The 144,179-nt window shown below is 34.6% G+C and overlaps 6 protein-coding genes and 1 pseudogene across 7 annotated transcripts; 4 read left to right on the top strand and 3 right to left on the bottom strand.

The window, feature by feature from the left end:
- Positions 1-13,574: 13,574 nt before the first annotated feature.
- On the bottom strand, positions 13,575-63,743 carry LOC132560385 (platelet-activating factor receptor-like). 2 transcript variants are annotated; one of them, XM_060225054.1, is made up of 2 exons: positions 63,636-63,743; positions 13,575-14,830 (listed from the first exon to the last, which is right to left on the bottom strand). In XM_060225054.1, the coding sequence occupies exon 2, from the start codon at positions 14,826-14,828 to the stop codon at positions 13,770-13,772; it is 1,059 nt and encodes a 352-aa protein (XP_060081037.1). In that variant the 5' UTR covers positions 14,829-14,830; positions 63,636-63,743; the 3' UTR covers positions 13,575-13,769. The 2 variants fall into 2 exon arrangements, with proteins under 2 accessions (XP_060081037.1, XP_060081036.1); XM_060225053.1 differs by lacking the exon at positions 63,636-63,743 and adding an exon at positions 47,192-47,305.
- Positions 63,744-73,015: 9,272 nt separating this feature from the next.
- Positions 73,016-73,888, top strand: LOC132560369 (uncharacterized protein DDB_G0290685-like). The gene has a single exon (XM_060225039.1). It carries the CDS (start codon positions 73,016-73,018, stop codon positions 73,886-73,888), a length of 873 nt encoding a protein of 290 aa, XP_060081022.1.
- Positions 73,889-73,942: 54 nt separating this feature from the next.
- LOC132560370 (uncharacterized protein DDB_G0290685-like) lies at positions 73,943-74,605 on the top strand. Its single transcript, XM_060225040.1, has one exon. The coding sequence runs from the start codon at positions 73,943-73,945 to the stop codon at positions 74,603-74,605; it is 663 nt and encodes a 220-aa protein (XP_060081023.1).
- A 54-nt stretch (positions 74,606-74,659) lies between these two features.
- LOC132560371 (uncharacterized) lies at positions 74,660-75,130 on the top strand. The gene has a single exon (XM_060225042.1). It carries the CDS (start codon positions 74,660-74,662, stop codon positions 75,128-75,130), a length of 471 nt encoding a protein of 156 aa, XP_060081025.1.
- A 7,301-nt stretch (positions 75,131-82,431) lies between these two features.
- On the bottom strand, positions 82,432-83,934 carry LOC132560373 (splicing factor 3A subunit 2-like). The gene is made up of 2 exons (XM_060225043.1): positions 83,880-83,934; positions 82,432-83,012 (listed from the first exon to the last, which is right to left on the bottom strand). Exons 1-2 carry the CDS (start codon positions 83,932-83,934, stop codon positions 82,432-82,434), a joined length of 636 nt encoding a protein of 211 aa, XP_060081026.1.
- A 34,868-nt stretch (positions 83,935-118,802) lies between these two features.
- LOC132560374 (protein enabled-like) lies at positions 118,803-126,577 on the top strand. The gene is made up of 6 exons (XM_060225044.1): positions 118,803-118,886; positions 120,906-121,178; positions 122,119-122,436; positions 122,497-123,334; positions 124,721-124,792; positions 126,381-126,577. Exons 1-6 carry the CDS (start codon positions 118,803-118,805, stop codon positions 126,575-126,577), a joined length of 1,782 nt encoding a protein of 593 aa, XP_060081027.1.
- A 17,425-nt stretch (positions 126,578-144,002) lies between these two features.
- Positions 144,003-144,179, bottom strand: part of LOC132560375 (uncharacterized) — a 1,044-nt pseudogene continuing 867 nt past the window's right edge.

Genomic DNA, 144,179 nt, shown 5'->3' on the forward strand with positions numbered 1-144,179 from the left:
AGTTCTGTTTAATTGTTTGTTGACAGTATGGAACATTCAATCATAGAGGGAAGACATATCAGATCCAAGCGTTGAGTTACGGAGCAGAAAATCTCTATGAAGTTGTCAGACTTGACATTGAAAACAGAACGTTCCTTGGTTTACGGACATCAGGTAAATCATCTAGTATGATTTGTAATTCGTATTAAAAATCTAATAATACTTGTTAGCAAAATATGGATGTACTTTCAATGTAAGATATGTGATATGTATCACAAAATGTGTGACATTCTTTTATAAACATAACATGGTTAGAATATCAATGTGGATATAGGATAGGTAGAATATCACAATGGGAATGGTTTAAGGTGATATAATGAGTGAATTATCTCCCTTGAAGCAAGATTACAAAGATTAGACTGTATACTGAGCCAGATCACGCGCCTTAGAGGGAACGTGTACATGTATGGTGGCCACGGGTTCGATCTAATCTCGTTCGTTTGGGGAGAAAAGTTTTCATAGCATCTAAAGCTCTTCATAGCGAAACTTTACTATAATTTTTTTGAGAGTGTTTGTGTGTCATCCACTGGTATCACTGTAGTATGAAACAAGTATGATTTTTCGACCAAACACGATTGAACGGACGAGTTCAAATGAATGCATGAAAGCGCAACCTAACTCAGTAGGATTGCCAGTATAAGCCTACCTTTAAAATGAAACATGACGGTGGGAGAAATTAGAGTATCCGGGAAAACCCACGTGGTCAAGCAGCTGACCATCATTACTCTTTACGTCAGTTCCAGGAGTCGAACCCCGAACGCCAAGGTGAAAAAGCGCGTGCGTTACCAATACGCCACCAGAGCACTCCGTGATACATATGTATGCAAATAAACAATGGCTTAGGGCATTGAGACATGGAAAGTAGCGTCTTGAAGTATGGAAATGATATAGTCCCAGATGATTTTTATAAATGTGGTTATATAGGATATCAATCTAAACATTTTTCGATATTTTCAAAACTTACGTAATGCGTTGTTGTTATTGGAATACGTTTATGAACTTGTCTCCAGGAGACACAGACCATACTGTAACCAAGTATACATTTACTTATATTAGAACAGATCAAAACCACGGTACAAAGGCGGAAACGCTATGCCGGTGATGACGTCATACAAACCAATTACGTCGCAGAAATGCTACTTTGGATTGATTACGTAATTTACAATAGGTAATATTATACATTTAATAATAAAATTTTATAAGACGCAGGCTATAAGCCTCTATATCCATATCAAAAAAGTTATTTGTTCAAGTTTGCATTGCTTATCGAGTCATATCTCGAACTGCTTTACGTTAACTGAGTCTATTACATGTTGTGGGAGACTGTTTCATATATCTATGATGCGATAACTTTTTCCGAAGATCAGTGTTGTAACGTTTTATGAACAGTTTACAAGAATGTCCTCTTGTTTTGCTGTTTCTATCCATCTGGAAAATGTTTGCTGTAACTCTGCTATCGTAGACACTTTTTAAAATTTTGAAAGTGTTGATCATATCTCCTCTTGTACGCCGATGCTTTAGAGTTGGAAGTTCCAGCCTTTATAAGCGTTCCGCATATGACAAGTTTCGAAAACTCGCTAAAAGTAAATATTCGAATCATACCAAAGTAACGATTGTAAAAATTTGGATAATGATTATTCAATTCGTATTGATGGTCACGGTTACCAAATCTTACGATTTCAGCAAATCACGATTTCACTGATATCTTATTTTGCGTTTTATTTAATCCGATCCTGATTCCGAACATTATGTTCCCACGATATTGACAATTAACTTTCGCATGTTACGTGTTCCCGCAAATAACGAGAAAAATATATAAATAACACGTTAGTGTTGCTACATTATTTTCTTGAAATGAATTATTGGGATTACATACATTTCACAATATGTAGGTTATCACACAATAAGCTTTTACGCATTATAAATATGAATTGAATGATGATGTTGAATAGGATGAATAATGCGTTGTTTTGTATGTGTAAAGGTTCCTAGACACAGCAGGAGGAGACGAAGCAGAAGCAGACCTAAATATTGAAACGTTTGCAATCGGCATTATGAATGAGGTGTGTAATTTGTACTATGTGCAGCCCAATTTGTATGTTTTAATCGATAATATCCAGTTTTCTTTGCAAATATGTGCGATACCATTGAGGTTGCTGTGATCGTAATGAGGTAAGTGCATCTCCCCGTCTAGAAGATTTTTTGATAACTTTGAATTTTCCTCGGTCGCCTCCTAGGTTTAAACATTTAGGCCCATAGCATCACTGAAGAGCCCTAGAAGGACGAAACAGCTGTATGATGTAGTATCACTGACGAGACCTGGAAGGACTAAACAGCTGTATGATGTAGCATCATTGACGAGACCTAGAAGGACGAAACAGCTGTATGATGTAGTTTCACTGACGAGACCTAGAAGGACGAAACAGCTGTATGATGTAGCATCATTGAGGAGTCTTAGAAGGACGAAACAGCTGTATGATGGAGCGTCACTGACGAGTCCTAGAAGGACGAAACAGCTGTATGATGGAGCGTCACTGACGAGTCCTAGAAGGACGAAACAGCTGTATGATGGAGCGTCACTGACGAGACATAGAAGGACGAAACAGCTGTATGATGTAGCATCACTGACGAGACCTAGAAGGACGAAACAGCTGTATGATGTAGCATCACTGACGAGACCTAGAAGGACGAAACAGCTGTATGATGTAGTATCCTTCATTAGTTTGCTCTATTGCTTTATGTGTGTACTATTTATCTGTTTTATACAATCTCTGGAATTCTAAGGACCGAAAATGATGAATCTCAATCAACTTCAAAACATAATTGATGCCCATTTTCATACAAGCAGAATAAAAGTTGAAACGCATTTTTCTTATTTAATAGTTCCTTCGTCGTAGACGGCTTTGCGATAATTTATTAGAGCAACATCAAACCAGGTGAAAATAACTGAAAAAATACACTTCACTATTTTTCTTTTTATGTACATATATGATATATCATTGCCCTGGTTAACCAGCACACGGCAAGTTTTTAAATTGAATATTCTCCGTCAATCTTCTTGCAGGTAGATACGAGAGCGCGCAACCTCCAAATACAGGCTGTTGAATTGAACGTTAGTAACGCTGCAGACTTTGACCTGAGTGTGATGTTGACGGAATTGGTGGTCTGCAAGGTTGTATTGTAACTACATATTAAATCATGTTACAGATATAGGTGTTATTTTGTATTTTAGCTAGGTAATTTGTGGTATTAAAACTATGAATACAAAATAAGATATTGCATATACAATAAACTAAGACTAGCGTAATTCCTCCAAAACTTATAAACAAAAGTTTGTGAACATTTTTTTTATTATAATGTTATTTTAAGGTTCATGATATTACCTGTATGTTACATCAGATTATAATTTAGTATTACCTGTGTATATATATCCGAAGGTAAATTGAATTCCTAATGTCAGTGACATGTTGTTCTAGCATTCCATAAATATCTATATTAGTTTCAATTTCGAAATCATGTTTCAGACCACTGACTTCTGCATCTGGTCAGAGTCTCCTGACTACAACAACAATGGCGTTTTACAGACCAATGCTCTATTGGCATTTATAGCTACGCTGATATTGTACCAAAAGACAAACTACGACTTTGCTGTTGGATTGACAGGGTAGGTTCTTATAGGAGACTTATTTACTGTTATCTTCATCGTATGAATATAATCATTATCACTTCAATGTCTCACTCACAAAACTATAATTCGAACTTAAAACCAAACTAGACAAATTAGACCAGGCGTTCCTGAACGGTAGGTGTTTTCTACTTCATCAACTTAGGGTAGTCCCCAGGTGAATTTTCACCGAGAACTCCTGCCTTCCTGCACCAACCAAACCTGGCATGACCATGTCTTTAATAGGACGTTAAACTACAATGAAAAACAAATTCATCAACGATACTCTCCTTTTTTTATTTAGATAAATGAAAAGTAAGCAGTTTCATATTCTTAAGTAATAATAGAGTTTGTATCAATGAGACCGTCAGGTATACAAACTCATTCTCAACGTTGTTTTTCTGGATTCTCTGTGTAAATCTTTCTTTTGTTCATATTTCATTTAATTTGAGTCTGGATTATGATTATGTTGACATATTGGTATTTTCTTGTTATTCTTTATCCTATCAATTTACTTTACATGTTATAATGAAAATTACTTCTTCGCCTATCTTTTGAGAAATGTGATATAGAAAATGTGTTTATACGTGTTATGTTTTGTTGTCATCATTTGTTGTAAAAATTCTTTCTTCGAAAACAATAATTTGAAAATGAATAATGTTACACAACACAGAAATTATATATTATATTTAATAACTGCTGTAAGCGATGTGACACTTTAATGGACAGCTATTCAGATTATCCTCGTTGTAAATATGAACTTTTTGTGTGATATATGCATGGAGAGATTTCCTATTATTATCTTGTTATTTATTAAAAAACAGAATTAATAGGAAAACAAATTAAAATACAAACATTGATATAACAGTAGAATTTATAGCATTTCTTTTTTACTGATACAAACGTTGAAATAGTTTCGTAGTTTTTTGGAAATCATTATATGGTTTTAACATATAAAATTATCTAAGTAAATCAACTTTAATGTTGTGTTATACCCTATTTACAACTACTAGTATTTGAGAAATATGAAAGCAGTGTTTCATGTTACTTTACATACACACATATAGAAACAACTAACAGAGGGATGTACACTATTTTGTAGATATGAAGTCCTAGATGACCGCCATCCCGACACAAATTGTGGTAAGTATGTTGAAGGTGATGCACTGCTTGAAGTCAATGGAAATAATACTTTTTATAATAGACATATTCGGCTGTTCTTTATTTCATGGAGAGGGCATTTATTGAGACACATTCGGATTTGGTTCCCACAGAGTACTCACGATCTCACTGAGGTATATATGTGAGTTTAATTCAAGAATCATTTCGCACTAAAGTATACTTGTGGGTTAAATTCGTTTTTCGTACATCTTGATCCTCTATTTGGAAAACTTTGTTTTTGATCCACAATTCATCAAAAGGTATTAGATACTAGAATGAACGGAAATATTAGATGAAGTTTCAAAGGTTTTGATAATTGTGTGGTGCAACCCGAAAGTTGAATGCACAAACACATTGCATATTATAAGAAGAATATTCGTTTCACCGGAATGTTGCAGATCATGTGCTATGTGTATTTGAGGCTTTAGATCAGTAACATAGATTCAAATTTCCTGTCTATCATCTTTTTGCTATATGGACTACAGAATGACAACTCATATGAATGCATTAAGAGTAAAAAACAACAAAATGAGGTTTAACCAAACAAAAAACATGTGGAACATTTCCACTGTCAGTGATCCCCTTTTACAGCATGTCGTTTTCTTTTGATGTGTAATAGAAAAGATAAAAACACATTCCTGACGGATGTCATGGAAGGAATCAAATTCGTGCCTCCCACGTGATAATCCACTCCTCCTTTTACTCAAGTTATCTTTTATTGATTATATATGTGTACGTTAGTTTTCTGTATATAGGAGTGTATTTCCTGGATAACCAGATGTGTGTTGCCGAAAACTTGACATTTGTGTCTAGTGTTACCAAGGCAACCGAAGGAGGAGTTGGATTCAATGTGGCCCACTTTCTGGGAAGACAGTACGTATCTCTGCGTTCATTTTGATAAAATATTTGTATATTGCTCTCAATTCTTAAAGTCTGTTTTCAAAGTTGATTGCTGTTTGGTTGGAATATCCTATCTGAAGTGTATGGGATGACTGACTGACTGACTGACTTTCTTTATTTCCTCTTTGCAGAGATTTCATCAGTACATATGTTTGTCGATATAATTACATATTAGAGTTAATTCTACAGAAAAAAAATGTTCATTTTGCAGAGTTAAATTTCAATTAAAGTGTTCATTTCGCAGAGCATAATATATACAAATTTCGCAGTGTTCAGCATCAAAACCGACCATCTTTCGTAATCAAGTGCTAAATCCTGCTTACTTCCGAGAATGAAGCTAGTCTTTTGTTGGTCTTCCAAGTTATCGAAAGCCACGTATTCGTGGACGTCTAGGAAACTGACATAATACTCAAGTAATCTGTCTCGGCTCGGGGAAGATATTTATTTCTATTGGTATAGAGGGTCGGTTTTATTCTCTTATGTGTTTAGCTGGAGGAAAATACAGAATACCAACCAAACCACGTAATACCTGAACAAACATCCAGTTGCTCCTTAGAGCTATATAGATTTGTTACAGTATAAACTATCTCGCATCTAATTAACGGGGTCAGAGTTCGATAGAGGAAACATATTGTTCAAGAATTCAAAACTAGTCTGATAACCTATTGACAAGTACAAAGTAATTCTGCTTTTATAAGACACATATTGACACGTTTAAATCTTCAGTGGAATTTCACAATTTTTTGTTGACACAATTTTCACATGAAAATATTTAGTTTATGAATGTGATATATGTCATTATAGTATTGGAATGATTGCGGACTCTTCAGATCCTAACTGTGCTGAGGATAACTACCTGAGCTCTTCTGATTGGTCATCTGGGTCACCTGACAAGGCTTCACATCCTTTCCGCTGGTCCACCTGTACAATCAACCGTGTATACGCCAGCACACAAACGTAGGCTTTTGTTTACTAATGTATAATCATTTAACTTCTGTTTGTGTTTAAACAAACATTTCTATTTGTAAACAAAAGATGAATTCAGTCTGACGAGGTGTCATCTTACAGGATGATCAAATGAGAGTTAATATATACACCTTCTTCGCGAAATGAGTAACTCCGTTTTGTGTTATGTCTGCAATGTCTTTAATGAACAACCTGACAGATGTCCGTACCGAAATGGTATCTTTAAAGCATGATAGTGTTTAAATAAACCCCATTAGTTATTTTAGTTGTTTTGATGACTAGATAAATACAGGTTTTGAGACAAATAATCATCTGATGTCTCCTGTGTAAATCTTTCTTTCGTTCATATTCAGCCCTAGTTTTAGGGATTAAGTTAGGATTTTTGCCATATTGCCATGTTTATGTTCTCTTGATGTTTTTTCAACACTTCTTGAAAATACATTTACAACTGTTATTCGCAGTTGCTGTTCAATTCAGGATCTCAAAAAAAACTGAATATAGATATATATACATTTAAATTCGCATGTATTAGCACATCAAAGTTTGTAACAGAACAAGTTTTTCCCCGTTTTGTCCATTACGTCTCGTAACCTTTATCATGCATGGTATATACCTGATTGTTTCTCTTTATGCCAGATTGGGTAAAAACGACTGTCTATTGGATAATAATTTTGTGAACGCCACCTACCTCGACTACCATTCCGCATTAGAACCAGGCCGGGAGCTAGATGCTGATACACAATGTAAATACGCATTTGGCAGTTCGTCGGTATTTTGCGGGGTAAGCATTCATTTATTATTTTTAATTTAGCTTTTTTTTTTCTTTTTCTTTTTTCTTTTTCTTTTTCCCGTTTTTTTGTTGTTTTAAATTTGAAGTTTCATATAAGAGAAAAAATAGAATTATTTTTAAGGATTTTTTAATGGAAATTTATCAGCACTGCTGTTAGATGGTAAGAGGTCAATATTTATTTCCTACATTTATAAAGCATAAAATCATAACCACAGCAATCGATTTAAAAATGTATTTAAGCCGTGATGATGGTTCGACTTGTAATAAAAGTTGCTGGTTAATATGTTGATTACATTGTATTTTACAGACACAAAACGCAAGCTTATGTTACGTCGGCCTTAGTTGTACAAATCCTGGGACCAGTGTGTGTGGAAATGTTGCGTTGCCATTAGACGGGACGGCTTGCAACGAACTGACGCAACCCTTACCCAAAAAGGTGAGTTTAAAAATATTTTGAATAATGAACTAAGTACTTAAATTTTTTGTTGTTTTCTAAAAGCTACAAACGTATTGCATTGTGTCCAGATAAAATGACTTAATCGGGGGAAAGGGTAAATTTAAAATATCAGATCATTGAAGCAATCTGTACGTTAAATAGCCTAACTGGTTTCTGATTCTAAATATCAAACCGTAAATGTGAAACACAGCTTGGAGTAGAACATATTAACATTGTAACACAGAGTAAACATTTTATGTTTTACAAAAACGAATTCTCTTTCCTTTAAATACGAAAAGAACTAAATTAATCTATTCTCTAAATGGAGTAATACACAAACAAATAATTTAATTTCTGACTTTTCAAAATACGAAATAATCCAATATTAGGATATTACAGAAACGATATGAAATGTTGTTGTCTCCTCAATTCAATACACACTTTCTTTCAGTGAGATATCCTAACTATGTGAAACACATCATATATACAAAGACACTATCTATTCCTTAGGATGTACGAAAATTTAAAAGTGATAAAAAAAAGTCTGTTGGGATGACATATACCTCTAAACAAATAAATAAGTCAACTTCACTGCATAGCGGCTGTTTAAAGATTCAAATGTAAATAACACCTTTTGATATAATTTAGAACTAGATAAAGCAGAGCCAAATATTATAAAAATCGAATCATACAGGTGTTTGGCATTTCTAATACACTTCAGTGATGCTTAAGGTTTAACTCTTGGCGACTGTAACCTGATCGGGAGATTCACTAGCCCCATAATTCAACAAAATGATATTTATTTTAAATTTTCATTATCTATCACACGAAAAGACTGATATTTGACAGATTCTGAAGAATTAAGACATTACAAATTACATTTTTATATGTAATCAATAAACTTATCACGAATATTCATGCAACGCGGTTAAATATTCTGCTGCGTAAGCGCCGCAATAGTCTTGAACTCATATATTATAATAATGATAATAATATATAATGCTACATTAATGGTAGAAAATGGACGGTTCAGTTACTCAGTTTATATCACAAAACCTCCCTTCGTAACTGAACCGTCCATTTTCTATCATTAAGTTAGTATTAACCTCATTTAATTTTTTTTTCTGAATTACATATGATATTTTCTCCTTCGAACTTTTTATTTATTTACTATATTGGGACTGATCGAAACGCTGAATGGCTTAACTTCAATTTTACACCAAGGTTTTAAAAAACTTTTTCCGAAACGAAATATGTGGGTGGGTAAATATTGATTTTTGTTTGTTCAGTAATATTATTAGCTTATTCATTCACCTGTGAATACAAAATATGACATCACCTAAACAGAGAGAAGTGAACAGAAATTAAACTTTCATAGAACAGTACAGATCATGTGTCAAGATCCTAGAGGGAGTGTCAGTGTGATATCCCCTCCTTGAATCTTCGCATATTGATCTCATAATGACCTTATTGAGAAATATTCTGTTTCTTTGTGCGATAAGAAGCTGGACATGTTCGATAATCGTTAGCTTGCCTATCGGTTCTGTTGTTGTATACCTTGTTCCCATTTGAGAATGTGACATTATTAAATTGGATTAACAAAGGTTAACGTGGCGAGTGTCGCCAATAAAAGCATAGAATACTTACTCTTCCGGAACACCTGGTCTTATTCTCCTTGTACTTTTTTCATGAATCTCCGTGTAAACCTGTCCTTTTTTGTTAATATTTTAGCCTAGTTTTATCGAATTTGAGTTTGGATAACAATTATGTTGACAGGTTGGTATTTTGTTTTTCTTGACTCTCTTCACTTCATTGTTTTAAGATGTGTGATCAAGGCTCGTGTGTGGAGATTATCACTACAACAACTACAACGCCAACAACAACTACTACCACGACACCGACAACCACCACTACAACACCGACAACCACCACTACTACAACACCGACAACCACCACTACCACACCGACAACCACTACTACAACACCGACAACCACTACTACTACCACACCGACAACCACTACTACAACACCGACAACTACCACTACAACACCGACAACCACCACTACAACACCGACAACTACCACTACCACACCGACAACTACCACTACAACACCGACAACCACCACTACTACAACACCGACAACCACCACTACTACAACACCGACAACCACAACTACAACACCGACAACCACCACTACAACACCACCACTACAACACCGACAACTACCACTACAACACCGACAACTACCACTACAACACCGACAACCACCACTACAACACCGACAACCGCTACTACTACACCAACAACTACCCCTACAACTACTTCAACTACCCCTCCAACACCGACAATTTCCATATCATCAGCAAGCACACCTAGGCCATCTGCAACTACATCACCAATATCTTCAACCACAAAAAGGCCTAAGACCAGATTCTCAACATTGAGCCCAAAAACCACAAGTTTTAAACCAGTGACAACATCCACTGCAACAAAATCGCAATCTTCGACTAAAAAACCAGCATCGCCAAAAAGCACGTACTCAACACCTGTACCAACCACACAAGTAACAACACCATACAGTTCGACCACAGTTTTACCCCAGAATTTTCCGGTTTTTGTAACCAGCACGTCAAATACATTATTCTCCGCCTCTGTCGGCAGATATACCCAAACAAAGGTAGTATACTGAACAGAGAACCAATACGTTTCTGTTATATTTTATCAAGAATATTGCAGACACCTAGAATACATGTGAAACGTATGGTCCCTCTGGTATAGAATGTCATTGATAATCAGTCGGTGGTTCGTGTACAATGTCCAATATATATATTGATTTACATAATTTAATTTTTTTTATCGTGATGTCACTGTCGGAGTATACTTATCACATAAATTGGTGTTGTATTATCCAATAGACAACGACTATACTTTAGCACGTGCATGAATTTTCTGAATTGCGATATAAAAAATCTGATCGAAAAGTGATTTTGTTTGTTGTATTGAACAAGCTTATTTAGGCAAAGTCACTAAAGGTAAAACAAAATATATCCATTGAAGTTTGGAACTATATTTCTGCGCGGAGTAATTATTTCAGTTTTGGTCTTCAGACAAGTTGAGTGTAATATTAATCAAAGGTAAATACAGTTTGAACAACAAACACAAATTCTAACTGCCTGAATTTTCGATTTAATACAGGATGAAAAAAAAATCAGGTTCAGTATAATGTTATTTAAGCTACCCTTGGCTTGAAACCGAAAGACAAAACACAGAGCATATAGTATATGACATTGTTATTCTCTCTATATTTCAATCTCTTTCATTTATTGGCCACGTGCATATGTTTCATTTTACTAATCCTCATCCTCAGTTATTAAGTGATAACCTTACCCCTCTGTCTTCAAGCTTAGGTGTGCTTTTCTTCAATATTTTTTTACCTAGAATATTATCTAGAACACCACAAGGTTTCATTGCATTTACACAAAAATGTTATCTAGAACTTTATTATCGAAAATGCATAAATGTATGTTTATAGAATCACAAATCGTTTGAACAACTATTCTGAAACGGCAAGAAGGGAGACAACTCTTACAACCTTGTGCAATTTGTATTCCTTCACCTAGCTGTGGATCTGTTATTCTCATATTTTGAATCAACCAAAGATATATCATTGATGGTTTGAAATTGGGGAAATGTTTTCATTCAATGCTAAAATAATTTATTCATACAGAAGAAACATTTGAATATAAACCCAAAGTAACCTATGAACCACGGTTGGTAATTTTAAATTATTTAAAATATGAATATTTTGCAATAGTTTGTTTTTTAAAATCATAGTATGCTGTGTATATAAAAACACGGAGAAATTCGGTTTTATTCATTAAGACAACTGACTCCCGGTGTATTGGTGATTGTTCTGTGAAATCTCTTTGTTAATCACGAAAACAATGTATGCAAAGAAATGCTGAAACCGCCGTCATTTGAAGGGATACAATCAAGCTACATTAAATAATTTTATTTATTTATTTATTTTTCAAATTCGTATGGTATCAAATAGCATACGTATCAAATGAACACATTTCAGAGACTCTTTTAGAGCAGAAAATATTAATTTGGTATAAATATTCCTATCTAGGTCTTAGACATTCTCTATATAGTACATGGGACTTTGTTTAAAGGTAACCATGGACCCCAACCCAACTCCCCCTCCCCCACAAAAAAAAAAAAAAAAAACTAAAAAAATCAAAACCCGTCTTAAATCATAGTCAGTGTTGATGGTTTTACTATTCATATTAAATATTGATTACAAAACAACCAACTCAAAATTAGTTTTGATAAAGTTTATTTCACCAATGATACATTGTAAATAGAATTTGAAAATGAGTTTAAAAAATGTATATATATCTTAATTTACTTAATATCTAGATGTATTGCCATTTTCTGCATAAACATTCCTACACATGGATGCATTTGTCTTTCTTAAACCCAAATCGTGCTGACAGACCAATCAAAAGCCGTAAATCAGTCACGCGTGCAAGAAAAGTTTGTCATAGAACCTTACAAGGATTATGTAATATCGACACAAAAAAAACACTCCAATGTTATTCCTGAATCTGCTGATAACTGACATTTCAGTTTGCAAATATTTTATTTTATTCTAAAGCAAGAACTAAAAGAAATTATGATCACCACATTGTTTTGACTTCGGTTTTCCGATGATGCGAGAAAATAGAGATGCTTAAGTGATGATATTGACTTTACTTGGGTTTCCATAACTTTTACTGAAAGACGTAATTAAAAAGTAAGGAAAAATCCATGTCAGCAAAATTGGCATTCATAACTTCATCTTCAATTCTTTGGAATGAAGAGAAATATGAAAATGGAATTAAATTGTTAAATTCATAACTTCATCTCCAATTCGTTGGAATGAAGAAAAATATGAAAAAAGACAGATTTACATGGAATAAAATTGTTATTTGTAAATTGCAACAGTGGTCGCATTCGTCAGAAGGCAATTTGCTACATAAAGATTTTTAAATGAATTTTCATTTCAAATGAGACTTTATGGTACGAGTCTATTATTTTTTTTGTATTTGCAAGTTTAGCAAGCAAAAATTAAAATTTCATGACGACTGTCATAAAATTTCAAATGGAACGAAAACAAATTTAAGATACTTCTATCATAATGTATAACATCACAGCATTCCAAAGTATATTACGTCAGTGACACATACGCAAAATGATTACAAGGGCGAATTTACTGGATGACAAGGGGATTAAGTAATTAAGTTATACATTTGTTTAGTGAAAGGAAACATTCTTCGCTAAACTGTTTTCATTAAGTCTTTTTCTACACTGACTTCAGGGAATGCAAACGTACACAAATATTACATCATGGTAGAATGTTTAAAAAGTCCATCCACGTTGTCACTTTGTGTCATTTTATTTTTCAACAGGATCCCACATTTGAATCGGTATATTAGCATTTGTTGCTGTTAAATTCGAAAGCCAATTGCACTCACAGTTTAATTTTGATTAAACATATATTGTAAACGTACATATTTTTGAGCAATCAAATTTAAACATAATATCAATTTTTAACAAATACAGTAAGCACAATGATGATTTCGCTCAATTAAAATAGCTTCATTATTTACGAAATAACATATTATAGAAATTGCAATGATATAATTAGCACAATGTTTTAGCTCGAAAATCGATTAAATAAGAGTACTCCTAAAATGTGTACATTTGCAGTATGTATCTTTATGCATGTCATTTGATTGTCTTCAGACTTCTAAAACCCGCTGAAAACTATCTTCTATACATGTTACGAAATTCAAATCTAAATTTTCTGTCTCTGATACCGTATATAAAAGGATTAACAACACTATTAGCAAAGTATGACCAGATAAATGTGTAATAAACTTGTGACCCTAAAAGAGATAACTCGCAATCAAAATTTTTGTTAATAAATATCAACAACGCTAGAGTATGATGCGGTAGCGCACACAGAATATAAACTATGGTAACGGCACATAATGTCCACGTTGTTTTACGCGCAGCACTTCCGGTGGCCATTTTGATTTCTTCTTCCGACCTTGCAGACATTCGTCTGATACTTGTTTGGAACTTTCTGTGAGCATGTATATGTCGGCCGATTTTTATGTATGCTATTACGAGTAGGGTTGTGACAGCGATGAAGTAAAGTGTCAGAATGAGATGAAAAAGAACCTGATATAATGACCCTTTGTAGTCGTCATGAGTGTAACACCTGTATCCGGTCTGTACTCCTGGAAATCCGGTTTCTATTGAGCTCAGACCGTATAATATTGTAGCAGGCCAGGAGAGAATGATTGAAAATATAAAACTTCCAACACATAGTAGTTTTGCTTTTCTAATAGTAAACTGTGGACCAAGTGGTCGACAAATCTTCCTGTGTCGGTCAATTGCGATGACTACCATGGAGGACGTTGAAGCAATAGAAAACAAATACAAACAAAATCGAAACGTCTTACACAGTGCAAGAGATGGATATGTCATAGGGAAAAAGAGATATGTTATCACAAGTGGTGCTACCACCGTGCAGTTTATAATATCCATGATAGCGAGATAAAGGACGTATACTTTGTAGTTGGACGTTCGGAACTGTCGTATATATATGTACAGCACGTGGATATTTCCGATTAGACCAATCACGACAAAGATAGACAACAGACCGATTCCTCCAATATTCCTCCTCACAAACTGGCTGTTAAGGTCATCTATCGTCAAATTATCAAACGACGGAAGTTCATCTGCGAGCCAAGTGTGACACCGTTTTTCGGTATCATTGAGCTCCGTCGCGTTGTCATCAGGAAATGATTGATTCATATCTGAAAATATAAAGAAAACAAATGAAATTGAACTGATAAATTTTGATATTTTACTGTTGAATTATACTGAATTAAATATTTCCGACAATTCTGAAACATTTTTTGTTTGTTTCCCGGATGGTATATAATGTTCCAGTGTCCGACACAATGTGGGGACCGTCCTTACGTACATAGTATTCTAGTTTTCTGAATAGCAGCACCGGCTCATAGAATACACACGTGCTTCTACACCAGTGTTCATCTCTCTTTTTGAACCGTTTTTTATTTGTGCTGTATCATTCCCTCTGTATATCATCCTCTTTTGTCATTACCGATATAAACATAGTGTTATTCATTGAGACGGCATTCACTGTTTCAGTTACTGTAAATCACTTAGATTTCGTGAAAGATTTATTTCGCGAACTCACCTCTTCACACATAGCCACGAATACATGATTCCGCGAATTGTGATATAGAAATAACTTTTATTCGCCCACGATGGGATATAAAACATATGGACTCCGATATCAGTAACCGAATAAGCATGGATATCATCAAGAATTATTTTTGTACAAATAAATAAGCATTGACTCTCCTCGCGAATTAACGCGAAAATAAATCCCGCGTGAAATATAAGTGATTCAGAATAAGTATTTTGTTCGTATTGAAGTGTGTTAAAAGCCCTGAGGTTTGTAAGTTTTCACGACAGAAAAGGCTGGTACAATGAGTATTATTATCAGCAGTGCGCTAAGCTGTGCATTAACTCCTATGACCCATTACTTATGTAATCTGTATTTGTGTCGCTGCTGTACATGAGTCATAGACCTTATTTAAATACTTCTTACCTACAATTCAAAGTTTACACCACAAAACAGTTAAAAAAACTGCTGTTTTGGAGGTCTGTATGTCAGAGAAAAAAATAGTCACTGTTACGAACTGATCGAGCTTAAAATTCTGGGTTCCCGGTTGAATTTTTAGAATAGTTAAAAAGTACATTTGGAAAGAATAGCAACAGGTAACAGATAGACAGCGGATCCTTCAAACAGAACAGTCGCTCACAATATAGAATTACATTGATTTTGTAAGATCAACCATATCACTGTACGAATACTACACTAATTATTCAACATTTTATATTATAATCGTTATTTACTTAATCATTATGTAAAATGTTTAATTGCACCTATTATCGACACCATTAGCTGGGCGCGACCTAAAGAGCCCGATCACAACAGCCAGTATTATATATCAAGACACTTAACTCAACACATGTGATTTGTGTTACATATTTACTTCTAAATAGCCTCTTGTGATGCACTGGAGTAAACTCCGAAACTAAATATTATTTTAACTTATGGCTAATCTGTGGTTCTACTCGCCGGTCTGATAGATAAGTCTTAAAACTTCTACATTTAATATATTAAGGAAGACGTTAACATACTTAATTCTTTATTATTATCCTCATTACCCGAGACACTGCTATATTTGTATGATCAGATACAAACATTTAACTTAAATGAGGATGAAACTGACCAAAACACGTTAAGGATAACTAAATGTATGAAAGTGGAAACTGACCTAAGATAAATATTATGCCGAGACTTCAATAAAAACAGATGATAGGAAACTAAAATCGGCACCCAAACGCATAATCAACGAATTTATATAAGACCTGTGTTCCGGAAGAACGAGCGTCTTCCGCTTCATCGAGGATACCCGCTACGTAAATATTGGTCAATACAAATAAGTAAGGTCACGTTCTGAGATGATTAACGAGAATGAAACCAACAAGCTGTACTGTTGGACATTTAATCCATCTGATTTCATCCACGGACTATTCCCCAATGATTTAACAATGAGGAACGTATAATTTTACAGAAATGATATTGTAAAGAAACCCTGAACAACCAAGTTATACAGTAGGAGAGTCCAGCTAACCAAACTAGAGTACAAATGACTTCAAAAGAACATTTATGTTCTTCGAATATCTTTAGATATTAAAATGCATATTCTATATGTAGGCACGTGAATGCATATGAATACAATATGTGACATGTATCAGACCCACGACACAACGCCTTTTCATGGCATTGGATTCGTATTGTGAGACTTTGAAAGGTAGTCATTGCTGCCAGACTTTTAAATACCAGGTCTTTGCCATAACTTACCTGCCAAGTTTTAATTTATTCGAATAATGGCACGGCGCCGAAAATATACATGTAATTGACGATGTTCTTAAATTATCGCATATAACAACATTATGAAATTTATTAGATGATAGGAGCAGTTTACCTCCCAATCTAGACTTTCGCTTTTCTTTCAACCACTTCGATTTTTCAGTCGCCTACTAAATTTAAAATTTTAAAACACTAGTGAGTCCTGGAAGGTATGACGCAGCTTAAGTAATTATTTAACTCGTCTGTATTTAAGATTAGATTTAAAAGGTACTATTCGGTTGTGTGTCTTCAGTACAATCCCTGAAACATTGTGTTACATATGCTAGAGACTTACACCTCTAGATGGCAGACAAAATCAATATGTAGGTATACCTGTTTAATATTCTATCAAGCCGAAACCAGATGCCTCTTACTTACCAAAGAACACCTTTAAATGACATGGACAATCAATTGATAGGCACAACCAGACTTCCTGGTATGGAGACGTTTATAGATTCGTGTGTGTTAATTCCACGAAATGTTTACACAGCTATTGATCAATGAAGACAGTAAACCGACGTTGCCTCTAAAAGATATTAGGTTTCAGGGTAGGCATAGAAAAAAACCGTCTTTTAGAGTAAAATATGTATGTTATTTCAGTGTCAACATTTTTCAAAACAATTAACACTGTTATCTTACAGTACCGGATTAGCCTATAGGTGTTTTAGATAGCATGATACGCTGTTAGTAATCAAAAATATTTCGCGTCTGCCAAAAACAGCACTACATGTTGTTGATTATATATGTCTAATTGCATAAGGATTAAAACACACTTTACCTTACCACAATGTGTCATGACCAGTATAATAACATCCATGACTGTTCTGTTATCAGTGCTATAAAACACGTTACATAACTACCCAGTTATCAGTAATATAACACACCCATGATATAAACACCCTGGTATCAGTGCTATAAAACACGTTACATAATTTCCCAGTTATCAGTAATATTACACCCATAATATAAACACCCTGATACATAATTACCTAGTTATCAGTAATATCAGTGCTATAAAACACTGTTATACATAAAATTTCCCTTAGTTATCAGTAATATAACACCCATGATATAAACACCCTGTTATCAGTGCTATAATACCCGTTACATAACTACCCAGTTATCAGTAATATAACACACCCATGATATAAACACCCTGTTATCAGTGCTATAAAACACGTTACATAACTACCCAGTTATCAGTAATATAACACCCATGATATAAACACCCTGTTATCAGTGCTATAAAACCCGTTACATAACTACCCAGTTATCAGTAATATAACACCCATGATATAAACACCCTGTTATCAGTGCTATAAAACACGTTACATAATTTCCCAGTTATCAGTGATATAACACCCATGATATAAACACCCTGTTATCAGTGCTATAAAACACGTTACATAATTACCTAGTTATCAGTGATATAACACCCATAATATAAACACCCTGTTATCAGTAATATAACTTACATGATATAAACAACCTGGTATCAGTAATACAAAACCCATTACATAATTACCCAGTTATCAGTAATATAACACCCATGATATAAACACCCTGTTATCAGTGCTATAAAACGCGTTATATAACTACCCAGTTATCAGTAATATAACACACACATTATATAAACACCCTGTTATCAGTACTAAAATCCCGTTACATAATTACCCAGTTATCAGTAATATAACACCCATGATATAAACACCCTGGTATCAGTGCTATAAAACCCGTTACATAACTACCCAGTTATCAGTGATATAACACACCCATGATATAAATACCCTGTTATCAGTGCTATAAAACACGTTACATAATTACCTAGTTATCAGTGATATAACACCCATGATATAAACACCCTGGTATCAGTGCTATCAAATATGTTACATAATTACCCAGTTATCAGTAATATAACACCCATGATATAAACACCCTGTTATCAGTGCTATAAAACACGTTACATAATTACCCAGTTATCAGTAATATAACACCCATAATATAAACACCCTGTTATCAGTGCCACAAAACCCGTTACATAATTACCTAGTTATCAGTAATATCACACCCATGATATAAACACCCTGTTATCAGTGCTATAAAACCCGTTACATCCATTTTATGATCTCATCCCTTGTTACTAGTGCTATATCTCCCGTTTCATAACAGCCATATTATCACTTTTGATGTCCGTTGTCCACTCCGAGACAAAGATAAAAAAACGTTCTTAAACTAATTCTATCCTCTTCACTAATCCAAGATAAAGCTGAAAGTATTATCAAATTTATTGCGCACCCTCTTCCACTCAATGATAGATATGTTGAAGATTGTTTGTCACCAACGTGAAAAACTTTGTACAAGTAGAATACTCTGTTATGACCATGATATAGAGCACTACCTAATGATGACAATAAAATACTTTCAGTGATGACAACAAACATTTATCAACTCGATGTTAATGTAATTTTCGATTTTCCTAACGTTTAAAATGCAAACTCTGTTTCAGAATATTTTTTATTAAGAAAATGACATGCGTTCTTCATTAAATTTATGTATGACATACATACAATACAAAGATGTATTTAACATGGAGACTACAGTATTTACGGGAATATTTTTATAGGTCACATGATGTTTCTGACACTGTCGGGTCGTTGTGTTACCCAGTCATTTCATGACTGACCGAGCATGTTTAAAGCAGCGCGTGTTATAATCTATTATCTCAATCATCATCAGTAATGTTAAACAATTATGATGTATTCAATATGTTTCAGAACCCTTCCGTCCATTAGCACATACGTTGATGTAAAATTAATGGGGATTGATGGCGTGAAATTTAATGCTATGTACAGTGGCTTTTGTTAAACAGGACTATGGAAGCATCACTCAATAGGGCTACTGTGAATTTCATTTTTTTAAAAAAGCCTTGTAAACTTGAACGCCGCCTTTCCTTTTCCAGTCATTGAAACTGATAGGAAAACGACACTTTTTTTTAAATATCACATAAACAGACAATATAGTTCTTTTCATATGCCCAGTTAGGTAGACAGTATGTATGAGATTTGGTAATCAGATTATCAATAAAGATGATTGGGACGAGATTAAACTACAAATTATCTGTATATCGTAGTACTGGGACCGCATTAGTTAGCTTATGTTTTGGCTAAAATGATGACTGCGTGTAATAACGTGTAATGTTGGTTTTACACTTGTACTTGACACATACTATCATTCATCTCTTACATTAATGATAGATTACATATATCAGGGGCCTTTTATACTGTATATTACACGCATACCATTTTACTTTACAATGACACGTGTCTTTTACACTTGTACTTTACTATAAAACGTGTCTTTTACACTCGTACTTTACAATGACACGTGTCTTTTACATTCGTACTTTACAATGACGTACTTTACAATGACACGTGTCTTTTCCATTTGTACTTTACAATGACACGTGTCTTTTACAACTTTACAATGACACGTGTCTTTTCCATTTGTACTTTACAATGACACGTGTCTTTTAAACTCGAACTGTACAATGACACGTGTCTTTTACATTTGTACTTTACAATGACACGTGTCTTTTACACTCGTACTTTACAATGACACGTGTCTTCTACACTCGAACTTTACAATGACACTGTCTTTTACATTCGTACTTTACAATGACACGTGTCTTTTACACTCGAACTTTACAATGACACGTGTCTTTTACATTCGTACTTTACAATGACACGTGTCTTTTACACTTGTACTTTACTATAAAACGTGTCTTTTACACTCGTACTTTACAATGACACGTGTCTTTTACATTCGTACTTTACAATGACACGTGTCTTTTAAACTCGAACTTTACAATGACACGTGTCTTTTCCATTTGTACTTTACAATGACACGTGTCTTTTACACTCGTACTTTACAATGACACGTGTCTTTTACATTTGTACTTTACAATGACACGTGTCTTTTACACTCGTACTTTACAATGACACGTGTCTTCTACACTCGAACTTTACAATGACACTGTCTTTTACATTCGTACTTTACAGTGACACGTGTCTTTTACACTCGAACTTTACAATGACACGTGTCTTTTACACTCGAACTTTACAATGACACGTGTCTTTTACATTCGTACTTTACAATGACACGTGTCTTTTACACTTGTACTTTACTATAAAACGTGTCTTTTACACTCGTACTTTACAATGACACGTGTCTTACTCGCTCTTTACAATGACACGTATCTTTCGTGCTCTTTATGGCGGCATGTGACTTTTACACTCGTACTTCACAATGACACGTGTCTTACTCGCTCTTTACAATGACACGCGTCTTTCGTGCTCTTTATGGCGGCATGTGACTTTTACACCCGTACTTCACAATGACACGTGTCTTTCGTGCTCTTTATGGCGGCATGTGACTTTTACACTCGTACTTCACAATGACACGTGTCTTTCCTGCTCTTTAAGGCGGCATGTGACTTTTACACTCGTACTTCACAATGACACGTGTCTTACTCGCTCTTTATGGCGGCATGTGACTGTTACACTCGTACTTCACAATGACACGTGTCTTACTCGCTCTTTATGGCGGCATGTGACTGTTACACTCGTACTTCACAATGACACGTGTCTTACTCGCTCTTTATGGCGGCATGTGACTGTTACACTCGTACTTCACAATGACACGTGTCTTACTCGTTCTTTATGGCGGTATGTGACTTTTACACTCGTACTTCACAATGACACGTGTCTTACTCGCTCTTTATGGCGGTATGTGACTGTTACACTCGTACTTCACAATGACACGTGTCTTACTCGCTCTTTATGGCGGTATGTGACTGTTACACTCGTACTTCACAATGACACGTGTCTTACTCGCTCTTTATGGCGGCATGTGACTGTTACACTCGTACTTCACTATGACACGTGTCTTACTCGCTCTTTATGGCGGTATGTGACTGTTACACTCGTACTTCACAATGACACGTGTCTTACTCGCTCTTTATGGCGGTATGTGACTGTTACACTCGTACTTCACAATGACACGTGTCTTACTCGCTCTTTATGGCGGTATGTGACTGTTACACTCGTACTTCACAATGACACGTGTCTTACTCGCTCTTTATGGCGGCATGTGACTGTTACACTCGTACTTTCCTCATTTTAACATAACATTATGCTGATTACACGTTTAAACTTTATACAAACAAGTATGTTGGTATTATATAGTATGTTATTATAACATATTATAATACCAGGTAATTTATATCATGTTTCTATATTATACCAGAACATAGGTAATTTATATCATGTTTCTATATTATACCAGAACATAGGTAATTTATATTATGTTTCTACATTATACCAGAACATAGGTAATTTATATCATGTTTCTATATTATACCAGAACATAGGTAATTATATATCATGTTTCTATATTATACCAGAACATAGGTAATATATATCATGTTTCTATATTATACCAGAACATAGGTAATATATATCATGTTTCTATATTATACCAGAACATAGGTAATATATATCATGTTTCTATATTATACCAGAACATAGGTAATATATATCATGTTTCTATATTATACCAAAAATAAGGAAAGTGTGTCAACAGATAATACGTGTTTAAAACTACTGACGAGTAGCAGAATTACTTTTTAGATCCGCTAACACTCACTGACTATATAATAAGATGAGACACACGGTATGTGATGTTATGTCCTGGAAGAACAGCTCAGGTAAAGGAGAGAAAAGGTAAACCTCACCTCACCCGCCTCCTTTTATATAACATGTAAAGTGTAAATCATACACCTGTAATAAGTATCATATTAAGTTATTTTAGCTCCTAACTTGACATCACGCACATGTCTAGAATATAACCAGTCATAAGTAACTTACCGGGGTAAATCTAGGTTAAAATGAATCAGAGTTAGTTCACTCAATTAGTACATGTTAGAAATGAAAGTTAAAAGAGATCATTCTTTGAGATTAATTTACAACACAAAATATACGTAACTGAAAGCTAAAAAGAGAATGCTAAAATACTAACACGCTTATAGAGAGAAGAATAAGATTTTTTTTTCTAAAGATATTTAAGACATTTAATAATGAATAAACGGAGCAGGAAGGATTCGATCTGGACTGGTTACCGTTACCACATGCCGTGTCTTAAAAAAGTTTGATGATAATCATCTTTGAGTAATCTTTCACGATTCCCAATTGTTTTTCCTCTTGATTTCATCAGCTCATCTTTATACTGACCTCGACTTCAGAAGACGAGAAGACACGTGACGGTCCGATCTCATTTTATCCAATACACTCGTTTATGTTACGTATCACCGTGATACAGCATTATTAAACTTTGACTGTTTCACACAATATTGTAAAATTCGGGTTTCAAATTTTTTCCAAGGAATTGCTATTTTCTTGGTATTTGATAACGTTTGAAACCAATAACCTCCAAATCACTAGTATTGAAATTGTGTCAATATTTAACTTTTTAATCATCTCAGGATATATATATATATTCGTGGTTTAAATTCCGACTAACTTAATGAATATAACTATAATTCTCCATCACATTTAATAATTATACAATATACTCACATGTTACATCGCTATCTGTTATCATTTTCATATGCAATAAGTCACAGTATCACACAAGTATGTACCAAACCATATCGTATTACAATATCACAATGTATTCCTTGGTTACAATATGCTATGTTTGGATTGTACAAAAAGAAAATACCGTCTTTTAATTCAAATATCGAGCAGAATTAAACTGCATCATACAACTGTTTCGTTCTTCTTGGGGCCTAACATCATACATGCTAAAATATACAATGTAATACTTTGTAGCATACTTTAATGTTATATTACACTAAATGTTTCTAAATACTAATTTACTAAATTACAAATCAAGTTGGAATGTGACGCAAGACACCAAATAGGCAATAACCTACTTATATTGTATGAGACACAATGGATAGCTATGTGACCTAAAAAGTGCTTCCCTTGTACTGCCGTATCCTGCCTTGTGTTAGTTTATATAGAAATTCAGTATGCAAGAGTAGGTACACTGTATCTGTCAGTAGATATTGTATAGTTCTGTGATATTACAACGATTCGTAATCAAACACAAACGCTAAAACAGACTTGTATATTCCGGAAGTGGGACATATACACACACGTAAGAATTAAAAGGTCAATAAAAATATATATGTGCATTGTATGAAAATATACAAAGTGCAAATATGTAAAATGTATAATATATACAATGTGCACTTATGTACAATGTACACACACAAACACACACACACATATAATGTACATTCGTGTAAAATGCACATATGTATGTATACAATGTACAAATATTGCGGGGAGGATTTTGGTGAACATCTTGTTATAAATATGTCCTTAAAATCTTTGCTCACGAGTATGTTTAAGATCATGTGATCAATGCTTAATAACAATTTTACAGACCCAACGTTCTATGACCTACTCAACATTCTACGCGAGAGTCAGTTCATCACTCTACCTGGGCTAGTAACAGCCTCCAGTCAAAATTAAAGTATAAGAAATCAGATAAAGTTACCTACCTCCTTAGTAAAATGTACTTCACAATAAGTAATCATTGATCCATGTAAGCATTCGTGTATATAAGCAAGAAAACTAGAAATTGTCCGGAGGTACTTAAATGTCTCGTACATCTAGTCCTGTGAATGGTTTGTTTTGAACTGCGCCTCAGCCGGATACACAGCAGTCGTTATACCTGTGTACCGGCCACCCATATAATTACGGGTATGTATACTGCCATCGTTACCTGATGTCTGTACAGATTTAGTGCTCGGTTGAAAGATTCTTTACAAATTGCACAAAACTCAACAGTCCCTTAGAACTATATGAACAATGACATGACATGTTTCTTTAAGTTTGGTCAAGGACACCCGGCTTGTGTAAATAGTGTAATCTATTATTGCCGTACAATGCATCAATGAAATTGTGTTTGGTGTACCTATTTTTAAATCAAATCAGCAAACTATTATAGATGTACAATACATTAGTGAAAATCTCTTTGGTGTACCTATTTTTAATCACTAGTGTTCGACTTGTAAGATGAGGATATTTGACGGACACTTGTTTTGTGTTACTCAAGGCTTAAATCATAACAGTGGATTAACCACAATATCTAGACCAAGACAGTAGTTCACTCAGCTAAGATTATCATATTTAAACAATTTATGCTTCAGACACACAGTTGTTGACTTGGTATATTGGTGTCATTTTCTGAATTATGGAATCAAATCGTTTCATGCATTAAACGTTTGTGTTAAGAAACTATCTATTATCTCTGACCACAACAAGACAGAGAAAAGAAAATGAAACCAAAAAACATCTCAGACACACAAATTTATTCCGTTATATACACCTTCATAACCTATACGAATGACCAGATTCTTTGTGGGATAAAATGTATACAAAATAAGGTCATATATACCTACTATTTATTGATTTTATTGACATCGTTCTCTTTGAATCTATCTTAAAACACAAGCCACTAAGATTTGAATGACGCCGTGAGCTATTTATAAAAGTCGTGAGAGAGAAGACTATTTTTAATGAAAACTAGGAATACCCCACTTTTACGTACTTGTATACCCTTTTTGTGTAGGCTGGCTTGAAATGCTTTGCATAGTTTACACATAAACTGTTCGTAAAACGTCAATTAAGTTTTACAAAACGATAACTAAAAAGTAACTTTCCATGCCAATTTTTTTCGCACGAAATTGATAACCAACGAAAATTTGACGTCACAGACTATTTATCAAGCATGTCATAAAATAATGTTGACGACTGTTAAGTACCTCGAAATCAGATACCACTTAAATCGGTAAGTTAGTAGTGTGTTAATTTGTGTCTACAGCTTCAGCTACTGTTTCCGTTTCAGTGAACATCGTATTGCGATCTACTTTCTGACGTTTTAATTTAACTAGGCCAATGTCATTTAAATTAAACGAAACCAACAGGACAAGTTTCCACCAAGCTGGATGCAAAGCTTGATTAGTTAAATATCCCAATTGTGAGCTTGCAATTTCTGAACAGCAACATCCCTGCATCCCCTATCTATGGTTGATGAATATTATGCGCAAATGTTAAGGTCGTTATAATTTCATTGAGAAATATTTAACTTGCCCGATATAAATATGCGTGATTCTCGTTAGTTTGCCTGTCGGTTCCTTATGTTGTATACTTTGTACTCATTTGAAAATGTATTTACTTGGATTAACTAAGAACCGGAAATCAAAGACACAACAGACTCCTCGACGGCAGCTTCTTATCGCGATCTTTTCCTACAACGAAACAAACATGGGCAACTTTCCATCAAGCTGTATGATAAACGTGATGATTTCGATCTCCCTATTGTGAATTTTCCATTTCTGGATAGCAAAATATCTCTGCACCTCCAATATATGATATTTACATGTCACAGTTCATTCGATATACAAGGTCCAGTTCCCATTATCACAATTTTCATGCATGAAGTCGTCAACTGACAAACTCGTGACACAAAGATTAAAAAAATGTAGGGTGATGAAAATTATGGAGACATTTTATGGTCGCCAAAGTGATCTCATTGAGAAATAATAAATTTCTTTGTGTGACATGAAGTTGGACGTATTTGATGCTCGTTAGGTTGCCTGTTGGTTCCGATGTAGTTTTGCACTAATACAATTGGTTTTTCCTTTCATTTCGTACTTGAATTTCAACCATATATTTGGTACTTCTTTGTCATTTCTATTTCATTTTGAAAAAAATTTACAAAAGACAAACAATAGAATAGCACCTTTAAATAAATATCAAAGTTATATACAGTAGATCCAAACTGTGATTTAACATTGTATATGTGGATGATTTGAAGCGTGCCATGCTCATTGCGATAAACAAACCTCATCATCATCATCATCATCATCATCAACATTATCAGATTTTGAACCTGCTAAAAGTATGCTTAGTTCAAGATATAGCACGCAACATAACAAAAAAAGGTTTCATACAAATGAAAATCAAATTGATTATAAATCTGTTCACCAGTTTTTCCAGCTATGTTTCGGTAACCTGATCCTGGTAGCGTGTGTTGACAAAGGCCTACCATTAAGAGTGAAATGTAAACGAATTTTATAACCACATCAGCACTACAATAATGACTTTATTCAGCTTGAAATTTCGAGACAAAAGTATTTTTATGGTCAAAGGATTTTTCTCTATACAGTTTATCTTTTCATTTTTACGGGGCATATTTTCGGAATTTATACTCTAACCGATGAAAATTAATTTTTGGATTTATTTTGGTTTTCGTTGCTTGTATTCCATCGTTTTCTAAATGCAAATTATTCTTTAATATTATGGTACATTGACACAAATGACATGTAAATTATTGATATTGTTCTGTGGGAAACAACAGAATTATTTTTTTCTAAATCCTTTTTTTCTTAAATTATACTAATTTCGATAAAATGGCGTCCAGATAAAATGTTTAATAATACAGTAATACTTAGATATTCTACCCAAGGTTTGGTTTTAAAGTGTTATTCACTAATTATGATTATAATCTGCTTAATTGTGTGCAGTAGGGGTCATACTCATACAAATCCTAATAGGCGATTGTCAGTGAAATCGGTCGTATAGCCCCAACTACCAATATTCAGTTTAGGTATAAACACATTTTGCCAGTGGTTAACAGGCAGTCACATTTTCACACATTGCAAAAAGATTAGCCCTTAATCCAAGTGTCGGGTTAGAAGGGCTGGTCATCCATTAAATTAGAGATGTTCTTTCGCCTTTGTAATTTCAAGATTATCAAATATTTCCAGTTATGCGGTATAACGTCAGAAAGCAACGAGTGACAAGGAGGAAGTATACAAAGCGCGGGAAGTGATGAACAACTTGTTTCGCTTGCATGGAAAATGAGCAGATGCATGATCTACATATATACAAAGAATTCTCAACATACAAATACTACCACCTTGTAAATATAATGTATGTTTATTAATATGTTTGGAAAGAGCTTTATATAAGTTGTAAAACTTGTGTCAAATGCTGTTGCTAATTATTGTCTTAATCAAAATACAGTCAAAATTTGTCTTCAGTATATAAATAGAGCGAAGGCATTGATGTTACGTATGTTTTCATTGGAAAATTTCTATGTAAAACGATGATAGATATCACTATTTCACTACATGAATATAACAAAACCAGTTTCAATCTATAATATGTTGTACAACTAACGATTTCTACAACGATTCTTCTTATTTATTGTATGAAAGGTCCATCCTCGGACAAAGATAAAGTAGACTGTTTCGAAGATATTTATTTGGGAAACAAATTTAGGTCTGTATTTCTTAACAAAAATATACAATTATTTTCTGATCAAATCTAACTAGAAAGCGACACACGTTAGTTTAACTGACCATTCAAAATGACCCACAGCTACGTTGTAGCCAATAGATTCTGGTGTTAAAAGCCATCCTTTTAATTCCCCAACATTTGTGGCTTTTTGGCTATATTGCAAAACTCTCAATGTCGCGGCAATATACATTGCTTTTATATAAATTAGATGGTATAGGTCGCAAAAGTGAGAACTGATTAACGTATCTTTGGACTCGATATGATATATATGTGATAAAAGTGTACTCCGGGTGGAAATAAAGTTCCAAATTCAACGAATATGACAGCGAATCTATGAGTTTTATTTTTGATAAATAAACTTTTTTTTTATTACAACAGATAAAATTGATTTTTATATTTTATTGCAATATGCCAGCACAAAATAGAATAGTTTTGCTATTCTCATCATTGTTAACATCAGACATTCTGATTCCACGATGAAATGCTGAAAGCAGACAATTGATTACAGTCCGAGTTATGCATATCTATGTAAATAAAAGCAAAATCGTGTACCAGAGGGGATATAGAGATTACATATATATGAGTTGTGATAAATATTCTTTTTAACTTGATGAAGATAGGTTTTAACGTGCAGTAGTTTGAAATAAAATATTACGCTATCATTTACATGGTTCAGAATATATTCACAATGGTAATGAAGCTCGGAGCGCTGTGTGCTTTTATAAACATACAGAGTAAACATACTTTATGAGGTTTTCAAACCAAAGCTATAAAGTATTCATAATATCCATATATTAATCATAAACGCTATATATCAGAAAACTCCGATATTATGTAATAAAAAGCTAAAAGAATATCTAACCTTGAATGGCAGCATGTTTATTCATATCACAATAATAAAAAATATTATCATACAAAGTGACTTCCTGGTACCTACTTAATATTCAAGTCACGAGTAAATAAAACAAGAACACAACCAGATACCCATCAATGCCCTGGACATTTAAAGTTGGGTGTAAACTATGTTTGTGTAACCAAATGCACTGTGCATATATGTTCTCATATTTTCAAAGAACGATTATTCAAAAAATGTGTAAATTGTCCCCGGATTTTATTTCAATCTGTCATGCACAAATTGGTTTGTAAATATATAACAACAGACAAAATAACGTGCACAAAGCTTTTGAAAAAATGAAATCCCAAAAGTATTCAACGCGACGTTTCCTTATTTAAATCGGCTATTACCTCAGATTTCAACATCGGGAAATGGAGAATTCAGCTTCTGAATAGTAAAATATATCCATAATAAAGTGATACACGCGCCTATAACGGCAAATATGTTGTTTTTGTAATTTTTTCGGCGTCGGAACAATGTTTATCTTGACTATTGTTTATAAACATGTTTATGCTCGGTTTATTACGAAGAAAGCCGAGTGGGTCACATGGTTTGTCACGTGACGAAGCCATTTACTTCCGCCGCAAAGAAAAGTGGATTACGAGGTAAACAATCAAATAATCAATCTTAGTAATTCGTTTTGTTTTGGTTTTGTCGTGCGAGAATTATCTATGTCAATCGCGGGCGCTAAACTAGTGGGGTTCCAAAGGGGGTATTTACAATAGGAAAAGAAAACAACTCATTGTGCAGAAATGCACAGGAATTGATACTTTGTCTGTACACATTAACATATATTGCACTGTATATTATGAAGGCTATGTTTATCATCACGGTTGTTATTCTTACAGTAACAACAGTACCGTCATATTTTTACACTTAGAACGAATACCCCCAATTGCCCCACCTTGCAGTCAAATTCAAGCGACTAACACATCAATTTTCATTCAATATTTATCATATAACACTTTAGTAGTGTTGTTCATAACATATTCACGCGTCAAACAATGGATATGGGATTATAATAAATGACAGGGTGATACGTTATAATTATAGGGCTGACGTTAAGCTAACCAGTCAAGCAGCAGCTTCGCAAATTCCGAATCCATATTCAGTCCAAGATCCTCCTTCACCTTTCGTCATCTATCGATTTCCTGTCTAATATAAATTCTTGTCTGTCCTCTTTTCTGGTCTGACTCCTTTCTCTTACGCTTTCTGGCACTTTCTGTAAGGTAACTTTTAGGTCCTCGTCGCCTTTTCCTGTTTGCGTCCACCATTTTTATTCTTTGTAGGCTTATACGCATGCGCAGCATCAGGGTTACGAGCGTTAATGTATGAATTAGAACAGGACCGCAATGTTTACATTGTTTATTTTCTAGATATCAATAAAAATGGTTGCAGTGACGTTTAATTTTAGTAATTAACAGAAAGTCTTAGTTTTTTTGTCACATACTATTGGAAAATACTGGTATGCCATCTTTTACAAGCAAACAGTCATTGTATTATGAACCACAGCTTCAACCGTTATCAGAAAGAAAAAAAATTACAGAAACTTTCTCTTTTGTATAAAGTTCATAATAATCAAACTCCTTTCCTTTTAAGTAACCTCCTTCCTCCTAGGGTAGGCGGACGTAATGTATATAATGTAAGAAAAGATTTTAGGATTGAGTTCGTTGCCAAGGTTCTCTAGTAAGGGAGGTTCAAGTCATCAGACTCCTACATAAGACAACTACCGCAAGTTTGATGATTTTCACAGGTCATTTCATTTTCATTTTAAAACGAACGAATTGGATTTTAGCGAATTTACAAATGATCTGTATGTAAAAGAACATGTAATACGCTCGTTTCTCATTATGTCAAGGATTTAATTTTCGCGGTCACGTAAGTGTACCGCGAAAAAAAAAAAACCCGCAGAAATAACCGGTTATACGATATGTCGATTTCCTTTGGTCTACAACCATATGTCAGTGAGGGAGTCGGTCCAATTATAAAACCATATTTACGGAAAGAACACTCTAAAACTATGATTTAAACTGTCAGTCTTAAGTGTGACCAAGGAATCTTGAAAATGCGTTTTGCTCAAGGATAAACGTTTTAACTTTCTGCACTGATTTAATACGTTTTGGCGAGTTGTCTTACACAGTATGTGGATCGATAATAAGTCACACTCGGCTTAAAATTAAGTTATAGCTATTTCTAGTTCGTTTGCCAATCTTCTTTCTGCTTAAGACTATGTATGCTGATGCTCACAAGCGAGTGTTAAATGTCTTACTTTAGATAAAAAAAAACACTTAACATTGTATCTATGTTGCTAAGGAGCTGATAACGAAGAGTTCAAAACCGATTTATATAAAGAAAGAACTGGATTAAGATTAAGAGATTATTTGTAATCTTCCAACCAAACCCCCCCCCCTGCAAACTTCCGCTCTCTAATTCCGTTTAGCAATATCTAAGGAATGTTCGGGACAAGTTGCCAATTTGTGGATGATCTTGACTTTTTAAGAACCTTGCCTAGTTTTCAAAGCATTGTCAGCAGCATAAAATATATACGTGTGTTTAACGTCTGACCAATACAAAGTTAAACTGCTTGACATTGCACATTTATCATAGAAAGATTTTGATACAAAATTAGAAGTTCTATATTCGATCCAAACAGCAGCGACTGTATATAAACTGGACAAAATACCACTTAATCTCGTTGGATTCATTTAGAACATATACACTACATATATTTCTATACAACAAAATGATAATGCAGTGTTCGGAAAATCGCTTGTATCTACATTATATATACTACAGACAGTCATCATATTTGATTGTAATCCATTGCGCAGGTGCAAACCTGTTGTGACGCAATCAGCAATATATGCAAATCAAAATATCGTACTTAGGTTTTTTTATCGGATTAATTTCAACAAGAACATAAACAGATACTTATATACGGTTTGAAATCCTTGTCCGGAATAGATGTGATGAACTATTCACCGGTAAACATTCTTATTAATCTGCATTGACCTTCTGTCTCCTCGAGATAAAAAAATACCATAACGTTACAAGTCTAAAGACATTTTCTTAAACTGATTAGATTTATGAAATTCTACGTTATCTGAAAGATGTTGGTCCATGTTACAGAATGTGATCTTATCATTTTAATCTTTTGTGATAATTTAACCATTTCATATTTTTAGCGTTTGTCTTTTACCTTTTAGTTTGTTTGATGTTATTTCCTTTTGGATAGCTGTGTCTTTCACCAGTTGATGGCCCTTTTGCATTGACGGGCGTTATGGATGTAATAATAATAATAATAATAATCTCTTTAAATTGGTTGTGTTTGGTAAGGTATGGTTGCCAGTTCGGTGGAGTTTGGTAACCTTGACTCAGATTGTAGATAATTAGTGTCCTAACAACATCTAGGATAATCAAGGATGTCCTCCCTATGTATGCGAGGCGATAATAAACGTGTTTTCGGGAGAATACGGTATTTCAGAGTAAACTTTCTTGTGATGAATCAGAACTGGTGCCAACTTTTAACACAACCACACCTAAGTACAATCCCGAAATTTCATAGCAGGACACCTGGTCACATTATACTGACACCATGCATACGGGTGTTTTATATGCAAACGAGAGCGACTTGATATCGCTTCAACGAAATCAACAAGTTCGTCATATATAATGACCACATCAAAATATTCTGATATCTACACATGAATGTTTCGGCCATTTACGTTTGACCTTAGAGCAGTTGGAAGTCTTCCGATTTCTTTTCATATTTGCTGATTGAATTACAATGAATTACAAGAAATGATGAAAATTATAAAAACAAATGTATGAAAATTATCAAAGTCATCCGGATGTATATTACTGATCTAGTATATAAGCAGTTAAATATAGGTAAGTTCGCTGAAGATCACACAACATTTTCCGAAAAAATGTTCCTGTTACTGCCAGGCATTACGTTTTATGAGTCGTCTTCAGTTTTCTTTTCATTTACTTACTGTTCCGCATATATTACGTGTAATTGCAGACGGGGTTTACTACTAGTACGTGTTGGCATTCCATGACTTGCTGTCGGTAAACCCCGCAGTTCACGTGACTTTTGACATAACATTAATGACGTCACTCGTTGGTAAAGCAATCTATAAGTAGATTTGGAAACCTCCAATGTATTCTGCTTAAAAATGACTGCAATGTTTGTACTCGTATACTTTTTTTGTGTGTTTTAGCGTGTGATTTAATAAACACCGATGAGATGTACAGGACACAAAAATGAATAACACCTTTCAGTACAAATTAAGAATTAGATCAAACTGTCAAACAATGTATTAAACTTGTGAATTGTGAGGTAGCGACTAAGGGCATAGACAAACAATGTTTTAAGCTGTTTCCTAAGTATTTCCAGGTCTCGAAAATGATGCTTGAAGAAGTGATTTACAAAAATTGAAAAAATGACCGAAATTAGCGCCAAAATTCATATATAAGGAGATGATTTAAGTCCATAATTCCACGAAGTTCATAATTTTCAATTAATTTATTTCTAAATAATTCAATTTCACGTATATATTATGACTTACTTACCATAAAAATACGCTAAACCTCAATTCAACGAAACATATAATAACAAAAACTACAGATCTTACTAGAATTAAAAACTTTGGCAATATCATCACTAAAAATACTACGACAAGCAATCTACTGCAACACACAGTCGACAAACTCGTTTTTATGTGGTACAAGAGCAATGGAACTGTTCAACAACATTGGGTTGACATAATCTAATGGTAAAAAATATCTTAGAAGTTTAACTTCATCCCAACAACCAGGGTCAAAGGACAATGGGTTCATGGGGTACATCAACAATAGAAAACAAAGCACATAAAAGAAGACAGGAAATATCTCCAGTGACGCAATGAGGATATCAAGTCATTATTGGTCTCTTCAACGTCACCTTAGTAAGAGGCACTATTATGCGAGGAAAGGGTACTTATGTCGCCTCCTACGATACATAACAGTTCGTGTTATTGGCCATTCCGGGGGCACTAATTGCTTAATGGCGGAAATTGCCGAGTAACGACCGGGAAATACCGAACAGTAATCAGCCGTGACGTAAGCAGTCAACATCGAGATGTTGATTGACAACCATTGTTTTGGAGCAAACATCAGGATTTTTATGCTGTATTCATTACGGAAGAGTATAGAGAACAAATAGTAAATGTATAACAAATTGTGTTGTTATTTTGAGGTTGAGACCGAAATCTCTTATCCTGAGGGTTAATATTTTCTGCTTCACCTTAAAGGTGACGAAAGGATATTTCTTCTTTTGTTCTCATATATAGTGCATACTCTTGGTTTGGTCTTTTGCCATACAAGATATCTACATTCTAGGGTACGGACAAAGAATATATGTAAAATCTAACTGTATATATATAGAGATAGTACCTCCTAACGACAGGATCAATTTCTACGTTCAACCATAGCATATATATTGACGTAACACAAACAGATTTATTGAAAATCAAGAAACTGTTCAACTGGGTAAATATAGCCACGTGCTGTCTATGTCTGTTAATGATTCTTACACAGCTTTTCGATCAAGTTTTATCCAAGTACTTATCTAATGGTGATACGTATTGGCTTCACAACCATTACAAAAAACTTTCCAGCATAGACCCCGTCAGAGGGATCAGAGACGAATTACACCTTAACGAATTTACAATCTTAAAAAAAATCTTTGGGTTTATCTTTATTCATCTGTATGGTACCATTTAGCTTATTATAACTGTTAATACCAAAAACACCCATTAACCTGAACATAATGACTGGTATGACTGTTTAAGCTACCTATTTGGTCTGAAACATTCGAGGTGGAGTTTCTGCTGTTGAGGACGATAATTCCTATGTCCATCTCTGTTTATCGGCAATTATATAGAGTTGATAGGAAATGTTTATTCATATAGGATAATAGTAATGTTTCGGATACAATTTCCTGTGAAGTATAGACACTGTTTATCTTCAATACGCATTTCGGCTGTCACATAAATATCTCTAAGCGTCAATACAGAGCTAAAAACGATGAAATAAGAATTAGGCAAAGTGTAATATTTGCATACTCAAATATACAGCTTCTGCTGCTGAGGGTAAGGGATAGAGCGGGTCCGCAGCGGTAACGTACTCGCCGTTCACGCCTGTCACCCTATGTATTTTGAGAACATAAAAACCCATGCTAGAAAAATCCCGTTCCGCTGTTTAATTTTTCATTTATGAAATTGGAAAACGAAAAAAATATCTGATGTCAGTACCTCTGACCAAGTAAATTACAGAGTTATACGGTGATGACTCCCTGCTGGACTCTGTTTCTCTCGCTATCACAACCTATAACTTAATCCAATCATCATTTCTGTAATAGAACACTGACCATTTAACCGTAGAATGTCCTCACGCGGGCCGGTGACTAAAGGAATTATACGGGGGAACTTATCGATGGTTATCATCTAAAAATACCAGACACGAAGTAAAATCAAATTAGCGCAGAAAAATATCATTGACACAGCTGATGACATCTGATAATAGGTAACACAGGGAAGGGTTTCTATCTGATTTCACTGAAAGGTACACGAAAAAACTGACATCTGAAGTCGTCGATAAATGGAATGATACAGAACTTCTATTGTCGGATTGGTCTCCTGAGTCAAGCATCTCATTACAACAGTGACAGTTAGATACATACTATCTCTGCATATCAATTGAATATCTACCTAAATACAGGATAATATTACATGTCACATATGGAACAGAATTACGTTTTCAATACAATTAGTTTATTGGCATTTAAACCTGAAACATTGTCTATCCGAGCAGAAAATCATATTGTCATATCTGTGCAGAGCTACACAACTTAGCCAGTGACATTAGAATAACAGCGAAAAAAAAAAATCAAATTCACGAAATTATTTTTACAAAGGTTATAAATCAACTTTATGTACAACATGCAGTCAACTAAGGAAATCTCCGTAACGTGTTAAGGATATAACCATTGCTACGCTGTGTTGACATCCTCGGTACTCCAGAGGTTATGATCGCCTTCGCTCTCTGATCCCTCGAACAATTCATGGCACAACTGAAGGCACAAGACAAGTCATTTGATTGGTCTAGAGTGGGATTCATAAGAAAACAAATTACCAATCACAGGCTGATATGATCCGTCGAAGAATACAAGTTCAAAGTCATTACAACTTACCGTTTTATAACCTCGAGATTCGTTTGATGTACATCAAAGAATCAAAATAGTTTAATCTTATCAACAAGATGTCACACAAATGGAACCTACAATTTTGCCATGAAATATACAAGGGGTACATAGGACGATAGTGGGCGAGACTGCTTGAGTATTGAGGATGATGTAATGGCCGAAACCGGTAGACAAAAACACAATAAAATATATGGTACAGCAAATATGTTTCGTCCTTCTAGGACTCGTCAGTGATGCTACATCATATAGTTGTTTCGTCCTCCTAGGACTCGTCAGTGATGCTACATCATATATCTGTTTCGTCCTTCTAGGACTCATCGGTGATGCTACATCATACAGCTGTTTCGTCCTCCTAGGACTCGTCAGTGATGCTACATTATATAGCTGTTTCGTCCTTCTAGGACTCGTCAGTGTTTTTTTTATCATACAGCTGTATTTTAATAAATAAATTAAAAAAAAAAAAATAAATAAAAATTAAAGCCCCCCCCAAAAAAAAGGCCGACAGAATCTTAATTCAAACTTGTTGAAACTAAGACGATATATGAACAAACAAATACAATTCAAACAGAGACCTCTGAAAATGTACAGATCATGTGTTCCGATAGGGTTAGCGTCTTCTGCTACATCTACGACGACCAAAATGTAAATCCTTGATAATCAAAGTAAATCTATTACTACGATTGATTTTCGGATGGAAACTTGGAACACAAGTGCAGTATATTTTATTAAAACAGGGGTATACCTCTGTATGACGTATACAGATTGTATCTTAAAATAGTAACACGATTCCAATGCTTGTTCGTTGTATGCAGTACTAAGGAAACTTTAAGCGTTTGTCAAGGCGTTATTTATATATGAATCATTATATATTGTACCATTACTATATAAAGTAGAAATTGTAATGGGGACAGTTACCTTTGTCCCCAAACATCCATGCAATCAAAATTAATGTACATAACGCTAAATTAACATTAATGAAAACATTTGATAAAAAAAAAATGAACAATATTTTAATTTCATATTGTATCAGTCGTCTGTGTAGAGCATGACAGAAAAGGAACTACATCATTGTAATACTGATGTCAAACAATACCTACGCAACAATTTTCTTCAAAATCGGACATGTAAATTTCAACCAATCAGAAATAGCTATGTTGCTGCCATTTTTTATCGATCGGAAAACAAATTTCGCCATTGTGTTCCTGTTGTAAAACCACGCTTACGAACCATTTTGCCCAATCAGAGGCCGCTGTTGACCAGTCAGGTGATATTTCAAACAAGAAGAGCCGCTATTTTGCGATCATCTTGTTCAAATTAGAAAAAGAATGTCACCATTGTGTGTCTAGTGTAAAACCACAACTAGATACCAATTTTCATGGAAATTTGACGTAATCTAAATTTCAACCAATCAAAAACCGATATGTGGCGGCCATCTTGTCCAATCAAAAAACGAATGTCACCATAGATTCTGGTATAACACTTCACCTACATATCAATTTTCATAGAAATCGTACGAATTCTAAATTTCGCCAGTTAGAAGCCGCTATGCGACGGTCATCTTGTTAAAAAAAACCCCGAATATCACCATTGTGTTATTGGCATTCTATTAGAAGTAGTTTTGTTGCGTCCAATTCAAACCGAACATCGCAGATGTGTTTCTATTGTAACTTCAAACTCAGATACCAACTTTTATGGAAATTGGACGATTTCTAAATTTTTGCCAAACTTTGACCAATCAGCCCATGCTGAACCAGTCTGTTTGCCGATCGAAAAAGGAAATCCTACTGCACACCACCTCTCATACATAGACATCATGTAAAGTTTCGTTAAATTCCATCAAATAATTCTCGAGAAACCTCGCCGGCGGAAGGAAGTGGACAAAAAAATAACGAAAACTGCAACAGGGGGATTTGGTTTAAAAAAAGTGAAAAAATCTATATCTCCAGACAATAATGATTGATGGTTGTGCTCCTTTGTAACAGTATACAATATCAAAACTACCAATAATGAATCATTCTGCCATTTCTACGATAGCATGCAAATTGATGTCGATGCCAGATTAAAAGCTTTCGTCTCGATTTATTTTAGCTAGGTTTACACAGTCAATAGTAGTTAACTTTACATGACAAGAGAATTATATGAGGTGACGTCAGCTGGTACATCCTGCCCTGAATAGGTGTAATTAAGAGACCGTAACGAGAAATAAAATCCGTGTCAATTGTAAATTAATAATGAATGTTTAAATCAATAGAACTTGATTCCACATACTGTATTCAAAGGATTATAATTATTCAGATTCTCCTACATTGATTTTATCATTGATTAAATCAGCCGTTACGTCATCAATATTGGAACAATTCAGATAAAGCAGATATTTATTGGAATGTCAGTCTAGAATAACAATATGTATTATTGATTATGTCACTGCGTTACTGCTGAATTGTTTGTCAGTATCAAAAGCCACACAACAGTTTTACATATATATTTACATATTATTAAATAAATTTTCGTTAAAAATAAAACGTACAGGAATCAGTCAACAACCTTTAAAAGAAGCAGGTGATGCATATTATTAACTTGCTAACGGAATTTCACAAGCAATAGGTTTCATGTACTAGACATTTTGACGTAATGAAGGAAAAGTAGCCAGATTGCTTTGAAACGTTTCAGTTTACCAAAACGTGTCAGGGAGCCTGAAGCTGGTTCCTAGTTCCTAATTCCTGGTCTCGTTTCAAAAAGTAAAACGCTGTTTAAATTAGGATCTGGTTTAAGCGGGATTGGCCGAAATTTACCTCACTTATGTTGTCGATGAAAGCCGCAGAAGCTTACTCTTCGAGAACATCTGGTCTTAATCTCCTAGTACTTTTCCAATAGTTACCATGTATGTTGTTCTTTGTTCTCGTTTGACCTTCCTAGAGTTTGTTTATCAGTTTAACACTTTCTTGTTATTTCCGTATTAGTTTAACCTACGTCGATAGACTAATTTGAACATCCAACACGGAATATAAGAGGCAATTTCCACAGGTGGTTTACTCTTACAGCTGTAAGCATGACTCAGGTCATTTGTCAGTACCCGTGCTGCACACAGTCTGTTACCTGTACATCAGTTTGGGTGGAAAAGGAAAGATTTAAGATATCAATTAGCTTCAGATATTTAAGGGAAGGAAACATGATCAAAAGAATCCGGAATATTAATTAGGTGTATATAAACGTATACTTCAGTCATTCAGAATTAATGGAGTAGATCGGTTACTGCAGGTAAGAATCTTAAAGCTATGATTAATCCCATCTTTCTCCAAGTTGTATTTATAGATCAAAATTGTACAGATAATAACCTATCTGGCACATAAATCTAGAGCTAGATACATATTAAATGTTTGTGTTTTCAAAACGTCAGGCTCAATTATGTGATTATCGGGGAATTATCGACGGTAAATGACAGCATTTGACGGGAAACCAAGCTTTTAATAGAACTTTTAAAAAAATGCAGAATTATGTATATACACATATATGAAAGTTCACAGAACCTGAGAGATGACCTTTTCCCTAACCTTGACAAAACCTCAGAAACACTTCCTCTATCAAGCATAAACTTTTAACCAATCAAATTGCATCTCCTTTAAAGTGTTCACTTTATCTTTATATCATACATTTCCTTTTTATCAGGTTCATTTACACTTCATGTACACAAAATTTTTAATCCATTTGAATACTAGCACTGTTCAGAGTATACATCTGACGTTCTTCTAAAATTATCTGATATATCAAAATGACGTGTATTGAAATAAAAAGCTGGTGCGTCTCTCAAACTTAATTATGACATTAATTCTTTCTATCAATAGAGATTTTCCTTAATCGCCTTCAATTTTTAAACTTCGTACTTTAGTATTAAAAGAACGACAAGTCCTAGAAGGACGAAACACCTGTATGATGTAGCATCACTAATTAGTCCTAGAAGGACGAAACAGCTGTATGATGTGGCATCACTGACGAGTCCTAGAAGGACGAAACAGTTGTATGATGTAGCATCACTGACGAGTCTTAGAAGGAAGAAACAGCAGTATGATGTAGCATCATTGACTATTCCTAGAAGGACGAAACAGCTGTATGATTTAACATCACTGACTAGTCCTAGAAGGACGAAACAGCTGTATAATGTAGCATCACTAATGAGTCCTAGAAGAACGAAACAGCTGTATGATGTAGCTTCACTAATGAGTCCTAGAAGGACGAAACAGCTGTATGATGTTGCATCACTGACGAGTCCTAGTTGGACGAAACAGCTGTATGATGTAGCATCACTTACGAGTCCTAGAAGGACGAAACATCTGTATGATGTAGCATCACTAATGAGTCCTAGAAGGACGAAACATCTGTATGATGTAACATCACTTACGAATCCTAGAAGGACCAAACAGCTGTATGATGTAATATCACTTACGAATCCTATAAGGACCAAACAGCTGTATGATATAGCATAACTTTCGAGTCCTAGAAGGACGAAACAGCTGTATGATGTAATATCAATGACTTGTCCTTAAAGGACGAAACAGATGTATGATGTAATATCAATGACTTGTCCTTAAAGGACGAAACAGCTGTATGATGTAATATCAATGACTTGTCCTTAAAGGACGAAACAGATGTATGATGTAATATCAATGACTTGTCCTTAAAGGACGAAACAGATGTATGATGTAATATCAATGACTTGTCCCTAAAGGACGAAACAGATGTATGATGTAATATCAATGACTTGTCCCTAAAGGACGAAACAGATGTATGATGTAATATCAATGACTTGTCCCTAAAGGACGAAACAGATGTATGATGTAATATCAATGACTTGTCCCTAAAGGACGAAACAGATGTATGATGTAATATCAATGACTTGTCCCTAAAGGACGAAACAGCTGTATGATGTAATATCAATGACTTGTCCTTAAAGGACGAAACAGATGTATGATGCAGTTTAATTTTGAATAAGTATTGAAAGATGCTATTTACTTGTACGTCTTTCGTACAACCTTTAACAGTACATTAGAATCATGATTACGTCATTAGTATTCACCCCGTGGTTTCACAGTCAAAACTCATAGGGAGGTTTAATACGTCAGGTCTTTGATCTACAACTAGGATTATTTAACCACAGCTTGATATAGACATCTAATTCCCCCTAAGGTCATCAGGTCAATTTTAACTCGTCATTATAAGTATTAGCACTGTACTCAAAGCTGTGGAGTTTTTTTATTTGTTTGTTCTAAATTCGAATTTCGATATCAACGTTAATTCTGAGGTTCAGAAAAGGCATCAGTTTAATACCGTATGCTATGTTTTACAGGTGTTATACATCTATGTAGTTAATCTAAAGCAATCGCAAAAATGAGCTAGATGTGTTGGGTTCATATGATAAGTAACTGTGTAGATACTTCCTGGCCTCATTACAACATATATATATTGGATTTGGCTGTGAATTGAGGTAATATTGTAACACGAGCAGGGCGCCGACAGCGGAGATCGGACAGTTATCGCTGGGATGTGACTTCGAGATATGGTAAATTTGTGTTCTTTGATGGTGCGATAAAGATAGCCTTTTATCCTAAGAGCTGTTGAAATTACCCTGGTATAAAACATACACTTCTTGTAACCTACAAATGTTATTTTGATATTCTTAAAACATCTAACAATTTCATTGAAATTGATAAATACGACGACATCATGATATCTATATTAACAATACTCTGTTTACAAAGAGGATCTCGGTAAGAGTTGTTTATTATCTCTAGGTATACAATCTGTTCTGTAACAAGATATACGGACGGTGTTAGCTGATCTGAAAAAACAAACTGACTCATCAACATCATAAGTGAGAATTACAGGATTTCTACAATATATTTCAAAATACGCCAGCAGATCTTAACATAGCCGTACTGTGCAGATATGATACAGGTATGATACACAGTTATATACATAACCTGCTGTCGCTATCTAGACCCTCACATTCGGTTATGTAAATTAATCAGCCTGAATCAGTCACCTGATGTGTATACATCTCACTAAAATCGACAAATTCGTATGTTCGAGACCACGGTGTTATTCACAACCATTCACAACATTTAAAGCCTAGCACTTCACCTGCAACATATCCTTAGTTTTTTTCCACACCAACAAGGACATTTCTTCCTCTTCCGGAACACCGCCGTCTTACTCATATATGTAAATTCCTCGCATCCGAAAGGCATTTCTACTTCATCAAAACAGATTTCTAACTCTCTGGAGTCCCCCTACTCCGTTTGTCAGTCGCCTGGGACGCTTTCATTTCACTAACAATTTTATTGATGCAACAGACCTTATTATATTCGGATAAATAAACCAGATATATATTCTAAAGTATTAATTAAGTTACTAAAGGTGTTTCCGTTAGGACTGAAACAAATTATTAATTATTTAGAATTAAAGAAGCCGCGCTTTTTGACAGAACAGAAGCAGAATACAATAATAAACGTCACTTTGCCATGTCATAGAACAAATCAGCAGGTGCGAGGATAAATCTCGGTTTCTATATGTGAACAATTTGTCGTTTTATTTTTTAACTGTAAGAACAAGTTCTCTTAAGTCGTCAAATCTATCAAACAATTTGAATCTGGAAACATGAACCATGACGTAAAACACGATCAGTTCAAAACAAGTTGTGAAAGTAGATGACTTTATCTAGCTTGATCTGTGCCTAGAGATGCACCGGACATACATGTAGTTGGATTTTTTTAAATCACAATTCGCGCAACAACTTTATGGGATGGAGTATAATGAGAGGCGATCGAGAAAATTAGGCAGGCTGTACTGTTCACAGTGTGAATAACAGTTAAAAAAAAAAAAAAAAAAGAAGAAGAAATTTTGAAAATTAGGGCGAACAAGTGTTGTCTCATGCAGTACTGATAAGCAGATTATGAAGAGTTTGACGCTGATGGTTTACCCCATTCCATCCCTGACTCCTGCCTGACTACCGCCGCCATCATATTACCTAATCTCAAAACCACATTCTAACTGCCAGTTGCACTGTATGCAAGACAACGTGCAACTCGCTTCCGTTGCCAACGAAGTTCCAAAACCTAGACCTCCCCGTTACATGTCATAAAAAATACCCCTTGTCATGGTCTATCTCTGCAAACTGCCATTATGTTAAATGGATTACAAAGATAGCAATGATATACAATGTCAGGTGTTATTCCTCTCAACTTCGCCATCTTTGTTTCTGATTTTCACAATGAAACACGTGACGTAAGCTCACAGGTCCAGAAAGTCTGGGGTCTGTATAAGCTTAAATTGTTGAATGTTAATATTGTTTTTATTAGGTGCGTTAATACTATGGTGCTCTCAAGTCTTACGGAATAACAGTGTTTCATCAACGCAATGTCTTAATAAACTAATTCCTGATTCAAAAACATAAAGGAAAAAAAGAAATGGCTGTTATAAGCAGTTTCTAAACTGTCTTACAATTGTTTTCTTAAAAGCGACACGAACAACTAAGTTCGTCATTGCAGGTCAGTTATGCAGAATACATTTTAACAAAACCGTAAGATAAACTGCCTTTCGTAGTCTATAGAAACCAGATGTACACGAATTTATATTTAAACATCATTCTCTTGTTCCAAGACAGTGTTTGATTGAAATAATTGTTGGCATACGGGAAAAAACAGTTTCATTTTGAAAATAAAAAAACCCCAAATACCTCTGTTTAAGAACGCCGATTTCCTTCACGATTCTAGCTGGGGTTCCTGTGGGTGATTTTTTTTACCAGTAAAATCCCAATACCGACAACCATTCGCTGTTCTCTGACATCAGATTGAGAACACCCAATGTTGTAGCATTTTAATTCCTCTTGTTTGACGTAGGGTGTTTATTTTCAGGATCGAAAGACGTGGTTTGAATAGCCGCTTTAACTTTATTCTGGAAAACATATAAAACCTATCGACTCTACATAACGATTATTGGAAAAGAGTTATACGGTACAATTGTTATGACAGTCTGCGGGTATCACGTGATCAGAACACAGTCGGACAAAAATTGTTTACATCGTATGGTAGAGCGCGTGCGAACACCTATCGCGAGTCCGTTTCATCATTGCCTCATAGTTGTATATCTTCTAACCCAATAGTGAATGTTTATTTCAAGAACCAATGGGATTCGGAATTCTGTCAACGACCTTACATAAAGCTGACAAATTGAGATAAAGATTTATCACTTCTCTTTATGGAAAAAAAAAAAATTGACTTTATATGTAACTCGACCAGGAAGTCTTCCGGTTTTACAGACATATATAAAGACAAGTCATATATTGATACACCTTGACCAGCAAGCCTTCTCATAACACAAAACCTATATATATATATATATATATATATATATTGGTACACCTTGATCAGCTAGCTTTCTCATAACACAAAACTTATATATATTGGTACACCTTGGCCAGCTAGCCTTCTCATAACACAAATCTTATATATATATATATTGGTACACCTTGATCAGCTAGCCTTCTTATAACACAAAACTTATATATATATATATATATATATATATATATATATATTGGTACACCTTGATCAGCTAGCTTTCTCATAACACAAAACTTATATATATATATATATATTGGTACACCTTGATCAGCTAGCCTTCTCATAACACAAAACTTATATATATATATATATATTGGTACAACTTGATCAGCTAGCCTTCTCATAACACAAAACTTATATATATATATATATTGGTACACCTTGATCAGCTAGCCTTCTCATAACACAAAACTTATATATATATATATATATTGGTACACCTTGATCAGCTAGCCTTCTCATAACACAAAACTTATATATATATATATATTGGTACACCTTGATCAGCTAGCCTTCTCATAACACAAAACTTATATATATATATATATATTGGTACACCTTGATCAGCTAGCTTTCTCATAACACAAAACTTATATATATATATATATATATATATATTGGTACACCTTGATCAGCTAGCCTTCTCATAACACAAAACTTATATATATATATATTGGTACACCTTGATCAGCTAGCCTTCTCATAACACAAAACTTATATATATATATATATTGGTACACCTTGATCAGCTAGCTTTCTCATAACACAAAACTTATATATATATATATATATATATATATTGGTACACCTTGATCAGCTAGCCTTCTCATAACACAAAACTTATATATATATATATTGGTACACCTTGATCAGCTAGCCTTCTCATAACACAAAACTTATATATATTGGTACACCTTGGCCAGCTAGCCTTCCTATAACACAAAACCTATATATATATATATATATATTGGTACACCTTGATCAGCTAGCCTTCTCATAACACAAAACTTATATATATATATATATTGGTACAACTTGATCAGCTAGCCTTCTCATAACTCAAAACTTATATATATTGGTACACCTTGATCAGCTAGCCTTCTTATAACACAAAACCTATATATATATATATTGGTACACCTTGGCCAGCTAGCCTTCTCATAACACAAATCTTATATATATATATATATTGGTACACCTTGATCAGCTAGCCTTCTCATAACACAAAACTTATATATATATATATATTGGTACACCTTGATCAGCTAGCTTTCTTATAACACAAAACCTATATACATATATATATATATTGGTACACCTTCATCAGCTAGTCTTCTCATAACACAAAACTTATATATATATATATTGGTACACCTTGATCAGCTAGCCTTCTTATAACACAAAACCTATATATATATATATATATTGGTACACCTTGATCAGCTAGTCTTCTCATAACACAAAACTTATATATATTGGTACAACTTGGCCAGCAAGCCTTCTCATAACACAAAACTTATATATATTGGTACACCTTGACCAGCAAGCCTTCTCATAACACAAAACTTATATATATATATATATTGGTACACCTTGATCAGCTAGCTTTCTTATAACACAAAACTTATATATATTGGTACAACTTGGCCAGCAAGCCTTCTTATAACACAAAACTTATATATATATATATTGGTACACCTTGATCAGCTAGTCTTCTCATAACACAAAACTTATATATATATATATATATTGGTACACCTTGGCCAGCTAGCCTTCTTATAACACAAATCTTATATATATATTAGTACACCTTTACCCACGTTCACATATATATTATTCATTTGTAATCAAAGCAAGGAACATGGCATTGATACAGGAACTCTACGTGTTTGTAAAATGAACACGTGCATTCTTAATAGAAAACGTCTGAAGTATCGGACATGCTATTATTTTCTTTATGTAGTTGTTACCCTCTTCCGATGGAAATGTCGTTTCAATATTTAAACATATTTTTTTACACAGCTGTAAATTTAGTTTTGTATTAGATTAATTATCAAATCAATACAAAATAATCAAGTTTGGCGGAATTGTTGAAGTGTTTGGGTTTTCATGTTTTCATACTAACACCATGATAAATATTACTAAAATGAAATTAATATTCCAATAGATGTTCACAAGATTCCAATGTACTTACTAATATTCACGTAGACGTTGTTTGATAAATATATTCCATGTGACCGGTACTCTTGTACAACTTCCTGATTATCCACTGAGCATTTCAAACTGTGGTAATTAGTTCCAAATTTTATATATTTATAATAAAAAAGATCGTAATACTAAAAGTACACAGACGGATATAACTCCGTTTTATCTCACTTGGAAATCGTTGTAAAATAAGAAATCGTGCTGTGATGACGTGGCTACCCATCACGGTAGCAGCGAACTTTGGTGCCAGAAGATTGGTAACGGAACAACGCCTATCCTCCCTTCTCTCACTGAAATCATTCTGGAACTTCCTGTTCCGTAATAACTAATGGAGGGACCATTCCGGACAGCTTTAGGTTGTATATAACAATCAATAAAAATCTTTCGGACTATAGTATTGGTCATTTTCGGCCACATTAATGGATAGTCATGTTCTGTGATAGCAGACTGTATCGGCACGCGCGTGACTGGGAAAAATCGTCGAGTGAGTTGGCCAAACAGAAGAGTTTAAATGCGGCGATGGTGGAGGAGAAAAGGATCGTATTTAAAACATCACTCTGGAATCCTTTATTATAAATAAATATAAATCTTATTTAAATGTTCCATTAGATATATCATCACATCCATCGCTTAGTAATGAAGCTGTATGCCTGGTGTACACATTCTACACTGATGTACGTTGTAACCACGTCTATGCAATATTGGCTTACCTTCATAAACTCGACCAGCTTATCCAGAAAAAATATTAACAACCTAATCGTGAATGTCTTTAATAACGTCATATATAAACGTCAAACCCTATAATCTAAATAACACATCACTTATATAAATGATTTTGGATGAATGAGTTTGAAAAGTTCTTCGGGTTTATCAGATAGGGCATGCCCGTTTTAGGAAAAAATGAACGTGATCGGGAGGGAAAGTACGTCCTTGACCTTGACTACCATGTAAGTATATTTTACGGCAAGGTTAAACATGTCTTATATCCGGATATATACCAACACGTCAGAAGAGACAAGAATCTGAAAGGGTTTTATAGAACAGGACTTGGGACCGTTTTTATGGGAAAAAAATCTAATTTTTTACAAGGTCCTTAAAAGTTGCAGCTATAAATAATGCATACTTGTAAAAGCATTTTAGAACGTGGCATTGTTGTCCTTGAGCTGGACGTCCATCGCATGCTTTAGACCATTCGCAGCCAGACTTGTACATGTACTGTTGGCAAGGCCTTAAAATAATCTATTAAGTATTAGTTTGTATTTGTTGTGGGTGTTCGTCTGTCTGTTCTAGTTCGTTTGGCGTCGTGTTGCAGCTGTGTTAATCATTGTGTAATGAAATGCTGTCATTTAGCTGTTATATACTGTAGACTGTTTGATACAAGGTTTACTGTGGTACAATGCGGTACACTGTACAATGCGGTACCCGGTACAATGCGGTACACTGTACAGTGCGGTACCTGAATACTGTGTTACAGTACGGTAAACGGAATAGTGTGGTACATATCGATATACAGAAGTATACTGTGATATTGTTTGATGAACGATATGCTGTACTACATTACGGGATACCGTGGTACAGTTCGGTACAAGATATACCGTGGTACAGTTCGGTACAAGATATACCGTGGTACAGTTCGGTACAAGACATACCGTGGTACAGTTCGGTACAGGATAAACCATGGTACAGTTCGGTACAAAATATACCGTGGTACTATTCGGTAATATACCGTGGTACTATTCGATACACTATTGTGCAGTTCGGTACACGTACATTTTGGTACAGGGCTGTACGCGGTATACTGTGGTACATATGATGCACAAACACTGTGTTACAATGCAGTACACGGTGCATTGCAATAAATTTCAGTACACGGTACTCTGTGGTACACTCCGTTATACGATATACTATGATACAGTCGGTAAACGGTACATTTTGTTACCGATCGGTATAAGCACACCGTGGTACAGTTTAGTATAAGATACGCTGTGGTGCAGATAGGTACATGATACATTTTGGTTCCGTTCGGTATAAGCACGCTGTGGAAAAGTTTAGTATAAGATAGGTTGTGGTGCAGGTAGGTACATGGTACATTTTGGTACCGATCGGTATAAGCACGCTGTGGTACAGTTTAGTATAAGATACGCTGTGGTGCAGGTAGGTACACGGTACATTTTGTTACCGATCGGTATAAGCACGCTGTGGTACAGTTTAGTATAAGATACGCTGTGGTGCAGGTAGGTACATGGTAACTTTTGTTACCGTTCGGTATAGGCACGCTGTGGTACAGTTTAGTGTATACTGTAGTGCAGGTAGGTACACGGTACATTTTGTTACCGTTCGGTATAAGCACGCTGTGGTACAGTTTAGTGTATACTGTGGTGCAGGTAGGTACACGATACATTTTGTTACCGTTCAGTATAAGCACGCTGTGGTACAGTTTAGTATAAGATACGCTGTGGTGCAGGTAGGTACATGTTACATTTTGTTACCGTCCGGTATAAGCACGCTGTGGTACAGTTTAGTATAAGATAGGCTGTGGTGCAGGTAGGTACATGTTACATTTTGTTACCGTCCGGTATAAGCACGCTGTGGTACAGTTTAGTATAAGATACGCTGTGGTGCAGGTAGGTACACGATACATTTTGTTACCGTTCGGTATAGGCACGCTGTGGTACAGTTTAGTATAAGATACGCTGTGGTGCAGGTAGGTACATGTTACATTTTGTTACCGTCCGGTATAAGCACGCTGTGGTACAGTTAAGTGTATACTGTGGTGCAGGTAGGTACATGGTACATTTTGTTACCGTTCGGTATAAGCACGCTGTGGTACAGTTTAGTATAAGATAGGCTGTGGTGCAGGTAGGTACATGGTACATTTTGTTACCGTTCGGTATAAGCACGCTGTGGTACAGTTTAGTATAAGATAGGCTGTGGTGCAGGTAGGTACATGTTACATTTTGTTACCGTTCGGTATAAGCACGCTGTGGTACAGTTTAGTATAAGATAGGCTGTGGTGCAGGTAGGTACATGGTACATTTTGTTACCGTTCGGTATAAGCACGCTGTGGTACAGTTTAGTATAAGATAGGCTGTGGTGCAGGTAGGTACATGTTACATTTTGTTACCGTCCGGTATAAGCACGCTGTGGTACAGTTTAGTGTATACTGTGGTGTAGGTAGGTACATGGTACATTTTGTTACCGTTCGGTATAAGCACGCTGTGGTACAGTTTAGTATAAGATAGGCTGTGGTGCAGGTAGGTACATGGTACATTTTGTTACCGTCCGGTATAAGCACGCTGTGGTACAGTTAAGTGTATACTGTGGTGCAGGTAGGTACATGTTACATTTTGTTACCGTTCGGTATAAGCACGCTGTGGTACAGTTTAGTATAAGATAGGCTGTGGTGCAGGTAGGTACATGGTACATTTTGTTACCGTTCGGTATAAGCACGCTGTGGTACAGTTTAGTATAAGATAGACTGTGGTGCAGGTAGGTACATGTTACATTTTGTTACCGTTCGGTATAAGCACGCTGTGGTACAGTTTAGTATAAGATAGGCTGTGGTGCAGGTAGGTACATGGTACATTTTGTTACCGTTCGGTATAAGCACGCTGTGGTACAGTTTAGTATAAGATAGGCTGTGGTGCAGGTAGGTACATGTTACATTTTGTTACCGTCCGGTATAAGCACGCTGTGGTACAGTTTAGTGTATACTGTAGTGCAGGTAGGTACATGTTACATTTTGTTACCGTTCGGTATAAGCACGCTGTGGTACAGTTTAGTATAAGATAGGCTGTGGTGCAGGTAGGTACATGGTACATTTTGTTACCGTTCGGTATGCGGTACATCGTGGTATAAATGCTGTTCATGATACACTATTATATATCTAAACAAACACAATACGTTACGACTATTTGGCTCAGAAATCGGTATGCATTGGTACAATTCGCTACATAGTTAACTAAGACACACACAATATATATATATATCTGACGACCTGGTAATGAAATGTACAATTCCTGACAGCATCCTTACTTTCCGCGGATATACGGTTCACTGAGGACGGCATATATTGTATAATGATACGCTATTGCACATTGGTGTATGACCGATAGCTGGTCATGCTTCGTTGATTTGAGTTATTTACTTAACGTCATACTGGATGTGGTTTTAATGTCTTACATTTTAATTAACGAACGAAAGTGAGATAAGATTTATAAAACATCTATTGCCTCTAAATTTCTCGCTTGTTTATAAATAATACAGGACACAATTTACTCACCACAAGATTGTATTTCAAAAAGGGTGAAAAAAACTTGAACACCCAAGTAAATAAATGACGAAATGAATTTCAGCTATAAAAAAGTAATGTATTCATTTCAGTTTGTTTATATCTGTAACAGGAAGCATTTTATAGACACTGCACAACGATAAAGTAAACCAATCCTAGTGTGAAATTATTTTTTTTTCAGTGAAAAATTATGAAATAAATTAAGATCCTTTCGGTAGGTTTTGATGTCGATGTACCAATGTTGGTAAGATGTTACAATGTTGAAATGATGTTGTACAATGATGGGGCAACTCATGGGAACTTTTGTAGTGCCAACACACTGAAATGACATACTTTAGATACAGTGGAATGACGCCTCACCAGTTCACATCACACCGGCAATGGATTAGCCACTCATTGTATACATCCGATGCAATGATGAGAAATAAACAATGAGCTTTGAGCATGCCATTTTAATGAGTTACCTATGTCATGGCCGAGGACAGAAACCACTGTCAACTTCATTCTGTGTGAGCACTCAACATTAAGACCAAGGTGAGGTAGCGTCTGGTGAGACATGAGGAAGAAAAAAAATGAATTTGAGAAAAAAGTTCTGTCGCCTCTTTCGATCATGCAGTAAATGTGTAATTAGTCACTGCATGACATATCTAAAATAAGCAAACAGGATGTTCTACGAGCAGTTCATGTTACGTATCAACCCCGCCACAAACCCTAAAAAACTTCAACTGAATTACTTTCCATCATATTTTAATATTACAGCCCAGGTTTCGTTTTCAGTTAAGAATATATTTGTAATTTCTTCACGTTTTAGCTAGATCTGTCAACACTTTCTTTAAAAACAAATTCTGTTGTCCTCCAGTAGTGAGCTAATACAGAGCACTATCTGTAGTCTTAACGATTCCACCGGAAAGAGATTGAAAAGGTTAAAAACAGGAACAAATTAGTGACATCGGAACAATCAACTGTCAATTCAAATATTATGATCATCGTATCAAAACAGTTGTACTCAATCAATTCGAACGATTAAATTATCAAATTAACGAATAAACAATAAATCAAAAATAAAAAATGAAGAATTTCGTTTCCTCATTTTCATAAGAGAACATTGAATAAACATAAACTTGCTACAACGATCCTAAAAATGAAAAATGGAATATCAAATTATCGTTCCACAGCAGAACCAATATTTTGTGATCTTAGAAGATAATAAAAAAATAATGAAAGATAAATGATTATACACTTGTAGGATTTGACACAACACGTATGCCGGTCTGTACACAACGCAGGAGTAATGGACAGCGAGACATTAATCTGTTTGTAAATTGGGACTTATTTCCGCCATGCTGCACGCGGAAGAAGGTTCCCGAGTAGTAATTAACGAGACATGTGGTCAGTGATGGTCAATGATGAATGAAGTGGTTTGACCTGTTTATAGATTGCGACACGAGGTCGGGCATCTGCACTGCTATCTAACAGAAAATCACGTTTCTAATCTTAAGGCGATTGGATATCGTGTTTTTTTGTAACCAATTTCTTCCATCTTAACAAAACCTCGATTCTCAGACGACCAGAGAATGACAACTATAGAAAGCGAGGGGAAATGGCCGATAACATATTCAGATAACGAAATTATCACTCTATCCCTGTCACATATAAATTGAATGCAATTGTTTTTTGCCCTAAACCTTCCCCTAACAAACATAGTAGGTATATACCCTATGATATTGGTCATAACTCATTGTCTTCTTGCAATCGGCAGAGTTGACGCTTTAAGTACGACAAGAATATATCCTTATTCAGTTAAAATGGAATTTTCTTTATTTAAAGGGGATTATGCAATACCAAATATTTGTGTCTTTTTAAATTTGCTGAAACGTGAACTTACTTATTCAAATTGGTTTATTTTGATAGTTAAATCACAGCTCAATACTCAAGGTATTGGTTGGTACAGATCCATTTACCATTGTGGCTATTCCATAGATAAAGGACAATTCTGTATTCGATGGCCTGTACAAAAGTCAATCTACAGTTGCAATATGCCTATCATGTTCCTCATATCGGAACGCCGATGTAGGGAAAAAATCACTACAGTGACCAATTTGAGCTTACAATAGGACCTTTGTGGTGTACACCGTATCATGCTTTCGACACACCATATTGAACACAGTGGGAGGTGATTGGTCGTTCCGACGATCTTAATTCTAGGAGTATTCTATTATATCAATTTACTGTAATGGTATGTTGCCTATTGTCGCTGTGGGGCTTTAATAACATTGATATCGCAAAAATTGATATTGTGGTATTAAAATAATCATTTTTTGTTAAACGTCCTGTGATGCCATTAATCCATGTGTGAATATCAATATTTCTTCCTTGGTCGCGTGCGGAGCAGACAACACAATAGGCTGGTTATTATTTCCCTTTTTGTACTTTGCTTTTGATGTGATGCACATTTTAAAGTTTGATTGACATAAAATGACGATATCAAACTTCATTAAACAAGGATAGCTTGTCAGTTTAATATTTTACAGTGTTGTATATTAACTAAACCTTTCCACCTAACATAATTAAATTGTTGTATCTAATATTTAATTTTTAGTTACGGCTTTTAAATCTTTCATTTTCAAATCGCTGTAATAAAAGTCAAGAAATTAAAACCAGAAAAGACATCATATATTCTATGTCACCAACAAGTTTCCCATTGTTACCCCTCTATGTTGTACTATCCTTATGTTATACAAAAGACCAGCAACAACCGTTCTCAAGTACAAATGTTGAGTATTAACACAAGTTACAACAATGATAACATGTATGGCCTGAGTATCGAGCTTAACAAGTTACTCCTTCCACGGCCACACCAGGACTGACTCTATTTGTTGTGATCTTACAGTTTATCCTAAAGTAATTATAATCTAATTCTGATAGGGAAAATGTCTTTTACAGATCTACAATTAAACCGTGAACAGTCAATGTCTCACTGGTGGAGAGCATGTCCAGCCAATGTTTCACGGCATGATTCTGACACTAAGGTGACTGCAATTAAACTATCTGTCTGATAAGCCAGACGGTCACATTAAGATTTAACACAAATTATGTTCTACACTTGAGCGACAAATTTTACTATTAACACCCATGAAAAAGCAACACCAATATATTTGTTAATATACATTTTTTTTATCTTCCAGGATTCGATACCAAACCCAAAATTCACTGTTTTAGTGATTACCGCGTAACTGTGATAACTGCTGTCCCAACTGATAATCAAAAGTGATAGCCACGTTTGTTATTTTCTGTTCTCGACAATGTCTTCATAGTCCTGATTTTCCCTGCCTCATTTTGGTCACGTGTTGAACGTGTATGCCGGAGACCAGATTACGGCTTCTATGAATTGTCTATTGAAGTCGTTAAAAAGGCTTACTTTAAAGTGTCGTATTTGACGAAACGAATGTGTCAATCTCATTGGAGTATTATGATGGACAAAGTCAAATGTCGTACAATGTACATCAGATAATCTCCGGGGACGGGTACAGTGTACAGTAAGTTGCATCTCGATAAATAAAGGTGCAGAAACGCCATTTCCAAATAGGTTTTCTATTCTGAACCGACATCATTACTCACGAGACGTGTCATCTCGTTCATTTTACACCTGTCATGACACAATGTTTTCCATTATTGTCGCCGGTCATTATCGCGTTATCTCTAACTTTGTGGTCGATATGTTATCTTTATTTGTTTTATTTTTTCTTTCGATTATTAGCCAATCTTCTTTCATCTCCCTTTTGCTTCTTGACGACACCATTTGAAACATATCACTCATAACTTGACTACGTGTATGTAACTGAGACTCACGGAAGAAAGTACAGAAATCGACCACACCCACCACCTACTACGTAAATCCTGGCCAATCAAAATAGCGAACGTCCCATTCTGAAATGAGACAACGAAAACATCAATCATACTACCTGGTGTCAGGAAAATGAACGTTTCTCAGTGAGAACATGTTAACGACAATTAATTTTTTCCATAATCTTTATCAACTTGCACTCCTTACATTTTAATAGGTGCATTCGTTAACTGTCGACATATTTAAAAAAATGTTTTTGGGAGAAAGCCCTTGAATGTCGAATGAACTGCGACTTGTTAACACCATAGGTTCAGAGCGAAGGTTTGATTTACTTGTACTTAGTAACGGCAAAATCACACGAGGGACATCGAAGTCATTACGATTACCATATATGGAAATTTACCCTTGTTGGTTTCACTCTATAAGATCGATGAACGTAGTCTATGATGCCATGTCTGTCACGTCCTTAATTTTGAACTCTGATGGGCAACTATATACGAGGGATTTGGACAAGAAATTTCTTGACATAGTCAGCATTGTCTCCTGTTTTAATGAACTCTTCCATCATTTTAACCTCGTGTGAAAAGTAAAATTTTAATCTCGAATGAAACGTAAACTTTATTCCCATTGTATATAAGTCGTCTTTTGGTTGTACTAACATCGAATACAACGAAGATATTGTCGGTCAGAAATTCGTTAACTATTACGATTTCATTCTCATTTTATTTTTCTCATAGCTTTTGACGTATTTCTTTCACGAAATGCGTTCCAATTTAGTTCACTACCATGTATCTGTATCATAAGTAGTCTTTCTTCGGAAAAAAAAATTCTCATTTACAAATCGGATCATTGAAATAAAATCATCCCTGACGAAACATAAACATTGTTTAACGGTTTTTTTTAATTCGTCGTCTAATGGTTTACAATAGACTGTCCTTATTGATAAACACCACAGTCATTGCCTCACAACCCCTAGACATGCTGATTATGAACAAATTACCTTGGCATTTGTTCGAAGCAATTAAGCCTAATTTACCAATAATTCGCAATATTTTCTCCCGGTTAGTCGTATCTAAGTGTGAATTCTGTGTTACCGGTGTCGGGCCAAATACCAGCGTGACCAGTAGTAATACAGTTATATGATGTGTACGAGGTGTTACGGAACCGACACGACTTTTTCGCCTGTGCTATAATCCTTTGTACTCTAAGGTAGGAAATGCTGGACGCTTAATTCATTACACGGTCTATAACAAATTTCATCCTGTTTTTGTGATGAACTAAATTTTGACTTGATCGAAACCGCCCCCACCCTCCCCCTCCCCTCAAAAAAAAAAAAAAAAAATCTGTGTGCTAACACGAAATACACCATCATGACGGCAAATAACATTAGTCGATAGAAAATTTCAGAGAAATAGTGTACTTTTCACAGACTTTTCTTAAAAACCCAGCGGTATGACGACAGTAGAACATTGCACGTGTCAGAACATCAGCTTTGAGGTTTATTTGAGAATGAAACTGCACAGTTACTGACTACAAGGGGACGTAATGTACGCGCATATAGCTTAGCAGGTGCTGGTGATATCTTCATTAGGATCCATCGTCTGTAAGTCTGATAACGTTATCGCTGAGGGATGGACGTTACGCTAATTTCGAGTGCAATCCTATGTACGTGATGTGTGTAACAGACACACAGAAATAGCTGTTAAATTCCGTCTGAGGTTAACCCACACATCATTTAAGAAAATGTCTTGTTTTAAAGTTCCGTCAAAATGATTTTTTTTTCAGTTTCATTTCAAGCATTTCGGTGCCAGCAGTGCAAGCAACGACTGACGTCATAATTCATCTAAACAATATAGAAAAATATGTTGTGAAACACTTTTTTTTTCAAATAACATGATCAACTGCAGACATGCCAATATCACTTTAAGGTCAGATCTCAATGTCAGAAACGACATGAGAACGACGGAGGAACTCTCCAACCTTGATGTCAGAACTCGATGTCAGATACGAAACAAGAACAATGGAGGAACTCTCCAACCGTGATGTCAGAACTCAATGTCAGATACGAAACAAAGCAAAGGATGAACTCTCCAACCTTGATGTCAGAACTCAATGTCAGATACGAAACAAAGCAAAGGATGAACTCTCCAACCTTGATGTCAGAACTCAATGTCAGATACAATAATAAGAACAATGGATGAGCTCTAAAATCTTAATGTCATATCTCGATGTCAGAAACGATCAACGTAGGCATTAGTACACATTTTAGACACATATTGACCTGAATGTCTATCTAGTACAAAATAATACTTAAACCTCTGTAGTGATTGTCCATCTAGAGATCCTTCTCTTATGACATAGCGTAGACACAAACAAACGACACACCAGAAGATTAAACATTTTAAATACAAAATTACAACATTAATCAACATAAAAGATCTGTTTCATCCTTCTGGACTTGTCAGTGATGCCAAGGGCCTAAATTGGGGAAATCTAGGAGGTATTGGAGTGAAAATCCAATTGATTGATGAAATAGAGAAAAAAGTCAGATTGGTTGTTTAATTACTTGAAAATTGAATAAATCTTGTAGTTTTCAATATTGAATATTCTCAGAACAAAGTTAAGTGTGTGACTTGATATTTTAAGTCGTGTTGCTACTCGAATGAAAACGTGGTTACTGCAGACATTGGGTTCTAAATGTTTATCTACATGTATGTCAACGGATAACCTTGGTCATTGTTATCTTATTTACTACCATTTAGTGTGACAGTGAATTTGGTCCTATTTGATTTGAAGGAGACAGCAGACACCAAACTGTAACATCTTTATAAACATATCAGATAACGATCATATGTAACCACATTACATACACAGATCTACTTCACAAAAAACACTTAACACGAGTTGGCCATCAATGACCTAGACAATGATGTCTCAAAGCAGTTTGTACATGTACATCATCTACCGGCGTCAGGTCTTCACTGAGTCTGTGGATGTTGTTTTTCCAAATCATTGTTTAAATCATTGTAGAGATGAATCCCGTACTTAATCAGAATACTGATACACGATACACGTGTCCAAGACAGAGACTATTGAGTAAACTTAGACCTCTATGATGGCTGCCTGCAGAGCACCGAAATCAGGAGACATATTTGTTATTTTCTTTAAACTTGATATTTATTATTCCAGAGGTCCTCATGTAACGTAAAAATTGTATTCTTGGTTTTCTGTCCCTCTAAGAAGTTTGGAATGAATGAATTTGCAAAGCACATATCTTAAATAGATGTTACATTAGGTTTAAGAACGAACATTAAATTTCCCTTTCAGTTTTTTCAAAAGTAGTTGCAAGCCATCTTTGTTTTTTATCTCGACAATACATGTAAATATTAGTTTACACAGTGAAAAGCTATCACTCATGGCTGTTTCGTATATCGTAGTTTTACTAAATTAATCTATTTTTTGTCTTCGTTCGTCCTTCTATTGTCATAGCCGTGTTAAGTATATGGGGAAAGGAAATACAAATCACAGTGGACAGAACTGATCATAAGGACTCTCCAATCTCTTAATTAAGATTTCAACCAGTGAAGGTTTTCTTTGTAACAGCTATTTTTTATTAACGAAACCTTTGACTCCTAAACAAATAAGACCTTAGAGTGATTCTACTTTCCGTTATCTGATAAAATCCCGAATAATATCGAAACATTTAGAAACCGATCGTTCGTTTCCGGTTTTCCATGAAAATAACAGCATTTAAAATTAAAACTTTTGGTTAAAAACGCAAAAAATTAAACCGTCGACAACAGGAACTTTCACATTATTTATATTTGAGTGAAATATAGCACAGAAGTTAAAAAACGTAAGAGCCACACCTTAAGTTGAGCTCACTGGAACAAATACCATGGCTATTTGATCCCGATATATTGTTTATATGACACAAATCAGGTCTTTAGCTTGTGAACACCTATTTTCATTCTTTGGCATACAGTACACGTGTTTGCGATACAATCTTTAATGGCATACAAATGGAATGCGAGAATAATGATTTACAGTTTAACTATTCATTTATGTCAGCATATCAGATAAGCTTTATGACATGATATTAAACTTACCCCCAGTTTGTGTAGAACACTGACTCTGTTAGATTTAAATACATCTAGGTGTCAGTGATGACTATATCAACAAGATAAGCGGATTTTAAAAATGGTCATTACCGATAACATGAAGAGGTTTTTGATATACTTTTTCATTTTAATGTGCTGTAATAGATTATCTCGTGTCTATATCGTTTTTGTGCTTATCTATGTAAGAACCTTCTTTGCAGTCTGACTGTAAAACGTCAAAGGGTTGCTTAATATTACATGCATGTATGCTAAACCACATAAAATAATAACATATGTTTTGCGCGATATAAATCTGGACTTATTTGATGCTCGTTAGTTTAAATGCTGTTTCCGCTATTGTATACATTGTTCTCATTTGAGAACTTGACATTACATATTTAGATTGACTAAGGTTTACATGGTGTCATCGATGAAGTAGAAGGCGCTTACTCTTCCGGCACACATGGTCTTATTCTATTTGTACTTTTTTATGAGTCTCCGTGTAATTTTTTCTTTTGTTTAAATTTTGAACTATTTTTATTGATTTAGAGTTTGGATAACGATTATGTTGACATGTTAGTATTTTCTATATTTTTGTTTTTACCTTTGAGTGTATCACAACAGGGTTTATTAATTTTTTATTCTGTAAAGGCACTTCTTTTGTTTCCAAGACCAAGTACAGCTTTGAAGAACATTTTCAATTTATCAATGTTCCTCACATAAAATGGAGGACTTGAAAGCAAAAGTTTTCGATAAACATCTAATCAAGGGGCTTTCGAATCGCTTGTGTATCGTTAAATTTACATCGTATTCATCATTATCAAAAAAAAAAAAAAAAAGGAATCTCTTATCTTTGGATAAGTTGGCATTCCTCCTTAATGTTCCTCAACACAATGTTGCCGACACGCGAAGCGATCAGTATAGTATTTTATCTGTTTCCTGAAATGGCCTCTACAGTTCAACACCATTCCCACTACAGGCACCATCTGTGATAACTGTTCTCGACACGAGGTCATTGTCGTGCAAGCAAATATATTATAAGATACTTGTGATATTATCAGTTATTCAACACTAACTATACAACCAGTATATAGAACAGGCGAAACAGAAACACATGGTAAAACAGCACCTCGCTATTTTTTTCTTTCGTGAAATGTCTTTGATGAGAAAAAGATATTATCGGATATTTGTATTGTAATTGATAAGAAGATATTTCTGCACATTATTTAAAAGTCACACATTACTTGAATGCCATAACATCTAATGTTTTTTCCGATCGTTTAGTTTTCTCGAGTTTCTGTTCAACCATGCAATTTTCACGGAGATAATGCGATTTAATGTATCCGCTTACATTCTATACATGAAAAAAAGACATTTTGAAATATTTGTTTCAACGCTATCGTCTGTACAGATCAATTACTCCAGCTTTTAACAGTCAAAACAAATTTGACTGAGATTTTTTCGGAGAAATTATAAGCAATCTAAAAACACACGCAGTTAAATCCTAATAAAACAGGGAAGTTTGAAATAACTTTCTACTGCCTACAGGTGCGGATACTATATGTGCTGGCAGACTGCTCTACGTGAGATTCATTCAGTGATTTCCTGGGATAAAAACGCTTCTTTTCACAAACTTACCTCCGCAGACAAATTCGCATATACGCAGTTTTGGGAAATGATTTTAGATTAAGAGACCTTGACTCTTCTAGACTCTGATATCGATAACTAGATTAAAAGGCAGGCCACCCAGAGGTACTTTTTCAAAAATATTCGCGAAGGATTTATATTCGCAACTGACTCTCCTCGCGTAATAACGCCAAAATTAATTCCACTTGAAATATAACTGATTTACAGCATCGTCAATGGGTATATGGAGCGTCAATTATACTATTAATGTAAACGATCTTTCATACAACAACATACTGCATACTGACACTAACAAGTATGGTTTTTAACTTATAGTTGAGACTAATATTTGATATGTACGAGGTAATTTAAAAAAACAGATCGTCTGTATTATAATGTATTGTCTGATCACGTGTTTCTGGTAGACTACCCGGACGTCACAAATACTTACTACTGTTACCATTCTTTGGAAGCTGTCCAGTTAACCACGTGACAACATACAATGTACAAGTCTGTTTACATATCGTGATTTGAAACCATACCTTAGAAAAATATATACATAAAAAAACCCAGAAAATACCAAAATTACAACATAATGATAAAACCAAACCAATTTCTGTTAAACTAGGGCAAAATACCAACAAAAGAAAGATTTACACGAAAACTCTTGAATAAATACAAGGACATTATGACCATGTGTTCCGATAGAGTAAGCATTTTCTGCTTCACAGCTGGAATACCTGGTCTTGTTCTGCGTATAAGTTTTCTATTGGCTCTGTACAAAAGTTTCATTTGTTCAACAATATTAAATATTTGAATTCAGATGGCGTTGGCATATGGGTATTTCCCCGTTCCTTATCATACCGAATGTACATCCTTTTGTTTTGACATTCAATAAAAAGTCACTGATCTCCGACTAAGGTTGTTGTATTTTCTTATCCACCTCTTCCGTTCCTTATCCTTTAAAATTAATTTGTTTTGCTTTGTTTATGACTCTATCAACAGCCAGTGTCATTTTGATATATAATAGGAGCTGGTGACTAAATCACTGAACAACATGTAGGATATCCGCCACACTACTTATAACGACGAAGAAAAGTGATAGATCTGGATGCGTGAGTTCAGCTTCCTGAAAACACAAACTGTCTGTTGTTCTGCTTTCAAAGTTTGCACTCATGTGCAACGAAAGTGTTTCTGTTTACAAAGTTTACAATCATACTCTTTTAGGTATGTAACGGCTACAAACCAATAATCGCTGACTGGTTAACGATTTGACGAATCATGCTGTTGTACCATGATTAAACTTCCCATTCGGAGTATTCGACATTGAGATGTTGATGCCATATTTGTTTTTCATGAAGTGACATTTATACAGCACTTAACTTAAATTACATCTTATCTTAAAACCTAGTTTACACAATCCTTTCAATGTTTGTAGATTGTGTCGATACCGATATCGATCAATATTCTTATAATAACATTTACTCATCAAGGATAAGTTAACAGGCGCCTGGATACATTAGTTCTGGATGTAAACAAAATACCATGAACGGAGAAGAATTGATAATAACAATATATTAAAACACATTGACATGTATGATATCCACCCATCCATCCGTTATTCATTCATTCATTCATTCATTCATTCATTCATTCATTCATTTATACTTCAAATACAATGTATTTAATTACCTTTCATAAATCCCCATTCGTCTTTTTGTTATACAAATGCATTTCTCGATGGTTTAAATCTTCGCGGTCTGATAGTTTTTACGGTGGTTTAAATTTTCACGGTCTGAAAGTTTTTTCAATGATTAATTTTTTTGGTGGTCTAAACTTTGCAGACCCAACATATATTCTTTTGTGATAGGCATAGATAGGAGGCTGGTTTTCCTTATCCGTTTCAGGATCTCTGAATCAATTTTCATTTTCAATGTAGCTATTTTCGCGATTTCATTCCATCATCGGAAATAGCGACAATAAGAACTGCTCAAAAACAGGAACACTGCCAGTAATTTGTTACGAGAGGATATGTTAACGATGTAGAATGGAAACCCTTTGTTAAAATTTTCATACGAAAAAAGCTAAAAACCCAAGCAAAAACAAAACAATAAAAACCGGCAAGATAAAACTATTTGACAGTCAAAATAAAATCCTTGATATCAAATTGTTACATAATACGCCGTTTAACTCTAATTTGGCTCATTGCTGTGATGTATCGTAAGTAACACGCTACATAGATAGACAGAGGAACACAGATAACGAAAACACTTTACATACAATTCGTCACTAAAGGCTTTCTTTACACGTCGTGTGTCTTTAAAACTGTATTCTCACCACAACGCATTAGCCATATGGCCCTTACGGAAACTATTTATTTTTTATCAAAATGCAACACGTTAAACCAGTATCTATTACACCAAGTCTATTTATCTCACTTTATGAAGTATATATATATAAAGTATAGGTGTTGTTATATATATCCCGTTTATAAAAAATCAATCCGTTAAAACATTATTACAGGTAGGTAGGTAGGTAAGCTAATACTGTTGTAATACAAAGAATAACTCACCTTAGATTGTGTTATGTCCAAGGAAGCACCCAGGCGAAAAACTAAACACTGATCGGAATGACTGGGCGTTTTAATATCTTGTTGGTGTTTAATTCCTAAGTTTAATTTTTGTTTCTCACCATTCCAAATTACGAATGCGCATAGATCTGAAAAAAAACAGGACTTTTAAATTTACTGTTTCTGTATCAATCGAAAGTACGACCATTTAATCCGTCAATTAAGTAATATGTTATGAATTATCTGTACAGGCGGTGGTTTGTCCTGGTAATTTCATTACACACATACGTACCATATCCGTCGTTGCTATTTTTAGAATTGATAGATTGTTAAATTTGTTTAAGTGGGATGTGGTAGGTGGGAAGAATTATCCTTTTATTCATTGTGTGAAAGCTAGTTATTGTGTGAGCTAGAAAACAACAGAAGTAGTTGATAGATATCGGTTACGGTAAAGGCTAAAAAAAGCGACCAGAAAAATATTTTTCCGTAATTTGTTCTATTATAGACAATGAAATAAATAACCCTCATCCGGGTAAATGGACACTAACAGGATTTTACACAATATAAAACAATTCAAAACCAAACTAAAAAAATAAACTTTGAATGTGGAATGTTAGCTATCCTCAAAGATGTTATTCTGTATATGTTCAAATGTGATAGAGAATTGACTTCATTGTGTGCTGGTTTTGTTCAAATTAGGGACAATCACAGACTATTACTATTGTACACCTTGGAAAAAGGTGGCCTATTTATCTAAAGCCTTCTAGTTTGTTTGATATTTGAAATATTTTTCTAATATTGCGTGTTAAGATATAAAATTAAAAATAAGATATTTTATTTCCTCGGATTACTGTAGATTGACCCAGTATTTATTAAGCTATATCAATGCACTCATATATAAACACTGTGTCTTTGTCCTGTGGCGTGTGTGACTACATCTAGTAAGTGGCTTTTTCCTAAACGTATATCATTCACTGTTAGTACTTTCAATGACTTATGACTCCACATTACATGAACAAAATCTTTCTCTGTGTGTAAGGGAACTTTGCATTATATCACGACAATGTTTTCTGTGCGTATTAGGAAATTCCGCTTAATATCATGCCAATAACTTCTCGTCGATTTTAGAAAATTCCGGATTATATATCATGTACGCTTACAACTTATTTCCTTTTTGAAAACAATCCATTAGATCACGTGAATAATTTTGTACGTGTTGCAAAATTCCGCATTATATCACTTTAATAATTTCTCACCGATTAAAACAAATCCGTATTATACGTTAACAACTTATGTCCATTTATTAAAATCTCCATTAAATCAAGTGAATACTTTGTGTACACCTTTGAAAATTCCACGTAAATAATTTCTCTCCTGATTGGAAAATATCACATTATTTAAACGCCAAAGTTTCCCACATGTTCATATACTCAGTATTGTATCAGGTTTATTGCTTGCCACTGTGTTAAAGAATTCTGTACGTGTTACAATATTTCTAATTATCTGCAGTGCTCGATTGAATTTTTCATGGCTAGAATTATTAAAATATCATCACAGCTGTTCATTTGTGGGGAGAGAAATGGACAGAATATCACGACTCGCCCACATATTATTTTATCAAACAATGGGCCGATTAAAATGTATGTGTAAATGAAATAGTGTTTTTGGGCGGACTGGGGCGAAGATGATATGATAGTGTTTCTCCATTGCTAACTAACCAGAATTAGCAGTAAACTTCTTCAGTTAGATCATAGGTAAGGTTGTACCTCCTGCAAAAATGATATTACCGTCTCACCAGTTGATATTTCTTATCATTAGTTACACGTTTGTGTTATCGACTATTAACATGTTAAAGTAATAATTTGCCCCATAAATTCAAAAGATACAAGCTGTTGTTATATTTCTTATCGCAATCCATCGACAAGCTGTGCTTTAAGTGTACATTGAAATCTAGATGCAGATTTTAAGCTATATATAATTACAATATGCGTAAAATCTGTTTGTTGGGAATAAATATGGAAGTACACAAGGGTACGAATAGGGCCATTAACTGGGAAAAAACACGATCCTGGTTACCTGAGAGATGATTCCATTTGAAAGTGAGATGTAGGGTCACAAGTAAACTGTTAGCAGACCGTTTGGCTTCTGTGCATGCTTGCATATTGCCATTAACACGTTACAAGTAAATTTACTGTTTTTTGTGTATGTATTAAACATAGGGGTTAAATATATATCATACGTTTGAAAGTAGTGTTATTTATACATCATCAGTAAGTCTAGTATTATTTGTACATCATAAGTAAATCTAGTGTTATTTGTACATCATAAGTAAATCTAGTGTTATTTGTTACATCATTAGTAAATCTAGTGTTATTTGTACATCATTAGTAAATCTAGTGTTATTTGTACATCATTAGTAAATCTAGTGTTATTTGTACATCATAAGTATATATAGTGTTATTTGTACATCATAAGTAAATCTAGTGTATTTGTACATCATAAGTAAATCTAGTGTTATTTGTACATCATCAGTAAATTTAGTGTTATTTGATACATCATTAGTAAATCTAATGTTATTTGTACATCATAAGTAAATCTAGTGTTATTTGTACATCATAAGTAAATCTAGTGTTATTTGTACATCATAAGTAAACCTCTAGTGTTATTTGTACATCATAAGTAAATCTAGTGATATTTGTACATCATTAGTAAACCTCTAGTGTTATTTGTACATCATAAGTAAATCTAGTGTTATTTGTACATCATTAGTAAATATAGTGTTATTTGATACATCATTAGAAAATCTAATGTTATTTGTACATCATAAGTAAATATAGTGTTATTTGTACATCATAAGTAAATCTAGTGTTATTTGTACATCATAAGTAAACCTCTAGTGTTATTTGTACATCATAAGTAAATCTAGTGTTATTTGTACATTAGTAAATATAGTGTTATTTGTACATCATAAGTAAATCTAGTGTTATTTGTACATCATAAGTAAATCTAGTGTTATTTGTACATCATAAGTAAACCTCTAGTGTTATTTGTACATCATTAGTAAATATAGTGTTATTTGATACATCATTAGAAAATCTAATGTTATTTGTACATCATAAGTAAATATAGTGTTATTTGTACATCATAAGTAAATCTAGTGTTATTTGTACATCATAAGTAAACCTCTAGTGTTATTTGTACATCATAAGTAAATCTAGTGTTATTTGTACATCATAAGTAAATATAGTGTTATTTGATACATCATTAGTAAATCTAATGTTATTTGTACATCATAAGTAAATATAGTGTTATTTGTACATCATAAGTAAATCTAGTGTTATTTGTACATCATAAGTAAATATAGTGTTATTTGTACATCATAAGTAAATCTAGTGTTATTTGTACATCATTAGTAAATATAGTGTTATTTGATACATCATTAGAAAATCTAATGTTATTTGTACATCATAAGTAAATATAGTGTTATTTGTACATCATAAGTAAATCTAGTGTTATTTGTACATAAGTAAATATAGTGTTATTTGTACATCATTAGTAAATCTAGTGTTATTTGTACATCATAAGTAAATCTAGTGTTATTTGTACATCATAAGTAAATATAGTGTTATTTGTACATCATAAGTAAATCTAGTGTTATTTGTACATCATTAGTAAATATAGTGTTATTTGATACATCATTAGAAAATCTAATGTTATTTGTACATCATAAGTAAATATAGTGTTATTTGTACATCATAAGTAAATCTAGTGTTATTTGTACATAAGTAAATATAGTGTTATTTGTACATCATTAGTAAATCTAGTGTTATTTGTACATCATAAGTAAATCTAGTGTTATTTGTACATCATTAGTAAATATAGTGTTATTTGATACATCATTAGTAAATCTAATGTTATTTGTACATCATAAGTAAATCTAGTGTTATTTGTACATCATAAGTAAATATAGTGTTATTTGTACATCATAAGTAAACCTCTAGTGTTATTTGTACATCATAAGTAAATCTAGTGTTATTTGTACATTAGTAAATCTAGTGCTATTTGTACATCATTAGTAAATCTAGTGTTATTTGTACATCATAAGTAAATCTAGTGTTATTTGTACATCATAAGTAAACCTCTAGTGTTATTTGTACATCATAAGTAAATCTAGTGTTATTTGTACATAAATATAGTGTTATTTGTACATCATAAGTAAATCTAGTGTTATTTGTACATCATAAGTAAATCTAGTGTTATTTGTACATCATTAGTAAATATAGTGTTATTTATTACATCATTAGTAAATCTAATGTTATTTGTACATCATAAGTAAATCTAGTGTTATTTGTACATCATAAGTAAATATAGTGTTATTTGTACATCATAAGTAAACCTCTAGTGTTATTTGTACATCATAAGTAAATCTAGTGTTATTTGTACATTAGTAAATCTAGTGCTATTTGTACATCATTAGTAAATCTAGTGTTATTTGTACATCATAAGTAAATCTAGTGTTATTTGTACATCATAAGTAAACCTCTAGTGTTATTTGTACATCATAAGTAAATCTAGTGTTATTTGTACATAAGTAAATATAGTGTTATTTGTACATCATAAGTAAATCTAGTGTTATTTGTACATCATAAGTAAATCTAGTGTTATTTGTACATCATTAGTAAATATAGTGTTATTTGATACATCATTAGTAAATCTAATGTTATTTGTACATCATAAGTAAATCTAGTGTTATTTGTACATCATAAGTAAATATAGTGTTATTTGTACATCATAAGTAAACCTCTAGTGTTATTTGTACATCATAAGTAAATCTAGTGTTATTTGTACATTAGTAAATCTAGTGCTATTTGTACATCATTAGTAAATCTAGTGTTATTTGTACATCATAAGTAAATCTAGTGTTATTTGTACATTATAAGTAAATTTAGTATTAATTCTATATTAGAAGTAATTTACTGCTTAAGTAATTTACTGCTTACGTAATAAAAGATTTTATGATAAAGCATTGAGAAATCTGCATCCTAAGACACTGATTTATCATGAAACGTCTGGCTACAGAGTAATCTATAAAGCAAACGTGAGGAAAGCGGCCTGTCATACGTCAAAACCTTAAGTTATATTTTGCGTTTTGAGAGAGGTTGTTTTTTGCTCTGGTGAAGGAAATGAAAACATTTCTTAACGTAATTGCAAACAACATTCACAGTCGTGCACAAATTTTAAAAAGATATATCTAAGAATTTATGTTGCAGACATATGCATGTTTACTGTTGATGTTAACTTCTGTTTATCTTGTTAATAAACACAGGTGCTGTTTGGAGATATATTGGTGTTTAAAAGATAAGTTTATGATTGCCATAAGTTTAGGAAGCATGCCCATATCGTATCTTTACGCACGATCACTTTTACAATAACACTGCAACGGTTGTTATTCGATGATAAATAAAATTAAATGAAAAGATATACAGAAAGTCCACCGAAAATAAAGTTGACGAAGACAGCCATATTATGGTGTATACTGTGTCGTCATCGTTACACTACGAGGGTTGTACTTCACATAATATGTGGACAGTTATCAATAAAGTACACTCGTGTTATTTTGTGTTATGGTCCGTGACGTAAATTTCATCCACTTTCATTTGAGATATGTCAGCATGGCCCTACAGAGTAACATTATTATGTAGAGTCTTTTGTATTCTACCGACAGCTGAGCGATTTGCAGGGAAATTTTACGTTAATGCAATATAGACAGCAGGTATCACTGTAACCTTTATCTGATATACATTCTTTTCACATTAGTACGAAATTCTACTTACCAATCAATAGACACGTATTACGCAACGACGCCATTTTGATATTTTATGATGTGAACAAAATTTTTCAGCCAATTAATGTGTTTGTTTCTAGCAACATTTAATCATACGAATTGTATATATTTCACATGTAGAGATGGTCTAATGTAATTCTGTTCGTCTTTTTTTGTTAGAGCTCTGAATACAGAATACAGAATGAACTCGTTGCTTCATAATGAGGAACGTTAAATATCTCGTTATAAAGGTGTAGATACTAATGGTTCATAGTGTATTTGAAGTGACGATAAAATAACAGAGAGTATGTAGGTTATCAACACACACAGCATTCCTGTAAATCTTACAAAATGAATAGAAAGCACAATCTAAATACCAGATCTAAGTACAAATTCTGAATTTATGATATAAGTACGTAATTACAGTACGTAATAGTTTCTATTAGACTTTATTCATTTAACACCGAGACTATCTCCTTTTCAGGTAGGATTTTGTAAATCACAGACGGCAGAATGTGATATTCTATCACACACATAAGTACCAAACTTTAAATTAAACATAATGTACATCTTTCTATACAAATAGTTAAAATTCTGATAGGAATTTTGTTTCTACACATATATACCGATTTATCATTCTATACCATTAAAATTAAAAGAAAAATGTTCGCTTCGTTACGCTTCATTGATAACAAGGGCAGTTTTTGTTTATTTGAACCGTTCGTTCAGGAGAAATGTTTGCTTGATATCTGGGTCACTAAAATTCGGTTATCTCCCTTTGAGGTGAAGGTTATATATTATTTGTAATATACTCCCATGATGTCAAAACATATTTTAAAGTTTGTTTATGTTCCTTTCATTATTAAGTTTTTACACGTAATTGACTTTCCTACCTTTATGTCAATACTTCCTATTGTAGGGTTATCTCCCCATGAAGTCATTGCATACAAATAAATCGGTTATCTCCCCTTGGTGTATATGTTTATTTTTTAATTGGTTATCGTCAAAGTTAACTGTTTGATATGCTATCTTCTCTTGATATGAAGACTCATTCATCAAGCAGTTATCGGCTCGGGATGTTCAGGCTGAAACAAAACTGACCTTCAAAATATTCAATTCAAATTCAAAATCATGGAAACGAGGGAAAACTATAAATAAAAGAAAGGTGCGTTCAGAAGGGTTATCGTCTTTTATCTATCGACGTCATGCACCCTTAAATTCTTAGTCTAATCAACTTATTAACATCACGTAGTCAAATGAGAGCCAGTTTCATAGCATTGAGATAATCAGGCATTCTAACGAGCATCGTCCACATCTAATTCTGTATGTCACAAGGAAAACCAATTCGCCAAACACTCACATTTATTTAAGAATCTACAGTATTATTTTCAGGAAAAGAACATTTTAAAGGTCGGCCTGTTTTCAAGTTTTTAGTGTATGAACAAAGGATATTATGAAGTTGACCGTTGATTGCCCTGCTAATAAGTGAATAGATTCCCTCCCTTGACGTCATGGCTTACAAATCTTTTGATGTCAGAAAATAATATTTAGTTTTTTTTTTTATTGTTTCTTGGTGTAAATCCTAGTTTTAATACTAACAACCCACACATTATATAGAGAGTTTAACAGGGACCTCACTCTTGTATCAGTAATCACAAACATAGCACAGAACATATACACTATTCATAGAACGTGGTATCACAGAGGGCAAGATCAATTAAATATTTACACAGGCTGGTTTTTAGTTCTCCGCTGATGTGTTTTTGACCTCGAGACGTAAAGGTACAAAAGATACAGCGGTTGTCCACTCAATTCGGAACTGACTGCTAATTTCTGAACAGCTGTTACAATGTAAATACCACATTTAAGTCACGGTCTATATATCGAATGCCGTTAAGGATATCTCTAAGGTGACTGCTAACTAAATCTATTTCGAAATAGTGAAATATGACAAGCCACGTGAAATGTATACAAGGTAAATGTTTATCATTGAGAGTCGCTTTCACTTTAATATAGAGACTCATCAGTACCATCTTTAGTGATCAGATTAAGTATCTTTCATAGAAATCGCTCGAGAAAGTTATATATAAAATATCTTATGTCAATTTATATATTTGATTTTGTATGTAAAATACACAAACAAGATATCTAATATCCCATTTGTGATATCTTACATAATTTGAAATCTGGTGTATTTTTCAATGTGCATTATGAATAATTTGTATGGAAGGATTGGGGTGCGCATATTCAATGCAACGAAATCTAAATACATTTTGCTACTACATAAAACCGTATAACTTTTCGAAACCACATGAAACATTTTAAAACTTGGAAAATAAAACGACCTGAATTTTATCAATAGTAATCTGATTAAAACACACATTTTTATTTCATTCCGTGACATAAAAGTATACAGAGAATTAAAGAGTGAGAAATAGAATCTCCAATCTAATCAGATTGTAATAACAGGTAATACTTTTATTTACCAACTGCTCTCCCCTATCTTACCGACTAACAACGTTCCTCAGAATCCATATTCTCAGCATGACAACCAGGGTGATTGCATATGGTTTGATTCTATATTGATTAACGTCATGTCAACAGCTTTGGTCACACAATCAAGTCACATGAACCAAAGCAAAATCAGTATGAAGACGAAAGCTTTAAGGCTATATACCAAAGTTGTACCAATAATCCGTACTTACTTACTGTACAAACAGAGAAGCTAGGGTTTAGATTACACCTTGTTGTAACATATATTCTGTAACTGAAAAACAGATCGAAAGAATAGTCAACGATTATCCAGCCAACAAAGTGGAAAAGGTAGGACAATAACATATGCTACTTTTAAATCAATGTAAATGTGAAATGTCGGGGCATCAATGTATTGACAAGAGTATAGTGTTCCTCTTGAAATTTTACCCACTCCTCGTTATCTGTTATCAAATAGACTTAATCTGTTTCAATTACACGCTTTCTTTGGCCTCAAACAGCTCGGCGTGAGTTAAGGGGCTATTTAACTAGGACTAATTAACTAAAAATAGAAATGGTAAACAATGCGTTAAATCGTTATTACAACAGAACAAAACTTCCTACGGAGTCGATTGAAAGAGAGCAACAGATATGTAAAGCACGGCTGGTTATACAACAATAACACAACCGGAACCGGAAGTCACTATTATTTTTTCAAAAATTATTAACAGAAGACAAACATAAGATAAATCTATTTTGTTAATTATTGTTAAAAGCTTGTTAAATAGAGGACAATAGTTGTGTATTTTGACACGCAGCGTTTACGATTTTGGTGATCAAGTTTTATAATGAGTATTACAAACACAGGCAATAATTTATATAATGCAGTTTGTTGATTTTTTCGCAACAGGCAGGGTCAAATAAGGACTGGTGTCTTGGGAGACAACAACAACAAAGGTCAAATGAGGACTGGTGTCTTGGAAGACACCAACAGCCAAGGTCAAATGAGGACTGGTGTCTTGGGAGACACCAACAGCCAGAGTCAAATAAGGACCGGTGTCTTGGGAGACAACAATAGCCAGATCAAATGAGGACTGGTGTCTCGGGAGACACCAACAGCCAGAGTCAAATGAGGACTGGTGTCTTGGGAGACGCCAAGAGGCAGGGTCAAATGAGGACTGGTGTCTTGGGAGACAACAACAACCAAGGGCAAATGAGGACTGGTGTCTTGGGAGACGCCAAGAGCCAGGGTCAAATGAGGACTGGTGTCTTGGGAGACACTAACAGCCAGGGTCATAAGAGGACTGGTGTCTTGGGAGACAACAACAGCCAAGGTCAAATGAGGACTGGTGTCTTGGGAGACACCAACAGCCAGAGTCAAATGAGGACTGGTGTCTTGGGAGACACTAACAGCCAGGGTCATAAGAGGACTGGTGTCTTGAGAGACGCCAAGAGCCAGGGTCAAATGAGGACTGGTGTCTTGGGAGACAACAACAGCCAAGGTCAAATGAGGACTGGTGTCTTGGGAGACGCCAAGAGCCAGGGTCAAATGAGGACTGGTGTCTTGGGAGACACTAAAAGCCAGGGTCAAATGAGGACTGGTGTCTTGGGAGACACCAACAGCCAGGGTCAAATGAGGACTGGTGTCTTGGGAGACACTAACAGCCAGGGTCATAAGAGGACTGGTGTCTTGGGAGACAATAACAGCCAGGGTCATAAGAGGACTGGTGTCTTTGAAGACACTAACAGCCAGGGTCAAAGGAGGACTGGTGTCTTGGGAGACACCAACAACCAAAGTCAAATAAGGACTGGTGTCTTTGGAGACAACAACAACCAAGGGCAAATGAGGACTGGTGTCTTGGGAGACAACAACAGCCAAGGTCAAATGAGGACTGGTGTCTTGGGAGACACAAAACAGCCAGGGTCGAAAAAAGAGGACTGGTGTCTTGGGAGACACTAACTGTCAGGGTCAAATGAGGACTGGTGTCTTGGAAGACGCAACAACCAAGGGCAAATGAGGACTGGTGTCTTGGGAGACACCAACAACCAAGGTCAAATAAGGACTGGTGTCTTTGGAGACAACAACAACCAAGGGCAAATGAGGACTGGTGTCTTGGGAGACAACAACAGCCAAGGTCAAATGAGGACTGGTGTCTTGGGAGACGCCAAGAGCCAGGGTCAAATGAGGACTGGTGTCTTGGGAGACACTAACAGCCAGGGTCATAAGAGGACTGGTGTCTTGGGAGACAACAACAGCCATGGTCAAATGAGGACTGGTGTCTTGGGAGACGCCAAGAGCCAGGGTCAAATGAGGACTGGTGTCTTGGGAGACACTAACTGCCAGGGTCATAAGAGGACTGGTGTCTTGGGAGACACCAACAGCCAGGGTCAAATGAGGACTGGTGTCTTGGGAGACAATAACAGCCAGGGTCATAAGAGGACTGGTGTCTTTGAAGACACTAACAGCCAGGGTCAAAGGAGGACTGGTGTCTTGGGAGACACCAACAACCAAGGTCAAATAAGGACTGGTGTCTTTGGAGACAACAACAACCAAGGGCAAATGAGGACTGGTGTCTTGGGAGACAACAACAGCCAAGGTCAAATGAGGACTGGTGTCTTGGGAGACACAAAACAGCCAGGGTCGAAAAAAGAGGACTGGTGTCTTGGGAGACACTAACTGTCAGGGTCAAATGAGGACTGGTGTCTTGGAAGACGCAACAACCAAGGGCAAATGAGAACTGGTGTCTTGGGAGACACCAACAACCAAGGTCAAATAAGGACTGGTGTCTTTGGAGACAACAACAACCAAGGGCAAATGAGGACTGGTGTCTTGGGAGACAACAACAGCCAAGGTCAAATGAAGACTGGTGTCTTGGGAGACGCCAAGAGCCAGGGTCAAATGAGGACTGGTGTCTTGGGAGACAACAACAACCAAGGGCAAATGAGGACTGGTGTCTTGGGAGACAACAACAGCCAAGGTCAAATGAGGACTGGTGTCTTGGGAGACAACAACAGCCAGGGTCAAATGAGGACTGGTGTCTTGGGAGACAACAACAGCCAGGGTCAAATGAGGACTGGTGTCTTGGGAGACAACAACAGCCAGGGTCATAAGAGGACTGGTGTCTTGGGAGACAACAACAGCCAAGATCAAATGAACACGAGTTTTGATGGAGGCAACATCGGAATAAATATACTTCGTTAAAATTTAATGAAGAATTCATCTTTTTTATTATTGTAATAGGGACAGTAGAGTGTTTTGTCTGTTTTATTAGACTGTACAAACAAATAGCTCCACAAACGTACAGGTAGATACAGCAGAGCCAAGCAATAAACCATACAGCATCGTACATCTGGTTTGTATTCTAGGACTCGGCAGTGATGCTAATGGCAGACATTATGAAGCCTTTGAGACGACTGAGGAAAATCTAAAGTGATCGAGAGAAAAGTCAAAATCTAGATGAGGGGTGCACTAGCCCTGAAATTAAATAACTTTCGAAATTTTCATTCATTTGTATATATGATATGTTTGGAGGAAATCAAGTACTTGTGTATATTTTGAACCCTGGTACTATTTAAATCAATTAAAACGTGACATGCAGGTTACGGCAAAACTCGGAGACTAAAAAATCCAAGAGCAGTGTTTACCACTGTGCAAGGAAGGCAAAGAAGGAAATCCGATTCTACCGGGGACCTTACAACATATCTTCTTTTACATGTAGCGATTTACAACAGTCATATCTTTATTTATTTATTTATTTATTTATTCTTGAGGTGAACGTTCATACAGAAAAGTAGAAGAAGGGGAATAACTCTTATAGTCAGTTCTTTAATTGATCTGTTTACTGGTTCTATCTTACAGTGGCCTTTGTTGTGTTGTTGATAAACGAATCTCTGTCATTAGTTATGCTTTGATGCTTGTGTTGAGTAACAGTGGTCTCGACTCAATTTTTGCGAGAAAGAGGCATTCATACAGATACATCTTTTAAGTGGAACGGGATTGTCGGAATAGGGCAACTATGTGGGTTTGTTTTAATAGAATTACCGGATCAATGATTGTCTTGTCGTTTAATTACAAAGATGTCGAGTTATATGTTGTTTTGCGATATTTACGTAATTCATACCTACATCCTGTATTGATGGTAACAGCTCAGTGCTTGTGTGTTCAACGCCTCATTCACCATCTGTCAATCCACAGAGTAAGCATGAAGCCGATGTCCGGGGTTGGTCGAAAATGAAACGTAAACAATTGAGAACGATTGAAACAATAGTAAACACTTTCAGAATAAAGCATTACTGAAAATGGACGGCGAAACACCATTACCAGCCAGTGTCGGTATCTAGAAACAGATAACAACTGACACGTATTTGACTTGGGTCTAACAGAATGATATATGAGCTGAATGTAAGGCTCAAAGCTGATCTAATAGGAAAAAAATATTAAAACTATTGCGGACGGTGATTTAAGGTTTGAGAAGAGAGATGACAGGAAATACTTTAATTTTTAAAAAAATGTTCCGTAGGGGTTCGGTTATCATATATCCTACATAATTGTATACAACAGCTGTACACAAAAGTACGGTTTTAACATCATGCAGTAATTTGCATTGTTATTTTAACCCAAACGGGGGATAGTTAATTTTCAACTGTTTTCGGCTAACAACTTGTTCTGAATATAGGTTACAATCAATTTTTCTGATTTTGTGTTTAAATGCTCTTGGGTGTCTTTCGTATAATCTGTTAACATTTACTTCGAAAAAAAAAAGATTAATTTTTTTCATATAATGCTTTAATTATCATTTTACATTGTTTCATACTATAGATATTGTAATATTTTGTACTAGGATTATTGTGTGTGATATCTAGTAATTTATATATATATATATATCTGCCGTAAGACTTACTTCAATGAATAGGATATGTAACCGTATACGGACAATATATTATCCCTGCAGCATGCCGTGAAAACCATCGCCGCTTTTGGTTCCATTAATGAAATAGTGAGATTGATGGGAGATAATTGACAAAGTGCGCAATAGGAAGTGCTGACCGGTGATGTGACCTCGTGAACTATGTCGCATTGACGACAGAGCTGTTTATAGACATTTAGTTATGATAGCATTAACACTTCTAGACGTCAGACAGGACGAGAATATACGATCGACCCCATTACATTGCGTGCTGATGAAGTATTGAAAGTGACACATGAATTTACTAATAAAATGAAAGCGACCTTTTCCTCGTCGTCACAGAAACGAGGAAAATAAATCGAACACTAAAATAAATCGAATACCAAGCATTCCTCGAGCTCTGTGTGCTCACAAAAATGTAGAAAACATACCACGAGCTGTTTAGTCATAATATGTAAAAACGTCAATTACCAAGCATTCATCGAGTTATTAAGTCAAAATTACATAAAATTTGAATAGGATGATTTTTTTTGCAAATAAGTTTTTCGCAACAATGTAGAAAACATAAAATGCTACAATCTCACTGAGTTGTTTAGTCACAATATTGTATACACTTCAAGTACCAAGCATTCATCGAGTTGTTTAGTCACAATAATGTTTACACTTCAAGTACCAAACATTCATCGAGATGTTTAGTCACAATATTGTATACACTTCAAGTACCAAGCATTCATCGAGTTGTTTAGTCACAATAATGTTTACACTTCAAGTACCAAACATTCATCGAGTTGTTTAGTCACAATAATGTTTACACTTCAAGTACCAAACATTCATCGAGTTGTTTAGTCACAATAATGTTTACACTTCAAGTACCAAACATTCATCGATATGTTTAGTCACAATAATGTTTACACTTCAAGTACCAAACATTCATCGATATGTTTAGTCACAGTAATGTTTACACTTCAAGTACAAATCATTCATCGAGTTGTTTAGTCACAATATTGTATACACTTCAAGTACCAAACATTCATCGAGTTGTTTAGTCACAATAATGTTTACACTTCAAGTACCAAACATTCATCGAGTTGTTTAGTCACAATAATGTTTACACTTCAAGTACCAAACATTCATCGAGTTGTTTAGTCACAATAATGTTTACACTTCAAGTACAAATCATTCATCGAGTTGTTTAGTCACAATATTGTATACACTTCAAGTACCAAACACTCATCGAGTTGTTTAGTCACAATAATGTTTACACTTCAAGTACCAAACATTCATCGAGATGTTTAGTCACAATAATGTTTACACTTCAAGTACAAATCATTCATCGAGTTGTTTAGTCACAATATTGTATACACTTCAAGTACCAAACACTCATCGAGTTGTTTAGTCACAATATTGTATACACTTCAAGTACCAAACATTTATCGATCTGTTTGATTATAGCAAAGGAAACATTAAACACCAAACACTCATACAGTTGTTTCGTCACAATATTACTAATACATACAATACCGAATAGTCATCTAGTCCTGTGGTAGAACAATGGGTATGTTCCGACTTTTGAATGAAGAATAACACATATGACTGTCAATTAGGCCAAAATTAGCAATAGCTTATTGGCGATAGGAACGGCCTTAGTATACACAAGAAACAAATAGGCAAATGTTCAGAAGGGCGTATTAAGTGTTCCACAACAAAGATTATTAGATATTTAAAGGTCACATATTTTAATGTTTGTAAAACCAAGGATATTGATAAACAAATCCAAAAGAAGGAAGATTTAGTAGTTCAACATTCCCCAAAAACCCTAAATACAAATAATTAGAACCGAGATCACGTAAAAAGTAATAAAAGGCACAGACAGACTAAAGATAATGTTAACACAAATTGCAATAATGTCAGATGTGAGGTAAGTGATATCTGGTTACATGTCCCTGAGAGATTAACAATTCGGAGGTCATTTACCTGTTGTTATAAACAAGGTATAGATATAAATTAATGTCCAATGGGGACCATTCAACTTTCAAATATTTGTATAGAGGTCTGATGTGTAAATCTTAGCAAGAAAAATATCTGTCTTGAGTTTAAAAATTGTTTTATAAATCCAAGAACAGTCAGAAAACTATTTTTTAACTTTCGAGTTTGTTTATTTGTTTTTTTTTTGTTTTGTTTTGGTTTTTTAGTTGTTTTGATTTTTGTTTGTTTTTTTTTATTTGTTTTTGTTTTTCCTTTTTTTAAAATTTTTTTATTTGTTTTTTTAACTTCACCATCCTGTGATATATTTAAAAGCTTTAATTTTTTGTTTTTTGTTTTCTTTTGTTTTTAATTTTTTTACTACGCCATCCTGTGATATATTTAAAAGCTTTAAATTAGTGGTTTGTTTTGTAGTTTTCCATTGGTTATATTTTAATTTAAATAAATGAAAGAATCGATAAATGAACAGAGCTCTTCTGACTTTGTGTTACTTACATGTCCGGTCTTTAAGACAGAACCACCAAACCTTCCCCTACCAATGTAATTTACTTTCCTTCACATGAAAAATATTTTTCTTCGTCTTCACTTTTAGCATTTAAGATATCAGAAAACATTTCGTATTGAATCATTCATATCTTATCTGTAATATTGTGTTTCCAGTATTTTAATTAGCAAACAGGGAACATAAAAATCTAAGTATTGAACATTTTTTTAGAATATGTTTCGTTTTTATCATACAAATAAAGCCTATCTTTATATTTTGTCCGAAAAAAAATACATGTACTTTTCCTGATCTTTTTGAATAACTCAATATCGATAATTTATTGATTTGTGAAATTAGTGTATCATCCCATCTCATTTTTGACATTAATCAAGTCGGATAGTTCTGGGTCGCCGCCTCGGTTTTTAACAATGAAATCCTCATCACCACTGACGAGTCCTAACACGAAACATCTTCAGTATTCAGTGTCTAATTCTACAGTATTAAAAAGTGCAATCGATTTGTGTCTTTTGGGAAATCTCTGACTACTGTTTTCACTACATCATGAAGCCCGGCCGAAGATTGATCCACGATAAATAAAACACCTTCCGAAAAAGGACTGATCTGGCGATCATTTGTATCACAGTACGAGTTATCTACCTTGTACCCTCAATTCTATTCTTCTGTCAAAAAAATTTCTATTAAATTTTAGCGACCATTATCTCCTGGAAATAAGATACCCCCCCCCCCCCCCCAAAAAAAAAAAAAGTTTCTATTGTAAATAATAGGTCCCTATCACTGTCAATCTAGCACAGTCAAAATGATACATTAGACTTTTCGAATGACAGTAGGCACGGTAATGCAAAAACGGTTTTATAACACGCCACCTATTCAGATATAAATTGCTTTCCTCAATTGAATAACACTGATTTCGATATTTTAAAAGTAATTCTTAATGAGTAAATAAAAATGCAAGAATGTCCCACATGATCCCATCATTTTTACGACGGAGCAATCTGTCATAGCTAGTAACGGCATAATTTAAGTAAGGAAATGTAAATATAAACCCCCTCCACTCCCCCCTCTCAACCCGACCCCACTGTCTTTTTTTGTTAGTGCACATTCAGATGTGGGCTGATGTATCTCATTTTATTGCTTATAAGTTTATTATTATGAAAGATACATTGTTGGCATTTCCTCATCTTGAAATACAGCAAGTGTCGCGTGTCGTAATATTTGATGACCTGAGGGTAATGTGATTGTCGTAATATTTGATGGCATGAGGGTAATGTGATTGTCGTAATATTTGATGGTCTAAGGGTACAGTGATTGTCGTAATATTTGATGGCATGAGGGTAATGTGATTGTCGTAATATTTGATGGTCTAAGAGTACAGTGATTGTCGTAATATTTGATGGCATGAGGGTAATGTGATTGTCGTAATATTTGATGGCATAAGGGTAATGTGATTGTCGTAATATTTAATGGCCTTAGGGTACTGTGATTGTCGTAATATTTGATTTCCTGAGGTTTCAGTGATTGTCGTAATATTTAATGGTATGAGGGTAATGTGGTTGTCGTAATATCTGATGGTCTGAGGATACTGTAATTGTCGTAATTTCTTACTGTTTTGAGACACTGTAATTGTCGTAATATCTGATGGTCTGAGGATACTGTGATTGTAACCATATCTAACGTTTTGACGATGCTGTGATAGCCATAATGTATATTTGTGTGATGTTGTGAGAAGAGCAAAGCGATGTTGTCGTTCTGTCTCAAAGATGGAGGACACCGTGATTGTCACCATGCTTGTACTTAATTTGACAATGTACTTCATTATACGCTTTTTATTTTGTAGTTCTTAACTTGCAGTGTGAGACATCTCTGCCACTTCCGGGAGTACTTGTTCCGGATTAAAATAGTATAGTTTTAATACAGATTGTGGATTAATACTTAAAGTGTAGTTCCCTTACATTAGGAAATAGCAAACACAGCTTACATGTCACCAATCCCTACTTATCAGGGATACAGCGTTATCAGTGAAAGCCAGAAAAATATTCACATACGGCGTTGTAGATCGCTCACAATACCGTTAATTCGTCAGGAAAGGAATGTAGGAACATTGTTGAAGTCAACCACTCCCAAATACAAACATACACAAATATGTCGTTTTACAAGATAATTTCTTACATCGTTTTAAAACATTTTCAATTGAAGATGAGGCTAACAGTACAAGTTCATATATTCAAATCGTACCTGTAAGTTTTTATGATATATATATTTACTATGACGAGCTTTTCATATTTATATAATACATCAGTGTGACTAACCTTATTGTAGGATGAGCTATCATTCTAATAGATAAATTGTTTTTTCATATATGTGTGCAACCTTGACCTTTTGACATATGATCTAATTTCGGACAATCCCGCGGACTAATTTTTTATCTACAAACTATATAATTATTATTATCATTAATACATTCTTAACGGCCCGTCAACACAAAAAAGGTCATTAGGGCCATCAAACGGTAAAACACACAGCGATCCAAAAGGAAATAACATTAAACAAACTAAAAGGTAAAAGACAAATGTTAAAAATCTTAAATGGGTATGATAACAAACTCGAATAAGTACATGCTAGAGATATTTGCGACGAGATATATTTTACTTTACTTCTAGTAATTTTTCTCTGGTGATGTTTGGCCCTCAATGATTTTAAATATAGATTGGTTATTGTAATATAATACAAAAACAAAACCCAAAGGCACTAAAATATTAGGAAGAAATTTATTGGTGTAAAATCTTAATAAACAATCTGAAATAGACGAGTAGTGCAATGGTTACGTAAACGTCATGAGTTGTAGATAGTGTTCTGTAATGACAGGTAGTAACATACAATTCACAATATTGAGCTATACATTACGATACAGTATGTGACAAAGTGAGTAAAAAATAAGGTAGAAAAGTATTCTAGTGTACTATTGAGTTGTATTTGGTTATTAAGTATCATCACATTAAACAATACGTTTAATTTATACAAATTAAAAATAACGTGTATATCTCGGTATTGTCGTTTTCAGTCATTATTTCTTATTTTTTTTTACGATATTTTAGCCGTTTTATAACTATGTCAACACGTTAAGTTATCCAAAAAAGGTCCCTGAGGGGGAGCAGAAGGTTCGTTAATAGCCGAATATTTAAGATCGGAAGTGTATTCGGAAGGTGATGGGCATCCCGCTGCTGGTGGATGTCCTGCAGGGGATGGGCATCCCACACCTGGTGGATGTCCTGCAGGGGGTGGGCAACCCGCTGCTGGTGGATGTCCTGCAGGGGGTGGGCATCCCGCTGTTTGTGGATGTCCTGCAGGGGGTGGGCATCCCACACCTGGTGGATGTCCTGCAGGGGGTGGGTATCCCGCTGTTTGTGGATGTCCTGCAGGGGGTGGATATCCCGCTGTTTGTGGATGTCCTGCAGGGGGTGGGTATCCCACACCTGGTGGATGTCCTGCAGGGGGTGGGTATCCCGCTGTTTGTGGATGTCCTGCAGGGGGTGGGTATCCCGCTGTTTGTGGATGTCCTGCAGGGGGTGGGTATCCCGCTGCTGGTGGATGTCCTGCAGGGGGTGGGTATCCCGCTGTTTGTGGATGTCCTGCAGGGGGTGGACATCCCGAAGCTTGTGTTACACTTTGATTTGGAGCTAGCATAGCTGTATCTGAAATGAAAACAAATGATGATCATATGACGTAAATTTTCTCAAAGTAGAATAGTAGAATAAAATAACTCCTAATTTTACCATATAAGAAACTGGCTTGGAAAGGACGTCCTTTCAGGACAGGATTTATATTGTAATGACAAGAATGTACATAATATGAACACCCATGACAACCCACTAGATCTTACTGTGTTAACAACGAGCTAACCCGTCAACCAATTCTTACGTATCCCGTTTAATGCAGAGTTACAAGCAGGAGACACAAACTATCACGTCCCGTATCCCTTTCACTTGTTTTGTAATTAAATAAAAATATTTCTTTAAGATGGGGAAAAGAAAAATATGCCAGGTTTAGGAATCTTAAGCCATACCGGAGAGGAACACACTGTAAAAATGACACATGTGGAGGGGTTACATCGCAGTCCTAACAATTATCAAATTCACTGCCTGATCAAGACCACTGCCTGATCAAGACCTTGTAGCTTTATCCAGCTATCGTTGTCTCCGCCCAAATGACTGGGTTAGCAAGAAGTAATATGAATTGATAAATATGTATTACTGAAGTATACGATTAACTTTATCAATGTTTGTGTTATTAATAAGATATAATAAAATGTACTCAAATTCCGTTATTGTGTTATCGATCAATAGTATAAAACATAGTTCTTATTACTTAATAATAGATTTTTGTCGTTTAATGTGTACACCTCTACATTGGGATACAAAAGCTGAGGTTCCACAATAACGCCAATTTTTTAAACGTTACAGTTCGGGTAAGTGCATATTGAGTAATGAAAAATTACAAGACTTGTTCAATTATCTTAAAATGACATTTACAATACGGACTGGACTGATGAAACTACATACTTGATGAATTGTTGTTGTTGTTGTTGATTATGGTGGGACCAGTTTGTTGTGGCATGGCGACGACTGGTGAGCTTCTTTTACAGCAACAATAGCAGCAGCATATTAATAGTAACAAAATTCCCCCGCAAACCACAACTGCCCCTATTGTAAAAAATGCCCAGTCCATCACCAGACCTGCAAAGACAAGATTTTCTCATAGATAATTCCCTATTACCATATCTATAAAATCAGGTATTTCCCGTTGTCACGTGTTTTTATCATATCTTAAAACACGTGAATTTCTTGTCATATTATCACCATACTTGTAAAGAAGTGTATTTACAGCTCTCATATTTTAACATTGCTATAAAGACGTCAACGTTTTTATCATCCTACCTTCAAACAGGTATTTTTTCGACCTATAATATCACCAAACCTATAAAAACAGGTATTTCTCGTCCTATAATATCACCATACCTATAAAAACAGGTATTTCTCGTCCTATAATATCACCACACCTATAAAAACAGGTATTTCTCGTCCTATAATATCACCACACCTATAAAAACAGGTATTTCTCGTCTTTAATTATCACCACACCTATAAAAACACGTATTTCTCGTCCTGTAATATCACCACACCTATAAAAACAGGTATAATATCACCACACCTATAAAAACAGGTATTTCTTTATATTATCACCACACCTATAAAAACACGTCCTATAATATCACCATACCTATAAAAACAGGTATTTCTCGTCCTGTAATATCACCACACCTATAAAAACAGGTATTTCTCGTCTTTAATTATCACCACACCTATAAAAACACGTGTTTCTCGTCCTGTAATATCACCACACCTATAAAAACAGATATTTCTCGTCCTATAATATCACCACACCTATAAAAACAGGTATTTCTCGTCCTATGATATCACCATACCTATAAAAACAGGTTTTTCTCGTCCTATAATATCACCACACCTATAAAAACAGGTATTTCTCGTCTTTAATTATCACCACACCTATAAAAACACGTGTTTCTCGTCCTGTAATATCACCACACCTATAAAAACAGGTATTTCTCGTCCTATAATATCACCACACCTATAAAAACAGGTATTTCTCGTCCTATAATATCACCATACCTATAAAAACAGGTGTTTCTCGTCCTATAATATCACCATACCTATAAAAACAGGTATTTCTCGTCCTATGTTATCACCACACCTATAAAAACATGTGTTTTATCTTCTTTAATTATCACCATACCTATAAAAACAGGTGTTTCTCATCCTATAATATCACCATACCTATAAAAACAGGTATTTCTCGTCCTATAATATCACCACACCTATAAAAACAGGTGTTTCTCGTCCTATAATATCACCATACCTATAAAAACAGGTATTTCTCGTCCTATAATATCACCACACCTATAAAAACAGGTATTTCTCGTCTTTAATTATCACCACACCTATAAAAACACGTGTTTCTCGTCCTGTAATATCACCACACCTATAAAAACAGGTATTTCTCGTCCTATAATATCACCACACCTATAAAAACAGGTATTTCTCGTCCTATAATATCACCACACCTATAAAAACAGGTATTTCTCGTCTTTAATTATCACCACACCTATAAAAACACGTGTTTCTCGTCCTGTAATATCACCACACCTATAAAAACAGGTATTTCTCGTCCTATAATATCACCACACCTATAAAAACAGGTATTTCTCGTCTATAATTATCACCACACCTATAAAAACAGGTATTTCTCGTCTTTAATTATCACCACACCTATAAAAACACGTGTTTCTCGTCCTGTAATATCACCACACCTATAAAAACAGGTATTTCTCGTCCTATAATATCACCACACCTATAAAAACAGGTATTTCTCGTCCTATAATATCACCATACCTATAAAAACAGGTGTTTCTCGTCCTATAATATCACCATACCTATAAAAACAGGTATTTCTCGTCCTATAATATCACCATACCTATAAAAACAGGTGTTTCTCGTCCTATAATATCACCAACACTTTAAAAACAGGTATTTCTCGTCCTATAATATCACCACACCTATAAAAACAGGTGTTTCTCGTCCTATAATATCACCATACCTATAAAAACAGGTATTTCTCGTCCTATAATATCACCACACCTATAAAAACAGGTATTTCTCGTCTTTAATTATCACCACACCTATAAAAACACGTGTTTCTCGTCCTGTAATATCACCACACCTATAAAAACAGGTATTTCTCGTCCTATAATATCACCACACCTATAAAAACAGGTATTTCTCGTCCTATGATATCACCATACCTATAAAAACAGGCGTTTCTCGTCCTATAATATCACCACACCTATAAAAACAGGTTTTTCGCGTCCTATAATATCACCACACCTATAAAAACAGGTTTTTCGCGTCCTATAATATCACCACACCTATAAAAACAGGTTTTTCGCGTCCTATAATATCACCACACCTATAAAAACAGGTTTTTCGCGTCCTATAATATCACCACACCTATAAAAACAGGTTTTTCTCTTCCTATAATATCACCACACCTATAAAAACAGGTATTTCTCGTCCTATAATATCACCACACCTATAAAAACAGGTTTTTCGCGTCCTATAATATCACCACACCTATAAAAACAGGTTTTTCGCGTCCTATAATATCACCACACCTATAAAAACAGGTTTTTCTCGTCCTATAATATCACCACACCTATAAAAACAGGTTTTTCTCTTCCTATAATATCACCACACCTATAAAAACAGGTATTTCTCGTCCTATAATATCACCACACCTATAAAAACAGGTATTTCTCGTCCTATAATATCACCACACCTATAAACACAGGTATTTCTCGTCCATCCTTCCTTCAGGACAGGATCAAATTAGAATGCATATATGTACCATAATAGCGGAAAGAGCAATGAAATGAAAATCTATAAGACACAATATATACAACATCATGCATTGTCACGTGTTACAACACTTAACGTATGTACTAAATGACCAATAACAAAGAATGCAGCAATATTATTAACTAATATTTTCTGTATTCTGGTCCTAAAAGTATTGAATGAAGAAATTCTAATATCTTAAAGATCGGTATTAGATTGTATAAAAGACGCTATTGTTGATATAAGTACATGGCAAAATTATGTTTGCATATCGAATGATAAATATATACACATTTTTTGACAATCACTTGATATCCTAATTTGATCTGCTCCCTTTTCTACACATAAAATATTTTTTTATCGTTAAACCTTTACCAACTACATGTAAATTATATTGTAAACTTTGATCTTAGAATGGAATGTAATATACTTACTTTGCCTTGGATGAGGATACACTGAAAAAGATAGTCCACGTTTGTGTTTGTTCAGAGGTTAGCGAACCAGGATAGAAAAGTTAAGAACCATCATTACATATGATAAAAACATACGTATTCTTTCGATGGTGTAATGTGTATTACTCGCGTTTGATAATCTGTGAATTCAAGTAAAATAATCGAAATGAAATTCGTTATACAGTAGTCAGTGAATATCTGTGATAACAAGACTTCACACTATCAGCCCCTTTTCCCCCAATATCCATGCGCTCATCATATATATATACATTTCGAGCTGTGGATACATAAACATATTTTCCCGAACATGGCGATCAAATGTTTTTAACTATCAATCAATCTTAGCATGGTCGGTATCCTAATCAGACTGAGAAACGTTCTATAAAGCAAGTTGTATTAGATGCCATTATTTCGCCTGGTAGTTTAAATTTTGCTGACTCTGGCCGCATAGAGAAAAGACAAAGATATTTGAATTTGTACTGTTTCATTTTTTGAAAAGTTCCTTTGAAATCCCATATACATTGTCATCTAGTTTGCCAGTGATGGACAACACTCATCAGAAACATACAGCTAACCTTCTCAAATATCTAACCCCGAAGGTGTATTTTTCAGTCTGCGCTGCTGAAATTCAGTTTTTGAAAGCTGCATAGTAAACGGGAAGACTCGGAAAAATGGCAGCCTTGCGCTCTTTAACCTTTCTAACAGATGGACCCTCCAAATCTAGAAATGTAAGGACTGATTTTACACTCAGTTCTGTCCATTTTACAAGCTCAGTGAGGGCATATCTCTCCAACAAAGTATTACTTGTAAACAATAGCCACCACTGATATGATTCTTTATGATATATGAAATGAAATCAGAACTGAGAAATATTCGATAGAATTGTAAATGGGGGATGTTGGTGTGTGATAGAATATTTTTTAAGTGATAAGTTTTAGGGAATAGTGATTTACTTTTGTCAGCGATAGCTTGCTTTGTCGGGATTTAATGTCTTCGCGACAACCCGGGTCATTTGAGGACCGTCGTCAATATTTAGTAAGCCGACTTCTAATAAAATGGGACGTGGAGTCAATCTACTGAGTGGGCCACAATTATGACATTTAAGAATGATTGAAACTGTGAAAGTAATAGTCAGATGCTCTTTGTGTGGGGCTTTTCATGTGCGTCATTACATCAACAATTGTCGTATGGTGAGGACGACCAGTGACAGATGACTTTTTATTAATATATATATTGATTTTCTCTTGTAACTACCATTATCACTTTCATTAATAATGATTCACAACAATAATTGGACGTAGAAACAATTAACCCCCGACCTTCAAGCACTTGATATCGGCTCTTTGCATCTCTGACGAAACAGCTGAATCCAGAGTTTTAATTTCTGCTGTCTTTTTTTCTGTTTTGATCTGCATGTGTTATTCTCTCATGTGACTTTTACACAAGACTTTGAAACCTGTACTATGAATGCGTTGTCCTATTAAACTTATATCTTTCCGGAAAATTAAAAATCTTTAGTTTCAGGAGTGGTCTCCCTTTGTACGTCTGACAGAATTAGAAGGGTATTGATTTGAAAACTAGAGATGATATTTGTCCATATTCCTAATAGTTGAATACCTATTTCCGATGTTTGGTTAGATAGTACGGTCATAACACTTTTTTATGTTACATTATGTTTTTATGTACTATCCTGTCGTACCAGCTTTAACATTTTAATATATCAGTGTTTTGCTATACTAAAACCCCGTGCTAGAAAATATCCTCGCTTTTCAATATTTGCCGTCTCAGGTGTTTATCTTGACCTACCACACTGCACGTCTCGCTGATAATTTCTTTTTGCAAACCCATGAATTCGATCTGCCGATATACACTTAAAGGAATGAAAATGGGAGATGTCTTTTATCTGGTGTCCATTGGTGTCCTTGAATTTAATTGTGTTAATGTTTCTGAAGACTAATTGTAAATCAATCTGCCAATATCTATGATATACACATTATTTTGTTTTTTGTTTTCTAAACATTCTATGAATTATATTTGCTGTGGTGGTACTATAAAGGCGACTTCACAGGGAGGCCTACTTGAACATATCGCAGTCCCACGGAAACACATCCGCTCAATATAGGCGTACACCTCGAACTATTGATAGGATCTGAAACAGTAGAAATCCAAAACACACAGAATGTTTTATTTTCCTGACCATACCGATCAAATATCGATACGTCGTTTCAAACCATCAATCTTTACCTGGTCGTCATCAAAATCTGACTGGGAAACAATGTGTTTGCTTGTGATATATTGAGTTAAGTGTATTTGTTGCCAGTATTTCGCCTGTTAGATCCTGTGTTTCTGCTACGAGCCGCACGCAAAACATCCAGGTATTTGATTTACTTTCTTGATTTTTTAACATAGTCCCTTTCAAATCCCACACATATTGCCATCTAGCTTGCCAGTGATTGATGGAACTCATCAGATGCACTCAGTTCACCATCGTTCTCAATGTCCTGGTCCCAAAGGTGTTTTTTCTCTCTTTCATACTGGAATTCCGTGTTTGAATGCTGCAGAATAAGCGGGAAGACAGACTCGAAAAAAAGGCAGCCTCTCACTCTTTAACCTGTTTAACTGATGGACCCTTCAGGACTAGAAATGTACTGATTGATTTCATATACATCTCTGTCCATTTTACAAGCTCAGTGAGGTCATATCTCTCCAACAAAGTAAACAACAACCGCCACTGATACGATTCTACATGAAATAAGAATTTGAGGCGATAATATACAGTAACTGTGGTTTAGCATACTACAGGAAAAACTCTGTGGGTCCTAGAATTTATTTTTCATAGTCGTATTGTGTACATTAAATTTGGTTTAGCATACTACAGGAAAAAATCTGTGGGTCCCAGAATTTACTCAGTCGTATTTTGTACATTAAGTTTGATTTAGCATACTACAGGAAAAACTCTGTTAGTCCCAGAATTTACTCAGTCGTATTGCATCATTTTGTGTAAAGCTGTATCCTTGACTTTCAGTAAGAAGTTCCAACTGTATGTAGAAATGCTAAGGTTATTGCATGATAGATGTTACATTAAACAGTATAAATATCCCGTAGAGTGGTATATTGGGGATATGGTTTAACTGATAATGTTTAGTGTCCATTCAACAACTAGGATTCTTTAAGGACAGCCTCAAGGTGTATCAGAGGTGAATACATTATTGACAGATAGTGATAGTACAGACCTAAATCGAATGTATTTACTAGAAATCTGACGTTTGGGGAACGTAGTGTTCGATTAAGCGACGAACACGCGGTGTTGTTTTTTCCCGTTAACATTAATATTTGTGAGTCTGCTATCTACTACTGTAGGTGTTATTCCTTATGTGACTTTTGCACAAGACTTTGAAACCTGTACTACGAATGTGTTGTCTCCTTACAACGTTAATGTTCCGTTATATGAAAGATATTCAGTTTGTAGCGTGGCCTTTCTTTTTCGAGTTGGAAAGTAAACCTACTGGATGAGACACGATTATGATGTTTAAGAGTGATTGAAACTGTAAAAGCTATAGTTAGATGGTCCTTGTGTGGAGTTTTTCATGTGCGTCATAACATCAACAATTGTCGTATGGTGAGGACGTCGACCAGTGACAGACAACTTTTTTGTTTTGACTTTTTCTTGTAACTACCATTATCACTTTCATTAATAATGATTTACAGCAATAAATGGTCGTACAAACAAATAACCCCCTACCTTCAAACACTTTATATCGGTTAATTTCATCACTGACGAAACAGCTGAATCCAGCATTTTAAATTTTTTTATTATTTTTTTCTTTTCTGATTTACACGTGTTATTGTCGTATGTAACGTTTGCACACGACTCTGAAACTTGTACTATGAATGTGTTGCCTACTTACACCGTTAAAGTTCCGTAACATTAAAGATGTTGGGTTTGTAGAGTGGTCTCCCTTTATAAGTCTGATAGCATTTCTACGCAAAGGTTGGTCATCATTTCAAAATCAGAGATGACATTTTTATCCATACCTTATACATAAAGTTCTGTAAATTATCTTTTGTTAGGTACCATGGTAACAAAAACACCAATTTGTGTAACGTCACTTAAAACTGTGTTCAACACCAATTTGTGTAACGTCACTTAAAACTGTGTTCAACACCAATTTGTGTAACGTCACTTAAAACTGTGTTCAACACCAATTTGTGTGACGTCACTTAATACCTTCCATTGGTCTACTTGTGTATTACGAGTTCCATACTGAAGTCTGTGTTATACTATTGTTCTACTTGTTGTGTATTACAAGTTCCATACTGAAGTCTGTGTTATAACATTGTTCTACTTGTGTATTATGTGTTCCATGCTTTAGTTTGTGTTATACTATTTTGTGCAGTACAGGAAAACATTCAAAAACCAACCTTCTCAAACTTCTATATTTTTCAAACTTATTATGACCAAAAAATACATAATATAATAAAACCAAATATCCGGAAAAAGTAAATTATAATTAAATTAAAAAGGATACGGAATGAAACATCCGGGATTAACATGATAAGGGAAATAACTCTTAAGGTACAATTAAACAATTAAACTATTTTGATACATATTTAGCAAATAAACCATCTCATATAGTTTGTATTTAACAGTTGTTTTACTTGTTGTGTATTACGAGTTCTAGGCTTTAGTTCGTATTGAAATACAAAAATAATACACAATACACAAAAAAGTACAAATAACTAAGGAATCATATTTATTGATATTGTCACTCACGGCAAAGTTTATAGGTATGGAACAAGCATATTCTTTAGCGTACAGACAAAATGTATTGACAATATCGACTAGAAGGTGTCGAAGTAGTAGCCACACAAAATACACGGACTGTAAACATACAGACTATAAATCTATAGTATAGCTCGGGGCATCGTGTATTAACATAAAATTACTAGTAATACGTTAGTTCCTTGAGTGATATATCAAACTTGACATTCAAAATTAATATTGTGATATTGAAATACTTTCCATAAACCGCCTTCTTTTGATTTAGATAATGGTAAGCTATAAACCAAATGATTTGCATAAATTATATGTCAATCAATGTAATCCCAATTTGATACAGGAGGGAGTTGCATTTTCCAAACATAATCTCCAATATTAAATCGTCTATAATATCTAGTAAATGTGTCTGTATAGTGCTTAAGAAGATATTCTTACCAAATGACAGTATCAGTAGATTTAACGTTTGATACTAGGTCTAAACTCAAAGGATTGTACAAAGCAGCTGATTTTTTAAAAAAGTTTTCTACCAATGTGGGTAGATATTTCCTTTTTCCGTAGTAAAAAAAAACAAACAAACAAAGGAAAACAACTTTGCAAAGGTCATTTTGGTTTATCTGACGCGAAGGATCACAGCCGAACATGTCGTTATATTACCACAATACTTAGCGTTAGTCAGGGAGAAATAACTATTATGTTGAAAAACACGATAGGCCAACAGAAAAATGCCAACACCTTCCTCACCGAGGCGAAGCAATGTCAAGGTAACATGTCAAGAGACATAGTTGTTTAGAAATAAGAAAAAATTAAATCAGAGAAAATGTTCAGAATAATCGGCAATCGAACCAAATTTGGTTATCTTAAAAATGGTTTCCTATGTCACGTTACATTATTTTTGGACTTCATAAATATTTTGAAATGAGCAATCGTTTTGGAGACTTAAATATTCAAAATGTTCATTAATTATTTTCCTCGAATATCTCAACACTCATTATTTGTTATTTTTGAATATTTTGTCCGTCCTTTCTTTTTATGTCAACAAACCTAAGTATTTCAAACCAAACAAACAAACAAAAAAAAAAGAAAAAAAAAAGAAAAAAAAAAGGTAATTTGATTAATCAAAAACACTTCGTTACGCGTAATCGTCCCTCTGTTGGGATTCATTGTGTTAAATTTAAATCATTCAAATTGCTGCTTTTTATAGCGCTATTCAGTGTCATGTTAAACATATAATCCTTAAACGCTTATTTAAATGAAAATACCGCAACCTACAGATCGTGATGTTGAAATGTTTATATCTACGATATTATGTTGATATAAATATTGATAACATGTATATAAGTTGATATAAGATCTTTTAACGATTAAGTATGGTATGCACTGCATAATGTGATGCAATAAAATTGATTTAATATGGCAATTAATAAGTATTTTTAATTACATATAAATTATTCTGATTGTACTATCCTCTTTCAGGGCGAAATACAGAGAATTATTATAATGCAAGTCTATACGTAAATAACACAGATTCCGTACAAGCGATATTAAATTTTACATTTTAATTGTTATTATGGTCTAAATCACAAACAAACAAGGTTTAAGACTTGTTAATTATTTACCTGCTTCGTAATAAAATAACAATTAACCTTTGACATACAGGAAAACAATTCACGTGTAGAATTCACCAGTAAATATATATCTCTGTTAGTTAGGTTATACGATACGGTTCCTGTGACGGTATGTAACTTATTAGTCTCAAAACAGTCAAAACCAAATAGATGAAGATAAGTAATTTATATGAACATTTTTTCATCTCCGATTTTTGGGAGTGAAACGTTATCAGATTTGAATCGAACGAACCCACAACAGTAATAATAACTGATTATTTAGATCCCATTCACATGTCCAGTAAGCTAACAAGATTCTGGTGTCCTAACATCGTGTGTCCTATATACAAAATTACTCAGGCAAAACGAAATCTAGATGATGCATGATACACAGGATCTGACAGCTAACATGTCTGCTACCTGAGATTTCAACGCTCAAATTAGCGTTGATACAGTGAGTTTCGACGGCGGAATAACTTAATTGTCGGATTGAGGAAACTACAGGTGTGTAACAGACACCTGGACAGGGCAGAAGGATTAACAGCCGGAGTAGAACCTCATCCAGATATGGCTGTTAATGTCTTATCATTGGGATTTCTGTTTCTTTGTTCAGCGTATCTGGTTTCCTCACAGGTAAGTCTCTTTAAGTATTTTTATTTTAAATTAATTATACTTTTAATTATTTGTGTTTATTTATTCACAAGTTATGGTCAACATTAAAATTATTTTTATGAATCGCTTTTATTACAAAAGATACGTCAGGTGGTATTCAACATCTTAAATTTGAATTAATTAAATCCATAAACTTAAAACAAGTGTTTAACATACAAAAGTTTTCCGTTTCTGTCACGTGTAAAAGTATTGGAATTCATAGTACCACTTGTTACTTAATTCATGAATTAGGACATCGTATAATTACATACGTAATGAGATAATGATAATGGATATTTCTAAAGTAGAACATTTTTTTTGGGGGGGGGGATAAAACGTATAAGCTTGTGAAACAGATTTTTTTTCTTCCGTATAAACATTTTTTTTTATCTTTATTTATGATATTTGAAAGAAAATATTTTCTGTCGAATAAAGACAATATTTATTTGTGAATGTGATTCATCTGAACTAAATTCCGAACTTACATAATTATATCCTTTCTGTTTTTACTCGACTGAAATTGAAGTATTTTCAATGTCGCCTAACCAGTACGCGGAAATCCGGCATTAGTTATTGAAATGCATGTCGTAATGAACTACGTTATGATCTATGTGAATGTGCTTTTGTATGACATATGTAGAGAAACTTGTGTGAAATCGTGACATATCAAATCGAACCCGTTTAATAAAATTCCACATTACATCGGCACGAGTGTAAGATTTTTTTTAAACATATGACCCGTACATTTCACTCCTAAAATTAATTAAAATCTCTTGAATTAGTTTCCCTATAAGACAGGCTTTTATCGACACGGGCTTCGTTTTTCACTATCGTTAGCAATAAAGTGACGTCATCAAAACGCGATTTATTATGACGTCACAATTGTCTAATTACACATGTGTGTTATGATATTTATGGCAACAAGTCATTTATGTAACAAACCATATTGCATATGCACCATGCATTATAATGTGCACATTCCGTTCAGCTTTGTTACACTAATTCATGTTGTTATTTCTTTACTGGTTTTCGTATATCTTGCTTGTATTAGAGACGAAACGTACTAGAAAAACCAACGCTTATAAAGTTAACTTAATATGAGATGTATGAATGCATATATTCTTCTACTTTATTCGTGTCTCTGGATGTTCCGTACATCTTCAAGCTTTCATGATTAATAGAACCGGGATATTGAAAGTTGCAATAGATTAAATTCTGCCCTTCCCTTCTTCCTTTGTCGTCTGGTGTTTAGTCTGATATTACTCTTCTAGTCCGTGAATATGCTCAGACGGTGCTAATAACTGGTGTATATATAAATATATATAAATATGCCAGTGCCTTATACAGAATTGTTATGGACATGTCGTTAATGTGTCACAATTCGTATGGTGATTATATATTGGTCAATTCGGTCACAGATCGGCATCAAAGATGGTCGTTATACAGAAGTACTTATTCTGTAGTGAGTACGTGACAGATAAGAATGTGGTTGATGACTTCATGCATTGCCTTTCATTCCCTGTAAATCCTAAGTAATGCTGAAAGATACATGTACTTAAAGGAACATAAGCGTTAATACGGTTCCTGCTGGAAACCCTTTGTCTTCAAGACTTTTATTACTGAACCAATATCTGTATAGTTATGGGTCAAACATTATTTGAAGAGCTAACTTTTAAATGGTTCCAAGATTATTTCCGAAATACCAACATTGTTATGGTAAAAAAATCGGCCACGTCAAGTTTCATGTTTTATCATCTCCAAATGCAATACAGCATATAGGTACAAATACATCGTATAAGTAATGAAATGATCAAAATTCATATGTAACGTACAACATCAACGTCTCGTCCATATCAGAATTTATATGGGAGAAAGTAAGGTTTGAATAATATCTCACCTCGAAGTAAACGAATTTATGGAGACATTTGTTTATGTCGTAACATTCTAAAGTCATTTTTTTTTTAATTCATCATAACTGATTTCGGTTATTCAATATATGATTTTTTTCCAGCACTATTTCCCAGAAGTCAAGTTATTTCCAAGTTTTCAATTTTTGTATAGTTTCAGAATCGAGAAAAATATTTCGAAACAAAAATCATTTCAACATGCCAGGAAAAATAACCAAACTCTTATGAATTGAGACAAAGCAATCATTTTAGAGCTTCCCTATACAAGCAGGCCTATTAATTTCCAATCGAAATGTCATCCAATGGTAAACATTGTGTTATCATCTTGCGCTTAGTCAACCGATTACATATTGATATTTGGTTTCACCATTAATGGATACATGTAACCATTTTATTTTTTACATGTGTCATTTTGTTTCCTTGTCTAGCATCGTAACGTAATCACTTAAAGTAATCTGGTATATAGATAAAACGTTTGAAGGAAGTAGGAACGGGTTAAAAATAACAAAGAATTGACTCGCTCAAGATTTGGTCTAAATTGGTGATCGACATCAATGGAAACAAGTCATATGAATTTTGATTGACAGTTTTGGTTCTCTTTTTGTTGGGCTTGATTGCTTTATTTTTTTAAATTATCAGTATTATATGTCATAGTTTAATGTCCTGTCAACAGCAATATTTAATTGGAGACGGTGTGTGTCATTTCTCAATGTGCAGGTATATTTGAAGTATCCTAGTCAATGTCACATCTTCAGAGCCTTTCAACGGTTTTTGTTCATACCCTTGATCAAATTCTTGTTTGCATATGACTTGAAAATTCACGTCTTGTAAATATTTTCTATTTTTGATATGTTTTATTTATCTATTTATTTATGTTTACGTGAGTCGTTTCTATCGCCAAACAGCCTGTCGGGAAAAAGAACATACCGAGAGAAATATTTTACTTTTACTAGTTAGAAAACATTCACCGCTGCAATATCCTTGTTGAGAGATATATAGTTTACATTAACAATACAAATAGCATTTTTACCTTTATGTCTTCTCAAATTTGCATAGCACCATCAAGCAAGACAGTATTATATTCTATGTTTATCCAGCTGTTGAAATCCATTACACAAAAATGCTAGATATGAAGCATTATTAACATACATGTATCTTGTCAGTTTTCATTCCTGTAATCTTCCTGTAGGCTGAAGTATCTAAAGCATTTCCTTAAAAATACACATTATAATCATTTCTGACACGAATTTCAGTATTTTGCGAAACATTTGTATTAATCAAACAGATTTATCTTGTTCTGGTAGGACGTGCATGTCCCCTATTTACATCTGTAGATACAGAAATAGATCTTAAAGGCATTATTTATACATTAAAGGCACAAGATTTTCATAACTAGCCAGCATACTTTTTTTTTACAACATATGAACGATAAAAATGACACAGAAGTGAATAATCACTTTCAATCACTTAAATAAAGGGATCATGGGTTCTTACTGTTTTCATTAAATCTAGAGATTTTATTACTAATATACATTTGCCTGTATGAATGGGTGGTAACGTATCAACCCTTCACGAACGCGGAAATACAATTTTTATGTTGGCATTTTCTAGCAGACATTTCTTGTATTTGTTTTGTAATCGATTATACACAACGTCGGCAATAAACAACACTAAATATTTATTAATCACTCAAATACAGGTAAAGTTACCTCGTCAAATACAATGCTTATCATCGATGACAGTTGTATGAACTTAATTTATTATTCATAAACGTATCAATATTGTCAGGAAACACATTGTGCAATAATAATTAGTTTATTTATAGGCTTAATGGTTACAATGCCACAAAATGCCACATAAAATGTCATTATGATCTCATTTGCATATACATACAAGTATGTTGGTATATATACACATCTTACTAATTTACAGTTTCCATTAAACAATGTATAAGGCTCTGTATTAAAGGGACATATGAACACTTTGATATAGTCAGCGAATCTTAAAGAAGATTGTTATATACATATAAAGCCATTTGTAAAGAGACGTGTCATATGAAAAGAAATGTGTAAACACAGGATTGCGTAAACACCAACAATTAAAGGAATTACGTGAAAGTAAGTACTCCAAGAAAATCAGGAAAAATGTTATGATTACTAATAATATTATATCGGTATAATATGATAAAAGAAGAAAAAAGCACTATATTACTACAAATCTGCAGAGACAGAACATGCGCCTTTAACGTATTTTGACAGCAATGGTTGATGGGTGTACTCAAGACATATAAGACGACATAACAAATCCCTAATTGAATATGGATAGTGAATGACACATGAAGGTCGCAGAACTCAGCCGTATAATATAGGTTATTAATCATATACGTATTTATGTTAATTACCGACAATACGCATTTTGACATGATGAAAAAAAAAAAAACCAGAAAATAACAAACAAAGAGTCTGTTAGAAATTCATCATTTAATTTCAATTATTTAATAAAAATCAAATTATTAACATAAATGCAGAGGAAAACAACGGACAGAATACCGATATGTTTACCGAGTATAAATTAAAATTAAAATTTAATTAATATACTGTAATATATTAATAAAATTAGATAAATACAAGACCATTGAGAAAAAAACCATAATTCTATGTCATTGGCAAAACTAACCAAAAAATACAAGCATGTTAACAATATATTAATTCAAACAAGGGAAAATAAACTCCGGTGTTCCGGAAGGGAAGGCATTTTCTGCTCTGTCGGCGACATCCAAAATGTAGACTCACCTTAATTTTAGTTGTTAAATGTTAACATTAAGATGTAACATTGGGGATACGCGAATGAAAAACAGTAAGAATTTCACTCTAATACATTTAGAGTATAAATTTTTTGGATTCTACAACTGTTCCCGGTCACCATTACCGTAACATGTAATATATAGACAATCAGACATCACATGCAGTGATACCGCAACCTGCAACTAATATTTTTGCTTGTAGACATACAAGTGAATAGCGTCTTTAATACAAACTTAGAGTCAGCCACAGTAGAATAAAAAAGAGGCTTAAACTATATCATACACCTGCCTGCCTCGTTCTTCTAGGACTCGTCAGTGATTCGAAGGGCCTAAATTTATTGAAGCGACCGAGGAAACTCAAAAGTGATCGAAAGAAAAATAAAACTCTAGATAGGGAGGTGGACTAATAATTAAATAACTTTCTTAGTTTTCATAAACTTTGAGAACACCTTTAAGAACATGTGTATAGTCTGAGTCATGTCACAATTCGAAAGGAGGAAAACATGGAATGTAGGTAGTAGGAACAGCCTACAGTATACACTAATACATAGGTAACTAGTGTTGTTATGTCAATACCTACAGTTGACACTAATACATAGACAGCTAGTGTTGTTATGTCAATACCTACAGTTGACACTAATACATAGACAGCTAGTGTTGTTAAGTCAATACCTACAGTTGACCCTTAAACATTGACAATTAGTGTTGTTAAGTCAGCACCTACAGTTGACACTAATACATAGATAACTAGTGTTGTTAAGTCAATACCTACAGTTGACACTAATACATAGGTAACTAGTGTTGTTACGTCAATACCTACAGTTGACACTAATACATAGACAGCTAGTGTTGTTAAGTCAGTACCTACAGTTGACACTTAAACATTGACAATTAGTGTTGTTACGTCAATACCTACAATTGACACTAATACATAGACAGCTAGTGTTGTTAAGTCAGTACCTACAGTTGACACTAATACATAGGTAACTAGTGTTGTTACGTCAATACCTACAGTTGACACTAATACATAGACAGCTCGTGTTGTTAAGTCAATACCTACAGTAGACACTTAAACATTGACAATTAGTGTTGTTACGTCAATACCTACAGTAGACACTTATACATAGACAATTAGTGTTGTTACGTCAATACCTACAGTTGAAACTAATACATAGACACTTAGTGATGTTAGATCAACCCTTGACAACCAGTATTTTGAAGCAACCCTGCAGAATCCGCTTGGTTAGCACAACACTAAGCAATAAGTTTTGTTGCTATCACCCTAGATTACAAGTGTAGCAAGTTCAACCCCTGACAACTGTTGATTTAGATACAACCCTAGACATACTTATCACCCTAGACAACCAGTTTTGTCGGTGTCACTCTATGCAACCCATGTTGATATCACCGCAGACAACCGCTGCTGTAGTTTCACCCCTGACAACAAATGTTTCAAGTACAACCCTTGACAACAAATGTTGTTAATACTATTAAGTGCCATATAATGATTGGCGTCAAGAGGGCCTTTCAGAGTCGAAAGAGAAAGCGATCAAGACCTTTAGTGTAATACACAAAGTATACTCCAAATTCTTGAGGGAGGGACACTCCTGTCTCATTTAACAAGACACAGTGAGATATAGCAGACACCTTCTTTACCTATCACCTGTACGGGTCTTTCCAGCAGACAACCCCATTTTACTTGTATATATCGTATAGCGGGCTCTCTTTGCCATTCTTTAATACATTTTTACCAGTGAAATGTATGAGTGTATCATTTTGATAAAATATTATATCATAGTTGCGTAGTTTTGACCAACCAGAGCAATGCGTTTTAGTCATTGCTTTAAAATACGCCTATTGTCCTGTTCGGTTGAAAATGAGTTAAAAGTTGGTTTTCTATCAACTTATTCGCCCTTGATTTTTTTATCTTCTCAATCTTAGCGAGGAAAACGGTTTTGTAAGTAATTTTTAGCAGATAACAGCTTAAAGTGGTAGAATATAACATAAACCAGCATACTCAAAATGGCGTCGTCTTGTTGTCAAGCGTAACTTCAAGCTATCTAACGTTAAAGACCGATCTAATATTCTCCATTTTTAAACATCCGCTTTATGTTTAATGATTGGAATAGGTTTTAATTTGTTTTCCTTTTAAAGATACAATAATGATATATCAATTTTTTTACCCTAACTTCATATGTATTGTACTTGACTCAAATTCAATAAAAGTATGGCAAAATATAAACTAAAATAAAAATTTACACTGAGACTCCTGAAAAAAATATAGGGGTAATAAGACCAGGTGTTCCGGAAGAGGAAGCGTTTTCTGCTTCATTGACGACACTCGCCATGCAAATCGTTGGAAAGTACATTTCATGTAAGCAGTGTCAATCATCTGACAAGAAGAGCCGACACTCTGCCTCTGCCGATAATTTATGCTGCCTTCCTGATGTTACATGTTTCTTTCGTTCTCACTCTTGTTTTCCTGTCAATATAGGTAACTTTTCTCCTATCTCAACATATTGTTGTCTATACTTTTACTGCATATTCTCCTGAGTTACACTTTAGTTCAATCGACTTTCTTGTTTAATTATTAGAAATTGTAATGATAATTTGATGGGGAACCCATCTGGTGACTATCTTATTTCATTAGGGGCTATGTTTATCAAAACGCAAATGACAAAAATCTTAATAATATTTTTAACATTACTTTTTTGATAACGTTTTTATTTATTGCCTTTACTTACAAAGCCCAACAAGAAAGGATATCAAAGACACAATATACTTGTTTTTTATCTTATCACCTACCGGATTTTTCCTACAATGAAACCAGCAGGGATATCTTTCCACCAAGATGTATAATAATTGTAACATTCGTATTGTAAATGGTTGCCATTTAATATCAAGACCACGTGTTCCGGAAGTCTAACCGTCTTTGTAATATCAATTGTTGTCATTTAATATCCATTCCCAAACTTATGTTTTCTACCCGGCGGACTTGGTTCGAAATCCAAGGACTTGATCTCGAAAAAGATATTTTTATGCAAAATGCCGACTACTGCTTGAAAATCTCACCACCTTACCTAATTTCGAAAGGTGCAGGTTGATGAAAATTGTAACAAAGACATACAAGTAAATCTCACCTTTCATAAAATTATATATAGTTGAGCCAGATACCAAAATAATTGAACGTCTGCTGTGAACATGGTCAAATCTATATTGTAGTCGATCCTACTTGTCGGTGAAGGAAGTAACCCTTAATATAGACATGCTATTCAATTAACACTGTATGTCAAACTACGATAACTAGACCTTGCAGGTGTTTGTAACGTATTACTATATATGGTTTAGATGAATGACACCTGCTGGCCAACATCAAGTTCCAATGCCGTCACGATGATCTTATCCAAATAATCTATTTTCATCTTCGATGTGAAATTAAATGTTACGTCTGATATTCAAAATTATGCATGATGTTAACACTGAGAACGTACTTTAACTGGCTTAGGTCAAGACTTGAAGTTAGGTCAGATGTCGTCGACGGAGCAGAATTCGGTTAGACTTCCGGAGCACTTGGTCTTGATCGTCTTCTACTTTTATCAGGTGCCTACGTATAAATGTTCCTATAGTTCATAGTTTGCCATGATTTGATAGAATTTGAGTTTCAATTGAATTACTGTAAACATGCCGTTAGTTCTAACCATGTTTTTTTTAAAAAATATATCTAGATTGGACAAAGGAAAAAATAGATAAATAAACATCAGTATGTACACGTTTTTAAAATGTGATAATCGCTGTTAGATCTCAGTAACCAGTTAATCACGTTCAATCTGTTGTAATTAGCGAGTAACCTTGTTTAAAAAAAGTGAATTGGCAATGTTTACGTAAAAGCTTTTGTCAAAACTATAGCTAAATCTAATTTGTGATGGATACCTCTCATCGATAATGACCTGTACTAGAAGAAAATATTTCGATAATGCCAGTTTTTTTATCTCTTAAAATGTAATATTAAAAATAATGATACATAGCTATTCAATAAAAACGTATTCAAACAGTGATGGCTGAATCCTGGTATTGGGTGTGACGCAATAAGATATATGGTCGTTGATACATGATAAAATGAGGTGAGATGTTCAAACTAATGAATTTCTTACAAAAACAGTAAACGTGGCGAAGGTTGTGTTTTATGGTCTAAACCAGACAACAATGAGTGTAATGCTGTTAATATTTAATGCCGTCGAAAGATCGATTGAAATTAAATTGATAAATGATTGATTGATGGAAATTTATTGTCTGTAATTGACTAATTAGTTATATTCTAGAGGTGTTTAAACTGTCATCATTCATAACCGTGATAAATGACATAAATAATCTCGTAAATTATGGTTTTCTAGTGTTGAAATTGAGTCGTTACTGACATCGAGGTATAGCCTTTGTGCTTGTGATGGTCCAAAATGTACGGTCCTTTTATTGTGTAAGCGCTCAGGTACGGCCGTCATGTTTTGTATGTGCGCAAGTGGCCTGCTATTTAATGTACACCAATTATATTTCTTATACGAGTGAACAAACATTTATTGCATGGTAGTTGTATAGACTAGTGCATATATATCAGTGCAAGTCCCCTAGTATGTAATGCACGGCCGATCTAAATTGATGGTAAGTGTCGTAATATACGCCCTTTCACTATTTGTGTAGGTGAGTGTAGGAGTTTTTATAGCACTGTTGTTGAATGTTATATTTGTAAATTATCTGATATCTACTATACACCATTGTATGTGTGAGCGCCCCTATAATTAATACACACCATTGTATGTGTGAGTGCCCCTATAATTAATATACACCATTGTATGTTTGAGTGCCCCTATAATTAATACACACCATTGTATGTGTGAGTGCCCCTATAATTAATATACACCATTGTATGTGTGAGTGCCCCTATAATTAATATACACCATTGTATGTGTGAGTGCCCCTATAATTAATATACACCTATAATTAATACACCATTGTATGTGTGTATGTGTGAGTGCCCCTATAATTAATATACACCATTGTATGTGTGAGTGCCCCTATAATTAATATACACCATTGTATGTGTGAGTGCCCCTATAATTAATATACACCATTGTATGTGTGAGTGCCCCTATAATTAATACACACCATTGTATGTGTGAGTGCCCCTATAATTAATATACACCATTGTATGTGTGAGTGCCCCTATAATTAATACACACCATTGTATGTGTGAGTGCCCCTATAATTAATATGCACCATCGTATGTGTGAGTGCCCCTATAATTAATGTACACCATTCTTTTTATGAATGCCCTAATAATTAATGTTTGACCATTCTATTAGTGAGCGCCCTTATAATTAATGTTTGACCATTCTTTTTGTGAGTGCTAATATAATTAATGAACGATCATTTTTCTTGTGAATGCCCTTCTTATTAATTTACGATCATTCTAGAGCACAAATGAACATCCGTGGTATTTGCTGTTGAGTTCCAAACCAAGCCGTTCTGTTATTTGAAGACTGAATATTTGTTTCACGGCTGCTTTGGGTATAATCTTCATAATGTTTTATTATTGAAAACGATTGAATATCTGTTGTAAAATTCTTTGATTTGGTTAAACTAAACCCTTTGGACAAAATATAGCGAACTATTAATTCAATTATTATTTCAAAATATTTCTAAAAATGACATGTATTTGAGATCATATAAATATGATCATATACGCTGTGTAGATCTGTCTTACTCCCTCTGATGTATAGTGTTTTGTTTCCTACATGTTTCACACATTAGTACATGCAATTTCTTGGTTTTCTTTTTCAAAACATATACATGTGTATATCATATACATCTGAAACGGAATACGTGAGCAAAATCAGTGACCTAGCTGGTGTATTATTCAGTCAATTAGCAACAGTAAGGGTATAAAAGGTTAGGAGTTCATCAGTATTTACTTTCCTGAATTAATTATCATCTCATTCTTGACATTTACTGTGCGGTTATCAGCAATGGCGTCTACTGCTGTGAATGGTTGTATAATGATGGCTTAAAATCTTTTCTATGTACAGTTGAAAATATAGTTATTTACGTCTAATGTGTAGAAAGCACTCGTCCCCCGTCCGACTCTCAGATCTAAAACACATCTTTACTCTCTGGTGCCCATACACAATCCTCCCTTCTCAGAACACACTTTACGTATCATCTTTCACCTAAACGACCACATACCACAATCTGTTCTCACAACACTGCTTAATTTTAATACCGGTAATCACTTTCTCTAATGCTCCTATTAATTAACTTGCAACCACAATTGAAACAAGTTACATCTCAATAATCACACTACTAATATTCAAACAATCAACATTCGTCTCGCATCACTGGACACTCTCCCTCATTTACACAGCTGACATCTCTTGACACTATTCTCTTAATTTGCCAATTAGCTTGAATCATATGACACTCCACCTTTCTGTCGACCTTAAATGTTTCTCCTCCTACCCCTAAAGATAACATTTTTTCACACTGCCACCTGTAGAATCGTTTCTTTTCAGCCGAATCTTCAACAAAGTTGACACTGTATGAAACCAGGAACAGATCTGCTGCCCCGTTTGTTATACTTAGACATAGTTACTTTTCGTCTCATTCCCATTTTTTCCCACTCCTGACAGCCGTCCACATATCACCCTAGCCAATGTTAGGACACAAGACCTTGTAAAAACACTTTCATGGTTGTCCATTTCTTCAGATTTTGTGTATACTTCTTACGCTTAAACCACAGGACAGGCTCAGACAGGTACAATAACAGGTAACAGATCGTGGTCGACATATTGAGTTCAGTTATGGTCGGTTTGAAACGGATTAATAGATTTGAAATTGTCTTCATAAAACACTTCTCTTTGTTTAATAAGATTAGTGCCGATTGAGAACTTGAAATCTGGTATAATCACATAACATGGTATCTTACTAGTATTAATTTAAGATAGCACTTGATTATACTTACACCACAATAAACACATCCAACACATATGTCACCACATAACTTTTACTATCAAGGTCAGTACAGATAGATACACGTATGAAGTGCTGATATAGATTCCGCAATAAACAGAAGTAATAAAATAATGATAAGATAAACAAATAAAAAGCATACATCATCATGTTTTTAATTATGATCGATTGTATTGCTGGAACTATCTTGACAATGTGGTTTAAGTAGAGTTCCGGTGATTCCGAGTAGATGTGTACAACACGAAGGCCCCATACCTCTCCATTACATTTGTCCAGCTTTCAGTTATCTTGCGACTCCAGAACAGCACAGATATTTCTACCCGTCGATGCGTCTGTCTGACATTGTATTATAATAACATATCTTCACCACTTGAATTTATAAAAGAATCTCTCATGTTTGTTTCAAAATGTACAACCATGACCTTACCTCAGACCGTTTATTTTTAACGTTTCGAATCCGTTTCGCAATTTCTATGTAGAATCTGACATATATACGCTACTAAAACGAAACGAGCAGAACGCTGTACTGATTGTTTTGTATAATGACTTTATAGTTCTATATTCTCGGTGATAATCATGATCCTTGACTGCTAAATGGCCCAAGTTTATAATACCGATATACGTGTTTATACCTCTGCTGAGCGACCATCGTGTGTTTCTATCCTAATTTAAAATACTTATTACATTGGCTAAGTTTACGAAACTCCCTACTCTTATACCTGAGCTAGGTCTTTTGATTAACAAACAAACCCCAAAATGCCAAGGTGAATATAAACTATAAAACCAGATATAGGTAGCGCATTATAAAAACAAAACGGAGATTAACGGGATCTGGTAAGAGTGACGTCACAGAAGGGTTGATCAACGTTAAACTTGCGTGGCTGTTAGGCTGATACAATTACACAGAAACGACTACATTTATCAATTTACGTAACAAGTTATATTCGGACAAAGCGTTTCGTCTGGTCTGCCGTGGTCACATCCACAGTAAATGCATGTGCGACACATGCCTATCTTTTGTAAGCCGTAAATTCATTTTTGTGTTCTGTCATATTAATAACTTGAAACATACAGTACAACAATTCACAATGCATCATCCGATAATAAATCGGTATTGTGTCTATCATTTGTAAGACGAAGATGTTTCTGTCATATTCAGGACTTAAATAATAGAGTGCTATCCTTCACAGTGCATCCTCCCAATGTTTGGAATAGAAATTGGTGTTAAAAGGATGCATCAAATAAGTAAATTATATGCATACTTGAGAACGGCATTCATTTCTGAACTGACATATTCTATAACCTCGAGCTGTTCCCGCCTATTAACATAATTTTATCTACTTCTGTTTCCATCCCAACCATTTTTTTATCAACTGAAAAAAAAGACGGTGAAGCTTAATTTCAGTATAAAGCAACAGTTATGAGTTTTATTTTATTAAATACAGATACAGCGAAGTAGTAGAGCATAAATCCGTCCACTATTAATGAAAATTTATCATTGTATAGAAGTGAAAACACACAAGGAAATGGAGCATCAATTGTCTCCTTAAGATGCTTTCATAAAATCACAAATTCAAATGTTTTGTGATCATGGTTATCAAGAGAACGTGGTGTGATTGGTTGAAAACTGGGACATCTCCGCTCCAGAAAAATCAAAGTTCGCGACAGATGGACAGATAATTGTTCACAGTTCTCTCCGTACAAAATTGATGGGGCGATAATAAAAATTCCTCTATCATGTCTCTGTCTCATTTCAGCGACACACCGTAAAAACGTGGCAGACTTTCTGCTATTGCTGTCACAGGTGTCACTTGTAAGAAGACGTCTGCACATTAAATTTACTTTTTCCTCCAGCTTCGCTAATTTGTGAATACAATTTGAATAAGTGTTTGCTAGTTTTATTCATTAATTTAAATAAAAGCAAAATGAAAATAAACGATTAAAAGAACACCAATATATAGTTGCACCAAGATGACCGAAAGCATGTCTATCCTTATTTATTAAGGTCGTATTTCTACTCCATTGCAAAGTATATTGCGGGAAAGTTACAATTAATTAGAAATTGATATTTCATGCATAAACATATACATTAATAGTATATTGCGACTCTGTTAACTCACATCCTCATCAATATAATTGTGTAAGTCACTTTGTGATGATGCGGAACTTAAACAAATTTTACAGTGTCATCACACTGCAGTTTACTACCAAAGGTCCCTTGCAGGACGCTCCTCCCGGTCACATTATGACAATGAGCAAACCAGTCGTTAGTCGTCAACTCATGTATCGACCAGGGGTTTGAAACTAAAGTCTTTCTCACAAGGGGCACGTTCGACCAATGGCCAAGATTAAGGCAGGGTCAAGGGAAACATTGTCAAGAAAGATTTTTATAAAAAGAGAAACTGTAAGGATCCTACGTTTGATCGCCTCTTTAAATGAGTCTATTGGAAAAGTGTATATACTTCTTACTCTTAAACTGCAGGACAGGCTCAGACTGGTAGAATGTAAGGTAACAGATCGTGGTTAACATATTGAGTTAAGTTATGGTAGGTTTGAAACGGATTAATGGATTTGAAATTGTCTTCATAAAACACTTCTCTTTGTTTAATAAGATTAGTGCCGATTGAGAACTTGAAATCTGGTATAATCACATAATATGTGATAATACTATTATTAATTCTCTTGATATTTTTTATATTCAAAATGACAAATACATGTAGTAAAAAAAATCGTAATATTCTTTCCATGGCAATTTTAAACAGATAAGTCGTTCCATAACAATGACACTACACGTACGTAAACAGCTTACCAATACTTGGTCAAGGTCAGGGCCAAAGTTTGATGTCAGGCAAAAAATAAGGCGGCATCCCTGACAACACAAACGAAGGAAACACCCTTAGACTGTTTTGCGTGCCATCGATCAACATGAACAATAACAGTAACGTTTTCGAGGCGACACAGTAACATAGGACCCAAATAGGTCATTTTATGCTAACAACTGGCTAATTCTTGTATTTAATCCTTGTGTGATTGCAGGTAATCTGCACAAAAATTGTGCTAATGATTTAAACTGATGAGAAATGTTTTAATTACATGTAAATATTGTATTTTGATCTTCATAAACGTTATATATATATCTGCAGTTACTCTTCAGATATTTTTTTTCACAATTTTACGGACTTGGTTTGTCGACAATGAAAGTTATTCAGTTATTGTTGTTATCGATTGCATCATGCCACGAAATATAAGCTTTTACGGTTATGCACCACTTATATATTCATGGGCAGTAACTTGCACAATAGTATTTCCCATTATTTCCGAGTTATTGCTTCCCAGCAACGCAATGACGGAAGTTTACAAAGATTGTACAAAAGACAAACAAGACCATAACACTTTTTAATGATTTTGAGTTAGATACATTAAAACCAAGCAATACACTGCATCATACACCTGTTTCGTCCTTCTATGGCTCGTTAGTGATGCTAAGGACATTGATTTGAAAGGAGGCCACTAAGCAAAATCCAAAGTGATGAAAAGAAATATCAAATCTAAACGGGGAGGTGCAGCTGCCCAACAATTAGATAAATTTCTTTATTTTCACACATCAGGTAATATTAGAATAGCGTCAAGTACATGTGTATTTTCGGAACCGTGTCACTATTCGAGTGAAAATCTACTTATAATGATAATGAACGATACATGCACATACTTTTACGATGGATAAACAATAGTTCATTCGTTCAAACCCTACATAAATATTTCAATATCTTATTTGGACATCTATTTCACAAAGTTTTTGTGTCTTAATAGTCTTGAAGATGAAGTTTTTTGTCTACATAAAGTGTAAAGTATTTACGTGAAATATTTTTTTCAATGAGTTTTTTTCTATGAGTACATAGAGAAATCATAAACAGACCACCTGCCATGTAGATAGACCTAGCAACATAAACATACATACTCACCGTTAGGTTCGGACAGTCAGCCACATTGACATTTGACCATGAGACAAGTGGTCAGATGCATAGACAACATCTAGTTGAACTACGAAAAAAACAGCTATTGAATGTGATTGTATGTCATTATGTATAATATGATATTTTTGTTTTGAAAATAGAAAATAAAATAAAAAAAAAACAAAAAAAAACAAAAAAAACCAAAAAAAAAACCCCCAACAAATAAACAAAACAAAACAAAACACAGCTGTCAGCGATATATAAAAACGAAATCTATTTGAAATTTCGACTGATGCACCTCCTTATCTAAATTTTGACTCATTTTGACATTTAGGCCCTTAGCATCACTGTCGAATTCACGAATGATTAAACAGCTGTGCCTTTTTGTATGGAACAGTTTCATTCAATTGGATGATATGGAGTTATTAATTTGCGTTTTTGAATGATCTTCGGAATCGCTGAGGGTAGACTCTTCTAGTAGCCTTTCAGTCCCTGAAATATACCGAAACCTGCATATAACATTTAAATCCATTCGAAAAGAGACACTCTTTAGAATATGCAAATGTTTTTGACGGTCTTCTGAAATTAACAAACATGTACAAATAATGATTTTCGTAGAAATATGGGGCTACTGCACCTCCCCAACATTAACATGTTTACATATATTTCGATCAATTTTGATTTACCTCAATTTAATCCTATATTTCAAACTCAGACCCTTGGCATCACTGACAAGTTATAAAGGACGAAACATATGTATGATGCAGTTTAGTTCATTATTTGGCTCTACCGTATGTATATTGAAAGATGTTATGCCATTGTATGTCTTTTGTACAATCATCTGTCCTTTAAACCTTACTCAGATGATATCGGAATGTTGAAACACCGCTGTGAAATCGTTTTAAACTCCGTAAGAAAATTGTTTGTGAAGGCATGTGAAACGTTCACAGTTTGCACGTGTAAATTAACTCCTTATTGGTTTATGTTTATTGATTAACGTCTCTAATGGATTATCAAATATTGTCATATATAGATACAGTCAACTGTTTTGGTCCATTTGTCCTCAAAGACGCAACTTAAATTTGTAAACACTCTTTGTAATATGTTGATGAGGTATCCATATTATAAAGGTCGAATGGTAACTATTTGTATATGGAAAAAGCATGCAAATGAGAGTGATAATTTTAGAGTATTTGTACAAAGTACGTCGAGTACCATTCTTCAACAAAAAAATCAGATATACAAACATATTTATTTTCAAAAATAAGTCAAAACATAAGTACCAAATTTTAATTTTGGTTTTAAGTTTGGCATTAACCACAACAAAAGAACAAATGGTTGCAAGGGAGCGATGTCAAAAAAAAAAAAAAAAAAAAAACCATTTAGTGTGACATCGAAAATCGTTCGCCTGTTTATTTCAGATCCCGAATCCACTTTTATTTGTGTATTCAATAATTTTTTTTGAATTACTGAATTGCATATGTAACATACACATTTTAGTATTATTTCAACCTTTATAGTTCTCACGTGAAATGAAAAAAAAAAAAACAAACACCGTAAATACATCGTATACAGAATAAATGTTTTATACAAACGAAATTATAACAGAATCCATTTAAAGTTAACACAGCTTACCTTTCACGCCCTTCACATGCATTCAACAAAAATTGTTTTGCAGCTCACAATTCATATTTAGCTTGTGTAACCTTAAAACCATAGTTATTTTCATTATAACGTTACATAGTTTATGTGGCGTTGTACCTCTGTACGATATATAGCCGACAAGTTATAACTACATCCCTCCTAGTTATATCACGCATATTAAATAGAAAGTATTAAATTTTGAAACATCAGGTAAAAATAGATTCATTTAATGTTTTAATATACTAATTAAAATGTACAAAAAAATTATCAATTTGCGCTTGTCAGAAAACGAAAACACTAACTTCCATGATAATGTTGTATCGTGTATTTGTTCTGAACACAGTTCATTAGTTATATCCATTACATATATCAACATTTACATAAACATTAATGTGCCTTACTAAGGGTAACAGATTAGTTTTAATTTTAGTACATGAACTTTACGCTTCGATGTTTTTGATGAATAATTACACGCATATTAACCACTGCAATTGACATCATGACCTGGTTTCAAAATAAAGTAAACTAATTTCATTATGAAAGTCTCTTTTAGATTTCATAGTCTTAATTTAATTCATCAAATAGTCAAAAGTCAGACGCATAAAAAACATGGTGCGGCGAATAAACAGTCTTCAGGAGGCATTGCTTTTAAAGTTTCATTTGCTGAAATTTATAAACTTATAAACAAGAAGAACATATCAACAAGTCAACATAAACATTGTTCAAATTCAAATTCAATAAAACAAAGACTAAAATAAGAACAAAAGAAATATCTACACAGAGACTCCTCAGAAAGTACAAGGAGAATAAAACCAGGTGTTTCGGAAGAGTAAGTGCCTTCTTCGTCATCGACGACACTCTCTATGTAAATTTTAATCAATCCAACAAAGTGGCGTCATGTTGATACATGAGAACAACGTATATACCAACGGAACCAACAAGCAAACTCACGAGCATCAAACATGTCGAGCTCCTTATTGAAAGAAATAAAATATTTCTCAATGAGATCAATATCACGACCGTAAAATTCATCAAACTGCACCTTTTGCAACCTTGCGTTACAAGATTGTTCCTCAGTTGACGACTTCTTGCACGGAAATCGTGATAGCAATATATTGTTACTTGTTATGTCATAACGTAAACATTTCCATTTTATTGTGATAGGAAACATGTACTATGTTTTAGATAAATAAATTATCAGATAATCTCTAAAGCACGGTCTTAAGTGCTTAGGTATAACATTAAACAAAGGAAGGACGGTGATAGAATATGTCTTCTGTCTCTCACAGCATGTTGTAAGGGATGACTAATTGTGGTCACGCCTTGCAAGACAGGATTGGTTTCTCTCGTAGCTTCTGTTACGGGATCATCAAAGAGAATAGGGCCTGCTACATTCCATTGCAGGTTCATCCGAGGCGAATAAGCGCGCCCCTCGCGCAGAATCGGCACGGATAGTGACGATATCAAACTAGGTTTGCTGCCACAATTGCAATACTTTGGGTTAAGATATTTCCCATATTTCCAATCTTGCAATTTCCCTCTGTTGTATTTTCCAATCTTGGTAACTGGCCTTATATGACGCCATGATGGCTGTGACGCAGACGTTAAACCCAGTAAAAATAAAACAACACAGAACGCACCTGATCTTATATGGAGTGAACATCGGAAAAGGTTTATTTGATATCCAAAATTGGAATTTGGTATTAGACCCACGATACATTATCGAATCAGGCCAACATATTCAGAAGTAACTCTTTGCCATATGTATATTGCTTATAAAAGTAAGTATTTATGATAATATCAGAAAACCAGGAATGTGACCGGATTTGTGATTTCACAGTGGATGTGAAAATAATTGAAATGACCTTGATAACCATGTTTTTCCCACGTGTAACTGTTGTTTCTGGTGCGGCTTATTCTCGTCAGTATTAACTGATAGATTTGTTCAATAACAAAAATAAGCCACCATTGATAACAAGTATACATAAACAAGACATAGAAAACAATGTAAAAACAAATTGTGAACTTTGAAGTTTTGTTTTCTCGGCTTTATATTTATAAAGACACGTTTGATCTACATAAAATATCTTGCTGATAAAAATCAATTCTAAATTCATGCATGGAAATTACTCTCACAGAAAGATAAAGATCATATTAAAATGGCGTACAGTAAATCAAACACCTTGTACAAATAGTACAAATAAATAGTTCTAACAATAATAACGTGATAGATAGAACCCTGCATACTTCAGCTGCATGAACGCATGAGATGAAAAAAACTTGACATCTCCATGTTTCTTATTTTGTTTGTTTTTTTTAATTTTTGTTTTGTTTGTCATAACACCTATTTCCTTGCTATTAGCTGGACGTCTTGTGTGCTCGTAAGTTAGCCTGTTGGTTCCGTTGTTGTATACCTTTTTCTAATTTGAGAACATTACATTGCTTAATTTGATTGACTAAAATTAATATGGCGTTTGCCGTCACAGAACCAGAAGACGCTTACTCATCCAGAACCCTTTTTATCAATGTATTTTTACCTGAGTCTCCGTGTAGATCTTTCAGATGTTTTATTTGCTGTGAGTTTGGATTATGATTATGTTCTCGCTTGGGTATATATCCTTGTTGTTTTTATTGACATATTTGGAAACAAATGTTTTATGTCAGCCCAAATCTTTGCGTCCAATTCCCCCGCATTGACATATGAAGTCGTTAAAATGCTTTCTGCTTGAATAGAGCTTACAAGGACTAGGTAGACAGTTATTAATTTGAGACATTTCGAATGTTCTAATATTGTACTCAGTAGCCAGGTCAACTAAGTACATCGTCACTGAAGAACAATGACTGTTGTGAGAATGAAAAACTCCAGACAAATGTGACCTAAATGTTATTTCGTTTCTTCTTTTTCAATACTGAAGTCGTATGGTTTGTTTTAAAACACACATGACAAAAATGTTTGGTATTTTGTTGAACCCAACTTCACACTATCTAATGACAACAATGTTGTGGTGTTAGTTAGGCAAGCATTGAATTGCTTTCAATTGGCATACATTGACTCATGAATGTCAGTTGAACAAAGTCAAATTCATCCTGAAGCGCATTAATTCTTATGTTTGCATACCTTGTATTTACTTTTTTTGTTCCAGTTGACAGTTATGGTATGATAACCAACAATCTCTTTACAAAAAATATATAATACAATGTTAGAAAATTGTTAATAGCATTATAGTGGAAATAATTAACGATTCACCGCCCGCATCTTTGAAGAAGTTGTCCTGAAAAAAGAAGATAATATTAATAGAACTACAGTTGACAATTGCACTTGACAGATCAGCGAACGACTGAAAAAAACATAAGTCAGAGTAACATTAACTAAATTGGTGAAATAGTATCCATATACATATATATCTTGTTGTGATTTTCCTTCTCAGATCACATGCACAGAGTTTTACTGTTTTGCTTTGAACAAACTACTAAAGGAAAGTTTCCATATCTGAACACTTTCAGGAATACAACCATACCACTGTCTTGACTGCGCCCAAATTTGGACATTTTAAATTCTATTTTATTTAATACGGGAACTGGAAGGGATCAATCATGGGCGACCAAGTAGCTCCATTGGCAGATCTTTTGTCTCAACTTAGGAGGGTCCCAGGTTTATTGAAGTATACATATACAAAAGGTGGCAAAGCCATTACCATGTTTTAATTGTCAGACAGGGAGAAGTTTGATTGAGAGTGTACTTCACGCAATCACGGAAATTATAACTTTCAATAAGTTGTTCACTATGGTTTTCATGATAATTTGGTTTCCATTGGGATTTGTACCCATTTTTACTTTGAAGGTAATAAACAAATTTTTACTTTGAAAGTAATAACAAATTTATTTCTGCCTATAGTAATGATTTCTTATATATCAACGTATTTCTGAAATTATTAATTTCGCATGTTTATTTTTCCAAAAGTTACAAAAACATTAAAATGAGAGAGTATTTTGTACCTTGTAAATGTTCCAATTTAACCTTGGTAGAGCAAAATATACCATATCAATACCAAATATCATAAACGCTCGTTGTGTAATTTTGTAATCCGTGGAAAGTGTGAGGAGAATGAAACGTCAATCATAATTCTATTACATTTAGGCTATGACATTACTGTATATTATAATGAGTAATTTTGGCATAATTGAATAATTGAAGTCCTTGAAACATAACAACATTTTTCTTTATATCCTCTGTCACTTTGATTACCGCCGTCATGATTTAATCGTCTTTATTATGTTCATAAACTCCGCCTATTTTCGGTAATTTGATTATGTTTGATAACGCATATAAATCACTCAGTGACGTGTCAGCTGTCATACAGGGACGGTAGGCGAAAAAGCAAGCTTTCCCCCACACCCTTTAAAGTACGAATTGTTCAATCAATACTTGTAATGAAATCACTACGGTACAATTTTGAACTAAAAGTTATGAGAGAATTTTATGGGGGTATTTTTGTAATTGTCTTTAGTAAATGGATACTTTAGCGGTACAAGTATTATTACAGCATCTGCGTCAGGGGAAATATTTAAACATGTAAAACGGAGTTTATCACGTCAATCTTTTATGACTGTATCTATCTGCTCAAACTGTGTGATGTATGTATGTATGGTATGTATGTATGTATGTATGTATGGTATGTATGTATGTATGTATGTATGTATGTATGTATGTATGTATGTATGTATGTATGTATGTATGTATGTATGTATGTATGTATGTATGTATGTATGTATGTATGTATGTGTGCATGTTTGTGTGCATGTATGTGTGTATGTATGTGTGTATGTATGTATGTATGTATGTATGTATGTATGTATGTATGTATGTATGTATGTGTGCATGTTTGTGTGTATGTATGCATGTATGCATGTATGTATGTATGTATGTATGTATGTATGTATGTATGTATGTATGTATGTATGTATGTATGGTATGTATGTATGGTATGTATGTATGTATGTATGTATGTATGTATGTATGTATGTATGTATGTATGTATGTATGTATGTATGTATGTATGTATGTATGCATGTTTGTGTATTGGTGTGTTTGTGTGTGTGATAAAAATATTATAGATTAATGTCTAGCATCAGAAAAAGTCATTATCTCATTATCTAGATGGAAAGAGGCACTAGCACAAACATTCAATAAATTGCATAATTTTCATATATCTGATCATTTTGGAATAACTTAAAGTACATCCAGAACCGTGCTATAATTCGAAAAAATTAAAACGTTGAATGCAGGACACTGCAAACCTGTGGGACTAAAAGTACACCAGCAGTGTCTACCACCTGCAATCTCGAATATTGCGCAAAACACACAAAAATTGGATAGCACCTTTAATATAATGTTAACAAAGTATTCGTAGATGTATGAATAAAATAATTAAAATCATCAACATTTATTAGGACTATGAAAGCAATTTTCACCATTTAATTAATTTTAGGAGAAATTAGGACTGACGGTGTCTTTTAAATAAGTGCCTCGAGAACGCGAACAAGCGTTGTAATACATTTTGGAAGGACAGAGTTCACCCACCACGCACCGTTGCAAAACATATTTAATAAACAAGATTTGATTTCATTTTGTTTCAAGTTTTGTGCAATAATGTGAAGTCAGCATATCGTGAAGTACAGCATGTCGCATTTCCTGCTTAAGTCATTAATAATATCACAAGTTCTAAAATTATATTCAGTAAATGTTTCATGCAATAAAAGTTTCCTTCGGTGTGCGGAATCGACTTTGAAATAGATACAGAAAGAGTTGAAAATTGATACTATATTGATATCAAACACCTGCTTTTTCCTGTAAGTCCAACTAGTTAAATCGGAGGTAAAATTTTAAGATGTTGGAAATTCGATCTAAACGAATGTGAATGTAAAATGGATGAGAGACCTTTATGAATTCATAAGACTATAGATTAACTCTGCACTGACATCATGATTCATTAAAAAAAAGAAAATACCAACACGTCACCAGAAGCTTAATTCAAATTCGTTGAAACTGTAGAAAATATGTACAAATGAAAGATTTGCAAGGAGACTCTATAAAAAGTACAAAGAGAAAAAGATCAGGTACAAAGATGGCGACATGCATGATAATAAAATATATGTATATAAATATTACGTAGATTTATTAATTTCTTTTGTAACAAAAATGTTATATCAAGTCAGGAGTCTTTTCTATTTATGAGATTAGAATACAGTTCGTTGTTGATTACTATCATGGGGTAATGAATTGAACATTTCGCAGCGGCAAAATTAACAATACACATAAAAGAATATAGCCTCAATTATGTATCCCGTTTACAATCCGATTCCCAATTTTTTTCAACTCACTCATCAGTATTTTCACACGTGTTCCACCATTAATAACAAATGGGAAGATGGGAACCGTTTTACTTTCGCATATATTGTAATTCCGTTTGGGCAACCTGAAGATTTGAAACAAACATGGACATTTTCAAAATTTGATAAATCTAATGTAAATCCATATTCAACTATCTCCAAACGAAAGATTCATGTATCCTGTGATTGTTTCATAAATTCTTGTCTTGAACAAGGGCAATACTTCATTTGAACGGCAGAAAAAATTATACACTTACAACATGCAATAAAACGTATTTGCATAATTATTACGTGGCTGTGTAAATAGTTTCAAGGAATGTCTATTCTAAAAGAACTTAGGGTTCAAATGATGTCAAACCTCGACGCGACCAACCGGTGCTGAATTAATGCTGATTTCAGTCAATTTGCGTAATGAAATTCTTAGATCTGACATCTAAAATATCCCTGTATTATTAAAGCCGTGCTGAATCACACCATGTCAAACATGATTCCTCTGTCAGGGATTTATAATGACAAATACCTTCAATAAAATTACTAATTAGAAATATCTTATTAATCAGGTTTTTAAATCATCGTTAATTACTTACCAGATGGCACCTATCATCAGTACAATTTTTAAGTATCAGCATTTAAATTCGCCAAGTTGATTAATGAAAATAATAAACAATTTTGTATGGAGAGCGATACGTCGGGTTTGATTGTGAGAGGAATAGAATCATTGACTATTTCTAATTTAATAATCAGGATATATATATAAAGAAAACACCGAAAATTCATCATATAAACATTGAATGACAAGATAAAATTCAAGAATGATTTTCTACGGTGTGCCGATGGCTCTACTGAAGAAATGTGTTGAATTGGACATGAACTACTTACCCCTGTACTTAGAAGAGGTCTTTTTCTCAGTTTGATTGCATCGGCGGATGTACGACCTTGTATTTCCGAAGCTTATATAGATCTGTAGGAGGTGCCTCCAGATATATAGACTTTATCTTAAACTGTGTCGTAGTTATATCGATTTCGAATGAATCAAAAGAGACCCATTCAAAAATAGATATGGGGTTACTTACAAGACAAACTCGATTGACCCTCAGGGTAAAAACAAAGTGGTAAAATATTTTTGTGACCCTTGTGACCATGAACTACTTACCCCTGTACTTAGAAGAGGTCTTTTTCTCAGTTTGATTGCATCGGCGGATGTACGACCTTGTATTTCCGAAGCTTATATAGATCTGTAGGAGGTGCCTCCAGATATATAGACTTTATCTTAAACTGTGTCGTAGTTATATCGATTTCGAATGAATCAAAAGAGACCCATTCAAAAATAGATATGGGGTTACTTACAAGACAAACTCGATTGACCCTCAGGGTAAAAACAAAGTGGTAAAATATTTTTGTGACCCTTGTGACCATGAACTACTTACCCATGTACTTAGAAGAGGTCTTTTTCTCAGTTTGATTGCATCGGCGGATGTACGACCTTGTATTTCCGAAGCTTATATAGATCTGTAGGAGGTGCCTCCAGATATATAGACTTTATCTTAAACTGTGTCGTAGTTATATCGATTTCGAATGAATCAAAAGAGACCCATTCAAAAATAGATATGGGGTTACTTACAAGACAAACTCGATTGACCCTCAGGGTAAAAACAAAGTGGTAAAATATTTTTGTGACCCTTGTGACCATGAACTACTTACCCCTGTACTTAGAAGAGGTCTTTTTCTCAGTTTGATTGCATCGGCGGATGTACGACCTTGTATTTCCGAAGCTTATATAGATCTGTAGGAGGTGCCTCCAGATATATAGACTTTATCTTAAACTGTGTCGTAGTTATATCGATTTCGAATGAATCAAAAGAGACCCATTCAAAAATAGATATGGCGTTACTTACAAGACAAACTCGATTGACACTCGGGGTAAAAACAAAGTGGTAAAATATTTTTGTGACCCTTGTGTCCAAAAGCCTATCCTACATAAACATATATTAAAGAATAAAGAATATAACCGTCATTTTCACTAGTACTAAACATCTGGGTCTTGGGTTCGAACCAGGTACTGGCCGCAGGTTGGTAGGTTTTCCATTAGGAGATCAGGCTTTCCTATCCCGCCCAACCTGGCACATTCTTAGAAGATCTGGAAAGTTATTAATATGTTAAGCAGCAATAAATCAAACCAAATTTTCAAATTGTAACTTTTCTTCTTCTGAATTTGACTTTTAAACAACACAATTTTATTCTCTACACTCATATTTCTCAAAATCCTGTGTCAATAACGTAATTTCAACAATAATCATCAATATGCAATTCAATATTCAGATTACATCTTTTGAAACCTTGTGTTACGTGTTTGTCCGTCAGCTGACGACTTCTTGCACGAAAATCGTGATAAAGGGAACAAGCCCTTGACTATCGAATCAGCTACCGACATGTAAACATCAAGTTTTTATCTCCAGATGCGATACGAAAGTTTCACATCTTAAGGCATAAGACTTCATAAAATCTAACTTTGGACGTAAAATAAGTAAATCCATTAAGTGTAACAGAAATAATTAAATTCCGATCTGCCAAGATAAATACGGCCAATTTTGCTACAATAATTTACTGTAATGTATTTTAGGGGAAAAACTGCTATATTCATAGCAAGTATGACTGGTGAAAATCTATAAAAATATCAAAACTTGACCATGCATGCAAGAAAGTCGAGCATTGCGTGATTAACTATGACCTCATTTTTATTGTAAGCCATTCCATCTTATAATGTATATGTTAATTAGGACCTCTTGACTACCCATTGGGCTATTACAACCTCATTCATCTTTTCTGTCTTTTGCTATTATTTATTTATTATTTATTTCAGTATTTGGTTATTTAATGTTTTGTCTTTGTGTTGATATATCATTATTCATTTCCAGGGATTACGTCTTAGCTTTGCGAAACAACAGAATGCCAATGCACAACCAACTAGCACTGTATTTTCCGCCAAAAATTCGCCAAGGTTTACTAGACCAGCAAGACTCGGAAGTTCTGGAACGCAGAGAACAAGAGTATTTCAAGGCTCCCAAATGATGGCAACGAGTGCACCCTTTCGACGCCAGTATCCTTCCAATGGCAGAAACCCATTCTTTAATCGTCAACAGCAAATGGTTACAAATGCGCCATTTATCACTCGTCAACAACAAACACAGGTATTACTGTCACCATGGGTAATCACTTATATTTCGAGTGGAATTTTTTCGCATTTATACGCGGGGAAAGTCAATCGCAAATTCAAAAACCTCGTAAACAACGTCGGATGGAATCTTAAAGAATGCGGGTCTTTAATGGCTCATCATTTTCAGAATTAAAGGTGGGGTGGATTATGGTAACCTACAAGTCCCTGCATTAAGGTGACTATTAATATGAGACTGCATAAGGCAACATGCAGATCTGTTGCGTAGTAAGGAAGTAAGGTATCAGGCGGTTTCGTGTAAAATACAAACATAGTCACGACCTAGGAAAGGTATTTGGTTATCATAGACAGAGTAAGGTAACCTGGGAAGTCCAAGACACATAATCGTGATTATCAATTGTACTTGGGAGGAATATTTTCCAAGTGATGAACACACCATGCAAATATTTGTCTGAGCCTGAATAAGGCAATTAGTCATCTGGGTCGTGGGACAGTACTCTTCCGAGGAACCAGGTAACCTATTACTTAGCTTAGACACATGAAGGTATATATTGGTCGTAGGAGGAACCAGGTAACCTTTTACTTAGCTTATACACATGAAGATATCTATTGATCGTCGGGAAACCAGGTAACATATTACTTAGCTTAGACACATGAAGGTATATATTGATCGTAGGGAAACCAGGCAACATATTACTTAGCTTAGACACATGAAGGACTTTTTGACATTAGGAGGAACCAGGTAACTGTTTATTAAGCTAAGTCACGTGAAGGTGTCGGTTGAGCTAAGACCAAAAAGGTAACCAAGGACCTACGTGGCATTTATTTATTAATGAGCTATAAATAATTCACCTGGTGCGGTTTAGAGTAACTGAACTGGCAAAACCTCATACCATGCATATATCAAAAACATTATTTTTTTCCTTTCAAAGAAACATTTACTTTTTATTTGATAGAATTCCTGGAACAATCAAAACAAGCAAGCTGACCGTTTCGGTTCAAATTCGAAACAAAGACAACACCCAATGCAACAAAACGCAATACAACCTCAAAAGAACATGGTGATGAGTGGACTTCCTACATTTCACCCCGTTCTTCGACATTTCGCCCAACCCTATCAATTTAAAAAAGAACAAATAACAACACAAGCGCCACCTGTCACTGTCATACAGAGGTTCTCTCCCCCTAACTATGCTTTTGGTAACGTGAATAAATCGCCATCTTATAAATTTGAACCATCAGTACAGCCACAAAGACAAAATCAAAGACAAGAAGTAAATCAGGGAAACTTCCAGACACTTAATCAAAACAATCAGGGCAATAACCAGGCACAGCAACATCCAATGGCCGAAAGCTTGATTAATATAACGCCTCCTCCACCACCATCACAACAGATTCGGCAGGCCCAGGGAGGCGGGGGTGGAAGAACGAAATCCGGCGGTGGAAACAATAAACCGCTTATGAAAATTGGAATTGATAACAAGAAAATGAATAATCCGCCTCCACAATTGTTGGCTAACAACGTCCCTTTTTTTCAAAAGCCAAATTCGCAAAGAGATTGGATGAACAACCCAAACCCTAGACGACGGGGCGGTAATCGACGGCCCAATAGACGAGGGAAAAATTTAAATTGGATGAATAAGGGAAAACGGGGAAGGCGACCTGGTAAGCAGCGTCAAAGACCAATGCCAGAGATGACAACACTTCAACCATTCAACCAACCATTCGACCCTCAAGCCCCCTTCCCAGGACAGCAGCAGCCAGGGTTTCCATTCCATGGCCCTGCTTTGTTTAACAACCAAGGACCAACATTTCCAACGATGCCACCAAGCAGGCCAACCGGACCACCAACCGGACCACCGACTGGGCCACCGACAGGGCCGCCAACCATGCCGACAGAGCCGCCAGTTTATCCACCAACAGCTCCTTCACCATATGCTCCTACATTTCCACCGCCAACTGATCCATTTTACGTGCCGACATCACTTAACCCCACTACCAGAGTGACGCCGGCACCCACTAGGGCGGCGCCCTTACCAAAAACGACCATTGATGGAATAGGTAATTCCTGTCACCACACAGCAGAATGTAGCGCCGGGTGTTGTTTTGACCAATCTGGAGCCATGTTGGATACTGACACTTATGGACCAAATGGCCTCAAAAATGGTCTCGGTAGGTATCGAATTTACATAGTTTCCTACAATTTTTAGTTTATAGTTTATTTATCACAAGAAATAAAGATAAATTTAACATGTTCATATAACATCATCTTTTAAATCCTTTACAGATGAGAGATTTTGATGGGAATTTTCTTGAAACATTTTTGAAAACAGCGAAGGCGGAAAAGCTACATAAATAGAGGCCACACAGAAAGTGCTTCCTGTATAGGGTATCCCTCTGTATTTCCCTTAGTAACTTGTTTTTCGAAAAAGCAACTAAAACCTCCAGTTTCAGGGAGTGTTCCTTTCAATACAATTCTGAAAGAGAGAACGATATATAGTATCCAACTTGCGCGATCTGTTTGTCAACGATATCAGTTAAGGTGTAATGAGCAAAAATCAAAATTGCAAGAATAGGTGGAAACATAATTTATTGAAAAGTATTCAGCGGTTTCATAATCATGAAAACAATAAATAGATATACAGAAATTAATACCGAAATCAATTTATTAAAACTAATAAACTAATTAATGAGCGTTTTCATTTCCTCAAGTGCTCTTCAGGTCAAAGTGAACCAACTTAACGTTTACATTTTATTCTACGGGTGGTCAAAACGTATAGATATAGAAAAACTAGTTGTTATAATTAATCAATGCTTCAGCAGTTAATATCACTTTATCTTATTTCTTGGTTTTACTACAGATTCTATACTTCATAGCACGTGAATATAAAGGTATATACTCAAGTCATATAACTAAGACAGTTGCAAACTTAACACTGCTACAGTGTATGTCATTAATGAGAATTTTATTATATTAGCCTATGCCACCTAGTAGAAAACATACCTCTGAGTGTCTTATTTTGAAATTAATAATAAATAAATAATTGGTTCTGTCGTTGTTTCCCTAAGTGTTGACCCTGTTATGAGATATGAGTTCTTGAAACGCGACCTATGTATTGGAGCGTTCAGTCATAGCTTCTTAGTTAAAGTAATCACACGGAAAGCGTTTTATTTTATGTCGCTTAATATAGAAATAATGTAAACCAAATATTTTTTTCTAGAATTTCGTCATACTTACTATGAATAGGATAAATCTCCTACCTCTTGAGTGCTAGCCTTCTACGTGGAAGGTATGAGAGTTAGTCGGCAGGTTTAGCTCTCTAATGTGCTCTTCAAAGATTATACAAATGACGTTTAAGCAAATAGCACCTATTAACACAAATTTAAATAAATGGAGACAAACCATGAATTCAACTGCATCATACAACTGTTTCGTCCTTGTAGGACAGTCATTGATGCCAAGAGTATAAATTTAAATTCAAAAAATGAATTTAAGTTATTCTGAAGTTGTATGTTTTGAAAGGAGATTAATGTTCCAGTTGTTTTTATGTGTAACAGCTACCGGTACCTGTCAGATGAAACAGCCTGGTCTTGGTGAAACATGCGATGACCTCTGTGCCTGCAAGACAGGTAAGCATACCTCATGTTAATGTTTACTAGTATGATGTGCATATGTCATGTCAGTAAAGCTTGTATATGCAGTTGGAAAAGATATATAGAGCAAAGATTATCCAAAGGAATCTTCGTGCCCTCTATTGTATATACTATACATCTAAAATTATAGTTTAACAAATCTTTATTGAATATTTTTCTTAATCTTATCCTCAAAATGCTCATGAATTGGCAAGTCGTTGGCATGGCAACCATTCAGAACCTAGACCAAGAATGGCGGCATCTTGTCAGTTCAGGCGGATGTTTGACTTCGATATTAGGAAAGTGTATGATGCAGACATTGTGTCATCGAAATGTGAAATGAAGGCCGTTAATGGTAAATTTCGTGACAATTTGTTTCAATATTCTTCGATTCCATGTCATTTGTTGGTAATGTCAAGAATATAATAATAACGGTTTGCTATATTCTCCATCAAAGCATCAACTTCAGCTGCTACACATTAGATAATTCATACATCACACAGTATTACCTCTTACCCTTACTGGATAGTTATGTACAGAACGATACATACATGTAAATCCCAATTTGAAAAGAAACATAATGACAACTTTTGATGAGTCTGAGATTCTAAGTCATCAACGGTGAAAATGAGTGCTTAGACTGGATAAGAACATGTGAGGGACTCTTTTTAACAAAAATGTGCAGATCTTCGTTGACAATAGGATAATAAGATCACTTTTAGTCTCAAATAATTTTAGAAAAGAGTTACATTTTAGTATTTTTTGTGTTATGGATGTACTGGAGTTTAGATAATGTTATAACAACCAGAAATTGCATAAAAACAAGCATACTGTTATCTAAATAGAGAACGATAATCCAGAAGCTCGAGACCGAGAGAGACAACGTATACAATGACCCATCCGGTCTTTCATGTGAAATAGAAATAACGAACTTTAAATATCAAAATCCAAGATCGACATGTGTCAACCATGTCTTTTGCTTTCTTTCGTTTTTCTATGATTCCCATGATGGGCAATGCAACTTTAGGGATCAAAGTGTATTTGCATATGAACTGACACCGTTTTGTACACTCAATCACATGAATTGAATTTTTAACATATATTATACGGTTTTACTATTACCAAATATGTAGTACATGATTGAACTTAAACTTTGATATTATTGCAGATTTGAGTGTAAAGTTTGCTTGAGGAACATATTGTATCAGGATGTTTTTTTCTGGATAGTTGATTTGAGGTCGACTTGTTGATTTTATCATGTAAAGATATATTTTCCTGATAATACAACAGCCTGATTTAATGTTGATACCATAGTTGTAGTGCAGCTCTAAATCATTAAACGTCTTAGAATTTCGGTTCTTAAGAATATAAAAATGAGTATGAAATGAATATTTAAAGAGACGTAGCGTTAGACGACGGAGTGAAACACGTGATGTTGTAACGGCACATCTACAGAAAAAATCAAAATGATGAAAGGTTTCTGTGTGTGTGAAATTTCATCAAATTAGATAAAGAACTCATTTTTAGAGACACAAAGATACATAGCATAGTGTTATTCATCATAACCCTGTTGAATATTTTGCAGGGTTTGAATGCTATCGCCGGTATAAGCCCAACTACAAACAAGGGAAAGTTATGGCCCAAAATCCCTTGTACGAGCCACCAGAGCCTCCCTCCAAACCTCGACGGACTTGTATGCGAAAGGCTGTATCTCTGGCCGAGCGCTGGGCGTTCTGGAAATGTTACTTCGATACAGCTTGTTCTGGACCATTGTTAAAGTAGCTGCCACAAATATGTCTTCTTGGTTACGAGTGCCAAACGCCAGCGAGAGTCATCAAATATTGCTCTTGCACAAGGCTATCATTCGTTATAACGTAACGTTATCAGCTACTTTTTATGATTGTTTTTGCAATATCTCAAATTGATACACAGTAAACATATTTTGTTGTTTACACCAAGTCATGATATGATGATTTATTTAAAGTAGGGAGCGTGACTGTCACAACATTTTTACGACCGATAATATTTAATCTAAAATTTAAGGAACTCTATTAGCAATTAGATTGATACATAACGTCAAGTATCGATCAATTAAATTTTGGTGTAAACATGATCATGGTATTTCGATAAGAAGTCCCCAACAGTCTAATGACAATTTCTTATAAATCGTTTTAAACGAAGAGCTGAAATTTTTTTCCACGGGTAAATTTTTTGGCGATTTTCTAACAACGATCGAATAATATTTTAGTGAATTAAACATGTAACCATCTAATGTTAAATAACATCTTATACACTTCCTTTATTTCAAGGAATAAAGTTTCTTGGTCACGTATGAGTACCGTGAAACAGTAAAGATATCATTCTTGCAAAAATAAACAGCTAAACGGTATTTCGAATGGTGACAAGATAACAGCAGGGAGGAAGTTACGCTGTTATGCATAATCAAATATATACATTAATATTACCACTTTATTTGATATGAACACCCCACTGTTATTGTCAAATTATTGTTGACAGTGATTAAACAATCGGGATGAACTAGCAAACTGATATTTTATTGAAAGTTTCAATTGAGGGTATATGAAACAATTAGAAAGCATTTCAAATTCAGATACGGTATAGTTTACGTATAGATATGGTGATATTTTGATTAGTAGTGTCATGGCTTTCAATCGCTGTATTAATGTATCATAAAAATGACTAACAAGGTGGATCATCCAGAAGTATTCAATAATTCATATTTTAATTAGACATGACAAGTTGAAGACCGAATATCACATCCTTATGACTAGACAGAGTAATGATCTTAAACAAATGTTAAAGTGCATCGATCGGTTTTCATTTTTTATTCTTTCATGTCGTATTGCATACATATGTAATTATGCAGGTGAATTTGTATGAGTTTTTAGAGACTTAATTAATTTTTTAATTTTAATTCTAATATCGTTTGATAATCTTATTGAGATTTATAAAGATCAAAGATCGTTAACTGTAATATATTTTTTATTATGGCACATATGATGCTAAGTCAACCAGTGTACTATAGAAGAGGCTACCTGATGCTTTGTTGTTTGTCTACACTAATAAACGACACAAAGAATTGAAACATCTCGAGGTTAGTTTTGTTGCTGATATAAAAACAACGTTATTGTATTAAATGACAGGTGAACAGGTGACACTAATATTGTGCTGTACTAAGTAAAAAAAGGATAAAAAAATTGTGGCCTCTTATTCTCTCTTATTCTTTGCAACTGATTTGTCAATCTGTGTTATAAAATCAGTACTTTGTCTGTGTGCAAGAGTTGCCAAAACAATCACAATCCTATGTTTAAATGCGGTTTCTGAAAGACGACTTAGTGTGCAAGAACAAGAAAATATCAACATGTGAACGCAGTCATAATCCAAACTAATATTCTATTATAAAATTGAAATAAATTCATAAGAAGAATGAAACATGGCGTTATGGAAGAGTAAACATCTTCGGCTTTATTGACCACACCGGCACGTAAGTCTTGGTCAGTCGAAGTAAGTAATCGTAAATTAATTTTCGTCAGACAAAAAAGTGCATTTCCTCAGGGCCGACTTTATTGATAACAAAATGGGACAACGATTGAAGAAATGGCAATATATATATAAATAAAAAAGAGCGTTGGTGTGATACCACCTATTCCTGGATGGGAATCACTTTCTCCTGGGTGTGGTATCACTTTCTCCCTGGGTGTGGTATCACTTTCTCCCTGGGTGTGATATCACTTTCTCCTGGTGGTGATATCACTTACTCCTGGGCGGGATATTACTTTCTCCTGGATGGGATATTACTTTCTCCTGGGTGTGGTATCACATTCTCCTGGTTGTGATATCACTTACTCCTGGGCGGGATATTACTTTCTCCTGTGTGTGGTATCACTTTCTCCCTGGGTGTGGCATCACTTTCTCCTGGATGGGATATTACTTTCTCCTGGATGGGATATCACTTACTCCTGGATGGGGTATCACTTACTCCTGGGTGGGATATCACTTACTCCTGGGTGTGGTATCACTTTCTCCTGGGTGTGATATTACTTTCTCCTGTGTGTGGTATCACTTTCTCCCTGGGTGTGGCATCACTTTCTCCTGGATGGGATATTACTTACTCCTTGGCGGGAAATTACTTTCCCCTGTGTGTGGTATCAGTTTCTCCCTGGGTGTGGCATCACTTTCTCCTGGATGGGATATTACTTTCTCCTGGATGGGATATGACTTACTCCTGGATGGGGTATCACATACTCCTGGGTGGGATATCACTTACTCCTGGGTGGGACATCACTTACTCCTGGATGGGATATCACTTACTCCTGAGTGTGATATCACTTTCTCCTGGTGGTGATATCACTTTCTCCCTGGGTGGGATATCACTTACTCCTGGGTAGGATATCACTTTCTCCTTGGTGGGATATCACTTACTCTTATATGGGATATCACTTTCTCCTGGTTGTGGTATCACTTTCTCCTGGATTGGATATTACTTTCTCCCTGGGTGTGATATCACTTACTCACCGGGTGTGATATCACTTACTTCTGGGTGGGATATCACTTACTCCTGGGTGTGGTATCACTTTCTCCTGGGTGTGATATTACTTTCTCCTGTGTGTGGTATCACTTTCTCCCTGGGTGTGGCATCACTTTCTCCTGGATTGGATATTACTTACTCCTTGGCGGGAAATTACTTGTCCCCTGTGTGTGGTATCACTTTCTCCCTGGGTGTGGCATCACTTTCTCCTGGATGGGATATTACTTTCTCCTGGATGGGATATGACTTACTCCTGGATGGGGTATCACATACTCCTGGGTGGGATATCACTTACTCCTGGGTGGGACATCACTTACTCCTGGGTGGGACATCACTTACTCCTGGATGGGATATCACTTACTCCTGGGTGTGATATCACTTTCTCCTGGTGGTGATATCACTTTCTCCCTGGGTGGGATATCACTTACTCCTGGGTGGGATATAACTTTCTCCTTGGTGGGATATCACTTACTCTTATATTGGATATCACTTTCTCCTGGGTGTGATATCACTTTCTCCTGGTGGTGATATCCCTTACTCCTGGGCGGGATATTACTTTCTCCCTGGTTGTGGTATCACTTTCTCCTGGATTGGATATTACTTTCTCCCTGGGTGTGATATCACTTACTCACTGGGTGTGATATCACTTACTTCTGGGTGGGATATCACTTACTCCTGGGTGTGGTATCACTTTCTCCTGGGTGTGATATCACTTACTCCTGGGTGTGGTATCACTTTCTCCTTGATGGGATATTACTTTCTCCCTGGGTGTGGTATCACTTTCTCCGGGTTGGGATATTACTTTCTCCTGGGTGTGATATCACTTTCTCCTGGATGGGATATTACTTTCTCTTGGGTGTGGTATCCCTTTCTCCTGGGTGTGATATCACCTTCTCCTGGGCGGAATATTACTTTCTCCTGTGTGGGGTATCACTTTCTCTCTGGGTGTTGCATCACTTTCTCCTGGATGGGATATCACTTACTCCTGGATGGGGTATCACTTACTCCTGGGTGGGATATCACTTACTCCTGGGTGTGGTATCACTTTCTCCTGGGTGTGATATCACTTTCTCCTGGGTGGGATATTACTTTCTCTTGTGTGTGGTATCACATTCTCCTGGTGGTGATATCACTTTCTCCTGGTGGTGATATCACTTTCTCCTGGGTGTGGTATCACTTTCTCCCTGGGTGTGATATCTCTTTCTCCTGGTGGTGATATCACTTACTCCTGGGTGTGGTATCACTTTCTCCTGGGTGTGATATCACTTACTCCTGGGTGTGATATCACTTTCTCCTGGTGGTGATATCACTTTCTCCTTGATGGGATATTACTTTCTCCCTGGGTGTGATATCACTTTCTCACTGGGTGTGATATCATTTACTCCTGGGTGTGGTATCACTTTCTCCTGGGTGTGATATCACTTACTCCTGGGTGTGATATCACTTTCTCCTGGTGGTGATATCACTTTCTCCTTGATGGGATATTACTTTCTCCCTGGGTGTGATATCACTTTCTCACTGGGTGTGATATCACTTACTCCTGGGTGAGATATCACTTTCTCCTGGTGGTGATATCACTTTCTCCTGGATTGGATATTACTTTCTCCCTGGTTGTGGTACCACTTTCTCCTGAATGGAATATTACTTTCTCCTGGGTGTGATATCACTTTCTCCCTGGGTGTGGTATCACTTTCTCACTGGGTGTGATATCACTTACTTCTGGGTGTGATATCACTTACTCCTGGGTGTGGTATCACTTTCTCCTGGGTGTGGTATCCCTTTCTCCTGGGTGTGATATCACCTTCTCCTGGGCGGGATATTACTTTCTCCTGTGTGGGATATCACTTTCTCCCTGGGTGTGGTACATGTGACAAGTTTGCTATGTAAATTTTAAGGGTTGTTTATATTAAGTGAAGGTTTTAGCTGGGTGAGCTATACACTGTAACACTTAATATCTAAGGTACAAAGTATGTTTCTACTACAGTCACACAGCCCAAAAAACGATCAGAATGATACCAAGTGTTACAGTATATTTTAATCGCACACATTTTAAAACGGTCTCTGTACAATTTCATTTGATGTAATTGGTGCAGTTTGGTACCCAGGCCAAATGATTGTACAAAACCCACACAAGTGAATGATCACCTTTTGGATACGAATTTATATTGTATTGTAAAAAGAGACAAACAATGAATTAAACTATAACATACAGCTGACTCGTCCTTCTTGGACTCGTTAGTGATTATAAGTGTCTAAATTTCAAATTTAGGAGGCGATTAAAGATAATCAAAACTGACTGTCAAATTTCCGAAATCAGATCGGGAGGTGCATTAGCCCCATAATTCAACAATTTTCATAACTGGCGTGTATCTGGTAAAGTCAAATGAACATCAAGTACATATTTATATTCTGAAGTGTGGCACTATAACTTTAATGCTCAAACTGATTATCATGTCGGACTTGTACAACAAGTGAATGACAAATTCACTGCTGAAATACACTTGAAATGAGCCCCATGGCATGATCGAAACAGGCAAACTGAATAATCATAATTAGGATTCGTTCTTTAAAGATAGGCCTAACCACCTCTTGCTTTGGCATAACAAATCAACTATTCCGAGCATAAAGAAGTAAAGAAGAAAAATTAAGATGATTCAATACCCATTATAAAAAATGAAATTAAACATTTGATAACCAAACTGATAGTGGGCAGGGCATTTGTTGGCACCAAGTATAGTTAATGCCGATTTCTGAAAACATACGCAGTATTTACTACCATTATCAAACATGGTGCCAAACAGAAATTCGACAAGAAGGCAAACCTAGGAAAATTCTTATGTTACATGAATAAACAATTTATACAACCCATGCTAATTGGCGGTGCCTGATCATTACGAATTTACTACTATCTTCAAAAGTAGTGAAGACCAAAAATAATTGTTTTTACTCCAACTCTACATAATACATCACTACCTCTCGCTCATATATATTCTGGTGGTTTTACATTTTGCATCAAATGGAGGGTGTCCTAAGGACATAATAAACAGAACAATCCCATGAGATACATGTGTGTTACCCATCTTCATTGATCTACGGAGTTTTCGATACGCATACACGTCCTTATTGCCCTTTACAACCCTCGACTAATTACACTCGCCCTCGTTTGCTTACCACCAGTTCTCCTAACCTGGCCCAGGACCTGCATGCTTGATAATATCAAATTCTCAAAAGAACAGTATTTATTTTAATGATCAGCCAGCCAGGCTCTATACAAGCACATATTTCAGGTATTTATAAAAATATTGTCAGTCAAATTTCTAATTGCAATGGAGTTGTACACCTTGAATCCACAGCCCTGTTCCATCAGCCCACAAACACACCTTAATTAAACGAACTATTAGCCAGGATTGATCACAACCTTGTCCCACCTAGAGTGTATATATAGCCCTAGTTTGTGACTACTCGCTTTATTTAAGGTCAGGATGTATAATGACTTAGCTTTTATTCATATCTATTTACAATGATGACGTTGTATTACTTACGATATATACTATCAATAGCAAACATGAACAAGCATAAATAAAGAGAAAATCTATAAATAGCCATTCATTACAATAATAAAAAGTTGATACACATCATAATGGTTATGATTATCATACTTAATGACAGTCTTCCCAACCTGATTAGAAAAATGAATGCAAATTTCCAAGAATTCTCTTATTACAGTTTATTTAGGTCGATATACTTCAAAACATGGAATTTTGTTAGAAAAAAATAAAACGGTTTCAGGAAAAATCAACAGGCATGCCATTAATTGCAACTTATATCAACAATATCAACTTATTCTTTTCCTTACTTCCATTATTAAGCTTGCTTTTACACATTTGGATTTTGACAAACGAAAAACTTTAATCTACAAAATCCAAGATGGTCTCCTTTCAGCCGTTTCAGTTTTTTTTCCATCGGTCCCAATATCCAAGGGTCACAACTATGGGTAACAATTACCTACCTGCGAAATTTGAGATCCATCCAGTGCTTTTCAAGAAATAGCGATAAAAAAGCAAAAAAAAAAAAAAAAAAAATTAAGATGGTCGCATGTTTTATGTTTCTAATCAGTCATAAAATAACCCACATATTGAATTAGAGGATGATACATCAAGTGTTTTTTACAGATATTACGATAAGAATATTAAGAATGTCATTGTCAAACGTCGCCGCCTCTCAGCCACTGGATTCTCTGCTCAGTCCCAAGATATGCAATGCACATCCATGCATAATGAAAAAACAACTTCAAATGAAATTTGAGATTGATAAATTCAGCGTTTCTTAAGAATATCTATAGGAAATAGGGACTGTCAAAATATAACATGGCTGCCTTCTTGTTTATCATGTTGATGTTTTACTACTTAGAACCAAAAAGTGAAACCTAGATAAGAAATGTGAGAATGATCAATTTAGCGTTTCCTCAGATAAAGAGGAAACAAGAATGGTTTAAAGACGTATGGACGAAGGGCGATTTGAATTGATAATTGTTCTGTATCTTATTGAACCTTGTGCCACGTGTTTAGGCGAAATATTTTTGGCTTTATATGTAAGATAAAATTAGTAGAATAATAAGATTATTTGTTTGTTTATCCTACATAAAAATAACCACTCTGCTGACTAATGAATTTAACTGTAATGAACATAGCCATGTCAAGGGGACATAACTCTTTACCCGAGTAAATAATAATAGAAATAAGCAAGAAATGAAGCCAAACTTAACAAGAGAGTTACCGTTACTGTTCATTTGCATGAAGAAATAGTTGAAGGAAGGGACTCTGTGGAGAGTTACGTAAAATAGTAATTTTACAATGAAGAGCAAAATTTGTACAACAATTCAAACACAGCGACATTCTTCCACGTACCAAATCACTTAATCGAACGATCAAGCATTTGTACTAACATACAACCAACGACAGCAACCTTTCGAATAAAGGGCGTGTGGTCTGTGTAGTAATCTGCTGATCACGAAGGATGCTGTTTACAAACTTCAGACAGATCAAATGATACAATAACAGGGAACTGGCATCAGCTCAAACTGAGGCATGTCACTGCTGTGATTCATTAACTGTAGTTTTGGACATAACGAATCATCTGCAGTCGCAAGCATGACCATAAATAATTGGAGATGGGCAGCTTGGTGTCTACTGCAACTCTACATTATACCTCTCATTCATACAAGTATAATAGTGTTTTATATATTGCCTCCAATGAAAGAAGTTCCCTCGGCATATAAATAAAAACGTTACCCATGTTTACAGGGTTTATGATACGCAGGCACGTCATAATTATCTTTTACAACCATGGAGTAATTAATGACGCGCCCATTTGCTCACAACCTAAATTGACTCAGGACATATTTACTGCTTGATTATATCAAATTCACAACAGAACATTATTTAATTTTTTTGATCAACCAATAGGCTCTATACAAGTACATATTCCAGGTATTGATGGTGATTCTGTCAGTCAACCTTGCTCACAGAATTTCTCTTAGAAATGAAATGGTACCTGGTAAATCCATAGCCCTGTTCCATCTGCCAACAGATACTATTTGTTAAACAAATGCACTATTGGCCTAGGTTGATCACAGCTCGGTCCCTCCCAGAGTAAATATATAATCATGACATTACAGGATGTAATGATCAAGGCTTTGACAACATTGGCGTATATAAGGATGTAATGATCAAGGCTTTGACAACATTGGCGTATATAAGGATGTAATGATCAAGGCTTTGACAACATTGGCGTATATAAGGATGTAATGATCAAGGTTTTGACAACATTGGCGTATATAAGGATGTAATGATCAAGGTTTTGACAACATTGGCGTATATAAGGATGTAATGATCAAGGCTTTGACAACATTGGCGTATAAAGGATGTAATGATCAAGGCTTTGACAACATTGGCGTATATAAGGAGGTAATGATCAAGGTTTTGACAACATTGGCGTATATAAGGAGGTAATGATCAAGGTTTTGACAACATTGGCGTATATAAGGAGGTAATGATCAAGGTTTTGACAACATTGGCGTATATAAGGATGTAATGATCAAGGTTTTGACAACATTGGCGTATATAAGGATGTAATGATCAAGGTTTTGACAACATTGGCGTATATAAGGATGTAATGATCAAGGCTTTGACAACATTGGCGTATATAAGGATGTAATGATCAAGGTTTTGACAACATTGGCGTATATAAGGAGGTAATGATCAAGGTTTTGACAACATTGGCGTATATAAGGAGGTAATGATCAAGGTTTTGACAACATTGGCGTATATAAGGATGTAATGATCAAGGTTTTGACAACATTGGCGTATATAAGGATGTAATGATCAAGGTTTTGACAACATTGGCGTATATAAGGATGTAATGATCAAGGCTTTGACAACATTGGCGTATATAAGGATGTAATGATCAAGGTTTTGACAACATTGGCGTATATAAGGATGTAATGATCAAGGCTTTGACAACATTGGCGTATATAAGGATGTAATGATCAAGGTTTTGACAACATTGGCGTATATAAGGATGTAATGATCAAGGTTTTGACAACATTGGCGTATATAAGGATGTAATGATCAAGGCTTTGACAACATTGGCGTATATAAGGATGTAATGATCAAGGCTTTGACAACATTGGCGTATATAAGGAGGTAATGATCAAGGTTTTGACAACATTGGCGTATATAAGGAGGTAATGATCAAGGTTTTGACAACATTGGCGTATATAAGGAGGTAATGATCAAGGTTTTGACAACATTGGCGTATATAAGGATGTAATGATCAAGGTTTTGACAACATTGGCGTATATAAGGATGTAATGATCAAGGTTTTGACAACATTGGCGTATATAAGGATGTAATGATCAAGGCTTTGACAACATTGGCGTATATAAGGATGTAATGATCAAGGTTTTGACAACATTGGCGTATATAAGGATGTAATGATCAAGGCTTTGACAACATTGGCGTATATAAGGATGTAATGATCAAGGCTTTGACAACATTGGCGTATATAAGGATGTAATGATCAAGGTTTTGACAACATTGGCGTATATAAGGATGTAATGATCAAGGCTTTGACAACATTGGCGTATATAAGGATGTAATGATCAAGGTTTTGACAACATTGGCGTATATAAGGATGTAATGATCAAGGCTTTGACAACATTGGCGTATATAAGGATGTAATGATCAAGGTTTTGACAACATTGGCGTATATAAGGATGTAATGATCAAGGTTTTGACAACATTGGCGTATATAAGGATGTAATGATCAAGGTTTTGACAACATTGGCGTATATAAGGATGTAATGATCAAGGCTTTGACAACATTGGCGTATATAAGGATGTAATGATCAAGGCTTGACAACATTGGCGTATATAAATTGTGGGCTTGATGTGGTATCAGCTAGCACGTTTTCCCTCCCCTCTACTAACAACGCATTACCCTAACCTTCATGTATAGTCGGCTTCTATCCAAACTAATCAGTAAGAGTCTTTGTTGTCTGCAGATGGTCATATTGGCAGTAATCGCCTGTTCCTGTTTGAAGTCTCTGTGCTACCTATAAAATGCTTTAATCAGGATCATATTTCACTTAAGAAATCCTCCAATGTAAATCCTGGAAGAAGTCAAAAGATATAAAAAAAACTGGACTGTTTGATGTTTCAAGTCTTACGTTTGAAAATTTTCTGGCAGCATCAATTAAGTGTTCCTATTAGTGACTACCGTAGCTCTACTGCCCGAACGCCGATCTTTGACCTTGCATAACGTTTCGATACATTCAATCAATTTCTCATGTTTCAGCTGTGTTATGTTAATCACCTCTCTTAGAAAAGACGCCGATATTTATCTTCTTTCTTAAAAACTTTATGTAAAATTGTTGGCCCGCGAAACAGATAAATCGATCGTACCGTTGTTCAACAGTGAAAGAAAATCATTCGAAAACTCAAAACTTGCACTTCACTTTCATATTTCTACACACGTCACCTCTTAACCACTGAAAAAATATCTGAATACTTTTCAGTCCTAAAAAGAGAACTTGACCTTACGATGAAATGGAGCACTTTTATACCGCCACTGAAGGTTATGAAATTTAACGTTACAATGAAATATATTGGAAATGTAATTGCCGTTTCGGTCTTCGTTTGATTTGACTTGCCACATGCTCTTTGCATCAACTGTGTAATAGATACATGTAAGTAGAACCGAACGGGTTTCTGATTCTGAAGAAAAATGCCGAAGTTATTTAAATATAATTTACACATTTATATTTTATTGAGTATAGAATACAACGTGTGGTATACTTCGTGACCAACATATTACAGATAGGTATGTTTGTAGTGGCAAACTGTAAACCTTGACGTCTACTTTTTATTTTGGAACAAATCGTGTTTGCTGAATCTCTTGGAATCAGTTGATAAATAATATGCAAAATAAATTTAAAAAGAACAAAGAAAGTGCCGATATGTCAACAGAATTTCATTTAGTATTTAAAAGTGATGAAACGAAGACGAAATACATACAAACGATTTTCACGGAGACACATAAAAACGTACAGATTTCCCGGAAGGCATGCCATCTTCTGCTTCATCGACAAACCCGCAATGTGAGTTTCGGTCAATGCACGTCAGTAATTTCTCGTTCCCAACTCATTGTCAAATAAGATAATGTTAACAACAACGGAACCATTACATATACTAACGAACAACAAAGGCGTCAATTGAATAAAAAGATATTTGACCGAGACGTCATTGAGACTATCAACCTGCATCTCTCGAAAGTCTTTCATTGAATCAGTAACCTAAATACCTTCTCATCAAATGACATTTGGTTCCTCAATCCGTGAAGCAGTTTGATAGGACGGGGAAGTTTCAATCTGCAGCTTGATGTTGGTGGATGGCTCTGAAAACCAAGAATTCAGCGCGAGTTATCTCCCTTCGCATTGGCCACACTGATGTCTTGAAACTCTATGCAATAAGCCTAACAAACAAGCAAAACATGTTTACATTTTGTTGAATAAAACTTCGAATAATGAGTCGATGTTTATAAGTTAATGCAACTGACATGTTAATTAACACAAAACACCAACATTCAAACAAAATGTAAAAGGACAAAATTAAAAAAAAAAAAAAAAAAGGTACCGGAAGTATCAGCTGATAGAAATGGTCATGTCATATATATTGGGTTATACATTAAAGAGTTTAATGATAGGAAGATTATCCAAATATAGGATTGTTATACTTAATGATGATGTAAGCCGTAGGGTTAGTCAAACGTTTATATCATCACAATTCAATTAAAATTTATAGCAAACACTAGAGTGAATTTGAAGATTACATCATCACAAAGTTTTAACTGGAATGGTAAACCATAGGCTTAATTAAAAATTTATATTAATACAAATACAATTAAAAACCCCTTTGGTTAATCAAATGTTTATATCAAGACAAAACACAATTAAGATTTATGGTAAATCGTAGAGTAAACTTTGAAAATTAATTCAAAATACAATTAAAAAACCCATAGGAATTTAAGACTGATATCAACTCAACATCCAATTAAAATCCATTGCAAATCATCGACGACATCCGCCATGTTAACTTTGGAAATCAAAGTTAGTAATGTTACGTTCTCAAATCAGAACAAGGTATACAACCAACAGGCAAACGAACGAACAAGCATCAAATAGGCCCGGTTTCATGTAACAGAAAAATAGAATATTTTTCAATGAGATAATTATGGTGACCATAACACTTTTGAACCTTTGAACCCTTGTGTACGAGTTTGTCTGTCAGTTGACGACTTCTTGATTATGGGAACGGGCCCTTGACTATGGAATCAGCTGTGGGTTTCATAATGTACCCCTCACTCCAAATCAGCTTCAGGAAACAGATGGTGTCATTGTTAATTTTGTAAAAGATAAACTAGGTATAAATATGTCTGCTGATGATATCAGTAGATCCAACATCATCGGGAAAATCAACGTCCAAGGGAAGGCCCAATTGATGTGTCGATTTCGTAATTGGAAGATCAAGAACTCGATCTTTAAAGCGAAATATAAATTAGCTGTTAAACACAACAAAAATCCCGCGAAAATCTTCATTACCGAGGATCCAATGCGAACGCGCCAAGAACTGGTAACGCGACTCAATCAGCTCCGTCGGAATGATGACATCACTTCCGCTTGGACGATTGATGGCAAGATCTTTGTGAAAGTGCACACAAGTTCAGACAAATTAAAATTAACTCTCATTGTGATATTGACCGTCTTGACATCATGTGCAATGTGGGTGGACCATTCTAGAGCAACTTTGATCTGCATTTAATGTAAATACTTGTACATGAACTTTTTGATCTCGTCCTTATGATATGGATTTATATAAAAATAAATACAAGGTCCACACAATATATATATGTGTGTCTGAAATTACCGAGTTTTCGAGATTCTAAGTCTTCTGTACAAGATCTTAAGAATCTCTGTCTTTGTGTTAAGTAATTACAAAGTTCTGAGATCTTAAGTTCAAGTTCTTAGGTTTTTTATGTCAATGTGCCATTTATTATGAATTCCGTAAATATATCAACATTATGATATTTTTTTACATAAGATCTTCAGAATTTGTACCTATGTTGTCATCCAGTCATATATTATCAATATATTCAGAAACCTTCAATAACATATATACTATGTATATATTGCCAGTTATTATGTAGTCAACATGAATTACCAAGAATCTGAAATCTTAAGTACAAATTCTTGGGAATTTAAATTTGTTTTTGTCAGTTCTTATTTGTCAACAAAACTTATTTATTGAGTGCTTTTGCAAATAATCGAAAGAATTTATGTCTATGTGTTAGTCCTTTGGAATTAAGTTTCTATTGATTCTATAAAAGATCATCTTTTGAAATCATTAATACAAGATTTTCAGTATTTATTTCTTTGTGGTCAGTATACATGTTTTAGGAGACAGCTATTAACATCCAGTTGTACCAGACTATTATTTATTTTGTATCATAAAGAGCAGCATTTATCCATTTAAAACTAAACAACACTAGCTTAAACTTAACAAGAATGAAAATTATTTTGTGGAAAATGTATTCCCTACAAGTTACTCGATTTGAGGTTTAAAATCAGTTGATATTGTAATGTTGTTACAAAACTGTAGATAATCCTTGTACATTAACTCCATGCTATGTCATTGTTTATCACGGTATCAACTTATTTTTGTCTTATCATGTACATATGTTTTCTAGCCTTGTGCTAGATTTATTTCTTCTCTAATGGTATCTTACACTATCCTTCTCTACCTATCACCAATATTTTACTTTCTATACATTTCTACTACTTGTCTATTATCTCCCTTTGCAAACTGTTCACTGTTTATGTTTCATTGACCTTGGCTATTACATTCATGTTTATGTATCCAGATTCCGTTATTGATGGGGTCCCTGTGCGATTTACTGTTTTTTAATATGGTTAAAAGGTGATTTGTCTTCAATTTGGCACAGGGCCTCCATCGGAAGTTTTTATAATACATGTTATGGAAGACAAGTTATCAAAAAATGTGTTTATAAAATACATATCAATATCTAGAGTGTTTCTAGTAAATATACATGTCATAAAACCATTTTAATATCTAGTGCCAAAGCGAGTGTAGGATCTCTGATGTTAATCGGCTTACAGTCTCAATTTATTAATATATGTTTCTGTCATGTTTTATTATTACTTTTGATCATAGACATTGATGTGGAAACCAACCCCGGTCCCACTGAAAACGAATTAACTTTATTTCATTAAATACTAGAAGCATACGAAATAAATTAGGTTATATTGAAAATATCGCCAATGAATATAACATTTTATGTTTTACTGAAACGCACTTAGATCACCATGTATCATCAACTGAATTATTTATACCAAGTTTTTTGGAAACTTTTAGAAAAGATCGGAAATTCTCAGCTGGAGGAATATTGGTTTATTATTCTGACTCCTTAAAATGTAGTCGAAGAAATGATCTTGAATTTCTGGTTGGAGAAATTCTTTGGATACAGATTGAAATAGGTCGTCAATTAATTTTATTATGTACTGTTTATAGTCCAGTTTGGGAAAGTTTTAAGTATTCTATTGAAAAGCATAAGAAGTTACATCTTATGTAATAATTGTAGGTGATATCAATGTTGATTTTTAAAACCATATCGCAAAACCATATTTTACAGCAAATTATGTTAGAATTATATTTCACCAATGTTATTAATGAACCAACAAACACGGAATGACAAGACACAGTTTACTTGATCCTATTTTATTAAGTGATATATCTAAATGTAGTGATTCAAATGTAATTATGATAGACAGAATCATTAGTGACCATGATGCACGTGTAGTATTTTAATCTGTACCTGTAAATATATCTCACACCTATACTCGCGAAGTTTGGTTATACAAACATGCTGATTTTGATATGTTCAACCGTCTGATAAATAACTTTAACTAGACTGCATTTTTTTTTCAAAGGTTTGATTCTGTTGACGATGCTAGTGTTGAATTTACTAAACAGTTTTTAATCTTTCGCAACAGAATGTATCTCAAAATAATCAATTATAATAACACCTCGTGATAAACTGTGGATGAATTCTGAACTGAGAAAATCTATGAGGCTGAGGGATAGATTCCATAAAAAATATAAACGTAATAAGTCTATAGTTAATCTTTCAAACTAAGGCAAAGTAATAAGGTTGATAATATGAAAAAACATGCAAAAGAATTATTTCATGATAATGTTGAAACTGTTATTGACAATCTTGATACTAGTAATCCTAAATCTTACTGGAGACTTGTTCGTAAATCATTTAAGCAATCTGGGTCACAGGAAGTTGTTTCGCCAACTGTAAATTCTGAGAATGGAAATGTTGAACTGGGCGATATTGAAAATCTAATATTCTCAATAACTATTTTTGTTCAATTTCAACCTTAGATGAAAATGATGTCCCGTTACCAACTTTTGATTACAGAACTGACTTTCTTCTTGAATCCCTTTATATCCAATGTGATATTCTTAAAATCCTCATATTAGGTAAAGGATCTGGTCATGATTCCATGAGCCATCACATGTTGAAGTTCACAGCAAATTCTATATCTTAGATCTTGACAATTCTGTTTAATATGTCAATGAGCCAAAATGTTTTCCCTTTTACTTGGAAAAAAGGAATTGTTTTACCTCTATTTAAAAAGGAAGACCGGCATTTGGTGACAAACTTTCGCCCGATTACATTATTATCGTGTATTGGTAAAGTTTTTGAAAGAGTTGTGTTTAAGTATCTTTACAATTTTTTTATTGACCAATCACCTTTTTTATGAAAAACAATCTGGTTTTATGTCGCATCATTCAACCGTATACCAATTGTTAGAAATGTACCATAAAATGTGTTGCTTTCTTGAAGAAAAAAAAAAACCCCACACCTGTCTAATTTTTTTGTGATTTATGGAAAGCATTTTGACCGTGTTTGGAATAGAGGATTGATACATAAATTACATGCATATGGAATTGGTAGGGGGTGGGTGTTAAATTGGTTTAAAAGTTACATATCAGGACGTCAACAGCAAGTACTAGTTAACACAGTCTTCACAAATGTCCTTGGACCACTCTTGTTTTTAATATATATATATAAATTATATTGTTGATAATTTGGAAAGCATTTCTCGACTCTTTGCTGATGACACTATTTAATGTTTTCTTCTTCATCGTGTCCAACTTAAAAAAAACAAAGCAAAGTACTTTAAATAGAGAACTTCAGAGACTTAATAAGTGGTCCCAGGACTGGCTAACTAAATCTAATCCCCAAAAAACTGATTCCTAAATTGTACCACTTATACAACTTTCTTTTGGAGATGAAACTTTAAATTGCGTTTAAAGCCATAGACATTTAGGCGTTACTTTAAAATCAGATGCAAAATGGTCCCTACATATATCAGAAATTCAAAAATAATGTTTAGAAACGTATCAGTGTTAAGAAAATTAAAAAAAATTGTTGAGCAGGAAAACTTTATTAAGAATATACAAATCATTTGTATTGCCGGTTTTGGAATATGCATGTGAAGTTTGGGATGGTTGCTCTCTGGCAGATGCCTACAAGCTGGAACAAGTTCAACTTGAGGCAGCAAAAATCATTACTGGTATGCCATCTTTAACAAGCAATCAGTCATTGTATTATGAACCACAGCTTCAACCGTTATCAGAAAGAAGAAAATTTAAGAAACTTTCACTTATGTATAAAGTTCATTATAATCAAACTCCTTCCTTTTTTAAGTAACCTCCTTCCACCTAGGGTAGGCGAACGTAATGTATATAATGTAAGAGATAATGAAAACTATACTCTTCCTTACTTTCGTTTATCTACTTCTTATGAATCTTTCTTTCTATCTACAATTAGACCATGGAACAATATACCAATTAGCGCCAGAGATCAGCCATCCATCAACTGCTTCAAATAAAAAATCCACCAAAATCCAAACAACTTACCCATTTATTATTATGTTAGCAATATTTTACAGTATTTTTGCAGTAGTTTAAAATATGATTTATGTTATTAATATATGGACATAACCCATCAAGAGAGTGAACCAAAAGTAGCATGTTCTCGTTTCGCCCATTCTCTAGTATAGGTTTCAACGAAATCCATAAGTATCTTGAAATTCACATTCCAAAAAACAGACGGGGTTTCACGATATTTAGGGCCCTGAAATATGAAAAACCCTCGAAGCTTAACATTTTGAATAATGCTTAA

This window comes from Ylistrum balloti, unplaced genomic scaffold (genome assembly GCF_031769215.1).
Source record: "Ylistrum balloti isolate Yb309-2 unplaced genomic scaffold, AGI_CSIRO_Ybal_v1 Utg371054, whole genome shotgun sequence".
NCBI classification, from domain to species: domain Eukaryota; kingdom Metazoa; phylum Mollusca; class Bivalvia; order Pectinida; family Pectinidae; genus Ylistrum; species Ylistrum balloti.

Bases quoted from the DNA above. Each gene is read 5' to 3' on its own strand.
- LOC132560369 (XM_060225039.1), top strand. From the start codon at position 73,016: ATGAGGACTGGTGTCTCGGGAGACACCAACAGCCAGAGTCAAATGAGG.
- LOC132560373 (XM_060225043.1), bottom strand. From the start codon at position 83,934: ATGCCACAACAAACTGGTCCCACCATAATCAACAACAACAACAACAAT. The intron at 83,013-83,879 runs GTATGTAGTTTC...TTTTCATTTCAG, and splicing joins CAACAACAACAATTCATCAA to ATACAGCTATGCTAGCTCCA.
- LOC132560370 (XM_060225040.1), top strand. From the start codon at position 73,943: ATGAGGACTGGTGTCTTGGGAGACACCAACAACCAAGGTCAAATAAGG.
- LOC132560371 (XM_060225042.1), top strand. From the start codon at position 74,660: ATGAGAACTGGTGTCTTGGGAGACACCAACAACCAAGGTCAAATAAGG.
- LOC132560374 (XM_060225044.1), top strand. From the start codon at position 118,803: ATGATTTTCTACGGTGTGCCGATGGCTCTACTGAAGAAATGTGTTGAA. The intron at 121,179-122,118 runs GTATTACTGTCA...TTTATTTGATAG, and splicing joins CTCGTCAACAACAAACACAG to AATTCCTGGAACAATCAAAA. The intron at 122,437-122,496 runs GTAAATCAGGGA...AACCAGGCACAG, and splicing joins GACAAAATCAAAGACAAGAA to CAACATCCAATGGCCGAAAG.
- LOC132560385 (XM_060225054.1), bottom strand. From the start codon at position 14,828: ATGAATCAATCATTTCCTGATGACAACGCGACGGAGCTCAATGATACC.